Raw genomic sequence first — 144179 nt, 5'->3', positions numbered from 1 at the left:
TTCACTACACTCACGATTTGATTGGAATCCTGATTTTAGGTCCACCATACAATTTCTAATATTGAAAACTATAAAGTCAAATTGTGGATTAATTTCCTTTATTTCACCTTTTAATGCAAAAATAGAAAAACATATTTGCTAATGTTGTCTTTTAAACAAACTAGTCTTTTTTAGTGTTTAACTTTACTTTCAAAAACCCCAAACCCTGCACATTTTCCTTTTTTCCATTACTTTGAAAAATGTTAAACTGAAAAACTGTCTTTTGGAATTATCTTCTAAAAAGGAAAAGGGTCATTTCAACAATTCCCAGATAGAATGAATACAGCAAATTATAAATAAGGAAATCTCCATTAAATATCAACCATGTAGCTTATGTTCATGGCTTGGAATTTACATGTTTTTTTTTCTAAAGGAATACCAGCATATCTACATTCTCAGACAGAAACTAAACTCTCTGAACAGTCACAATGTCCTCTGCAGTTAAAAAAAGAAGTGTCTGGTATGGAGAGGTATGCGTTTGCTGCAGGTGAAAGCAGAGTTTTCATCCCACCACTGGAGTGGACAGCTCCACTCCCCAACACACTGCTACATTGATGATTAGCTTGTGTATGTGTTTGGGATTAAATTAGTTTCTGTTTGGACTGGAGTACAGTGGTCGCTGCACAAAAGCTGCAACTCGCCTCACTTGTCCCAGTTAACAACTGACAGTGGGTTCATGCAGACCAGCTGGGGTGGCCAAATCAAGTGTGTGGGCAAAGCACTGAATGCGCTGCGCTAGTTTAGCATCCATCTCTGTAACTTTTACCATGTATTAGCAATGATGACAGTAGCTCTGTGATTTTCCCTGTCAAGCTCCTATTCTGTAATAGCAGAATTCAGAACCTCAGCATTGTTTTCTCCAGTGTGCTTTGTACAGAAGGTGAGTTTGTTAAACAAAATGTGCGACTTCATATTCACTAGTCATTAGATGGGCAATGTTTGTCAGAGGTACAGCCGTCCGTTGTTATTGAAATGCTGTAGGCATCTCTGAGTGTTTGAATTAAAACTCTGCACTCCTGCCATGTTCATCTGCTCCTGCCATGACTGTTGTGTTCTCAGGTCAGCAAAAGAGAGTTTATGACGTTGAAGAAGCGGAATTAAAGGCAGAGTATCACAATACAAATTGTGCTGTATCGATTTAAATCACCCTTTATTCGTTTCAATTTTTTGCTGATTAAGGACATATCCTTATATCCCTAAGGATGATTAATCTCAGAACTTCTGTAGTTAATCATGATTAATCTTTTTCGGATTCTTCTCGAAATGTTCTCTATTTTTTTCATTTACAGTTTTGATTTTTTTTCACAGTGTAAAACTACCAGGAATTTAGTCGTCAGACACAGAACTGTTTTTATTTTAAAAGAAAATAAAGAACAGGAAGATTGAGTATTATGACATTAACTTAAACAAAAAGGAAGGAAAAAGGGTAGTTGTTATGAATTGAGAAGGAAAATAAGGGAACAATAAAAAAGAGAAATGTTTGATAACACAAGGTGTGGACAGCTTTTGTCTTTTCCATTGAGCTGTCTGTGAGTGTATTAAAGTGAAATATGAATTTAAGGAGCAGTGGTGTTTTTTTTTTTAACATCAGTTTGGTTGCAGGAAGGCACTGCTGTGGCTTTACTGAAGTGTGCTGATATGACAAATAAATCATCAAATAAATGGGATTTTTTTTTAAAATGTACTAATCACAGACCTTAATTGCATCTCCACTGATTAATGAACTAATCACAATAACACATAACAATACATCACTACGTAAAGGTAGCTTAACCCAATATCTAGCTTATCTTTCTTTATGCACATATTATACTTTCCTATCCAAACCTGGCTCTTATTTTACCCACAATGCTACTTTCAAAGCTTTTCTTTGTTGTTTGTTTTACTGAGGACACAAAGACACAAGTACATCTTTGAATTTACTTTCATAAAACATTGAGGAAATTTTAGTTCTCTATTTTATAAATAAATGAATAATCTAAATGTTTTGTTTTCATTTTAACATCTTATTCTAGACTTAATATTGTTTGAAATAAAATGTTGACAATTAGAGAATAAGAATAGAAATGGGAACTAAACAGGAGGTGTAATCTATGACCTTTATCATTCGCATTTTTTTGATTTCCTTTATGTCTCAGGTGTCTCCATGAGCTGAAAACTACCCTGAGATGAAGATGAAATCCCAGACTATTCCTATAAGCATGGCCCATGGGACCGGGCAGTTGGCCGACCCAAACAGCAGCTAAAGCTAATGACAGGTGGCGGGCAGCACTGCTGGCAGCAGCAGCAGCAGTGTGTTATTTGGGAGTGGAACACTTCCAGCAGGCTAAGATTAAATCCAAACCTTTGGTCTAAGAGCCCCCACCCCTGAAACTGATGAAACAATATCATCACACAAAGCAGACTGCATGGGTTCAATACTAAACAGGTGCACTGGCTGACACAAAGGTTGGCTAAGCCATATATGATACCAGTCTTTGTCAGAGAAGAGGGGGGTGAGTGGGGTCCTCATGTGATCCTCATCTTTCTATAGAAGACTTCCTCACATTAATGCAGGCTTGCTGCCGCTGGCATGTGACTGGTGGCCTTGCAGACTTTGTTTCTCTTCCAGAGCTATTATTGGACACCATGTCTGTGTGGGACATCAATGTCAGGGTCATTGTCTGGGCTTGCCAGGACTTTCTAAATGTGTGGAAGTTAACATGTATGGTTTGTCACCTTTTAATGTCCAGGATGCTGGTGCTTTGCACCACACAAAGACAAATGTAGATCATACTGTGCTGGAATTTTTGCTTGCAGAGACAGAAAAAAGGCCTCTGGGTACAGGTCCTTGAATGTGTTGAGGGTCATTTTGTCTATAGGTGTGGGCGCTAAAATGATGAGCTTGTGTGGCATGACAGAAGAAGATGCTGAAGGTCTTCTTCAGAAAGGAGCAGGAGGGATGACAAAGTCAGAGAAGAGGGGTAGAGATAGCAGCACATGAAGCAGATGGTGCTCTCCCCTTTCTGGAATGTGTATGAGGGCAGGTGCATTAAATGTTACCGCTTGACTGCTCCCATCACTATCGAGCCTCTAGCACACGTATATAAACATGACTGCACATGCACACATGGACCTTTCCCATGCACACAAACACTTGTCCACCTACCAGGTTCTCTTGCCTGCAGCTAGATAGTGTATATTAGAGTGCTGAGTATGAGCCCATCTGCAGGTCCATGCAAATGATGTGAACAGAAGCAGTTAAGCATTCCCTTTAAAAACACTGCTTTGATCTGTCTTAGATGCCATGGGGGGAGTTTACTCTGAGATGAAAGATACTGTCTGGCTGTGATGTTTGTGTGCTTGATTTCAAATATGTCATCACTCATATTCAACCCTAATCAAATTAGGTCAGTAGTTAATGGGGCATGATGCCCCCCCTCTGACAATGCTATGATACTCTCCTATGAATAACTATCAAGCTACTGATACTGAATGCCTGTCATTGGAAGAGAGGGATGAAACAGTGAAGTAAGAAGCAAGGGGAAGGGGGCACATAGTTAAAGACAGACTGGAAAACAGCGAAAGGAAAAGAGACAAGAAGGTTAATGTGAGAGGTGTAGGGGAAAAGAAAGCTGAGATAAACCATCAGTCAGTCTCAACGTATTTTGTGCTCATTTCTGAAAGAGAAGATAAGGCTTCTGAAGAGAGGGTTAAGTATCATCTCAGGCTATACTGTGGAGGGAATTGCTTTGGATTACAGGCTCCGTTCTCATGTGTGTGCGTGTGCTCTATGTATGTGACTTGAACCACTAGTCAGATAATTTCCTGCCCTTGGTGACTCAATTTCAAGATTTAATACACTCTCACCTCAGTAGCTATCCCACCTCTTTTTTTCTGTGGCTCTATCTTCTACCTCAATTCATCCTTCTTATTCAGTCCACTTGACCCGATTCCAGCGTAGAGGGAGTTTAGCACTCCAAGAGAGCAGCCGCATGTCCTACATGGATAAGAGTAACAGTGTTCTGAGAAATACAAGTGTGATGCAATATGAAAAAACAACCAGGCAAGAGCAAATCTGACAATCTAACCATACAAGAAAAAAAAGTTTTAAAAAATCCCAGCACGTAGCCTAATATGGCGGAAAAAGCTGTGGCTGCAGTGGAGACAGGACTGTTTGCTGTATCTGTTTTCAAGTGGGAAAAAAACTGATAAATAAAATGATATGGGCCTATAAATGATCAACAGTCTATGGCAGAAATGGACATAAGGTACACAATTGCTGAATACTGAGTGGGTGGCTAGTCTGGCCAGTTATGTAATGTGCTAAAATAATTCAGCAATTCTGAAAAAAGGCTAGTTGTGTTGTACAGTTAATGCCTACTCCAACCTATGACAGGGTAGGTACACCAAGCACCCAATATCACAAAATTCAAAATTGCTCAGGGAAATTCAAAGGACGCCTAGCTACAAACTACACCATGTACACAGGTGCATTTAAGTCAGAGCCAGCAGAACATACTAACTACACATCTTCAACCATAAAAAGGAATAATAAGAGCCACCTGAGTGGACCAACCGTACCTTTTTGTCTGAAACCAAACTGCTGCTGCTTATGCTCCTCTTCATTTAAAGCTAGCTAACTGTAGATGCTATAACTACGACCGCTAGCTTGATTTTGAGTCAGTTGTTGAACTCACGGTAACAGCGTCTTTTTTGAATATCTATGTTGCTTTTTATGTTAAACTCGATGTTTTTTTTCCTCACCAAAGTTTAAATCGATTCTTTTGCTCCCAGCCATAGGTAAACGGTACTTTTCTCCTTGAAAATTCCCATTTCGGTTTTAACTCAAAATATGGCCTAAACCACTTGAAAGGGCCAGGGGGTGTTTTGGGTTATACCACTGCACCTGCTTTACAGTCGGCAAGTTTAATGGTGTAAAAGCTGCAATATTCTTTATGAAACAAAATAAACACAAGTTAAAAAAAAGCTGCCTTTTTAAGATTAAGATGCGTTAATCACTCAGGTTAATAAATAAGTGTCCAAATTAAAAATATGGTTAGCTGGTGGGCATTACTGTTACCGGGAAGATTCACAAAATAATCAGTACATTTGACAGCCAATATTATTTCACTAAGAAGTATAATAATACACTTCAGACTGATTAAAAACAAAGAAAACAAGACAAAATAAACATTTTTAAGTCACTTACCTTCATTGTTTGTCAACGGCTTCCTGTAAGCTCAGCTCTAACTCAGTAAAAAAACAAAAAAAAAACAAAAGGTAATTCAAGTGCTGCGCAAGGACGCACCAGCTGAGGATGTGAGGATGAGTTGGGTTGCAAAGTATTAGAAATATAAGAATTATTTTTTTACCCAGCTGTCGAATTTAGTGAAATTTTATGAAGAGTTTCCACTTGGAAACAGCGCCGCTGGAGCCTTGGACTCTATGGAAAATACCTCACTCAATAAATGTATGCCGACGGAAAGTGCGCCACAAGGATGCTAACGTTAGCTAAAACCACTGATAACTATGACAATGGAAGCAGAAGACAGCGGTAGCAGGAGGACACCAGCAAAGTTAGGTAATTATACAGCAATTCGTGATAAACTTTTTTTGCGGGCTTGTGTTGCTGTGTATTGATAACTTATGGAATGTTTTACACTCATCTTTTCTTTGCTGTCATTGTTAGAGACGGTTTTGTTTTACTAAACTGATAAGCTAGCATAATTACTGTGTGTCTGGGTACTGTTATCCTCACACGAAAGACGCTCAAGGCTATGAAACGTCCAGTTTTCATCAAAATGAGACTGGCTATCCAGAATATAATTTAACCGTGCTAATATTTGCGGACCCCATTTCATACACTCACAATCAGATACGAAATTTTTGGTCAAATTGTGGCAGCAGTTAGCTACCAGAAACATGTAACTCTGCCTTTTAGTGCTCATTGTACTTTGACTCTGCACTAATGATTTGACATGCAGCTAATTTTAAAATTTCTCATCTTCTATAATTTTCAACAAACACAAGCCATAAACAAATCTAAGTTAAAACAACACAATATTAGGTAGATTTAACATAAAATGTTCTTTTCCTGTAGGCTGGGCATTTACTGTATTTTAGAATGACATAACATGATGAATGTTATGCATGCTTTATTTATCTACTTTGTTAAAAGTTATATAATTAGTGTTTTTTTTTTTTTGCTAAGAGCCTTGTAGCAATCCTAATGAAAACTAGGCCTGAACAATTTTGAAAAAATATTTTATTGTAATTATTATGACTGATATTGCAGATACAGTGTGAATTGTTGTGATGAAGGGAATGATTGTTTTTGTCATTTCCAATTTAGATAAGAAAAACGTTCACAAAAATAAGAAATGTACGATTTTTCTGCGAACTATTCTAGAGGAAATTGATGCTTCAGTGTTTGCATTATGTGTAGAGAAAAACATCTCTGCTGCAAAAAAAAATTTTTTTACACATATGGGGTCAAAGAAATATTGCAACCTGTGCAATTTGAAAATTACAGTAAGAGATATTGTGCTTTAATCTAAATTTTGAATAATCCTACAGACATAGTAGCTACTGAGGATTTGTGCATTAAAATATGAGCTTTCCTTATTGGCAGTAACGACATGCGAATATCCATCTCCAACCAGATTACTAAGGTAAAGTCACATCTCAGTGTTAAAGTGAAATACAACATCTGTTTTGTGATGTGGAATCATTCTCTCTCTCTCTCTGTGCTCCTGTTTAGTCAATAGAGGTGTAAAAAAGTACAGTACATGGCTGTTATAGTCAAGTCAAAGTACAGTAACTTTGGTTAAAACTTACTAAAGTTAAAGTAAAATGACTGATTTAAAAATGTACGCAAAAAAGAACAAGTACTTCCTAAAAAACACTCAATTACAGTAATTTGAGTAAATATAGTAAGTTACTCTACACCACTGATCATAAACTGGTGGCCCGAGGGCCATATCAGGCCCCCTAAAGCTTCGCCCCAGAAGATCATTAAATTCAGAAAAGGAGGACAGGAAGATGTTCTGATTTTAAGGGTATTGTTTGGCTTTAAATGTCTGCAGCTGTTAAACCCACCCTAAAATTAATATAATAACATTTAATATTGAAAAAGTTTTAGAATGACTAAAGATTTGATCTGTTTTTACAGAAATTCACTTGTCAGCCATTATAAGTAAATTGTATTACAATATATGTCAGAAAATAGGTTAAGACTGGAGGAAATGTTGCAAAAATGGCCAGAAAAAGAGGTGAAAAGAGGGTAACATGTGGCATAAATTGGTAAAGAGGAAAAAAGGGGCAAAAGTATCAAAAATGGGTTAAAAGTGGCCAAAATGGTCCAAACACAATCATAAAAATGGGTTAAAAAAGTGCCAAAATAGTGACACAAATGGATAAAAAAGTGGCACAAAGGCGATAAAAAAATGAAGGAAAAGTGGTAAAAAGGAATTTAAGAATTGCAAAAATTGGGTTAGAGAGGCAAAAAGGGGCAAAAATTAACTAAAATTGGTGATGATATAGCAAAAATAGCCAGGCAAAGTAGTGAAGAGGGGTAAAAGGTGGCACACGGGCAATAATTGGCAGGCAAGTGGCTAGAAGGGGTTAACGACTGGCAAAATGAGTAAAAAGTGGCGAAAATTGGTTTAAAAGTGGCAAAAATGATGAAATATAGGTTAAAAGTGGCAAAAAATGTTGCAGAAATGGTCGAATGATGCAGTGAAGAGGGATTAAAAAGTGTCAAAAATGGGTTAATGCTGGTGCTAAATCACAACTGGGGAGGGCCCATTCCCCAGAATATGAAAGAAAATACAAATACTAATAGAATATAATATGTTAATTAGCCCACAATATTTTTGTTTGTTTGAAAGCCTGGCCTCCAGAGTCTCTGTCAGAACTAAATCTGGCCCTTGTGCAAATTTACTTGATGACCCCTGCTCTACACCTTTGAATTTGAGCTAGGGCAAAGGGTGAAATGCTGTCCAAAATGTGGCTGTCAGATGTAATGAAGAGATACTTCATAGAAAGCCTTCAATGTCAGAATACATCAGTCCTGACTTTGTACACACTGAGGCATGTCTTGGAAGCAAAAACCTGTTACTTTATCGTTGGTAGGGTAAACCCATCAGTAATTAGAGTATGCAAGAAGCAACAGAGAGATTAAGAATGACAGGCGTGGGATTGATGCAGACAGATGGAGCGATTTTCCAGGAGAAAGCGCTGGAAGCTAATTAAAAACCAGATGATGTGGGGAGATGTGCGACAGAGAGGAGATCCCTATCTTTTCCAGAGGTAACCCCCTCTGCTTATTGTCTTTTTCAGCTTCTTGATTTATTTGTTCATATTTGAAAATAGCTCATGAACAATTTCCTCTGTGTCTTTTATAACAGGAAAGTAGATCATTTAAATTTTTCCCACCCCACTGTGTTACCTGTTTTTTTAGGTCTGCTCCTCTTCCTTCATGTGGTTTACAATCTGAGAGCGGTAACCTCATTCCTGCAGGTGAAAGAGAAAAAAGGAGCAAGGGAAGATGCAGAAGGGAGATTTTAAATATGAGAGCAGCAGGGTGTTGAGTGGTAGGTGGGGAGAGTAAAATGGTTTAAATATGGCATCTTAAACCAGTGTAGGAGGGCTTGCTGGGAGAAGAATTGTGGTCTGTGGGAGGGGTGGGAGTGGGCTGCTTGTGACTGAATGAAGGGACATAGTAGTGTGAGTAAGTGTGTGTCTTTGTTTGATTTGTCCCCCAGTGACCAGATTTTCCTCCCCCTTTTGCAAGGTCAACATGGGGATTATTAGCAGCGAGGCAGCTTTGTAATGTTGGTTGCAGTCATTAACTATTCATCACCTGGATGAATCTGCTAGTCTGCAGAGACAAGTGTATGTGTGGATGTTTTTCATATCATCATGAAGGTTTTTGTATGCATTTTATCTGTGTTTGTGACAGGTGGCTCAAGGTTAAATAAGAGATCTTCAGGTGCTCCCATTCAGGCTCTGCAGTGTGTCCCCTGTGTTTCTTTGTCTGTCTTGACAAAAGTCTGCCTGTTTGACCACAAACTCTAGAGGGTGTGCACACTATATGAGGTGAATCCAGGCACCTCCCCTTTTTGTACCCTCCTACTCAGGTTTTACACCAGCTCTACGATATGATAGTAGTGAAAAGGGGGGGTGGGTGCTTGTGAGGCTGGGGGTGTTACTGTACCCCCTCATATGGCAAGTGGGCTGGGTTCACTGGGGTCTAGAGAGGGGAGGGGACCAAGAAACAGAGAGAGGGAGAGAGAGAGAGAGACAGATGTAAAAGAATTAACTGCTCCAAGCGGCAGAGTTGCCATGGCTACGGGGAAACGGATGAATGAATGACATCACAGTGGCGGGGAGGTGAGCGAGTGTGAAATTGATTTGGTGGCGGAGAGCACGGGGAGGCGTCTCTCATTGGGTTTTCGTCTGGCAGACACATTTCTCTCTCCTCGTAGCCTGGTTGTCTTCGGTGGACGGGCTCTCACTGGTAAGAACCTTTTTTCCCCCCCTTTGATTTAAAGTAAAAGCTGCTTTTGAGGATGGTGCTGAGGGTTGTACTTGTTTTCATTCTTCTTGACAACATGTGAGACGGATATAAAGTGAGAGGTCATGTGTTTTAATGTGCACATAGTGCTCTCGGTGTGTCACTAGAAATGAAAGGAAAAGCAGATGTGCCGTGCAGTTGTCGCAGGGGCTAAATATACCATGAGATGCTTAGTGTGGAAGAATGTGTGTGTTTCTGGCTGGGAATGAACAGCTGATTGTGTAGCAGTGATTTGAGTGTGTTGTAAGTTATCCTCACTATGACAAGAATTATTTTAAGTGTGTAGGTTGTCACTATTGAGGGCTGTACTACAATATGTGTTAAAAATGTGTGCACTGGAAAAACGCTCTGGCAGTTGTTTTGTTGTCAAGCAACATGATGTGCTGATGCTTTTAGTTATCATGTGATAATGTTCTAGTTCCTTAGGAAAAATGTCAAAGCACAGGGTCGGCTGCTCTCTTTCAGCTGATAAAGTCCAACTAAAGATCATTTCAGCAAAGAAGCTTCTTTTCTAACACAAGTGCAAACCTGGCTCCTCTGTTTAAAGGGTGGTCTACTTTCACGCTACACCACGCTGCTCAGAGTTCACTGGCAAATCCGTGCCATTCATTTGACTGTGTGATTAATGGAGAAGTGACCTAGGATGACCCTTGAGGGACAGAAAAACGGAGTTAAGGAGTTAGGTCAAGAGGTCACAGGGAAGCCAGTCAGAATCTTTTAGCCCAGTGTCCCCCCCTTTGACCAGCATCCCGAGCCAAAACAGATTACATTAGGGATCAAAGGATCAACATTTCGGCTTGATTTGGAAATCATAATCCATTACTAGGGCTATCAACTGGTCTGCTGATCTGTTGGACAGTATTCAGACACACAGTGTGGGGCTGAATTCCACACTGTGGTTTGTTTCATATTTTTCAGTGAGCACCACCAAGGCCACTTTGTTGTTGAGCAAAGCATTCAAGCACCAAGGACTCTGTGATATGAGTGATCGAGTACTTGGGCCTTCAGTAGAGGTATACCCTGTAAACTTTGCATTGTGTCTGGTTGTAAGTGAAATATGCAGAGATATATTTAAATATTAATAAGCCTGTAGTCAGTTAACTGCCAGACTATTATTTCTATTCAGAAATCCTAACAGACATGTTAGAAATTTAAGCTTAAAAAAATCCTGTCAAGAATCAGACTGAAGACTTTCTACATACTTGCAATTTGGGGTCCATGCCCCCTTAAGGATGACACGAGAGATCTTTGTCTGTTCTTAGGTTGTCCAAACAAAATTCACCAATATTAACTTAAGTAATTTTAACATGATGTCAGAATCACAAAAGTGAATGTCTGTGATTCCGTATCAATTAAAAAATGTCCAAAACCCAATACTTTTAATCTTACTCTATTTCACTACAAATGCATTTTCAGTGGCAGACACTATGAGCACAGAAAACCCACGGCTGATATATTCTCTGTGTGCTGTAACCACCTTCCCTGATGCACAAATGCAGCAGGAGGTGTGTGGCTGCATGGTTAGCATTAGCAGCGCTAGCTCTGAGTGTTGGCAATGTTTACATTGCCGTGTCTGACATACTGACATACTGCCTAGTGCCTTCACGGTCTATGGAGCTGTGAGTTCCTCTGCCTGTCCTGTTTTCTCTACAGAGAAGTGTATACACTCACTGTGAACACTACAATACTAAGAGGAGGCCTGATCCAACATGTTTACTGTGTTTGTTAAACATAAGTAATGAAGCCCACTGGAAGAACAAGTCAATGGCCTACTTCATCTCCCAGAGTTGAATTAAGCAGCGTAAAGGTCAAAAACTGCTGACCAACAATATGGACAATAGAAAAAAGTGGATCAGTGAGTTTATTTTAATAATGAGAAATCATGTTCCTGGCTGTTGTTAGTGACTGAAGTGATGGTCATGCTTGTCCCAGTTTACAGACACATTAGCCCATCAAGCTGGATTTTTGTGTCAGTAGGGAGGACATCAGGTTGAATATTACAGAGTTCAGTGGACACAATATGAAAGAGTGCCTGCATGTCTCATGAGTCACTTTAAATCTCATTTAATAGAATGACTGAGAGTTTGTGCCAGCTTACTGGATGGGCGTGGTTGAGGGCAGAAGCAGGTCAGTGGTGTGGGTCCACACGAGCCCCAGTCTTTTCGGATGTCCTCATGCAACAGTTTATTTTTATGCTATAAGAAAAAAAAAGTCAAGGGCTGAATCTAAACTGTCATGTCTCTGCCTCAGCTTCACAGTGACTTAAGTTTTATTTTCCATCGTTAAGTTCCCGTTGTGCCTCTCTTGTTCACTTTCAGAGACTGCTGCTAAGATAAGGAGGCGTTTCAGGGAGGTTGCTTAGCGACATGATGAGTTGTGTTTACACCGTGGACTGTATTTACACCCTGCTGAAGTCAGCTTACTGTATTTGTGTCCAAGTATGTGTGTGCAGGCTTCCTTCCTTGTGGTGTCACTTGTTTATCAAAGCTGTGGTCAGAAATGTTGACTGGACCATTACAAACACACTCAATGAAATTGACATCCTCACACACATCATGACTAGGGCTGAACGATTTTGGAAATTAATCTCATTGTGATTTTTTACCCAATACTGTGATTGCGATTTAATATGCAATTATTTCTCAAGTTTTTAATCTCATGTATTTTCCAACAAAAAACAAGCAATAATTAATTCTGTACTTTAGCCAACTCAATATTACATTAAACTTGGGCTGCAAAATTTAGAAAAAATTACTAATTGTGATGGTTTTGACTCATTTTGCAAATTGGATATGAACTGTTGTATTAAAGGCAGTGATGATTTTAATATTATGCTCATATTTAGCAGGAAAAACATACAAAAATGAAGAAAATTTGATTTTTTGTACACTATTCTAAAAATTTGCCACTAAAATGATTGCATGATATGTAATGCATAATGTCTCTGCTGCTGCAAAAAAAGAAAACATTTACACTAGTATTTTGTTACACATTTCAGGTTAAAGCAGCACTATGTAGTTTTTCCACCTTGATATAATATTTCGAGAGTCATTGTGATGGTACATCACCTTACAACAGGTTGAATGACACCTCTGTCATGGTCTGAGGGGGTCTGTATCACCTTCACTCGCACAATGTAACTTCGAGGTGGATGGTAGGAACCCTTCCACACTAAAAAACTACAAATTTCTACTGCTATGACTTCTTTATGGCGTACGTTGCTTCCCCCTCCTTCCCAATTCGTTTAAAAGACAGAAGTCAAGGCGAAAGCTAAACGTAGAGTTGTTATCATGGTGGAAGCAGCGAAAACCCCAAAGAAAAGAAAAGTTTTATCAGAGGAGACAAAATAAGAAAGCAGGAGAGTAACAAGCTGAATGCCCGGACAACAATAAACATTGGCCCGGCATTCACTCGATGGCATGAGCTGAAAGACGAGGAGGGATGTCCGACCGATGCTGATTTGGCTCTGTTATTGTTGGACTTGTAAGTATATGTTGAAAAATGAGGAAGTGCATGTTCAAAATGTCTAACTGTTCATTCAAAGAAAAGCAAAAAAAAAAAAAAAAAGCTAAAGGAATAGTAAAAAGTGAAATGTTTGATATCATAAGGTGCTGGTTACTTTTTTCTTGTCCATCAGGCTAATTGCAAGTTTTTGAAAGTGAAAGTTTTACATTCAAATGCAAACCGGTGTCACTGTTATTATAGTTTAGTAGATGCTACAGTGGCTTAACTGTGGTGTGCCTCAAACAACAAAATAAGACATGATGCAGTTAAAATTTGATTTTTGTGCTTAAATTACAGTGTAATCTTCTCTAGTTCTGTTTTAAACTTTACAGGAATTTTTAGGGAGATTTTGCCTCAAAAATGTTGCTGATCATGAAACAAGCTTTGTAACTTCTGCAGCTTTTACAGAGCCTTCAGACAGCAATGTTTTGTGATTGTGCTTTCATCAATATTTGTACATAGGATGAAGAAGTTGATCTTAATTTTTTCTAAATGTGGACAGACTTAACTTACCTCCTGCTGTTTTAATAGTTATTTTTCTTAACAGGGTCTGTTTGTTGACTAAGCTTCCTTCTATCCCAGCTGGAAGATATCAACCACTGAATCCTCACTATCACAGCATGTGTTATAAATATCCCTTCACCTTTCTTTTTACAATAATATAGAACAACATGCATGAAAAACAGAAGTTTTCAGCCAAGAGAATCCAAATAGTATTGTAGTATCACAATGCTTCACTTTGGATAACTTCATTTAACAATGTGGTAAACAACTTTAGCAATGAAGAAGAAAAACAACTGAAGAACACTCAGGGGATTATAGTGGTTCAGAGACGGATGTCTGGCCTTTTTGTATTTTTTAGCCTTCCTTTTCATTTCTTCTCGGCGGCTTTATAACATAATTTTAGACAACACGCAATCAGACAAAATTAAATTATGGATGACAAACAACAGTGCTGTTTACTGGTCATGCACAAACTTTCATCAGCTGAATATGGCCCTTCTCAGTTTTTAGGATGAGTGGATTCAAACATGAATCCACAAAAGTTTTACTGCCTGAGTCAGTTTATGAGATAGTCTGCTTACACTTTCTTTCATTGTTGCAATCTCTTTGTTTTTATTATTATGGCTGATAAATAAAACTGAACTTGCATTAAATGTAACTAGCATTAATGCCACTGCCACTTACTGTTCATATACTTGCTGTGTTTACTTTGGAATCTATTTGTTTAATGACACGACTAAATGTTAAAAATCATAGAGTTAACAAGAATGTTCAGATTTTTGTCAGCTGTAAACTAAACTGTTTCTGCCTGTAACTTACAAATGATACAGGCAGAGCTTTAAAGTTGTTTTCTTGAGATCTTCAAACTCTGTCCTAATTATTTTCACATTAATATTTATGTAGTGTAGTTTTTCTCTGCCTTCTAGCTTCTCACTGCCTTTCTTCATCGACTGTTTATTGTACATTTGAGGAGGTGTATTTTGTACTGTAGCTCATGAGAACAGCAGAATTATAAGGGAACATTGGTTTTTGAATTTGAGCACAACACTACAAGCACTACAAGTGTTGCATGAAAGCATAAGCAGAGCAGTTATGAGAGGTAGGAGTTAGATCCAACTGTGCACGGGTCTGTTAGCTTACTGTGAGTCACTTGTACAGTGTGTGTCAGGCAGTGGTCATGCTTTTCACTCTTACTCAGATAAAGGCAGATCAAGGGAACAGGCAGACGCTGCATCTGTGCTAAGTGCTGCTTTAGTTCAGAGTTTCTCGCATGCACAATTGTGCTATTCTTTGTTTGGTTATTGATTGCAGCTACTCGGTGTTCCTGTGTTGTCCGTTGTACCAGCTGCTTGAAGCTCAAAGCAAAGCAAGAGGGTATTGAAGGTTAGACAAAGGCAGAGAGAGGTGCTCTATGATTTTTGGGTAGATGAGTGGAGACTGATTGAGAGAGAGAAGTAGAAACATATCCATCAGCACAGTGTAGTTTTTAGTAGGAGTCTGCATGAACAGAGTTGCACTGCCTCACAAGTTATTAATTGTTATGGTTCTCTTCTGTCTCTTACTGAATTTTTACACTAATTAACTTCATTTATCTTGTAAATTGTGTAATGGCCATCTCTTCTCACGTCCTTCCATAGCATCCTTTAATTTCTTCTTATAGCCAACGATGTTAAAAAGTGAATCAGTCTGTTCCTGTTCTAATTTGTGGTTTCACTTTAATCACTTTCCTTCAAGTCCAGTGAATTGAATTCAGTTGGAGTCCCTGATCAGCAGGCAGAGATCACTGGAGAACTGTGAGTTCACACAGGAATAGTATGTCAACAGCAGACAATTTTACCTTTTGGGGTTAATTTATCAACCAATCTGACATGAGTCCATGATGTTATTTCTTCCGCCATTGGGTGAGTCGATTAGAAAGTTAAAAGGTTAATGTTTGCTTAAAGGAGCTGTGGTTTTATGTAAATTATTTGGCTAAATGTCCTCAAAAGTTAACTTAACGCACCACTACTGGACTGGAGCGCAGGCAGTGGAACTGCTCTGATAGACTAGAGAGGAAGCGAAGCGCCCCACAATTTTACTGATAGATCACGGCTTGGTCATTGTATGTGGAAATTGGAGGTTAGCGTCATATGTTCACTTAATGAAACAGAAATAACTTAATTGTTTAACCAAATAGAATTCATTAATTTACAATGACTACTTTATTTAATCTGTGATAAATGTTGATGACATCACATTTTTTTGGTCTTTCCTTATAAAACCAACCATGTTAATGGGACATCACTGGACTATTTATACAGCTATTAAACATAATCTGCTGTCATTAGATGCCTTGTCATCTTAGATATTATTTATCTGTATGGTTGATCTGTTGAAATTTAAAGTCTTAGTTTTTCTTTAAGGTAAGCCGAAGGAGAATGGAGTGAGGGTTAAGCTAACTGAATGCTTGTTGTAGCTGCTGTAATAGCCCATCTTCATCTTTGTCTTTATTAACGTCTTGCTACGGCTTGAACATTTCTATAAACATATGGTCTGCCCATGGTTAACATCATCACGATTCAGTAATTGAAAAGACACTACTTTTCAGCTGAAATGAAGCCGTTATTGTTCACTCCATACAGATTCCTGTCAGTAGGCTGCTCTTTCTGCCACTTAGAGGCTGGAATTGCACTGACTCACACTGACTGTGACATCACATGCATACCCTCTATACCAGTGTTTCTGAACTGGTGGGTCGGGACCCAAAAGTGGGTCGCGAAGCCCTTTCATTTTTGTGAATGTGTGCCTGGGAAACAAATTGTGCCAAATTGTCCATAAGACTCTATAAAACATGCATGTTTTGTCCTATTTCATTGTTTTTGTTACACCTTTTGTACTGTCTTAGGCCCAAGCTTTACTATTTTTTATTGAATACATCCAATTGACCAAAATATTCCCCCAAATTTGGGTCCCAATTCTCCATGAGGAGTTGTTAGTGGGTCCTGTATCGCAACCAGTTGAGAACCTCTGCTCTATCCTGTGTACCCTGGTAAAAATTGGGGAGTGTCTCAGGGTATTAATAGATAACACCTCCCAATCCTAATTGCAACCTCTAATTTTTAGTCCACATCACCCAGCCCTACTTCAGAAGGAAGGCCCATTAGATTTGTTTCTGTGCACTGTTCAAAGTAACACCTGGATTGTTCATCTGTTATTGAGCAATGCTGCAAAAAACCCCAGTTAAATCCTTTGTACAAATGCAGCTTGTCTCTGCTTTAGAACCTTCATAACAAGACTGCAGTGAAATAAATACTGCATTTTTTTTTCCTGAATTGTTAAGTAAGCTTGTTATCCAAGAACTGAAGAGTTGTATAAACTTGGGTTGTTACTATCAGTCATTCCTGAGTTGTTCTTTTTTTCTCATGGCCATAAATTGTGTCATGCAACTTTAATCATACTCAATAAAATAGAGACACACAACGCTCTGTTAGAGGAATTCCTCAGCAGTATCTCACAGAGAAGAATTTAAGTCTTTTCTTGCCATCAATGATCAACCATGGAATTGACCGTTATTGTTACTCAGCTTTTCACTTGTATTATGAATATTAAATAGTAATCCCTGCAATTTAGTTCAAATCTAGACTGAGCTGCTGTTTACAAGGAAAAGTGGTTGGATTACATTATAATCCATATTTAAGGGGGATACCCAGATTCTCAGAGATTTCACACATGCACAGCGTTCTGGTACTTAAAGAACCCTGCGCTTTTACACAGTTAGTCTTTTTTTCCTATCCATATTTAACAGTATGAAGTTTCAGTGAGCATGTCTAATTGATTTCTTGGTAATATTTTGCAAAGCTTTCCCTGGAAACCCTGCTGTAGCTTTCAAATAGCCACTCCTCATGCTTCTCTGCTTTTACTGAAACTGGGTCTTTGCAATCTGACATTTTGTTGCTTGAACAGATTTTCTGTCCTCCAGTTCAAGTCTTCTCTTCTCTTCCCTCCCCGACTGCTTCTCTGTTGTCATGAAAACCCCAGATTTCTGCTCTGCTTTTGTATGCAGCTACCTTGTCATTATCCCCCGACCAAGACAGAAAATGCAGTAATTCATCAACTTATCATCAACAACCAGGTTGGACAACAGCTGGAACGCTACACTAAATTCACACCAAGAGTCCAAGCTAGGTTTAAATACATTTTACACATAAATAATTAAAAGAGACACAACTTTAAGTCTACCACCATCTAAATGTTGTTTGTGTCCCTATCTCCAAAGGATATTTTTTTTTAGACTACAACTCCACTTGCATTTGGTCATAAATATTTCATTCCTACATTTAGTTCTTGCAATTTTTCATCTTTCCCTCAGAAGTAAGCAAATATCCACCAGGGTGTCACTGATCAAATAGACCGTCTGTCAACACCCTCATTACAGCATGGCTGCAAAATTTAATCCTCTTTTTACAGTCTAACATTTGTTTGAACTAATCCTCCAAAAACAACAATTATGTGACTACATAAATTTGTTATAGTGAGTGCTGACACAATGCTTTTTTAACCTTACAGAGGCAGAGACCAAGATAATAATGGTTCTGTTCACAGTTGTAAGTGTTCAAAGGATGTGATTAACTCCAAAATAAGAATTTTGATAGAAGTAATGTGTCAATAAGTTACCTCAGGGGTGCCTTATACATCTTGGTCATATTATTTAAAGAATAATTATATGGAAAGTCTCACCCAGTGATAGGCATTAAACCAGTCAGTGGTATCAATAATGTCAGTGGTAAAATTTCTGTCATAGAATCAAGGTTGTCCATTTAAAAACACTGCTTTGATACTTTTTCAATGCACTTTTTAAAATAAGGCAGCACCATTTAATTTTACGTCAGACAGAAGCAAAAGTCCTGAATGTTTTACAGAAAACATATCTACAATCAGATTTGTCAACTCAGGGCTGCAAATATGAATGGAAGAGAAGGAGATCAACTGATCCTCAACCTCCTGCTGTCCAGCTGCAGTGTCACATGAATGGGTTCAAAGGTTCAAGCAGAAAAATGAATGAAACACTTGTCAACAAGAAGCAAGCTAATAGGACATGACAAGTCTGCTATGGAAGTAGTGTTGGTGGAGAAAATACAGGAGTAGTTTGTGGCAGCATTTTGCATGTAAGGAAGATGCAAAGATGCAGAGGAGACATCAGATTTGCAGAGGCCGTTGTGCTAATTGGACTCAGAAAAAAAAGGATGAACACTAATAATCTGGCTAGACATTTAATTGAAAGACACTCAAATCTCTTGATGTAAATGTTCCACATGATAAACCCGGAGACAAATAATGCTTTTTTTTTTCCTCATCAACTTAAAATGTCTTCGTGGGTGTGCTACAACAACATTAGTGGTCATTTTGCCTCAGTAAATGACAGCTGACACTAGAGAGCAGCCAAGTATCTCCTGTTTCTGTCAGTGTATTACCTTGAAGCACAGCAGGCTGAATAAAACCTGATTTCCTTTGCAAGTTTGATGTGCGCTTTGAACAGTTTGGCTGCAATTCGTTCTATAATGGCTCATATAACTGTTAAAAGATGTGTCTTAACATGACCTTGCTTTCTTTAAGTCCAGGATAAGTCAAAGAAGTGGGCTGTGGTTTTACAGAGCTCAGAAAAGCAGCTGTAATCACTGTAGTTCCCTACACTCACCAGCACTTCCAATCAAGCTAGGTTAAATCAGTGATCAACAATAATTTCTTCACAATAAAGTCCATACTTGTTGCTTTGCTCAACTTCCTTTATTTTGAATACCCACTTCAGGAAATGTAGTGTTGTCCGCAGTTTGATACACCTCAGCTGGAGAGAAATGAGACTGAAAAGAACGGGTGCAATCTCTTGTAATTTTGTAATACTGCCATATATTAATGTTATTGTAAAGGGCAGAAAAGATACTATGATATAAATTTTGGGCCATATTGTGCAGCTTAAGTCTCTTATGAAGAAAGATCTTGTGTAGTAACCATGATTTTTAAAAAAAAGAAAAAAAAAGTTGTCACTTGAGCAAAAAGCCATGGAACTCTGTTGGCAGCAGGTTTCAAACAATGCATGTTATGCATTTAAAAATTTAATGTCATAATTAGGGAGAAAAAAATCGATTCAGCATAGTATTGTGATATTTTGTCTGTTAATATATATCGTATCGTATCGTCCACCAAGTATCGATTTTTTTCAAATGAATTGCTAATATAAACTGAAGTCTATGATGATGGAAAAATGAAAACAATTGTTTGGAAAACTTGTATGTCCTGTGAGGTCAGCAGAGGTGACGGTCATAGAACAGGAGAAAGTACAACAAACATGGCAGCACCAGGGGAAGGACATTAGGAATTCAAGCTGAGCATGAATGAGATGGACATGACACATGAGGTTTGCAAGAAGTGCTACATGAAAACAAAATACTGCAGAAATATGACAAACATGAGGGCAAGACTAATGCTAAATCAGCTAAACGGTTGAAAAAATGGTATAGATCACCGTATATCGCAATATATGGTAATGCAATAATCTATGGTAAAATGTTTAAAATCGCAATAATATCGAATTGTTACCCAGGTATCGTGATAGTATTGTATCGTGGGGCCACTAGTAATCCCCACCCCTAATTATAATAGGGACGAACATGTGAAGAGAAATGTATACAGTGCAGATAAAAGTATTTGCCCCCTTCCTGATTCCTGAGTTTTTTGTATATTTATCACAAATATGTAAAATGTATCAGATCATCAAACCTATTTTTATATTTCACAAAGACAACCAAAGTAAATAAAAAATGCAGTGTTTGAATGATTATTTAACTTTTTAAGGGGGGGGGATAAATGATAAATATGCCAAAAACTCAGGACTCAGAAAGGGAGAAAATACTTTTTCATGGTACTGTATGTGTAAGGTGCTCTTGGGCTGCTAAAACCAGCAAAGGGATGAAAGCACTGCAGGAAATAGGACAAACTCTAATCCAGGTAATGGAAAATGAAAAGTCATTGGACTAACCTGAAGGATGCCCTTTATGTGTGTGTATGTGTGTGAGAAATAAAGGGAGATCGAGAGAGAGAGAGTGTGCGTGTATGTATTTTCCTTTTAAGTAGACTTTATGATACATATTCTTAAACTAGTGTGTGCTCGAGTGTGTGCATGCTGAGAAAAATGCCAACCTGTACACAAGGTCTCTATTTGCATGGCAACCTTAAAAATCCACAATACATGCAAATGATATTCCAAATTTTAAATTTGACTGGTAAATATTTATTTGTGTAAATATATCTCATATGATGAATTATTAATCTAAAGTGATCTCTTTTCATATATTATGCATCAACCCCAAACTCACAAACCGCCTTTGGCTTTGCCGTAATTGAGAACATTTCCTGCACCAGACATCCCACATTATTAGTGTTAGCTAAAGAGATTGTATCCAAGCATATGCACACACTGCAGGTTGGTAGTCTCATGAATCAGTGGTACTGGAGTTGTGGTATTGATTGACACCTTAGGGGGGGCAGTAGCAGAATGACAGCTGTGTCACGAGAATGACATTTGTCATCTCCTGTAGGATGAAAGCTCTGTGATGACTGTTTGTGCTGTACGAAACCAGGGAACCTCCGTGGTGTAAAAAGATGTTTTACACACAATTCACAACAATTTTAATACTTAAAGTCAGGCAAAGATTTATATCATTGCAATGCACACTTATAGATAAAAGAGTGAAATTTGCATGAAAAATGGCTCTGTACTACTTCTAGGCAAGAGCTTTCCTTTATCATTATTGAGGAAAACCTTTTCAACAGTTTTTGCTGCTGTGTGTGTTTTTTAAAGAATCTGTTCCATAAATTGTGACGCTCTTCTTTCTATCTTCATGTGTATCTTTTGTCTTCACTTAGAAATAGTCTGGATTATCTTGTCTCTTATTCCAACAGAGATGGGTTGTCCCCTTCAAGCATGATATCTCACACCAATGCCTTGTTTTACCTTTTGCCCCAATGTTCCAGCACATCAGCACTCCCTGACACAGCAGACAGCATGTTACATGTCTATCCCTGCAGGCACAGATAGCAAGATTTCTTGTGAGCTGTTAATGCCACATGACATTTGGATGGAGAAGCATGACATTTCCTTGTCAGATCTACTGCTGTGAGGTCTGGATGTCATGGGTAAAGTGTTAATGGGATAGCCATTGTGTTATCCTTTACCAAAAATATTACACTACCCGGCTAGCAAGGGCAGCAAAGGTGTAAATGAGCATGTTGTCGGTGTTTGCAGGCTGGGAGTGGTGTTTGATGACTTATTTAGAGGGCATTCTGCAGCTTTTTGTACTCAGGTAGATTTTGGAGCAGTTGTTCTGGCAGTGTTTTGCAGAAGATGCAGCAGGCTGCTTCTGTGACCTGATTTCCTGTGACAGGAATTACTCGAGCATTCAGTCTGATGCACACTCACACACCTACATTTCCAAGTCTCTGCCTTCCTCTTGTTCTCTTTCAAGTTGCTCGGCTGCTCCTCTCCATTCAGTACCCACACAAAGTGAATCTCACCTGCTCCTCACATTCTTTCATCTCAGCTCCAGCCGCCGATGTCTGACAGCTATGGGAGATAACAGCCTGAAGCATCCCAGAGATGCAGCCTACTATACACGCTGCAGATGTGGGAGCACCCTGGCACAGATTTCTAAAATGTGTGTCACGATTCTGCCTCAGTTGCATAGCTCGTTAAAATGTTTTACGCTCATCCATGTGGGTGCATGTACAGTCTTTCCCACAGTCTCCTTTCTCTCACCCCTACTCCACTTTTCCTCACCCTTCCCCTGCAAATCCTCTCTTTAATGCAGCACTGTAGTATAAATGCAAATCAGCCTCAGAGCACAAAGTCAGAGAGACTGCTGCCCTACAGACACACTGACACAGCCAGCATACAGTTCATGTTGCGTCACTTTAGACACTGTGTGTTGGAGCATGATAAGCATATTATAGAGTGTGTGTTAATAGTCTTAAGCCCTACCATTCTAGTGGACTGTACTTATCTCTGCCTAATTTGCTGCTAGTTTAATACTGTTGATGAGCACTTAACCCATCACTACTCTGAAAACCGCACTGCAGCAGCTCTCTCTCTCTTGCTCTCTCTCTGTCTCTCTTTAGCTCTCCTCCATCCAATTTACCACCCCCCCACCTCCATCTCACTCCATCTCTTGCTTATTTTTCTTACTCTTGCTCCCCCTGCTGTATCTGCATTTTACTTTCCTATCTCCATCCTTTGCTTGTCCCCGATGATTTCCCTCTCTAGCTCTCTCTTAATTCCTCTCTCCCTGCGTTGTATCTACAATGTAGGATGGCATAATTAATCCTGATACCCCACCCCCCTCACCCTTTTCTTCTTTTGGCTGAGAGGGTAGAGAAAGATGAGTGCATTCTTATGAGTCACTGCGTGAGTGCGATAGAAAAGAAAATTGTTCAGAGGTGAAGAGCATTGCGTCATCGGGGGTGTGTTGAGTTGGAGGTGGGCTAAGCCGGCTGTCAGTCAGTGACGCGAGCGGAGCACGTGCGTCGGTCATGGCTGGGAAGACGCTGCGCGCTGGTTATCTGGCTGTAGGCGAGGAGAGCTAGAAACAGCCGCAGCTCCCCTTGCCGACAGGCTGATCGCAGGAGTGAATGCCTGCGTGAGTGTGTGTGAGTGAGTGAGTGTGTGTGTGTGCATGTAGATGCTGCATGGGCTGCAACCGGAGCTGCTGCTGTTGGTGAATTATGCAGACAGAGGAACAGAGTTTAGATAGCATGCAGAGAGACAGATGAATAATGCATCCTGCCGGGTTACGAGCTCTGCATTAGTTAGTTTTGCTGGAACCTGTAGCTGCCGACTGTCTGCCTGATTGCCTGACTTCCCCGGTCTCTGTCTACCTTTCTGCTTCTCTGCCATTCTACCTGACTGGCGGACTGTCTGACCTACTCAGAAAATGTCTCACTACCATTTCATCAAATGCTGTAAGTAGCTTTCGCTCTAAATGTGCATGTGAGCATGTATGTTCTCAGTCACGGGTTTGTGCCTGTTGGCACTTTCTATATATGCAAGGTGTCATATACTGTACAAGGGAGGAATTCTGGCCAGCAGCTGCCAACACAGCAGCACAATCTAAACTTCAAATGGGTATTTGTTTCCCTCTGTATGTGTGTTTGTGTGTGTGTGTGTGTGTGTGTGTGGGTGTGTGTGTGTGTGCGTGCTGGAAGTGGGCGTGTGAGCTTGCTGCAGAGAGCTGCTGCAGATGTGTGAAGTTGACCGGTGAATGCGGCAGGTAGCAGCAGAGGGAGAAGAAAAATTGAAATAGAGACACAAAGATGCAGATTCCCATAAGTGGCTGGTATGTTCATAACACAGTGACAGACTGACCGAGAGAGAAAGGGATTTCAGAGAGAGGAGGACAGATGGGGAGAAACTGAGGTTGATTTTAGAGGAGTGTTGGAGAAAAGAGGAATGGCAGTGTGTGGAATGTAAAGGATGGAGGGACAGGCTGAATGGCATATGGAGAAAGATGAACAGACTCAAAGAAAGATGATGGGAGTGATGCTTATATTTGAGAGATTTATGGCAAAAAAGGGAGAAAAGAGGGAAAATTAAAGAGAAACATGTGAGTTGTTTGATGTTATGGAGGATAAAGTCTCACCCTGACTCTCTGAGCCACCTGTCTCACTCTCAAGTCTCTCCTTACAAACATGTGCCTCCTGCACATTTATGGTGTCTGCAGTCTGCAGCCTGTTTGCTTGCTATTTTCTAATTTACAATCTCCTGCAGTGCTCTCAGTGTTATTAGCTGGAGCCCGCATGGGATGTTCCACATTCAATCAATAACTGATAGCACGGAGATTGGATGGCAGGAAACGAAAGCTCCGGCATTTCATCCCTGTCTCTCTCTTTTTCTCTCTGTCTTCATCTCTCCTGGATTCATTCAACCATGCCTCCCATCACTCTCAGTGCTACTGTCCTTCCCCTCTCTCATTCATATTCAATCTATCTCTCCACAGCCACTCATCACACAGATGGACATCCCCATGTCATTTTGAATGTTGTATGATCAGAATAGATATTGCATCATGTTTGCAAATGTTCAATCTTGTTGTGTAAAAAAATCAAAATTTAGGATTTATTGATAAAAGACAAGTTCTGATTGATCTTAGCTGCCAGTGCTATGCCTATTTGGTGTGTTCATCTAAAAAGGAAGACAATGAAATGCTCATGGGACTGTCCTGATACATCAACCAGTGATTTTATAACAGCATCATATTTAGCCACACTACAAAGCGCAACTAAAAGCTGTTAAGGAAAGTCATGAGGGACAGATTTTATAGTCACAAACTGCCACAACATTAAGAGCCACTCTTGAACTTCACTGCAGAACCTTTTAGCGCACTGAGTACATCATGATTTATTCATACAAGTGCTTTGTATCACTTAATGTAAACAATCTACAAAAAAGAAATACTACCATTTGAGGTTAAGTTTATATCCACAAACTACATACTGACTTCTTTTAGAGTCTTCTCTGTAACACTATACCACCATAAGTGCATCAGTCATGTGTCTGCATGGTTTGATGTGACTGCAGCCTTGAATGCATGGTTAATAGATAATATACGAGATTGACAGAGAGTGTGAAGGATGTGAGTAACCAAAGCAAGGAGGAGATGACAGTGACTGAGCAGAGATGAAGACAGTCAGAGTTCACCACTTGCATATGTTATGTGGTAAAACAGACAGTAAGCTTTATGATCTCTGCTTCCTTCTGTTGCTCTACTATTACCTACTCTTCATTTATCACGTGCCTAATTTGCTAATGTGAGTAATCATTTATTTTTGTTTCTCTTAGAAAAGAATAGCATATGAGGAACTTACAGATGTTAGAACAAAACAAGTCATGATGATACAATGGTGTCAGACTTTGTGAAATTTTGAAGACATTTTTCCTGTTTTCCAACCTTATGTAGACCAAACGATCATTTGATTTTAGTGAAAGTTATAGTCACATATATTTCCAGTTTTCTCCCTTCCACTGATAATGAATTAAATTATGGCCTTTAGAACATGAGTGCATGTGTTTACACACGTGCACATACTGCATGTACCAGTTATTCCCAAAGTGAGACCCTTAAATGATCTAACTTAGCTACAGCAGCGGTACCGGGGAGAATTTTACCAAGAATCACTGTAATGCTAAGGTAAAGACAAACCGAGTTGATTTATTACAGCACACAGCATGTGCTAAAGCCCCAGCCAACTGAGAAGTTGTGCAAAGCGAGTACACTCGATGTATGTTGCTGTTATTACTTAGGGATCCAATATGCCGATGTTTACAGATTCATTTAGCAGATATTGATATTTAAATATGCTTTTCACACAAGAAATTTCAGTCCTTTTGGACACACTTTAAGTTTTGAGGATGACCAAGGAAAAAAACTTTAGTCCTTAAAAAACACTTTAACTTTAAAAATTGAAGATAAGTAAAGAAAAAGACCTCAACTGACATAGGTGTGTTGGTTCAGCCTAAATCCCACTAATTTATTAGTGCATATTGAAAAAAATTTACAGTTGATATATGCTGAAATACATAGGCAAAATACTGGCAAAAATTTTGATATCTGCCGATACTGATACCAGGCCAATAATATCGTGCATCCCTAGTAAAAGTGTAAAAGTGTGAGAGGAAAAAAAAAACATGTTTTACATGTTGACAATGCTGCATGTTCATAACAACAGAGCAAAAGACTAATGTTCGTTTAGTTACCTGGCTGCTTTATAATTTGGGTGCAAAACACGCTGATGACTGGACTCAGACTGAGCTGTTGTCTGTCACATATTACTCTGCTATGCTAACAAAGGTATTGGTTATGCCTTGTGTGTGCACTACAACACAACACGTTTAGAACTGTAATGATACTGCAGAAATCCGTTTGAGATAGGTTTATGTAGATACATGTTTATATGGTGGTGTGTGGAGGGGCTTGAAAATATTTTCATCTGCAGTTTACTAATAGCCCAAGAGTAGTGATGTTCCTAGATGTACAATTCCCCATTCCATTAAAAGTCAAAATGTATTTGTATTTACTACTGCTACTCTAAACTCAACTACATTCTTTAAACCAGCTTCACACTGCACACAATGCTAAATCACGCTGTTCCTACAAGATGCTTTTGGTGCTAAAGTAGTTAGTTTATATCAGGTTTTAGAGCAGTGTGGCTGTGATGCAATAATTATTAAGATGGTCTACAGTGGAAAGAAGTGGTGAAATTAGACAGAGGGTTTAACTGGGATTGTGGGGATGAGCTGAGAAAAATGTTTATAATTAGTAATTCTAGTGCTGACCACAAAGTGATCTGAATTTTACTGTTTGGCTGATTGTTTGCATGCAGCCCTTCCAAGATTGCTTGTGAGTTCTGTTCATGATGCTCTGTATTATTTTAGTCTCTTTGCAGGATATTGCTCAGCAATAAGCAAGCATTTTGTACGAGTTTTTACACACTTTGATAGGTGTAATATATAAACCAAGACTAAGCACACACAACCAGCTCCTTCAGAGTTGCATAAAGTGAGCTGAGAGAGTAGAAGAAAGAAGAAAAATGGAGGCAGTAATGTGTGACTGAGGAAGCTGGGCCTTGCAAACATTGAGTGCCTTCATATTAGAAATGGCAGTATGTCGAGTGTGTCTTTGTGTCAACTTGTGCCCAAGCAGACTAAAATAAAATACAGTTGAAGCAGACACCTGGCATGAATAGTATCATAAGGACCCCCCTAGTCTGGAACCTGTACACAAAGGAACCTTTTTACTCGTCTAATCAGAGCAGATGGCGCTGTGTATTGTGCAGGAGCTGTGTGTTTGTGTGTGTGAGCGAGCAGGTGTTTGAATGAATGTGTAGATGTATATCTAACAGAAAAATATACAGAGGCACAGCAGATCTATCTCGTGCCCTCATGACTTTGTCGCTGCCTGATAAAGATCTGATTTAAACACACCTACAGACAAACAGCAGCTCACTGATGAAAGTAGACACAAAAGTGCAACAGTCATGTTGTCGGACTATCAAGGCTTTTTTCTACAGCGGTGTTACTTTTCTCTCAGGGGTTTAACTGCTGTTCAAAGTCCCTAACATGTTACTGTCTGGGAAGTAAAGATGAAGAGAGATGGTAAATGTTTTGAAAGAAACAGACAGTTTCTGGAAATATGAGGACAGCATGTTGTACTTTAAAGTTGTCCCACCTGGCATACAGACATGGAAAAGGAGATGAAATAAAGGCATGGAGACAGAACCACTGGAGGTGAATGGTGAGACACAGAGGCTCCAGGGAGAGGACAGTTTAAACAAACTGGCACAAAACAACCATAGCAACAAGGGAACAGCAAAGTTGAGGTTTATTAAAGAAGGAAGAAAAAATAGAGACACCAGGGGCCAAAGAGAAATAAGTGGTGAGTCACAAGGAAGAACAAACCACGCTATTTCTGCACAGGCATCCTCCTCTTCATATCTGGCATGCTGCTCAGGAGCTGTGACCTGAATTTGCCAAATTATCAAAGCTATCGGAGCCAAATTGATTTTCATACTTTTACAGGAGAAACCTTCTGTTATATCATTCTTGTTAAATGTGTGTCCTTGAGTTTCAGCTTCTGCAGCATCACTGTACATCCCAATCATCCAAGTCTAATAGATTCAGCAGCTGCCTGGTGATGAGATGAGTTTGGCAAAGTTCCACTGAGAGGCTGAGAGATTATGCAGAGTCAGGAGAATCACTTCTCACTGTTGGGACAATAGAGACAACACACAAAATGCTGCAGTGCTCAACTTACCCCACAGCTAAACAGACTCATGCTTTACAGTAAATATGCTAAATGTCTTCCCACACAAGGATCCGCGTGGGCAAAGTAAGGACACTGAACAGAAATGGTAACACATTTAAACCCTTATTCCTGGAGACAGAAATAACAGCTTTTTTTGTTTGTTTGTTTTTCACCTGAGTTACATCTCATTTGCACAGTTTAGAGCTGTATTCAGGAGAGATGTGAATCTTTCAGTATCTCATGATTCAATCTGTCTATTCTGGGGTCACGGTTTGTTTCAGGCTGATTAAAGATTCACGTCACTTTCACTATTTTAAAAAAAAAAGCAGATTTATTTTATCATCTAGTTCAGTCTGCTATGCTCAAAGGAGCTGTACATGATTATCTGACATTCAAAAGCTCAGTAAAATGTGTTATAGCCTACATTTGTAGCATCAGCTGATTAGATTAAGTTAGATAAATTGAGGAAAACCTAAAACAAAGAAAAAACTAATTTGTGCTTAGAATTTTAAACTCTTTAATAGGAAAAAATGTGTGGGCTTAAGCATGATCATATCTAGAGCCTTCACTGTTGGAGATGCCATAGGAGCCCAGTTAGTGTGGTTTAAAAAGTGACTGTTAACTGGTGACTTTCAGTTAATGTGTTGGGGATTTTCATTGTTACAATGCTAATAAAACACTGAACATTTTCCATTATGTCTAAAACATGCTTTGAAGTTATGAATAGATGAAAACTAAACAAAGGCGCTCTTTATGTCTGTTACTAAGACAACCACAGTCACCAGTTAACATGGTCACTCGTTAAACCGTAACATAGTCTATCTGTCTCTGGTCAGCAGTTGTAGGCTATTCTTTTTATTCTTACTCTGGATGAATGAACATGTAGGATGTGAACTCAGACATGCGAGCCATTTCTGATGTAGGCTACATTATTTTAGTTTAGCATTTTAGCGTAGCCCACATATCGGGTCAGGCATCCCCTTTATAGCAGGGGTGTCCAAATTTTTTCCACTGAGGGCCACATATAGAACTATATATGAATGGTGGGACCAATTTCATGTTCCACACCTTGAGGATATTAAAGTTATTAACCTGTCTAATGTAGGTTAAGATATTCTGATTGAGTGTGCTCACATGGCTAATTAGTTGTTGACAAGGCAAATAACCAATCAATTTAAGGATTTAAGGGAGGCCAATCAAATTTCGGAGGTCTCTGGTTGGCCCTGGAAACCACTGGCCTCAGCCCTGGAATGTCATTGGTGTTGCTATTTGCTTAATCAAATTGGCCATTATAAATCGAAATCTTGCTATAATTTGGTTGCCAATATGTTTACTGTTTACAGTATCATCTTAGTTAAGTCACATATCAGATAAAGACATAATTAAATTCTTCAAAATGTTTGTTTACAGAATTAGCATGGTAGCACCTTTGGCCACCTAGCACATCCTTGTGCTGAAACTAATAAGTACAATACATATAAGCAAAAGCTTTATGTTCTAATGTGGGCCATATTTCATTTTATTTTTAAAATTTGCTGTGGGCCTGTCAAATGTGGACTGCGAGCCGCATTTGGCCCCCGGACCCCGGCCATAGTTTGGACTCCCCTGCCCTATGGGGATTGTAAAATCCACAGTGAGTCTTAACACTTGTCTTTAGGAATAACAGGACAGGTTGAGTAACTCATGGCACAAAAGACGGTGTGGCAGTTTGTCAGTATGTCAGGCACAGCTATGTTAACATTACAGACAGTGTGAACTTGTGCTGCTAATGCTAACAGTGCAGCTTCTGAGCCACCCACCCCCTGCTTACCTGTGATTCGGGGAAGGTGAAGACAGTGCACAGAGGAAATACCAGCAGTGGGTTTGCTTTACTTAAACTCTCTTCTGTTGAAAATGTCCTTATTATGTAATACATTATGTTGAGAAATACAGATTTTTGAGCAATTCTAGCAATGCACGATAGATATCAGTACTGATAATTTGTCGGCCGACATGGAAAATATTTATATGATTTTTTATTCAGATGATATGGTGTTAACCAATAAGATCAACTGTCTGATAATAAAGGTGTTTTTTTAGTTACCTCACCACACTACACATTCTTAAACAGCAGGCTGTGTCACGATGTATGACGCAGCCTACAGTCCAGAGACGAAGAGGAAGACACCTCAGCTGTGCAGCTGTAACAGTGCAAAATGAACATGGCCCCACTGCTGTGGGTGTTCTTCGGTGTTTCAGAGGAGCATAACACGAATATGTTTGTAAAACAAAGATCCTGAATAGAGGAAAAGATCTTTGTGTTTTAACACAATGGGTTATAAGTCAGATTAAAGTTGTTGATCTAACAACAGACTATAAATGGAATACGAAGTGGCAGTATCTGCTAGCATTAGCACAAAGCCAAAGGCTAATACCAGCAGAGTGGCAGGTATTTGACAACTGCAGAAAGTTAGCCAGAGAAAGCCAAAAATCAAAGCTGTTCATGACAGAATCAGTCTCACAGTCTTCCGAGCTGCCGCCATTTTCCTTTCAGTTTGATGGACAACATCACAGTAATTTACATTTCACTGCAGGCAACACTATTATTTTGTATTAAGGGTGCACTTTACAGATTTTATCTGCAGTTTTTTAATGAAAAACATCAACTGTCTTTCAGTTCTGACTGCAGAAAAAACACAGCTGTTTCCCAAACCTCTCTATTTTTTAAGCACAACAGCGCATTATTGTGTAACTTTGATGTTGTATTTTATCTGTAGACTAATCCGCAACATACCTTTATTTCCATGGCAGATTAGAAAGTTTGTCAAGATATTTAGATACACAGATATAAGGTGTTTAGATACACAGATATAAATTTAGTTTTATTTAACTATAATAACCTTGATTCACACCAAATACTCTCGTAGTGTCATAATCAGTGATGCTTCTAGGGTCCCTATTGGACAACACTGGCGTGCCAGGTTTTTTTTTTTCTATTTTGTGTGTTGTTTGATACTTTGACCTGACATATAGGACATGTGTTATGATGCTCATTTACAGGTCACACACATAAGTGTTTAGCAAGATAAAATGGTCTAATTTTCACTTTCGCTTCTGTTGCAGTTGTGAATGACGCATGTCTCCAATGACCTATGAAATTTAACTAGCAGGTAACATGACAATAGCATATGATGACTGGTTAAAAATCACACTGTTAGAGTTGCCAGTCTTTTGGCTAAGACAGGGACAAGTTTTTTGTTGCGAAGTTTGACACGGTGCCATGGTAAAAGACAAAAAAATGATCATCTTTTCTGAACCAGCCATGAAAGGAAATGAGATAGATTCATATAGCAATACAATGCAGCTGAATATAAGAGAATCATTGTCTTACTCTTGGTCCCTCTTTCACCAGGTTGTTTCCAGCTATGTAACGTCTTTCGTCAGAACATGGAGATAGACCAGTGTCTGCTGGAGTCTCTCCCCATTGGCCAGCGCCAGCGGTTGGTCAGGAGGATGCGCTGCGACCAAATAAGGGCGTACTATGAGAGGGAAAAGAGCCTTCAGCGCCAGCAAGGTGGAGTCAAGGTTCGGCCCCCATTGACGCACCGCAAAAAGCAGCGCATCCGCTTCAGCCAGACAGATGTGATACAGGACGCCATCATTCGGCATGACGACAAAGAAGGTGCGTATGTGGGTGCAGATATGACAGTTCTGTTGCTTCATGGTAGAGTAATAAAGGTTGTCGTGTGGTGAGTGTGTACAAAATAAATGTGGGGATGAGGGCTAGATATTTCAGTGCTGGCTTACTTAAATTTATCATACACACTCGCACGAACACACACACAGACAAACACAACTTGTTCTGCTAGAAACTGTTCGCTTGACTGAGTGAGCCAGAGCAGAGCTTTCATCCTCATACAAACAGCTCTCAAGGACAAAAATACCTCAGTAGAGATGATAATGTCTGTTATGGAAAGCAAACAGTAATACCGCAGAATGGTGGTCACTTTTGGTGCCTGATCTCTTCTGTTTTCTGTAACCAGGGCTTGGCAAGAAAATATTCCCTGTAGATGAGTGGCCTTTTTTTTTGTCACTTTTTTGAGAATTGAACATACAGAAAAATGCCAGGATGGCTGAGTCACTGTGATATAGCTCACCTTTAGCGTATTGAAGTTACTAGAACCAAACTAACACAGGTATGGACATGCTTAAAAGAAACAGCCTACAGCAAAGCTTTTCAAGATGGCTGACAAGGCTAGCCAATCACTGTTATGGATTTTGGGGTGACCAGTCAGGTTTCAGTGGGGGCCCTGGTCAGGACTAGAATGATGTTCCGTGCAGCAGAGGGAAGAGACATGATTGGCTTGTCTCAACATTCAGTAACAAAACAAGAGCAAACTACAAAACTTTGAATGTTGAGGCTTGTTAATTAGAGGAGGATGTTTTATTTTATTTTTTAATTTGCTGCTTGCCAATTAAAAATAGACCATGGGCTGCAAACGAACAACACAGATTTCTGGTTGTTTGCAATGCTTAGCAGACATAAAAGTTAATTTTAGCTACAATGTAAGACTGATATTGCACTGTTTGGAATCAAGCATGTTAATAACAAAGACCTGCTTCAAAACAAACATTTGCACGCTATTACATAAGCCAAGAGACAAAGTGGGAAAGAAAGCTGGGAATTGTTTCGTCCATTTCAGTCATTTGTTTAAACAACTAGTCAGTTGTCAATTCTGTTTACTTCAATGATTTTGTTTTCAATAAATATATTAGACAATGTAGAGAATTGCAGTCAAAGCACAGCAGCTTGAGCATTTTCAAGTATTTTCATATTTTCAAAAGTAGACTGCGTCTTACTTGCCTACTCTGGTCATGGTTTTTTAACCTCCTTTTGTAAACGGCTTGAAAACAGTCATGGTCTACCTCTCTCTTTCTCTGTGTGCATGAATGTTTCTTTGTCTGCACATTCATGCATTTTTCCACGGTGAAGAAGCCAAAAAGCAGGGTGAGATCTTTTCACGGTAAATCATGTTTGCCCTCAGGCTTCTGTTCTTAGCAGACCTGTAGACTGCTTAACCCTCAGTAAGGACACACTCCTGTACTCAGGCTATTTTCTGTGAGATCGAATCTTCAGTGCTCTCATAAAATTCAAGAGGATCTCAGTCTCTTGTCTCTAAAAGACATTGATTTTTTTATTCAATTTCAGTGTCTTTGTTATTGTCTATGTCAGTCATTTACCCAGCTGTCCCTGTGTATCTGTGTCACTCCTACAAGCAGTCTTTGCAGGTCACTGTGTTAATCTCTGCTCTCTGGCTGCCAGTGAGGTTCAGCTGGGGTCTGTGGGAGCAGCTGGTGTTCGGCAGTAAGGCTCAACCTGGGGCTCCCCAGCTCTGCATGAATCAGATCTAAATCTCCTCTGTTTAAAACTTGCCTTTACAACCACAACAATATTAATCTAAAATGGAAACAGACACTTTAACCTTTTGCTGGTGTTTAAAGAAGAGGTGGACTCAGTTCTGATACTTACACATCTGCTAGAATGGGACTTCACTTGTTCACCTGTGTCTCTATTCCACTTTCTATCTATTTCAGGTTGATTTTGATGGAGTAAACCATGCTGTCTATAGCATGTGATGCAAAGGGATTTGGGGCATGTCCCACTATATTTTGCTGTCTAGATTGCACAGGCCCGTAAACCAGAGTGCAAAGAGGGTGGGTTATGTGCTGTCATTATACATGTGTTTGTTTTGGGTTTAACATCACTCAAGCCAATCAGAGTTTCAGCTTACATTCCCCTTAAGAGACAGGTGTGCATGTCAGCTGGTGTGTTGGTATTTACACAGAAAATTAAATTTTTAGCTTTATAATAGCCCAAACACAAGCACCGGTATCACAAAATCCTTTACAATACCCATCCCTTTGTGCACACCAAGATGTTGTGTGCCAGGCATGTGCAGTGGCTTCTGAGTTAAAACTTGGTCTGATGGATTAAAACTTGTTAAATCTTCATGAGCATTTTTCTCTGGTGCTTAGATTTGTAAAAACAGATTTTCTCACCCTTGCCGTTGAGTTAACGCTCCTGACTGATAGGTTTCGCCTCAGGCTTGGAATCTCCCCAAAGTAATGTGAGAACATTTCTAAATCTCTTAACTTTACTATAAAGGAATTTTGAGAGGAGAGTGCTTGTGTTTGCACACTTGTTGCCCTGAGAGCCTATGGGTTAATGTAGAGGAAAAAAGTAACAGAATAAAGAATGTGAATCATTCATGATGTCCTGATAATCCAGTTTCCTGCCTGGAAAGCACACATCAATGAGAATTTTGATGAGGATAAGTCAGCGATGATGCAAGTTTCTTAGGTATTTCATCACATTTAAAAGGAGCTACAAATGATGTTAGAAGTGTGAAATGAGACAGTTAAAAAATGAATACTTCTTAGATGATACAGAGTTTTCTTTAATGTTGCTTGTATCTAAAAAGAACTGCACTTCTACGCCTGATCATTTCCAACTACTATGTTCTCTGGATTGTGATGTCAAATGAAAGAATAGATGGAAAGTAGTTTTGGTGTCTCGGTGTTTTTAAAAACTTGTGAATATGCACAAAAGAAAGATAAACAGAGGGAGACTCTGTGAAAAGAGGGCAGCGGAGACAAATATGCTTAGAGAAAAGGAGCGAGAGAGACAGATTGTGATAACAAAACTTATTTTCTAATTAAAGCCCATATTTATAGAGTAAGTCTGAGATTTAGATTCAGTGATAGTGTACAAACTCAGCTTGCTGACAATGCAGCCAGGTAATCAGAGATCTCAGGCAGGCACAGTCACACAAGGATTTATTTTCTCATCGGTAGTTCGATGCAGGAAATTAGATGAGGACCCGTGAGATAAAGACAGACACAGTGGAGGAAAGATGAAAGGGCAAGCACACTGGAAAAACTAGAACGGGAAGGCAGCAGGAAAGGGGCATGTGGTCAGTGAAGAAACTGTAGGGTTAAGGTGAAATAATACAAGAACTACACAGCCTTACAGTCAGATAAGAACATACTATATACTTCATCTCCATTCTCCATTTCTATCTGTCATATGCAAACATGTTGCTCACTTGGGCTTTGACATTTGGTGGAATTGCTTTTCCCGAAGCAATCTTTTAACTTTATCAAAGCAAGACACAAGTGGGATGGCAGCAGCTGTTGTCTTTGAAGCAGATCAGCCCACCATCAGTTTTTTTATTATGTCTTCAACCTGCATATAATGTTATCAAAGATGACATTTTGGTGTCAGGTCTTCCTGAGATCATAATTCCTGAAACACAAGGTGGGTTTTTATGAAAGATGTGCTGCAGTTCAGGAAAATTTAATTACTTTTTTAAGTGATCAGTTGGAGATTCTACACCTGTTACTAATTTTCTAGAGGGAGATTGTGAATCACCTCTGATACCACCGGCAAGGTTTGAACCTTAGACAGCTTTGACACTAACAGCATACAAAGTATGGCTATTAAAAACCAGACTAATGCTGTAATTCAATTTTAATTTTTCAGTATCTTTTTACCTTAGTATATTCACCTTCTGCATCAACTCACCTCAGCATTTGTGTGTTCCACTGATCAAAGCAGTGCAGTAGGTCTTCTTACAGTTGTCTCAAAATCTCTGTTGTTCTGTTCTTAACTTTGCAAAATGTGTTCTTTTGAGCAGATTTGATCTTACAATAGAGGAAAAAGCCACACGGCGCTGGATCAGGGACTAGGGAGAACTGCGATATGTTTTTGGACAAAAACTGCTTTATCGAGAGCGCAGCGAGCTAGTGTGTTGACTCCTTCCTAGCAGTTTTATAGCCTGTTTATAATAGTGTTGATTCACCGTTGACACTCCTCCAAAATGATACCCTTAATGTAATGGCCTTGAATTTGTTCTTGCTTCTGGTGCTTTCTTTATCCTTGGTTTTGATGGTGTTTTCCAATGTGTTGACTGCCATTTTGTCTCAAGATCATACTGGAAGATCCAATTTCCCTGAAGGTAATCAATCCGTCTGAAAGATTTGGGTTTCTTTCAATTTTCTCCAAAATGTCTCAGAAGTTTTGGGACAACATTGGCACACACTTTTGTCATATTCAAATTTTCACGCAAAATTTGCCAAACTGTCTCTTTATCAATGGAGTGCAATCATTCTTATACTTAGACGTTGATCATTTTGAACAATTTGTTCAATTTTTTGAACACTTTCAGAAGATTTTGATGTGCATGGCTGCCCAGAATGTTCATCAACTTGGGCATCCACTCTGCCTTCATAAAATCTGACGTGCCATGAAGGTGAAATGTAGTGTTCCCTTTACATCTCAGCTATTGAAAAAAAAAAGATTTTGCTGCTGTTTTGTTTAATTTCATCAAAAGTTTCAAGTTAATGCATCCCCAAACTCTTAAGCCAACCATTTCTGACGTCTTAGCATAAACACTTGTACTTAAATCAGAGCTACTAGTGAATTAAAGGTGTCACTTATTGGAAACCTACAGCAGTTTTGCGGGAATATCCAACCTTAAAATATAACACTCAGTGTGACTGTGAACCATGTTGCTTCATTCCCAAATGAAGTCACATTGTATAATAGCTAATACCTCATCCATGGCTTTTGCAGGGTATTCTAAGACTTCTAAATTAACAACACATTCTCTAGAATTAAAACTACATTGGATTTGTTGACATTTCCAATTTTTTTCTAACACAAGGACAAGCTAATCTTTTTTATGGTCTGACACCATTGCACATGCTTTGACTGAGAGTTACAATGGCTTATTAATAAGCATTCAGATATGTGCTTTCGTTTGCCTTTTTGTTTTTTGTCACATTTGCGATTCAAGTCAGAGTTTCACCAGACATTATGTGTTTACTTTTGTCCAAACTGAAAAATATATTAAAATCTAGATTATTAAATCAGAAAGATAATTTTGTCCTCCTATATGCTATGTCTGTGTTGTTTCCCTGATTCTTTATCTACCATAGTCCAGACAAATTTAAATTTTTCCCCATAGCATCAAAGCCTCTCACAAACATTTTACATCCTTCGCAATGTGCATGCTAAATTGAGCTACAGTGCTTGTGGGGGTTTCACCCCTGTTCCCTGCATTAATGGGGTGAGTGCTTTTCCCTTGTGCCATGTTAAGTGTCTGCTGTTTGTTTTCATTGCTTTATGTATGTGTGTTAATACATTAAAAGCTTAAGATGTTTTTCCTTACACAGAAGTGTAATTACAGAACATGTGGACTATATACCGTGCACACATATAATAGCCACCTACCATTATTGATTAGCGTGTATAGATCCATCTTGCAGACACAGAAACAGCCTCCAGTCAATTCTCCATAGTGAGTAACTGAAACCTGCAGAGGTGACAGCAATAGCTTTCAGCCCTGCATGGTGTTTAGGAGCAGAGTGTTAGACACAGTTAATAAAAGTGAATCATACCAGGGCTAAAAATAAGAACACAATGTGGACCGTGTCCACTGTTATACAAGTTATTTGTCTCGATGCAGCCCCCGCCTCCACGTTAGAGCAGCAAAGCTTCTTAACAAACACAGACCAATATTCTGGAAGTTTAAACAGGGGTTATCTTAGCAAATCCAGCCACTGAATAAAGTCTCAACCAGGAGGAACTCTGCTCTTTATGATGCTCGTAACATTCAAATCATACATTTGCAACTTATAGTTTAAAGATATGTTCATGTATGAAAAGATAAATGCTGCATCTATGTCTTTATTATGCTACATTTTGAGTGACTTTTAAAGAAATAATCTTCTCTGGACATCTCTTGTAATTGGTATGAATCTTGTGGAAGTGCACAGCATTTAAAACTGTAATCAATGAAGCTTTTAGTAGAAGTGCTGTCCAGGGCTAAAGCAGGATCTTCCAGACATTTAGCTGTCTTTTTATTATTTTATATCTGCTTGCCTTCACTTCGATCCAACACTCTGGTGTCCTATTCAGAGGAGAAAACGTGTCACACAGTTACTCATGGCACTTGAGAAGCCTTCTCTTACACTCTCTCTACCCTTTGTCCCTTCATATAAGCATACATATACTGTATACATGTATAAGGTTACCACCAATAAGAAAGCACAAACCACAGAGGGAAGAAGAGAGACATATGGGGAGAAAAGAGTGACTATGGATGGTTGAAGAATGCATTGATATTTTACTGGAATAGAGCATTCTGGGATTAAAGGCATGTCAAGCACCTGTCATGTTTTGACAGAACGGGGCCTGAGCCCTCAGAGATGGTAGAGGAAGATGTCATGATAACTTTTGCTAGAATCCAATTTGAGACCTCACGACTCTCACTCTGATACAACAGGGATCCCTTTAATGTCAGTCGCATCATCACACAGGATATTGAAACTTTCCTCTGGCAGTGTTGCTTCTAATATTAAACTTGAGGATCACTTGATGAGTCATCATTGTTTCTTTAGATGTTCAACAGGAAAGGTTAATACAACACGATGTAAGAGAGCAGAAAAAATAAAAAAGTCCGTTATGATCTAGTTTTGTCACTGAGCTCTACGCTGCCTGGTTTGAAGTGGAAATCATTTTAGACATTTTTCTTCAGTGTGTGAGCCTTTAGATTAACATTCAAACCAAGGGAGGACTGAGAGTGTGTAATGACACTTTCCAGCAAGCACAGATAATGAATTAAAACACATTTACTTATTTGCTATCCCTAGAATTATTCCCTCCACTGCTCACAAACGAGAAATTTCAATTGTTTTTTCAGACTTTAAACTGCATTTCCTGAAGAGACCTTCAAAGTACTTATTAGCAGAAAAGATGTTCATTCCAGTATTGAGTATCTACAAAGTTATACCCTGACAATCAGTTGGAACACCAGCACAGCTATGTTATACACTGCTCTTTATAATTATTGCAAGTTTAAATGTGTTATTTTAACTCAAATAGTGTAAGAATGGCAGATCTAAAGTTCCTAGACCCCTAGGACTATTATTATAAACATTAACATGGCTTCCTTATGGCTCTTAAATTGTAGCTCTACCTCAAGGTTAAATTCTGGGCCCAATACTATTTACTTAACCCATAAGTTGCCTTGTATAAAATATTACAAATTTGCTGTCCATTCCTGTTCTGATTACAGTCAATTACTGCTGTTCATCATCACATTCTCGAGTTTATACCAATTATAAGCATGTGTTTTTCAACTGGAATTTATTCCTCTACCAAGGAGGTTATGTGATCAGGTGGGTTTTCCGTTGGTTAGTTTGTTTGTTAGTGTGTTTGTTAGCAACATATCTCTAAAAGTTCTGGACGGATTTTGATGAAATTTTCAGGAAATGTCAGAAATGGCAAAAGGAAGAACTGGTTAGATTTTGGGAGTAATCCGGACAACCATCTGGATCCAGGATATTTTTTTTAAGGATTCTGTACTATTTCTCAAGTGATAAACATACATCATTAGTGCAATAACTTGTTAAAATCCTATGCTTTATTGTTCATTGCATCACACTATGGTCAAACCTGTGTAGCCACAGCGATTTAAAATTAGTACTCCACTGCTTCTTAATGTCTCACTTCGGTGTGAAAAACTCCCACACATCTCAGTGGGCAAGTCAAAAGGCATCTGAAACCTTGTGTTATCAAACATTAACCTTTTTTCTGCTCTCCTATTTTATTTTCAGTCCATAACAAGCTAATTTTTCCATTGTTAAGATCATGTCAAAATCTTTAATTCACCCAAAATTCCTATTGTCTCCCAAAATAAAAACAAGTCAGTATCCAAATGGGAATTACACTAATTTTAATACATCTCCAAGAAGATTAGGTTTATCTTTTTCTTTGAAAAATCTCCAGTCTGTTTTAAACTGATAAAGTTAGGTACCCTGAATGTTCTAACATCCTATGTAAAAGAGTCTTGAATCTAGGCTTTCCATAGGCAAATGTTTTAGCCCATTTATTATTGGCTCATAGGTACAGTATGAGTTTGTTGTAGTTTTGTTAACTGTGTGTTGCTGTGATTCTTGATTGGGCTTCCTTTGGAAAACATACAGTGCCTATACTTTACTTTATACTTCAAAAACATTTTCCAAGCCTCTAATTATCCCCTAGAGTTCAGTGAAGTTCATCATCAAGAAATGGAAGGAATATGGCCCATATGTAAATCTTCCTAGATCAGGCCATCCTCACAAACTGAGAGACCGTACAAGAAGGAGACTAGTGAGAGAAACCAGTAAGACACCTTTGACTACTCTTAAGAAGTTGCAAGCTTCAGCAGCTGAGATGGGAGCAACTCTGCATACACCAGCTTTTGCCCGGTTTCTTCACCTGTCAAAGCTTTATGGTTGTTGAAGAAAACTCATTAAAATTTGACAAGTGTTTGTCAAAAGGCATGTAGGAGACTCCATGGTCAAGTGGATGAAAGTTCTTTGTTCTTATTATGAGATCATAGTGGTGGTTTTTGACAATCAGAAAGTATGCCATGTTTCGCAGACACCAAACATCACCACAATCACACCATCCTCACTGTGAGGCACAGTGGAGGCAGCATCATGCTGTGGGGATGCTTCTCAGCAGCAGGCCATGGGAGGCTTGTAAAGGTGGAAGGTAATATGAATGTGGCAAAACAAAAATGGTTTAATGACAGGTGAATGTTCTGGAGTGGTTGAGTCAAAGCCCAGATCTCAATCAAATAGTTAATTTGTGGCTCTCTCAGCCTGTTTATCTGACTGCTCGTTTTTTCTATTATTGATCACTTTCCTGGCCATAGTTTGGGATTTGGCATAAGTTATTGTCAGGCCTTATTTGAAGAAATTTAGTACCTCTGTTTGTAAAGGATATAGTTTTAGGTTTGTTACAGAAATGTTTTTAATCACTACATATTCTGTTAGCCTTTGTTCAGCTTTGTCATTCAGTGTTTGAAGAGGGATCTTCCGTAGCTGTTATATAAAAGATAGTTAGCCCAATGTTGTCCCACAAAAATAAATCCTGACCTCGGTCATAAATTTACCTTATTGTTGAGAGACCTTCATCACCTGAAATCATAAAAATCATGTCATTTTGTGATCAGAGGTGCAAGGAAGGACTGTTCTATCCTACAGATTGCATCATGTGTAATCTACATTTAGAGTTGAGCATTATTGGAAAACTGTACAGTATCTTTTTGTCATCAGGACTGTAACAAGGGAGAAATATCAGAGCTCATTTCAGAAACATGGGCAGTGAGGTGAGATGGGCCTTTTGTGACTATGACTGTGTGATAAGGAGCAATATGACACACGCATCTATAAGCATGAGGGATTTGAACAGAATCCCATGTGGGGTTGCAGATGAATGATGCTGAACATGGGGAAAAACCTCTGGTTGCTAGATGAAGAAAATTGGCAATACTGGTGTAAATGGCGTATTATGTAGGATACATTACGGGGATTTTATTGAATTCATGGAATATCACGGTTCAGTGAGATAAGGAGGAGCACATGAATGAAGAAGATTCAATCTTTTTCTGTATTTACAGAGCATGATCCTACAACATATGAATCAGATCATTTTCAAGCACTATTACTTGTATTGCTTGCACTCAACGTTTATATTCTTGACTATGAAGTAATGAAGAGAAGAAAGTCTAATTGCCCTTTTCAAAAGGAAGAAATGCTTTTTTCTGAGGCAAGCTTCATCATAAATATCTGTGTAGGCAAGAGACTTGAGCTGTTTTCAACCCTAATACAAATTCAAAGGCAGGTTAAAGGCTGACGCACTGCCAGTTAAATGTCAGCGTAGCTTTCAAGGTGAAGCCGTTAAGTCTTCAAGAATCTTTAAAGCACTAATTAACTTTTTCTAAGTGCAGTTCTTGACACCTACTTTTTTAGTGCATTTAATTTTGCCCCTCTTGTCCCATTTTCCTCTCTCTCCCCCCTCTCTGCCCCACCACTGGTTCCTATCTAGTTGCCATGGAAACTCCACATATGTCTCAAACAGCTGTTTTGCAATTTTCCACAAAATGACAGCCGACTTTGCTTTGCGCCCACTCCCCCTATCAGCTGCCTCCTGATAGAGGGGTTACACACACACACACACACACACACACACACACACGCTGGCTTATACAGCTTGACATCAGCATATAATTGCACACCTACTGACATAGAAAGGTTTAACACAGAGAGAAAATGACCGTGGGCGCTGTGGGAAAACATATGGCTGATTTAAATCTATGGATAATATTTAGCAAGTTTAACCAATTTCCTCTTTTTCTACAGATATTAACAGCATTACTGGTCACTCTAAACCTACAAGACCTCTTGTTTAGATTGAAGACTGATATTTCTCTAAATTAGACAATTTTCTTTGATATTATTCATGGATGATCGTGGACAATGTAGTTTCTAAGTGGGTAAAAAGTAGCTATTTGAGGACACATTCTCTAATCCATTTAAATGCCACAGCAGCTTATCCTTGCTTTTTATTAATGCAGCTGTTGGGATTCCCCTAAAGCCATCATAGTTTGCCATTTTCTGTAGAGGAAATTGCGGTGCAATTCTTTCCCCTCCCCCTTCCCCCCTGGCCTGCTTTCACACAAGCAACATCAAGCCGTGCCCGGGTGCACTTGCGTATTTACTCAGTCTGAAACAGCAGGTGGTGGTATGCACGTAGCTGGTTTAGAACCTCGCTAGGGAAGAGAAAGAAGAAGAAGCTACCATGGCAACCACTGGGGTCATGACCTGAGCAAAGATTATTTTTGTTTTGACCCCGCAAAAAGTCCATCCTGCATCCATGAATGATTAAAATCACTTTTAAGATGCAAGCAACTTCGCTCTTTGTATCTGCACATTTACTATAGCTCAGAGGATTAAATGGGCTCGCACTGCACAGATACAGCGTTTTTTGAGGTGACAGGAGACTTTTATTGCCTTTGCACCTCCTCTCGCTGACTCCAACATGTGTTCATCTGTAAGGTGAGTCACTACAGACCGTTTATTGGCTGGATTCTGATGATTTCCGCCCTTTATGGGGAAAAATGTGAACTAACTGCCGCGCTGTGGAAAGAAGTTTAGTTTTTACGATGATTTCATAAAGCTGATACGACACTCTGTCCCATATCTGAGCGCGGTTGCATTCACATCTCATCCGAACCATGCCAGAATCCACTCGAATCGCACCCGAGACCACCTCCCCAAGTGGGCCCAGGCCCGGTGCTGGGCCCGGTTCGTTTGCATTCACACTACCCAAACGAACCGGAGTTTGGGCTCAAGTGCACTCGGATCCGGGACCGGGCCCCTTGTGTGAAAGCCACCTTACTCACTCTTCGAAGCTCAGTAGAGTGACCGACCACTAAACCAGCTGATAAATCAAAACATGATTGATTTTGTATCAGTGATCAGCCAGTCTAACTCATAGATGATTGAGAATCTTCTGTAAGAGATCTGACCTTGGCATCCCTAGTTGTTAACTGTGTATGTTTAACATTAATGAGCACATGTAGTTAATGATTCATCACATTGTATGCCTTAGTTGTCCTTACTGTAAGATACTAGTTTCATTGTTTTTTGGGAGGTTTTTGTACTGTGCTGTTGAACAAAGTAGGTAAAAGTGCTTTTGACTGAATAAGGACAGTATTTTATCAGACCCTTCTGTTATCCAGATACACTGCCACCAGTATGAGCACCTATTTCACTACAAAGCTAAGTAGACTGACCAACCACTCAACTAGCTGCTACAACAAAACACAACATGTGATTGGTATCATCATCCCTGTATCAGTATCAGCTGGTACATTACTGGGTCATTCCTGCAACAAATGCATTTGTGTCCAAACTCATATCACCGTCACACATGGCCTTTATCCCTTTTCCCTATAATACATATAAATTCATACTGTAAGTGTCATCATGCTTTAATATTATTTTTTCTCTTGTATTTGGAGTATCCATATCTTAGAGCTTCAGTTTGAAGAAGTGGAGGGAAAAAAAACCCCTCCCTGGTGTCTGTAAAAGTGCAATTTAAAATTTGGCCTGAGCTAATGCCTGCTTCGGGGGTTTGATTAAGAAAAAGGAAATGAAAGAATCTTTGGTATGGAAATCCAACTTTTTTATTCCCTGAACAGTGCTTTATCTCTGTGGAAGGCTGATAACATAAAGAGTTTAATACACTAAAATGACTGCCAGCCTGGAAGACAAGTGCTTGATGTGACAAACTCAGAAGTCTCATGTTAGCTTCAGGTACACTTTTAAAGGTATGTTTGAGAACAAGGGCTGTGAAATTTGTCTTAAAGCCTTTTCAAACACCTCACAAAGATTTTATCTGATCACAGGTCAAAATAGTAAAAATGAACATCAAGAACATTATGAACTTACTCTATACTATACGTTACACAAACAAAATGTTGACCTGCTATTGCAACCAAACTCTGCTCTGTTGTCCATGCATGGAAAATAATGATGTGGTGAAATACCATCATCCTGAAATGTCTAACACACTTACTAAATCATAGGTATCACTTAATCAAGCACTGTGTGTATCGTTCTATGATTATCTTGCAATATACAGTCTAAATTATGGTAGAATTGCTGTATTGTAATTTTATGGGCCAGATACCCTGTTTGTATTTGTTCTATCATATTGTGATTTACCTTGCAGTTCCAATACCCCTTAAAGGGACGATCTGGGCTTCAAGCACCAAACAGAACTGTGGTTCTTCTTGATGAATCTGCCAAGGGAACAACAGTGGTATTGATTCCTTGTGACCATAATGTCAGACAAACACTCTGCTCTTTTTCTTTAACTGCCTCAGGGTCAATATATAGCACTTGACTTTTGACCTCTGTTTAGGTGCATTCAATACCGAGCCATAAAACTCAGGTAGGTTGTTTTATCAAAGACCAACACTAAATGGCTCTGACAGATCAGAAGATTTACAAACCAAAGTCCTGACCAGTCATTTACTTCTGCCAGGCTTTATTTTTTCAAGCTGAGAAATCACTGCTCCACATTCAATAATTTACAGCCCTATTAAATCCTTTTTGATAGACGGGAACGCAAGCGCATTATCTATTCCCTTTTAAAGACTTTAACGTCAGATGAGCCTTAATTGGTGGTTTCAAGTCTTGAGCCTCTGCAGTGTGTAGAGGAATGGGAGATAGTTGTGCTGATTGACTTCAAGCATTTCAGGGTTGTTACTCATCAACCATTTAAAGACCATTAAGCAGTGACATCCATTAGAAGAGTTGGGAAATGTCTGTGTACAGTATGTGTTAGGCTTGATTAGTCAATTAACTGATTCAAAGAACAACTAAAAATGCGGATGACAGTTTAATTTAATGAAAAATGTTCAATTAATTTGTCAAATAGTTCTACTAAGCACGGCTTAAATTTTCCCTCATTGTTACAAATTGATGCTTTTTTGTACATTACTTCATAAATTGAGTACATTGCATCTGATTGTTTCTCAGATTGCTGTTATGATAAAATAAGTAACCACAAATACTGACATGAGCAATTGATTGTAGCTTGAATAAGCAATTTATCAATGTATAGAACATAAAACATCATGAAATAATATCAATCAAAGGTGTCCTGTATGCAAAATGAGGTACTACCCTTTTACTGTTTTCCTCCCAGTATTTAAAGTTAAAAGTTGATTATATTCACTGAATTATAAATAGGGGAAAGATTCATCTTCACATTTAAAGAAAAAACTGTAGTTTGTTAATGTGAAAAGCTGCAGTGATTATCAGAAATCACTGATCACTTTTTGTCTGATGACTAATTATTTTCAACTCTAAAAGCAAGCTATTGATTTGTGCTTTTTAACTCTTTTGATATTTTCAAAATAACTCTTTTTCCAAAAGTAAATGAATACGTTAAGTCTGTAAATGCTTAATATGTACATTCTGCAGTCAAGAGGCTTTTAATCATAACAATAATCAAAGCTGTTGAAGGCAGCAGGGAATCATGGGGAGCAATTTCATTCTTCTCCATCTCTCACCCCTCAATGAAAGTGAAGTCCAAAAGAACCATAGTAAAGATCAATTAGGGTGACTTGGGTGTTGGAACTTGCAGCTGATGGCAGATGATTATCATGTTCCATCAGAAGTAAGCAGCAGCTGTAAGCTACTTTAAGCTGTTGCTCTCTTTCTCTGTCTCATCCTGCTAACTTCTGATGAACTATTCCACCGCTGGCTGCACAATCAGTTGCTGTTCTTCTTGACTCCATAGTTCATTTTCATCAGGGGGTGACCTATGTCAGCTTTCAGTATTGTTTTGATTGCACATTGATAATTGCCTGTCTGTTGCTAAAAAAAAGCCAAACCAAAAAAAGAAAAAAAAAAAAAAAACCACAGCAAAGGACAGTGTGGTAGCTTATTAATCAATGACACGGTGTTAATTTGGCAGCCATTTTAGATTTAGTCCTAGTCTGTAGATTAAAATGTTCATTAGTTTTTTCAGATTTTAAGTAGTTTTCTCACTTGCAAGGTGTTGTTTAGTTTTAGGAAGTGAAAGCTAAAATTTGGTTCAGTTTTGGTCCATAAAAAGTCCATACTTTTTAGTTATGACTTTTTAGTCAAAGCATTTGTTTTCTTTAATTAGACAAATTGTAAAATTAATATAAATGTAAAACATTCGTATTATGTACTACCAATACTTTAATTGATTCGAATTTACTGTTGAAAATACTGTCATGTCTTGAATGCTTTCTCAACTTGTCTTGAGTTTTGGACAGGTTTTACTCACAGTGAACGAACATCATGGATGTTGAGGTCCAGCATTAACATTTTAGTCCTTTCAGTCTCATTGATGTAACTACTTATTTTTTCTTCAGTTTTTATGAACAAAGTTTGATTTCACCCTGCCGTCGTCCTGTCTTCCTCGTGGGAAAAGGGTTGTTGACAAACATAGTCATGTGTTAGTCAGAGACTGCTAAGACAAAAGGTCTTTAGCCTTAAGTATTCATGAGTCCTAGTAGGGAGAAAAGCAAGCCAGAGTATTGATAAGTAGTCATGTGCTGTGTGTTGGTTACATGAGGTTATTTAAACATGTTAAGATAATGACCCTTTAAGTAAAATCTCCTCTTGGGGGTCTTCAGCAAGGTTCATTAGAGGGCATTATCACTACCATAATTACCATGGTAACTGTCCTCACTCAGAGCCCATGACTTTGCTTAAAGACTTGTATTTGTGTGTAAATGTGTGTGGTGGGTTGCGTGACAGAGCTGGCTCTTCTGCTGGTCTTGCAGGGTTTCCATCGAGTGCTGTCAGTGTCTGTGAAATCACATATGTCCAAAGCCTAGTTCTCCACCTCTCCTCCCTCCTCTTCCCCTCCTGTGTGTCCATCCTGCTTTATTTATCTGTCACACACTCGCTTTCTCTCTTTCCTGCTGTGCTCATCTTTTTACATGTTCAATAAATGATAAATCAGAGGTGGAGTAAAATCTCTGTGACCTTGTTAGGCCTACGAGTATCTGCTGATTTGTTTATGGCTGACTGCATGAACCTGCATGCAGCACTTTGTGTTTTCTTCAGTGGATCTGTGTCAGTGTGTGAGTGGGTTGTGAGGCTCACTGGAGCTTACAGTATGTGAAGTGAAAGTGTGTAACCTAGAGGCTGTCTGAACCAGACGCACACACATCCTTAACGCTGATCTGCGCTGACAGGTCAAGGACACTTAGAGGACGTTCAACATGTATTGGTTCTGATCGTGAATGGCAGAGATCAGATAATGTGTGTGAGATAGTGTCTGTCTAAATGTCTTCTTTACATGCCCTGAGCACGCGGTCTGTCTTCACATTCAGCAGGTGTTAACATATGTCTGCTTTGTTGTTTTGCAGTGATGCGTCTCCTGAAGGAGGGAGCAGACCCGAACACACCCACTGCTTCTGGGGGATCCCTGCTACATCTGGTAAGAAAAACAAAGGGGGAACACAGTGACTCACAGTTTATGATAATTGTAAGAGACATCATGCTAACATTTGATCCCTCTGTGGAGTTAACCTCACATTTATTATACTGTTCCTAATTTCCATAACTCATTATCACTTGAACTAAAACAAGATAATGGATAATGTTCATTGTTTGTCAGAAATAGCCGACAAATATCAGTCTGGGTTTTTTTTTTTCTATGATCATTCTGCATGCCTGTATCAAGAACAGGTGGATGCACAGTGGTTACCGGAATAGCTCCCTGAGGATACAATGAATGACTGCACAAGAATTTCAGTCTGTATTTGATAAAGTCAGAACAATGGTCTGTGGAATTCTTTATGAAGTTAAAAGATTAGCCAGCGGTGCATCTTGTCCTGTATTTACACACTGTCAGTAAGCTGTGATCTCAAATTGAGTGAAGAGCATCTTAGACATATTTCTGACTTCTGATGATCGTTTGTATAGGCTAACTCACTTTGAATCCTGTTCCTGGAAATTGTTATTTAAGGAACTTTTGGTCTGCATACAGTACATTTTTATTTGACAGTGATCCAGTGGCAGAGATGACAAGCATTTAGATACAGGTACAGAAATAATCAGTAATCTTCTGATGATTTTAAACATTATCAGTCTGTTTTTTTTCTTCATGAAAAGATCAAAACTCTTTGGGGTATGTTTGCGCTAAGTCACCTGTAATGATATTTAGGGGTTGGAGAGGTGATGCCATAGTGCTGCCATGTGGACGTAGCATAGGTGTTAGATGTCGCCCACAGTTGCTGAAGTAGGTGCTCAGGGGAGTCAAATGCCTACTTAAAGGGGACATATTATGCAAAAATCACTTTTTCAGGCTTTTCTAACAAAAATATGTGCCCCTGGCCTGTCCACAATCCTCTCAAGTACCAGAAAAATGTATTCCCTCCCCTCTCTCTTTCTTCACCTTTCAGAAAATGTGCTGAAACAAGCCGCTCTCAGATTTTCCTCTCATGACCTCATGTGGGGAGTTAGGCCAACCGAACCCCGCCCCCAGGTTCGGTTGGCCTAATCCCGCTTGGAAGAAAGTTCCACCCTCCTCTCCTCTCAGCTGCCAGCTGAGAGGCGGATCAGGAGAGCTACATCTATTAAGTCACATCTATTTCCTGAGAGGGACAGAGTCAGACAGCTCAGTAACATTTAAAGCCACAGACACAGAAATAGCTCGTTCTGAGCAGGGCTGAAACAGAGGGGGTTTTTAGACATACAAAAATCCAATACTGGAGTGTTTTTTCAGCAACGGACTTCACAGGCATGTTTTGGGGACCTCTGGGACCACTATTAACTTGTCTTAAAGGGTAAAATATGCCTTCTTTAAGAGTTTTAAAGCTAGAGCCCTGCACACTCTTTTGATAATTAGCTCCAGCCTGCTCCCTCTGGATTTCTGACCATAACCGCCTGCTGCCTCTGTTTATTCCAGTCTGCACCTGCAGCAGATGTGTCAGACCCGACCCCCCCCCCACACACACACACACACACACACACACACACACACACACACACACATCCCACACAGATTCTGACGATAAAATATTTAGAATAACAGACATTGGGTTTAATTAAAGGCACATTTGACATGTTCACTTAAGCACCAACTTGATTAATTTTCCTCTCAGAATAAAACCCTAAGAAAATAACCACATCCTTGTCGGTATAAATTTAACTCCTAGTTATGGCTTAGCATTAGCAATGTCAAAGTAATATTTATCAACCTTGTTTATGCATCATTTATCATCATTTATTTTAAGGTCATATTGAGGGGAAATTGTTTCCTGATCTCTGGAAAGTTTGTGTGTTATAAAAACTGCAGTGCATTGCCATCAGCTCTCACAGACAGCAGGCTTATCTTACTTCTATTCATGCTGTGCTATTACCATTTTCACCATTAGATGCTTAATACAATAAGGCCAGTTTGAATGGAAAGCCCCCCCCCCAACAAAAAAAAAACAAAAACAAAAACTACATATGAGGTCAGCGTCTCCATGCCCAGGTTCATATGTGCAGTGATAGGCCAACAATGCAATAAGGGGGGCATTAAAGCTGTACCTTTTGACTTATTTTCAAACTGTTTGTGCACCCACTTTTTTGTGGCGCTTTAACAAAGCATCACACCTGTTATGTGATGCTGGCTATGTGGAGGCAGACCCATATTTACGCTGCACTGGTAACTACAGCTGACAAAAAAACAAAAATTCAACTGTTTCCTTCTGGGTGTGTTCCAACAAAGTCCAGTTGTTTTCTGGCTCTCTCACTTACTCTTACCAGCTTATAGCATATGGAACACATTCAACTTGGGTGTGACATAATGTCTAGCTCCAACATCCGACCTCTGAGGTAAATGGAATGCAGTGCGACATTTGAGGATCTTGTAGAAAATCTGATATATTTCTGATTTTATCATAGCACAAGTTTCGAAACAGTACACCGAAGAAGTCTTCTGAGAGGTATGAAGGACAATCGGAGCACCGGTGTGGCGTACAAATCGAGACAAACAGACATGCTGCAAATTATTTTGGTAATGTTAAGTAATTAGTAAGATTAGAAGGAGCATTGGCACTGACATCATTACAATTCTGGAGGACAGGTTTCATATGCATGCCAGTCAGTGTATAGTTTACAATGCTTCAGGAAATTTAATTGGTTATTTATTTATTTTTTTGAAACTGTTAGTAAGAAACTTTTTTACATTTTCCACAGTGTGCTCGCCATGACAACGTGTTTGCTGCAGAACTTTTGATCGAGCGAGGCCTGAATGTCAACCTGCAGGATGAAGACCTGTGGACAGCGCTGCATGTGGCGTGTGTTTGTGACCATGCTGATGTGGTGCTACTGCTGCTACTGGTAAGAAACACTCTCACACAGTTTCACAGTTCTAGTAATTTTTTTGATGATGCCTCCAAGCTTGTCATCTACAAATTAGATTAGTGTTTCGGAATGGGTCAACAAACTAGCTCCATGTTTCAAATTAGCTTTGAACCAGTGGCTTAGTCATCCAGAATGTTCTAACCAATAGAGCTTCCTCTGTTGATGAAAGGGTTTGGATTACTGAAGTATCTTAAACACAACTTTTCCCACACACCCAGCTGAATCACTGAAAATGAGAATACTCAGAAAATTGGGCATTAGCATGATATCAAAGCGAGAGCCTGTACTGTAGGGGATGTTTCTGGCTCTTGTCGGCTCTGTCTTGACAAGAGCTGTGGTTGTACTGATTAGGCCCCGCAACGAGAGCAGGGCCAGCTGCAGGGGAGGGCAGGCACATCCAGCACAGTCACTCAGTCAGCTGGGTCTGCTCTGCATGCGCTGATTAGACCCAGAGAGGGTTAACTACAGTCTGGAGTGTGAGTAAAATCCAGTTCAGCCTGGTTCTGCTGATTGGGTCCTGAGTGATTGCTGACTATTGGTCTGAGAGAGAGACACTCCACAGAGGAACTGATACGTTTGAAGGGATGCCAGGCAAAGGCTGTGTGGAGTGGATCTGTCAGCCTGCACTGACTGTATAACTGTTGGTTCATATGTTTGTGTATTTGCATGCATTTAATTTCCCCAAAGGCAGAAATTCATGCAAGCCGCCTAGTTTGTAGAGTAGGGTATCATATACATATGCCTTATGCACTTTATGCGCTGACTTGTGGTTTCATGATAGGCAACACCATGAGAGAGATTTAATACTGCTCCCTGAGAGGCAGTAGCTGAAATTCTCCCATTTACCACCAAGACAGAGCTAGTTTTCTGGGAAATTAGGTCATATTTACACAGCTCTGTAGGAGGAGAGGGGGAAGGAGGAGGTAAAGAAAGAAAACTGAAGAAGGATTTCTAAGAAATTCAAAAATCAGAGACAAGAGCTTCAAGATTTTCCAGTGTAATCTGCAGCCTGAATGTCTTCTGACATAAAGCGCTTTGACTGTACAAACTTCTGTTAGCATGGGCCACTGTGGGATATGCATGTGGCTGTCAGGGTTGCCAAGAATAAGAGAGGAATTAAAACATTTCGTTCCCAAAATGGTGCATGGTTTACTTTATTTTCTTTGGGGTTTGATACGTATTTCTTTTCTTTGCCTTGTACAATCAGAGGAGTTTTTAAATGAGAGCCCAAGGCTCTTCCTGCCTAAAATGGCTCCAGTCAGGCCATATTTCCAATAGAGATGTAACATCCCTTTTCATCCCATTCATTCATTCTGACACCCGTCTCCTCCAGCACAGACCCTGCCAGTGCCCAGTCATTCTGCTCTGCTCTCAAACTGCTGCCTTATCAGGGCTTTAAGAGGGCGATCTTCCCCCGAATATAACACGTTTACATTTTAATGAGAAGTGGAATAGTGCTCTCACTGGAGGAGCCTGACTGGCAGCTTTATCACTGATGGGCACAGGGAGGAACAGTGCTGCTAATATGTATTAATCTATTGTGTCCTACTCCATCTCCTTCTCCCTTTCTCCTCTCTTCGTCCTCTGCGTGTATGTCCTTGATTTCTTGTCTCCAGTTCCTTCACACAGAAGCACAGAGATTTTTGCTGACAGAGATGTTCCCCGACTTGCCTGGTGGGAAAAGAAGGGGGGTTTGATGTGAAGTCTGGGTGCATTGTGGCTCTGTGTCCAGATTGGCAGTAATGTTAATTCTCTTATCTCCAGCCTCCAAACAGCAGGGGGGGAGTAAGCTGTTTCTTAAATGCCTCATTCCCAACACATTTCCAGATGAATTCTCAAACCGTTTCTAGCTCCAGCTGTTGTAAATGTTTGTCATTGAGACAAGAGGCATTGGGGGTTGTCTCTTAGCAACTGTGTTTTGGTGATTCTACAAAATGTAACAGTGTTATTGTAATAATTAACGATAAAACCAGAGTGATCATAGAGCAAAAACAGATCTGAATACTCTGTTTCATGTTGATTCTATATTTTACAGTACATATTTAGGCTTGGCTCAGTAAATGCGTCAGGATGACTTGACAGCAGCTCTTGATGTCCATGTGTTACATCTTAACTCTCCTTCCATTCATAGCCACATTCTGCAAGATACTTATCAAATCTCTCTTCTTCTGCTGGCTCAATTATGTCTTCCTGATTTCATTCCTAATGAAACTCTGAACTGAGAAGTGACTGAATAGATGTGGGAAGTGATTAGAGTTAATTGCACAGCCTAATTCTGCTTCAGCATTTCCCTTTTGACACTGTTTAAAACAAGGACTCTTGAAAAACATAAAAATGAGCTCAGCTGTCTTAAAATGTTGCCAGCACTGTGCTTCATCTGACTTTAAACTATTCCTTTTGTTCTCTAACATATTACAGTTCAGTGTGAGTAACTTCTCTTCTCTTAGCTTGTGCAGAGAAAGATGTGAGAGTGCAATCGTGATGCATAGGAGACAGGTTCAGCACCAAGCTGTTATTTCTCCTCTCACAGCTCAGAACTCAACAGGCTTACAGTAGCAGGGTTGACCCACTTTTTGTGTTGGTAAATGATGAAAACTTCTCAACTCTGTGCGCTTTGAAGTCAAACGATTAGTAGCAGGCCCCCGGCTGCCCCCAACTCCACTTATCACCCGCCGAGCTTTTTGCTGATAATGTAGCTCTGCTTCCTCCAAACATGACACAAGTTCATCAGACAATTGATGCTCTTTCCTTCAGCTTCTAATCTGCTTAAGTCGTATCCCAAACCTTCAAAACTAGACAACATTTGATTGTGTTTTGACAGTCTGTTACATAAAGGCATATCAGAATTAACTCTGTGTTGATTGGGATGCTCATGAAAGTAAATATTTCCTGTTGTGTTGAAGAATGGTCCTCGGTTTTGTGGTGCTAAACAAAACTTGATGTTGTTTTCTTATCCCAGCATTAGTCTCTGCATTATAAGAGAGTGAAACAACAAAAAGAAATGACAAGAATGATTTATGGGGATTTAGAAAAAGCCAGATCATCACAGCTTTTCTCTTTTGTTTTCAGTATAGAATCACTGCGGCATGGCTCATCTCAACGAGCAGATGTGTGCAATCAGTTATGAATAATGAGGCCATTGCTTGATTGAAAAACATGCTGCTTCTGGTATCCTCTTTGGCAGAACTCTTTAAAGATGAAGGCTTCTTTCAACAGGATGAAATAAAGAAAAGAAAGAAACTGACAGTAAACTCCCATAAAAAAGCACACTGACCTTGGATTTATAAGTCTTAACACAAGTTACCTACAGAATAGAAGCTGAATTTACATTCATAGAACTAGAAGTAGCCAAATTCCTTGTCCGTTACAGAGTTCTGAATTTATAAAATAGGCATCCTACACAGAAATATCTCTAAACAAATCAGTCTCCATTTCATACTAAAGGTACATGAGACACTATTGGCTCTGCTTGACTCCACTGAGCTGTGACAGGAGCTCAGGCATGACAGCCCAAGGGACGACTTTCAGTGCATACCTAGTGGTTGTTATTGATTCTCTGGCACTCACTCCATGTAACAACTGCCATAATGAACCACAAGCAGCGTAGTATGAACAGATTTCCATCTCCATGACGTCCGAGGTGGATTCATCATATCGTGACGGGGAGCGTGTTGGGGTCAGAAGTCAACTTGTTAACCCCTTGGTGGTTTACATGGCCGCCAGCCACCACAGACTCGTTTATATCTGTCAGCACTTATCATGTGAGCTCAGACACATGATTAATGTCCGTGGATCAATGGCTGACACATTATGCTTCCTCAGACATAATCTGCTGGATTTAGAGTGCCAGGACAGGACTTTAGATGAATAATTTCTATAGTGAGATATCTTTTATTGTTAAACTGAACATAGATGGACCAGAAAGTAAGGCATTTTCACAGTAATTTTAACATTAATATAAAGCTCATTCTGTAAGTATGCTGACTTGTAATTGTTCAAAGGAATATTTGGTACCAGAATCAGGTGTTGAGGTTGCAATGAGGTTTTCCTGGGACATATTAGGTCACTTAAAATCAGGACACTCCCTCCAGGGTGAAGATTTTTAGAAACTCTGCTTACAGCCCACATGAGTGGAAACAGAGCATACACAGCCTGCCGCTAAGGAACAATGAGTGCCCCCAGCGTTTAGCCTGAGTTACTAAATGTTCATATTTTGGATGAACAGTGAATTAAACATTTCAGTGTACACACCATGAGCGATAACATGAACGTAACTCAATCTGAAGCCACAGAGGGAGCAATCATGCTCCAGGTATGTAGGTAGATACTTGGTAGGTACAAGGTAAGTACTAGGTAGGTAGTAGGTAGGCACGGGGTAGGTTCTGGTTATGTATTTAGTTTGTAGGTCTTTGGTAGGTGTTAGGTGTGTACTTGGTAGGCACTAGGTAGGGGTGAACGATAAGACGATCTCAGATCGTGAAGAAATAGAATGTATCAGCAATCTGCTTCATCTGTTTTATCGTCGGACCATTATCGTCGCTCTATTATTTCTTGCTCTTTGCTCCCTCTCCCCTCCCCTTCTGCTCCCTGATGCAGCGGAGACTCAAGCTGCAAGTGAAAATGAAACTTAGGATTTAGTTTAGGGCTGTAACGATTCCTCGAATTATTTGGGTGATTCGATTAAAAAAAATCCTCGAGGCAAATTATCCGCCTTGAGGCTTCGCTTAAATCAGTCAAGTATCCATATACCCTCATGCTGTAAGCCTGGACATCGCGCCATGTGTTGCACGGCATGCTGTGTTTCGCACAACTTTGAGAAATGTAAATTGCCATCAGAACTTCATTGCACTTTGTAAAATATATTTTCTTTAGAGAATCTGTTAGTACTAGTTTTTAATATAGAAGTAGTTTATTTAAGGGGCCCAGCTTCTTTTCTCATTTGTCTAGTACTACTTCTCTTAAAAAAGCAAAAGTGATTGGTAAAATGAAATTTAAAAAATGCAATATTTCTTATTAGAGCACTTGATTAATCACCAGATTAGAAAATTGACTCGATTAGAAAATTGATCGATTACTGCAGCCCTAATTTGGTTCTTATGAAGATTTCAAACTGTCTTATACGAAACTTTGTCTTGGTTTTCTGAACCATGAGTGTGCAAACAATTATTTATTTGCACAATCTGCACAAAGCCTATCAACGTTTTTTTTGTTTAGCTCTAAAGACAGCGTCCTCTGGTCTGCTGAGGTTTAATAGGGAAGAGAGATGAACCACACCAAGGTCAGCATAGTAAAGTGCATCCCTGGTAACAATGTGAGACAAGGCCCACTTCTGGAAAATATTTCAAAGTAAAATCACAGTTTTTTTTGATGATCAAACTAACCACATGTCCAAACAATGCTTTTATTCTGAAGCTGTTTCCAGGGCAGTTCTTAAGTTATTGAAGTCATGTCACAAAGACGTTATTTCATGAAAAAGGTCATTTAACAAAGATTTGCACAATACCTTAAACAACCACTTTGCCAAGTAGCCTTTAAAATGAAGAAGGACTTATGTGTTTTATTGGCATGCATTATTTTCAAGTTACTTCAGTGCACATCTTTTCAACACTCTCTGTGTAGTCTTTATGACAGGATTATTTTGAAAAATGAAGAAGGAAACCATCAGTTTTCAAAAATGCTCACCTATATGTAGACAAGGCCTCAGTTTCCTGGTAAAAATGTCACATTTACATATTTCGTATTTTAAATTCTTATTGAGTTTTGGCCTGTTTTTCTAGCTGTTTTCATTCAGCTTTGAGTGAAAGTGGTCAGTGACGAGATTGACTTTCTGACAAAGAGATATATCAGTCTGTCAGCTGATAACTTCATCTCACCAGAGCCCTATTGACTTTTACTGGACCTTGAAGTGAATTGTCTGGGTAAGCACACCCATCTTTACCAGCCAATGTGCACATGCAAATATACACAAAAGAACACACACTCTTTAACGGTTTGGGAAAGGAGTTGTCAGCTTTATAAGGAAGATGATCACTATGTGGGGTCATTGCAGCTTTCAGGTGTACAGATGGAGCAGTTTATATTTGATATCAGGAGTTAAAGGGGTGGGCACAGAGGGCATAATGTAATGCCCCCTTTCTGACACATTAATCATCTCATCTCTCGCTCACCAGTCTAGCCCCCTCTTTGCGATAAGGTTTTGTGTTTTCTCATGAATAGTCAAGAAGCAGTGGCTGATAGCTGTTAATGTTAATTAATTCCTTTTGTTAACCCCTAACTAACCCTCAAATGTGAGCTAAACTGCTCCCGCAAGACGACACAGATGAGGGAACAATGAAACTGCAGAGCTCACCAGAAGTGATCCTCTGATAACTGGAAGGGACAGCATTGTGCTGCCTCTATCACGCTGTAATTGCCTGCTGTTTCTGAGATGAAAAGTGTTTCCTTCGAATATCGGTCAAACATTTCTACTTGTGTTAAAAAAAAGCAGCCGCCTGATTAGTAAATCAATTAAAAAAGCAAGGTTGCAGTGGGGGTTTCAGCTCAGTGTCCTTGTGGTTTAGCACTTTTCAGAGCACTGAGGTTGACAGCTCTTGTTGTTCTGTCAGCAGGCTCCCTCCTCTCATTTTCAGCCCATTCTTCTCTTTCCTCACCCTTTCTCTCTCTGTCCACATAAGGACCAGGTCATAAATCTCTGCTGCACCACAACTGGGTCGTTAGAATTCTATTAGCTGTAAATATTCAATAAGGATCCTCACTTAGGGTCCCCTGTCCCTGTTATCAGACCTGGTGCAGACAGGATCGTTACACTGGCTTGTCTTTTATGGTTTAGTCAAACAGCAGCAAGCGATTTATGGCAGGATGTTGACAATCGCCACTTGAAAGGATGCGTGTTAATATTAGTAGCTAACCCTGACGAGAGCATGATAAAAAAGGGAAGAACATAGGTCTACATAAGTACATTTTGCATGTCTTGTACACATTTCTGCTCTGCTGGTGAAGCATTGCAGTATTTTTATAAATAATGAGTGGAGCGGACTTCCTCTAAGAGACACAATCAATCATAACCATAATGTGACCAGCGACTGTGCTGTAGTCAGAGTAACAATCATTAAAGAACCCCCAGGGAAGGTCTCCCATGTTATCTTGTGCTATAATAGAAAACTACTCTGGCAGGGTCCTTGTTGGGTAAACACACATTAATCTTGCCATGCACACACTCACTCCAGTGATTCCAGTTAACGGTAACCAACATCCTCACTCTTCACAGCCCCGCCCCGCAGGCGGTTATTTAATTAGTTCTTTAATTTACTGTATTGTCTGTTAATGTCGCCATGGTTCTACTCAGGTAAAACACCTCTGGGAAGCCGAGATAATTGTGGCCACTTTATCATAGATTCAAGCCTGATGAATGGCCCAAGCTAAAATCTCTGTTTGTGTCTTTTCTGCTTTCTTTAACCTGCATCCAAAAGGCCGGGGTGAATGTTCTGCTGCAGGATGTCAATGGAAACATCCCTCTTGACTACGCCATAGAGGGAACGGAGACCAGCTATATCCTCCGAAAACACCTGGAAGAAAACGGTAAAGTTCTGCCCATTTCCTTTTCATTTTGTATTGCTTTTTAACACCTTGTCCTAACAACAGGCAAGCATCCGACATCGCATTGCACAGCAATGCATGCTTGCAATGACATGATATGCAAAGAATTCTTAACCTCTTTTAGTCTATACCAATACTGATAACAATGGTTGACAGTCTGGTAGCTGTTTTATGTTTGGGGCTTTATTCAAAATGTTCAGGCCTCACGATGGGCTACATTGAGCGTGTAGCACCTGGGGGTGTAACAACCCATCAACATACGTATATCAATATACATCCATGAACGATAGATCAGATCGATCGAAAATCAAAACATTGATCTACACTGTCACCTTTAAGCTATGCTTTCGTTTGGAATTCCTCCTGCATGCCGATTAACAGTTTTAGCCCTGTGGCACGTCCTCAGCAAGCTAGCAGTAGCACCAGTTGCTAACAGTTTTGCAAAGATAAAGGATATCCACTCCTCTCTCAGAGCTGTGGACATTTTTCTGACAGAGACTGCACCAAGGCGGGCCTCTTGCCTTGTTTTGCTGGCATCTGCATTTTTTCCGCATACAACCACCTTATGAGAGCGTGTACAGATAAAAAACATTTTCCCCTGGTTTATGGCTAAAGTAGCATGAGTGGTGTTCATTACAGGCTCTACAGATAAAAAGAGAGGGAAAAGTCCACTCCTTTGTGTCTCCATTGATGCATACATGTGGTCCGCTGTCTTACGTTAGACCAGTGGTTCCCAGAGGGGAAGGTCATGATACGTGGGGTGCGGCAGGGCAAGGTTAAGCAACACAAGCAACGCTGTCTCCTTTTGCAACATCCTCCTGTGGGAGACAGTTGTTTTTTTCTGCTTTTGCCTTAATTAAGACAAAAGAACAAATCAAAGCTGGACATTGACAATGGTCTGAGATTATCAGTCTCACTGCTGCACCCAAGACACAAGAGATCTGTAGCAACAAAAAAATCCTACAGTAGTCACTCAAATTATGGCAGGACTTACAAATCTTAAAGATGGTTGTGAAGTTAGGATTTCAAGCCAACTATTCATCTTCAGAGAGTCAGAGTCAGTCGGGGGGGGGGGGGGGGGATATTTTCATCTGCCAAAAGGGAGCCAGACAAAAAAAATTTTGGAACCACTGCGTTAGATTTATTTGCTCTTTCCATTTTACCCTGCCTCTTTCTGTCTTGTTATGATGTCATTCATAACACAGAGATCGTCCCCTTACAATCTCTGAACTTTTTCCTTAGCCCTCCATTTAGCAAAATGAAGATTGCAATAAATCAAAAGTAACATAAATACATAACTGTAACATCATATGCGATAGATTTATCCTCATTAAAATACAAAGTATATGCCACATTATAGGGCCCCTGTGTATAGTATAAAGGACCAAAATAGAGCAAAAATAAATATTCAAGTCCTAAAGACTTTATGATGATTATGAAACTTGCAGAAAACAGTACATACTGGTGCCCTTGGGTGGTCAGAGTACTGGATGAAATAAAAATGCTTGGTACTGAAAATGTTTGCTGTTTTAAAATCAGCTTGTTGTAACACAAATGTCCATATTATGTTCCTTATTTCAAGGGACTCTGTATCTTAATTAATTAAAAACTGCATTTACAGTTTATAGTAGGGCTGAACAATTTCATGATTTTTTTTCAACAATGCAAATTAACATGCAACTATTTTTAGGTTCCTTATGTATTATAAACAACCACAAGCAATAAATCATTCTATGTTATAACCAATACAATATTAGATGAATAGGAGTTACATGAACAAACTATGGATGAACAATTTTGAAAAAATATCATATTGCTATTATATTAGCTTGTACTGCAAATTTGATATCTGTTGCTATATGTAAGGGGATAATAATTCGTTTTGATGCAGAAAAACATACAAAAACAAGAAAAGTAGGATGTCTGTGTACTGTTCTGTAAAAGACATGTACATTTTTGCATAATATGTAGAGTATAATGTCTATACTGCAAAACATATAGATTTAACAGTTTTGTTTTGTTTTTTTACACATTTCAGGTTAAAGAAATATTGCACCTTATTTAGCCATATTGCGATTTAATCTCTTTCTTGATTTATTGCCCAAGCCCTAGTTTATAGTAAAACAAAGGTCTTTGTTCTTTTTGTTAAGCGATTGTTTATCAGTAAATACAGAGAGCTGTCTGTTGTAAATTAGCGAAACTGCTTTTTTTCCATAACTGTGTGAACCTTTACCAAAATCGTAAAATCCAAATCGCTGACAATTGTAAATCGTAGGCTCCTATATCAATCATATTAAAAACAAAAGCAGACATGATACCAGAAAATATCATGGTGTTGTCCAAAATATCGAGCGTATCATATTGTGATGAAATAGGTGGTTTAGCTACCTCCTGTACCTGATGGTACACATGTATTATACTAATATTTATAGCTGATCTATGATTTGAAATTCCTTTAAGTGTAGCTGATATATAAGTTGTAAATGCTGGCTAGAATTTTCCCAGCCTCACTGCCTCTAGTGATAGCATGCTGATAAAAATATCTTGGGTTCTGCTGATGTTGTTAAATGTCATTTGTAAGTCCTTGTTTTTAAAAGTCTTATACAAATAAAGTAACTTTTGGCATATCATGCATCCCTATCTTCTTGTAAAAAATTTGACATCTACATTTACAAGCCTTTAACAGTTTAATAGTTTTGTCTCCATTTTGACTCCACTTTGTAAAACAAGCTAACAAGCGCTGCATAGCAAGGAAAATAAAAAGAAATCAAGGAAATATTCCATAGACACTACTTCTGTCTTGTTATCTACCTTTGCCAATCTCAATGTCAGCAACAGAAAGAAAATAGAAATGGGGGAAAAAATCACTTTTCTCTCTGCTTCATTTGCATGTTGTCAGGACACTACGATATGAATCAGTGTAATCCAGCTGATTTTGTCCAGTTGTGACACGGCCTTAGAAAAAGCAGATAGCTGATGCAGATGCATCTCCACTTTAATTTTTGCAATAAGAGTTTGATTCAATTGTTGTCATGTTTTCACACATTTTGGAAAGAGAAGGACTTTTTTCTGAGAGTTAATATTCAATTTTCTTCATTTGAGAAAGATTGTTAGAAAGTGAATGCTTAATGTATCATGACCAGAGTTAAACAGTTCTGTGTCTGTGGATCTGAAGGTTAAGTACACCCACAGGCCTAATGACGCTAGATTTCGATTTGGGCACTTTTCTCCCACAGAGGAAAGAGAAGGTCAACACAGTAGCTGCAAATAACCAAGATAATGGCACTGGAGAGTTGAAGGCGCACAGTTGAAAATGGAAGGAGAACAGACGTAGAGGGACAGAGAGGAGGGGGCAAGTACAGAGAAATACAAATAGACAGGGAAAGAGGAGTGGGAGTCATGCTGACAAATCTAAACGAAAACCGATCCCGACAATGATGGAGGGTCTTCCTGTATCTGTCTGCCATCGGCCATGGGATCACATGACAAATGCAAGCTTCTGACTGCAGACAGCAAACTCATCAAAGCTCAGACCATGCTATACAGACACACAAACACTCACACGTACTCAAATACAAAGACGCTGAGACTCACTGTCTTAACTTTGAAGCTGCTGAGTTTCCAGACTTTTCTCTGCGTCTGTCTGCCAGCCCCCATGGTGATCTCTTCTCTCCTGCCTACCTTCAGCTCCCTAGACACCCCCCTCATCGCTCTGGGCTTTGCCACCATAAAACACACTCTTACTCACACAGGCTCACTCTGCCTCTGTTGCTATAGCAACTTGGCAGCATGCACTCTTATCCCCATGAAGTTTGAGTGGTTGATACAAGAACGACAGACCGTCCATGTGGCTCTACATCGGGGAGAAATAAAAAATTCTGTTTTTTTTTCTCACTATTGCCACTGAGCCACTTGGGTTTGATGTAATACAAGAATCCTACAAGTTTTGTCCACAGAGAGAACAAGAGAATAAGATTCCTCTGAGCATGTCTCATAAAGACACCCCCTGTGGCTCTCATCTGTCTGCATAGACAAACTCATTGATCAACTAATCCAACCAGTCTACCTGGAAAAGTCCCATTAGTTTTGTGGCCAAGGGCTTATCCTTGGAAACTATGGATTAATTGATAATCAATGCATACTATTACTGCCATCCAAGTGAGGTCAATGTGTGCATGTGATTAAGGAACAGAGCACTGATCTTTACAGTAAAAACAAAACGGCGTCCTTGTTGACCTCGGCTTGTCTTCTCTGGTCCTTCTCTGGGAGAGCTACAGGGGCCCTGAAGCATTTAGGTCAGAGTGTGGGGCTCTGTATGAGTACTACAGGAATTTCCTTTTGTTTATATTCTTTTTCTCAATTTTAAAATGATAAATATCAGCAGTGAAACATACAGTCATTACCATTAGACCTCTCATCATCACCATCAATTAAATTGTCTTCACCAACAAATAACGACCAAAGTGCCATGTGCCGGGTCACTCACAAAGAGCTGGTTGCAAAACCCCCAGCAGTATAGCAGGACAGTGCAAGCCAGCAGTACTTTGCAGACTCATAGAGTCATAGAGTTGAGATAAGTGCATAATGTTCTCTAGATAGCTTGGTCTTTGGCATTCTCTTGAAAGTAGAAAGAGTCTGCAGATCAGTGTACAGAGATGAACAGTGGAGTGGCATGTGCTGTCTAGGGCTGGTTGAAGACAAGGACTAGGTGGAGGATTTCAAACAGGCTTTGACGCCAGAGGGCAGAGTTTGCCAAATAGGAGGCTAGTGAGGAGTAGAGTGTATCTGTAGCCCTGTGAACTTGTTATGCGAAGCCATGGCAGCTGAGACTTGGTCAGACAGCTGTGTTGAGTCAAGTGACCAAATGTTTCCATGGTATATTAACTGAGGAGTAGCTTGTTGAAGTTCAGCAGAAAACTGAATAAAGAAGTGGTCTGAGAGGTGAAATTTGCTGTGGAGAAATTATGAGTCAGCATCACGTCCAGTATATTGCCAGCTTTGTGTGTTGGAGGCACTGGAACCTGTTTGAGGTCAAAGGAGGACAGAAATTTGCCATACATTAACCTTGAAGTCCTCTCACATAATTGGCACAGCCAATTATGTGAGATTTATTTTTTTTTATATCAGCCTTGCCAAGACCCCTTGTCATCCCTTTTGGCCTCCATCACTTCGATCCCCCAGAAGCATTACAGTGTTTCCTGCTGGGTATCAGTTTATGGGTGTCAAACGAGGCTTACATCACCATTTTAACTAACTTTCCTGCATACACTTTTCTTGCTGGTGTACCATGAAGTAAGTTAACCTTGCAGAAGGATGGTTTAACTGGAAACAGTCCTCAGTTATACAAAAGATGACCAGCAGAGGTGGGCAGCACCTTGCTTCACAACTATCTCTGAAGGCAAAAAGCTCATCTGTTGTACAGGTAGCTTGCAGGATTCCAAACTCATCATGCAGGACTACAGTTTAACTTTTTCTACCATCTGAAAGATGGCAAACATATACTGTTTTATATACCAGTGTGGCTTTTATTCCTCTAGTCATAACAGCTGCACACTCATTGTAACTTGTGTCCCAATTCTTCTGTGTCACTTTTAGGTGTAGACATGTCATCCATGCACACCATGAAGATGCAAAGACCCAACACGATGCTGTCTGATGTCAGGCAGCTTTTAACCACAGGGGGAAGCCTCAGCCAGCCCAATGATGACGGGGTCACTCTGGTACGTAAGGTCGCATGCGTCAGAGTTTTTGAGCTTCCCTCCCTTGGTCGTGTTTTGTTCCAGATACTGCTGCGTCATCTGCTGTCATAAATTCTCTATTTCTTTCTCCTTTTTTTTTTTTTAAAGCTCCACATAGCCTGTGCCAGCGGTTACAGAGAAGTGGTGTCTATGTTGCTGGAGAGTGGGGCTGAACCTCATCCAGCTGACAATAACTTTTGGACTCCTCTTCACCTGGCAGCTAAATATGGACAGGTAACTCCCTGCTGCAAAACAAAATGGCCGAATGTTGTAGACTTTAATGAACAAGTAACCTAATTTAAGCACATCTAGCTGCATTGATCCAATGTGATTAGATTCATTAATGAAATAATGAGGAAATTATTGATGGCTGCCTGCAGTTACGCTGCACATGCTTTGATAAACGGCTCATTTTGAGTTGATTGATCAGACGGTCAAATGTTGGTACAGAGCTGCTCTGTGTATGCATCTGTGTGAGAATTTTTGATTAGCAGTTTAATGGTCTCTCTTAGTGGAGAGGAGATTGATTTCCAGACGGGGCGGAGGAGGTAAGCGAAGGGAGCTGGTGGTTTGGGTGGAGTCCAAGTATGAAGGAAGGAAGTGATCACGTTCAGATTTTGCTGACCCGACGAGATATTTAATTACATTTCTGGGCTGTGTGCTTGGCTGCTGACGGAGAATTTTTTTCATTTGGTATTTAAAGTCAGTCTCTACTTCTCTGCTTCATCTACCCCTGAGAAGTGCTTTTATTCCCCCACTTTAGTGTGCATTTTTAAAATCTTGCCTAAAAGCCCTCCTCTGTTTCATTCAAACTTACCTGTTACCTTAAAAAAAGAAGTCCTCCTACACAATTCTGTCACGATTCCTCTTCCAGACAGCAATCTCTTAAGTAGAATAATAACCTTCTGGCGTCATTGTTTTCCAGACTGTGCATAGACAATTACTCTGTGTATGTTTGTGTGTAATATCTAAGTGCATTGGACTTCAGAGTGGCAGTGTGGAGGATTGGAGAATCGATTAGGTTTCCCTCACAGTGCTAAGTCGCATCAGCTATCAGTGCCCGACTGCTGCCCCGGCTCTGCCTCATGCATACCAACTACTGTGGGAGCCTATGAACACTCACTTTCTGTCAACATTCCCTTACAGTTGATCTGACCCTGACATGTCAGGGATGCACAACATTATGTGCTCAAACTGTGTGTGTTTCTGTGTGTGTGTGTGTATCCAGTTAAGAAAACCACTGGTCCCACTAATAAGAGGTTCTGCTGGTACAAGGCAGAAGCAAGCTGTGTTGCCTGGAGACGCTTGGCGGTAACTGTAACACAAGCTGCAACATTAAACCCAAAGACCCCTTCTGCAGTGTGGCATTCATAGCACACTGACCCTTTAAGAAGATGTATGACCCTATTACTTCAGCTAATTAAGCCGGGCTAGCACTGCACTGTGATAAGTTGGACCTTAGCTCTTTGCTTCTTCATTTGAGTTAAAGCCTTTTTAAGTTAGGCTATCCAGAGAGAAGGATTTTTAGAGTGATTTCGTGTTGGATTTGCTTAAAAAATTATGATTTGCCAGGATTGGCTCATTCAGTTCTTCTTGAAGGCATATGTGAAAGTTGTTATAATTTATTCACCAACTCATTCATAGAAAAGCTGTATTTTCTCAAGTGACCTAATACTCACCACTAAATGCATTTTCAGGCCTACCAAACATCATTTAGAACACACTTTGGCCTTTTATAAAAACTGTTCTTAATTTCTGAGCAACAAGGTTGCTTTGTGCCATATGATCCCCGTGTATTGATGACCTTTTCATGGTCCTCCTGTCAACTTTGACCCATTAAAGAGTTCAAATGTTGCAGTGCCACTGACGTGCTGTCAGTATTTATAGGGTGTGAGTGCAGCTGACAGGGTCCATGGGCAGAGGGGACACTGTAGACTCATAGCCCAACAGCTGTTGACGAGGGTCAGAACCAGTATGCTGAATGTGCTGAATCACTCTCGTCTCCTTGACAGGATGATTTACAACCATACTTGGAAAATTTCATAGTTGTTGCTGTTTAAAGCAGCAAATAAAAAAAGCATATAAATTATTGATGCTGGTTAATTAGTTTCATGAAAATGCTTTGCTACCAGGAGTAATGTTAAAAAGGCAACTTCACAGTGTAGGAAGGTGAAACAGCTAGACTTTTAGTCCTTACTATGGATGACAGTCTAAAATCTCAGTGCCCTTCAATTCCAAGCAAAGCAACAAGTATTACTTGTTAAACCCTTATTGAGAGGGGGTTTTTAACTCCATGCCTTGTGTTTATTGCATAAGCTTTATTCTAGGTCTCCATTTACAAACTGTTATTACTTAATTGGGACCTTGGAGAGCTTCCTCGGAGACACAAATGACAATACACAACTGTATTTACTGGGCTAAAATTGCACTCCAGGTAATGACTTAAATCATACCAGGGCGGGGCAATGTGGCCCTAAAAATAAAATATCTGTTTGTTTGTTTTTTTCCATTCAAAACTTACTTTCAGATTTTAATATTTTTTTCTGCTTAAAAAAACTACAAATGAAAAGTAAACTCAAAAGAAGCGTTGCTTTTATTTCATCAGTAACATTTCTGAATCAATCTCATTTTTGGGTCTGAGTGTTAGCTGTAAACTTGTCATCAAGTTTCAGTAACATTGGAGGAGTTACTAACTAAAGGCTGGCTCAGACTACACAATTTTTTGGTCCTTCATGACTTCGCTATGTCAGAATATACAACTTAATTCTTTTCTTGTCTTCGCTGACAGCCTGGCCTGACCGCACATCATTTTCTGACATTACTTCTGTTTTCAGGATTTTGTGCGAGTTCACAGGTCGTCAGGGAAGTGAGTCAAGAGTGTCAATCATAGCTACAACAGAAGCACTCTGTGATTCTAACAGCCTTTTGCTCTGAGAAGAAGAAAAAAAAAACAATAATGGATTCTTCCAGATGTATCAAGAAGAGGACCACTTAAGTAATGAATGTGATAATGTGTCAAGAGAATAACTATATGTACAGATAAATCCCTGGAAAGTGAAAAAGTGGGGCCTGGAATAATGTCATCCTGGTAAATGATGACACAAAAATAATGAGTAAATGCTCTCCTGTTGATAGACGGCAGGATTCAAGCCATTGGTGTCAGGTCAGGGTGTCAAACTAGATGATGATGCAAGCCAAATTCTGACGTGCTAGACTTGTTGCATCGTGGTCATGTGGCGTTTTGTGTGAGTTGTTGATTATGTCACACTACAAGACCGTTTGTTGTTCCTAACATGTATAACCGAGCCCGAGGTTTGACAATGAGCTGCGACAGTGCCGTCTGGACAAAATCTAACTGAACTAGTGTAGTCTGAGCCAGCACTTACCTTGTACACCAACCTTTGAAAAAAATTCTTGGGGGGTGACTGGATGAACGTTTTGTCTGTCACGTTCACTTCAGGCCAATCAGAGCAACAAGACATATGACATAGTAGGCATGAGCAGCCCAAGAGAGTATACTATATATTAGGATTAGGTGGTGTCTGTTTTTAACATGAACAGTACCTAAGTCATGACTTAATTATGTTTATAGTGGTTACTAAGACAGACACAAAGAGAAGGTTGCTGGCAGTAGCTTCAACTTAAACTTGCATTGGCAATGGAGGAGGAAGTTCAAGAGAAAAGCTATATTTAATTTTCACACCCATTTAAATAAATAATTAATTACCCTGGCTGTTTATGTATTGTGTAAAGTGTATGGGCCTTTTTTCTAATGAAGCAAAACAATAAGGACAAGTTGAAACTATTGCTATTTAAGCTTATTTTCGACAGCTGATAGCTTAGGTTGATTGAAAAATGTGGCTGCAGTCTGTTCAATGTATTTTTTGCAAATATGTTTGACTTATTCTGATATGCAACTGAAATACAAATCTACTGGAAAATTCTGCCTTTCTTTAAAGTGATTGACAGTATAAATGATCAGAAGCAGATATGCATTGTATTCTTTATTTTTCAAGAATGAATTTCAAGAATCTGCTCTGGCTTAGAATGTTTGAAATCATGAACTACACTCATCTTAATTTTTTAAAGGATGCCTTTAAATGCTCAAAGCTGTGAAGACATTTTTTGTGGTCACTCCGACTTTTGCACATTATCAAGAAATGAAGATCTTTTGTCTACTTTTGATTAACAAAATCATGCTGCAGATACTTGAAGACATCACGTCGCCTAATCAAGAGTCAGTGTACTGAACCTTTCACTCGTCTTGCATTCCAATCAGCTGATACTCCACAGAGGCTAGAGCAGTGGGTGTGGAAAGGGGGGTGAAAAGAAAGGAATGTAGGAGATGAGGAATAATGAGAATGAAAAGAGGAATTCAGAGCCTGTGTGAGTCCAGACTACAAATAAAACAACAGAAGGCAGAACAATTGAGGACAGAGGTGACAGCCATCACATGTCGGTACGCGTAGACATCAAGACACACAACTATGGGGTCTTCCACTGTGACATTTGATGGAAGATCTTATTAAGGCATCTCCTCAGTTTGGGGCGACACTTGTCATGTGTGACATACACTGCATGTATCATCTGCTCTGTGTCACAGTTTGTCCTACATTAGCATATCCACATCTGCTCTGTAGCAATACAGTGACTTTAAATGAGAGCCTTTTAAAATCAGTGCTAAATTGTTTTTTTTTATTCATGTACTGATGGTTTTAAAAGAAGATGATGTTAATAATGTCCCCGAAATGTTTGAAACTCTCCAGGATCTAATGAAAATGGATGTGGGTGTTTCTCCCATCTCTTACAGACAAGCATCGTTAGCCAGCTCCTGCGGCACGGAGCCAACCCGATTCTGTTGAACTGCAACCAAGACAAGCCCTCAGGTAACACATTTAGGCATTCACACATAAGTACTGCCACTGGAATGGGATAACATGTTTTTCAAAAGCGAGGGTTAATGAAGCATGGCAGGGTAGAGATGGATTTCACTTATTCAGCTGAGACTGTGCAAATGCATTAATAATCACTGTGATGATATAAGACAGGCTCTCACATACAAACACGGGTGGTGTGCAAAATAACAGAGGCTTTGACATAATCAGTGTCTTTTGAGCCTATTTGTGTTTATCTGAGTGGATCTGCAAAGTAGAGCTCATTTATTAATGAAAGGAAACATTAACACCTCATTCACGCCCACACCGGCTGGTGTTATTAACTTACTAATGAACATAAATATCCATGTAATTACCCGGAGACGTGTGTTGTGTCTTTTAATAACAGGGCAAACTAGATTAACAGAAGAGGTCAGACAAGGACAAGTTACACTGATTTGAAATGTCTGTTTTGGCCTGCATGCACCAATTCAGGAATGACCTTTTTGAGTTATGATGCAAGCAGATAACAAAAACTTTTACCATGCTGTGAACCCTGATAGATAATGCCCTGATAATGCAACTTTAGATTCTTTCTAAATCCCACCACCTAAAATTTAATTAATGTAAGAGATAGCCTCTAAGATTTTTTTTTTACATTGCCTTAGGATGTTTGCAAAGTTTAACCCTCATATTTCTAGCGCAACTTGTGGGAAAGAGCTGCTACTAACACTTGGAGGTAAGATATATTATGGAACAGATCTTTATCAAAGGCACGAAATTGTGAGTTCTACAAGAACATTTGATACGTGACATGTAGGCTGGTATGAAGTCGGAGGTAGTAGCCTTAGTTCATGACTCACAGGTTACTTTAGACTATTCTGATTCATTTACCGCCTTTATCTTGTACCTACTGGTGCTCACACATGCAAACACAGTCCTTCCATCTCTACAAAGAGTATTGATGTAACTTACTGTACATGTGGGCTTAAAACATGAAAAAGAAGTTGAATATAAAAATCTACAAATGGAAGAACTGGAAACATCTCATCAGCTATGTGTGTCAGAAAACATCACATGAATGTAAATAGCGTTGGCATTTACATCAAAGATAATCCATGTCAAGGCTGACAGTAGTGGAATTTCCATTCACATTTCCCCCCTTTTTCTCACACTTTAAAAGCATGACTAGAATTCTGAAACATGACTGAAATTTGAAAAAAAAAAGAAAAAAAGCTCAAAATATCTCAAAAAGATTTTTCCATTTGTCGGAGTAGGACGAATTGGTGTGTCGATTAAAGTAAGTGTGACTTTTTACAGTGGAAACATATTTGCTGAATAAACAAAGACAACTCTTGATCAACGTGCTTAAGCATGAACCTAGGGCTGTAACTTACTCTTCCAAGAGCGCATATGTTCAGGAAAAATTGCTCCAGACAAAACACTTTTCTGCAGTTAGTCCTTTGTTTTGTTTATCTCTTCATTAGCTCCCAAGAAAAAGACTCGTGAACATCATGGCACACATTGTCAACTCCCAATACTCATACAGATATATCTGGAGGGAAATCCTACTATTGTTTATTTTCTTGCTGTTCTGTTCCCTATTATTCAGCAAACAGAGATGAAAACACTCTAGGACATTATGCAAACAAAACCTGAAAAAGAGCACTTGCACTGTTAACAAAACGATAAACAGCAATGTAGGCTATCATTTAAACCTCATATATCCACTCAGATTTTGTAGAAACTGATTTTAGATACATACAAAAACATTCTACATGTACCTCCAAGTCATGACATTTAATCCCAGTTTCTCTTGTTGTATTTTAGTTTTAAGTCTGTTGAAGTTCACAACTCGTCTCAGACATGTCTCTGAAAGAATCCCAAATTCACATATCCTTCTTTCTTCATGTTTCCTTCCACCTTTATGAGATTCCCAGTTCAAGATGCTCTGAAGCATCCCCACAGCATAATACTCCCAGCACCTTGTTTTACTGTGGGGATAGTGTCTTTGGTTTATACGCCTCTGCCTTCTTTCTCCAAACATAAGCAGCATCTCTATCACCAAAGAGCTCTAGTTTGGTCTTGGCTGACCAAAGGACATTCTTCCAGTATGCATGATCTTTCACCAGGGTGTCCTGAGCTTTCCTTACTGTCCAGTTTGAAGGTGTCTCTGCTATAGAAGTGGAGTTTTTCTTGGTCCATTCCTGTGCTGGACTTTGGAGAGTGTCTTCTTTGAGACTACAATTCCTGTTTTGGCTAAGTCCTTCACTAGTGTCTTGGCAGTTGTTCTAGGGTCTTTAGGCACATCGCTCACTAGATTTTTTCCAGAATCTTTGAAATCTTTCTCTTCCTTCCTCTGCCAGGCTTGTTCTGTTCTGTGTGGCTATCTTTGAATTTCTTGATGATATTTCTCACACCAGTTCTTGACACTTGGAAATGCCATGACAACTTTTCTATATCCTTCTCCTGCTCTGTGAGCATCAGCGATTCTTCTCTCAAGTCAAAACTGATTTCGTTTGTTTTCGCCATGATGCTTTCTCCAGTGACAGCTCAAACTCCTTCTGAATTGTTTATACTGGGTGTAAATTTGAAGATAGTTTCTGAAAGTTTCTGTGTGCAAAGTAAAATAATGTAAGCATCCAAAACAAAACAAGGATGTTTGGAAAAGCTGTGTTAAAATCCTTGCTTGTTTAACAGTACTTGGAAAATAATATACAAAACCTGAAATTTTCATAGGGGGCTGATAATTGTGTCTTCATCTGTGTGTTAAATTTGACGGTTTTGTTTTGGAGTGACAGACATAAATTTGATAATCCAGATTATTCTTGTAAATTTTCCCAGAACTTATGTGTAGATTCTTAATTCTACACAGAATCGTTACAAAAGCAGACAACGATCCAGGCTTCAGAATAGATTGTAGTCATTGTTATTAGAAGCATGTCTCTGGTGTGATAGTGATAAAATGTGTCATATTGTAGGGCTGTGGTCCTCTGACCTCAGTATTGTGGGATAGAATATCAAAGCTGCCTCCGACCATTAACTCCCATGGCTTCATCACACCTCTGACTGCAGCACTCCAGCCTTAATCAATAGCCCCTTCCAGCATTTGGCTTAGAAAAGATGTGAGACATGCCCGCAGAGACCGAGGCATCCCCCTCCTCCTATTCTTTCACACCCCTCTCTCAGCATCCACACGACAAAAAGAAAGTGAGAGCAAGAGATGGGAGTGTAGGGGGTTGTCAGTCACACAGAAATAAAAAGACAGGATGAAGCCTTTCCTTTCCCTTGTGCCCTGTTAGACCTCATTACAAAGAGGGGGGAGCTTAACACCCCCTTCCTCTTAAGCACAGTTGGATTGATCCACAGTGGGGTTCACATTCTGAACCAAAGCAGGCTCATCCACATGGATTGCAAGCAGAGCTGGGATAGCGAAAGACAAGAATGGAGAGGTGTTTCATAGTTTTGGCTTACAGTAACAGACTCTTACTGTGTTTTCACAAAAGGCACCGAGTTATGAAGGGACTGTTTCAGCTTATTTTGGACTGTCTTCTCCATCATGATAATTATTATGATACGTAAGCTATTTTATAGCACCTTAGAAAGAGTTTCAAAGTGTTGTGACAAACAAAGCAGAAACGGTGCAGTCAGAGGTCCAAACAACAACAAGAAGTCCAGATGCCGAAAAATAATTTGATATGATCAGTAAAAAGTTTAGCTAAATTTAAAAAAGATGCAAGACACAGCAGAGAAAAAAAGGATGGATTGATGATGAAAGGTTTTGGTGGTTATTGGGGCGTTTATATTGAAATAAAAAAATATCAATTGAAAAGAGGTTAAAGGGGTAAAAACAATAAAGAAATCCCATCAAATACTGAAGAATCAAATTTTGCTTTATAAAATTTAGGTTTTAAAACTGAGTTCTGCACTGATTATCATGTTCTGTGTATCCATAGACATTGCGGCGTCTGAGCCTATTGCTGATTTGCTGCTGAATGCAGAGGAGAGCTGGCTGCAGAGATTGAAGGACCCCTCCACTCCTCTACCTTCCACTGACCAACGCTACGACGGCGGTTCACATGACCTCAACACACCTGTTAAAAACTTGTAGGATTCACAGTATTTTTCTTATCCTGATGTAACCACACAGACTGTAAACTAAATTTCCCACTTAATTTGTCTCTATGCCTCCACAACCTCTGTCTTTTCTCTAACTCTTTACCTTGCCTATTCTCCTGTCACTCAGGAACCCCCTGGGTCTCTCTATCTCGAAGCGGGACAGTCTGCTGGAAAAGTGTGCCATGTTCAGAGAGGCAGGAGGAGCACTGAGCCAACAGCCCTCACAGGACAACGGCCTTGATGGCCCCTTTAGCTCAGGAGCCAGCAAACTAGAGCAGGTACCTTTTACTTCTATTGCACAGTTCAGAGCAAAGATTCCTGGGACAGTTTTAGAACGTTGCTGGGGACAGTTAGAGCTGTCTGAGACAAGTTTTTGCAGCTCGAATTTGGCTGACGCATGTTGCCTGGGATTCAGTTTATCAAAGTGCAAACTGCTGGTTTTTGAACATAGCAAGCAGAGAAATAGGAAATTAAAAACTCGTTTTGATAGGCCAACAAATGTTTGTTAAAAGTAGAATCTTTTGTTTGGTAAATTCTGAATTTAGGAAATGACTACTTTCAGTTAGTAACTTGGGTATAGACAAGACTAAGCCAGTAAAGCATTTTTGGTTTTATATGTGCTGTGAAATTTCACTGCCAGGCTAGGATGGTTAGGACAAAATGATAAGTGATTAGCGCTGTGAACTGACACGCTTTTAGACTGTTGCAGAGAAGCCTGTCACAAGCAGTTACGAGTTTCAACTCATCTTGTTGTAAATCTTTGGTCAGCACTGTGTTTTACATCTTTCATTGCAAAAAATCAAGGCAAAACATTTACAACCCCTAGTTTTCAGGGGCTCAAAGTACCCACAAGATGTTTTTTTTTTCCTTTTAAAATGTGGCTGTTGCAGTAATTAAGTCATCTTTGTTCTTCACTTGCACTGATTATCCTTTCCTGTGTGTCATGTTTTGATTATTCATTTATGCAATTTTATCGTTGGAGCTTAAGATGTGGTGTATCATTTCACCACTCACTGCTTATTTCTTAGGAAACAGTTACTGTAGCCTGAAGCATTATCTAACAGAGATATCAAAGCATGACACTAGTGGAGATTTGGGTCTTAAGATTTTGATTTACTAGTTACAACTTAGAAGAACCTAACAACAGCAAAGCAAACATTAGCAGCAGTGGCAGCTACTGTATATACATGGCAATGTCCAAATTACAAAGTATGTACCTTGTTATATGTATAGCAGATATCTGAAGTAATTTACCTTTAATATTGAGGAGCATTTTAAATTCTCTTGCTATCTTCCATTTTAGGAGACAATGCACCTCTCTGAAATGAAGGTTGGCAACAAGAATGAATCAATAAGTTTGGTTGAAACAAAATCCTGCAGTATTACTCAGCAGTTTATGATCCTAAATCCTCTCTACCTTAATCTGCCGATCTTTCTAATTATTCTTATCTTCATTTCATCAGGTCAAACTGATGCCTCCGGCTCCAAATGACGACCTGGCGTCCCTCAGCGAGCTGACCGACAGCAGCCTGCTCTACGAGATGCAGAAACGCTTTGGCAATGATCAAATCTATGTAAGAGCCAAGGATGCTTTAGCCTCTAAAATGGAATAACACTCAACATCAAACATGCATCAGAGCCCAAAGCACATAGAACACAGAGAGAAATACAAACACATGTTCTCTCTGAGGCAGAACAGGGACACCATTCTGTTTTATTTGTAGAGAGGAGTTTTGTTGATGGTCGGGGAGTCTCACAGTGTGATGTTTGTATCACAATACACTTTCGTTATACCCCTGAGCGTTGCACTGGTTTTCCTCCAGCAAATGTACTTTCAGTGTTCCTCAAGTGTAAACAGTACAAACAGTACTGGCAAAAAACGTACCTGCTCTCTTGAATACTGTTTAACAGTGTTTCCCCTTAGTACATTTTTTGCTCCAGTATTATGTGAAACTAAGCAGTTAAAACAACTGACATTGGAATATTTTTTTTCTATCTGTGATAAAGTATATTACCTTTTATTATTATTAAAAAAGAAATATGCCAGATAAATGCAGTGCTTTTAAAGGTACAGTGATTACATTTTCAATTCAGTTTTTCCCTATTTGGGTCTTAGTTAACCATGCAAGCAGATGGATTTGCCCGTTTCCGTGTTTCTCACTGGCAAATCCATCTTGCAAAGCTCCCATCTGAACAGATTAGGCCCTGTAAGAAAGGGACAGGACTAATCAGGACTGAGAGGCAGTACTTTCGGGCACTGCAGAGTCGTGACGTAAGCAAGACGCGACAAGAGGCCGTTGAAGTTATGGCGGAGAAGATTAGCTTGGATGTTGCTTTAGCGTCATTTTTATCAGAACTTGACGACATTTCTTCTTTAAAAGAAGAACAAAGAACAGCATTGAGTTGTTTTCTTCTCAAAAACGACAAAGTTGTGTACTGACATGTCTACAATCGCCATGGTTCGCGCTATGCAGTTTTCTATGGAGTCACCCACTGACTATTTTTTCCAAAGCTCTGCCCTTTCCCAAACACAGTCTATGGGAGGTTTCCAGATGAATGTATGAAACAAATATAGGTATATTAAGGAAAGTCTCTGGAAGGCAAATTTATTGTATTCAGAGAGCAGCTGTGAAAAATCCGCTGATAATTAGCAAACAGGTATTTGAAGCTGCTAGTGCCTCTCGAGTCCCAAGAACCTCTGGATGCAGGATCCTCCAGAGGCTTGCTGTTGTGCATAAAGCTGTATTTCAGCCACCCTTAACGGATGTCCACAAGGAGAAACAATTACAGTGGGCTCGGAAATATAGGAGGACTTTAGTTCAAACTGTTATATTCACTGATGAATGCTGTGCTATATTGGATGGTCCCGATGGATGGATTTCTGGATGGTTCGTGAATGGCCACCATGTCCCAACAAGGCTGCAATATCAGCAGGGAGATGGTGGAGTGATGTTTTGGGCTGGAATAATAGGAAATCAGTTGGCAGGCACCTTTAATCTACCTGACCTCAGCAAAATATGTGGTCCCAATTTCCCATGGTATTAAAGAAGAACCATGCCATCCAGTGTAAAATCATTTTCATGCAAGACAACGCACCGCCCCATGCTGTAATATATTCCACTGAGGCTTAGGCTGCTAGGCATAAAGGGAGAAAAAACCATGGTGTGGTCACCATCTTCGCCTGATTCTCAGCCCTACTGAGAACCTGTGGAGAATCCTTTGAAGGAAGCTCTATGAGGGTGGACAGCAGTTTACATCAAAACACCAGCTCTGGAGAGAGTTCTGGCATCCTCAAAGGAAATACAGGCAGAAACTATACATGGACTTACAAGTTCAATGAATCAGAGAGTTGTTAAGGTGATATCAAAGACGGGCTCCTGTGTTAATATGGAACTTGGTTTGTAAAGCTGTTTTTGATTGAAAAAGAAAAATTGCAATAGATATCTGTTTTCAGTTCTCAAACACTATTCTATGTTTTGAAACTCTGTTGTACAGAATAATTTGGTACACTGCATTTAAGTTACTTTGCTGAAAAATGCCATTGTCATCATTAGTAATGTTGTCAAATAAAATCCAGATTACAATATACTTGTTGAGGAGCAAAAAATCCTATTGGCTGCTAATTATATAGACTTTATAGGAAAAAAGAAACAAGAACAATATATGCATAATAATTTGAAAGGCAGGGCTGTGACAGCAGGGAGATGCAGCCAACACACAACACACACACCTAGTATGAAAGCTGTGATGGCACAAGCTGCAGCAGACATGTACGGCGGAAGTGTTTGACTATTGCACATGCATATAACGCTATCTTGACTGTTAAAACCAAATATTATTTAGTACTAATGCACAGCAGTGTGCTGAATCCCTTCCCTTCTGTTACTGCCTGCTGACTTGTGTAAGAGTGCTACTTCTCCCCCACATACTTACCCCAGTGACAATTACAAAATCAATATATTTAGATCGATCACAAAGATAAATCCATAACTATATTCAGGACTGAAATGCCTCCATCTCTAACAATGCCTCCACTTTACTTCCCGTTATTTCCTTCTTTGCTTTAGAGCTGTAGTCTGGCCCATAGCTCTCCATGGGGACGGAGCTCTATAAAGACTGGAACCAGATCAATGTGGAGCAGTCCTGTGCTCTGTCTTCACTGCAAGAGGCAGTAATAGACTGTTATTATGGAAACCCAGATGGGCGACAGACAGTAGGGTTAGTCACAGCGGGGGACACAGATAAGGGGAGGACAATGAAAGGGAAGAAGAAAAAGGGAGTGATTAGGATTCAGAATAATGAGGGCTGGTTTGAGGTCCTGTCCATTTGGAAGAAGAAGTGATGAAAAGAAAGGACAGCGAGTTAGAAAAGTATGATTATCTCTGGGGTATGGGAGCACGTCTCATCTCATTATGTGTCACTGGTAGGAGTATATTGCACAGTTACACTATGTTAAGTCAAAAATGAGTTAAATTTCATTGTAAATATGTATTTTCTTAAGGCAGTTGTATGGAATGGACCTCAAACAGTTTCTGTGTTACCAAATGATTTCATTTTACCATTACCTTTTTGTTTCTAAGCTTCCTGACCTTCTATACTGCACATATTAGAGCTCTTTTAGAATGAGGTGAACAAAGCCGAAATAAAGTAAAGGATAGAGAAAGGTGGAGGACAAAGACAGCAAACACTCCATATGCTCCCAGCAGGGTGGTCAGAGACTGGGCTTTGATGAGTGGTCTGTCGCCTTCTGCCAGGAGAGAAGGACCAATGTACTGTTAAACCCCTGAGGAGAGTAAAAAAAAAAAATGAAACTGTGAGAGGATGGGACTGAAAACAATCATGAAGCCTGGATCATTGACAAGCATGTCATAAGATGAAACAACAGTTAACATGGAAGTGGCACTCTGTTCCTGGACAAGTTTTACTTTGTGAAAAAAAAAAACCCCAAAAAACTTGCAGTATAGACGCTGCTCCATGTCCTCGAGCGGTGGGAATTTGTTCAAGTCATTAACCTTGTGCCGCGGCCTAAGGACAGAGCAGCGTGTTACAGAATGTTAGCAATGTTCGCGCTCTCCCAGGGGACACAGCGTAGCTCTCACACCGCCTCAGGGATTCTTTGTGAGAAACAGAGGGTTAGCAGTTCAGTGGAAGGGTCAGAAATTGGTTATTTTTACCTAAATGGCCTCAGGGGTTTGTATGTTTAGGAGGGCAGATCTGGTGTTGTTTCTGAAGAAAGGTCATTTGTGAGGTTATCATCCCATCCTGACCTTTCTCTACCATAACATTACCATACTCTTATGGTAATAGAGATTGCCACTACCATGAATACTGATGTTAAGGAAAGAACATTTCTCTTTTCAGGTCAGTGTAAGCTTCAGGCAGTTTGTAAGTAATTAACCTAACTCCGGCATGTTTGTGTGGCAGAATGAACCGATTGAAGCAGAGCTTGTAACCTAAATAATGAATGTTTTACACCCTTATATTCAACTTCTTGTTCCCTATCAAGATATAAATTAAAGATTAATTTAGGTGTGTTTTTTCTTTAATTTGCAGACCTACATTGGACACATCCTTTTGCTGGTTAATCCAAACAAAGAGCTGCCTATCTACTCCACTTTGGTAAGTATGTATTGATATTACACTTGTTTCATGACAGCTGGAAGGGGCTCTCTAAGTTTTGAAATTTCAAGTCCATGCATAAGAATCCCTGCCTAAAAATATATTATGTATGCATTTATTTGTGGATTTATACTTTAAAGAAGGTGTGCTTCTGCTGTATAATAAGCAGAACATAGACAGATGAAATGGACCTTGTGGTTGATAAATAATGCAGCCTTCCTGTCAGTGATATGTAGCACAGGGCTGATTGTGCATCAGCAAGGGAAGAGAGGGATCTAGTTTTGCTAGCACATACACAGAAACACACTTTGAATCAGGAAGACTTGATTTCATCTGTAAAGACATAAAAATATGATAAGACACTATCTTTATTGTTGAAATGGGATATATTTAATATGTTCTACAGCTACAGAGGACTGTCAGTGAATGACTCACTGCCATGCATGCCACCTCAATTTAAACAGTCATTTTGAAATAGCTGATTTAATGCCAGCTTAGCACTTGCCAGTGGACTCAGGAGGGGCTGGATAGAGGAGGAGACATCTTCTCTTGCCATGACAGAATGAAGCCAAACCCCCCCTGGCTGTCCCGGTCCTGTCTGAGTCTGGATCCTCTCCAGGCATCCACACCCGACTGTGAGAGCGTGTGGAGGAGCAGGGAGGAGCCAGAATGTGAAGGACATATGTCACAACATGTGTGATCTGCTGGCCGTCTGTCACCTCCTCTGTCCTCTTGGACCACAACCCATCATCCCTCTGCCACAGCCACAAATACTGCACAGACACTCACCTGCTGAGGAATGATTTAACACAGTCATCTCAGGGTTCAATGTGACGGTCAACTGGGGGTTGCTGTCTGATGTTTCTTAGTTTGTAACAAAGCTCCAAGCTTTTACTGTGCTAAAATTTCTTATTCATTCCTCCACTGGTATTAATCTTGCAACAACTGTCTTCGAAATCCTGTTTCGGCTTTTATCATTCTCCTTTGATGAAGTACTTTCTTTCACAGGTTTCAGAACATCTGAGTCTTTGCAAAACTAAACTGAGCATTAAAAATGCAAGAGTCCTCTTTAAGAAACAGAGTAGAGATGTGAGCTTCTTTCTGGTCTGGATGTTTTTTCCTTATCTTTTTCAAGCCTTAGTTATGAAGTACAATTTCTAAAATGTCATTTTTTAACTTTGCAACCATATATTTACTTTTCAAAGTGGGTTTCACCAAGCAATAATGGCTTTTCATGTGTGGAAACCCCAATGTAAAGGCTTTACTGAATACTTTGATCTGTGTTTAGCTCAGCTGCTAGAGCAGGCACTTGTTTACAGAGACTACAGTCACAGGTTTGAGACCTGAACTTTGGAGCATGTCTTCTACCACTTTCTCAGCCCATATTTCCTCTGTACCTCTTCAGCTCTCTCATCAAAAGCCCTTAAAACATCCTTAAAAGATAGTAAGTGTAACAGCTAGAGAAGCCACAAGAGAGGCTTCATGGTGGCATTTGAGTAGAAGGGTTAACCATGGTACAGTCTGCTACACTGACACAATCCGGTGAATGATAGACCCAAGCTTGGTCGACCAGGCAAGGATGTCTGATAATCTAAAATGTGAAACACCTTCTGATCTAGAGTGCGCTGAATCATTTTAAGAAACTGTCTTAACCCAAGAAAAGCTTTGGTTACGATGGGACTGCGTAATATTGATTTTTGCTTATCTCTGGTATTTCTCAATTCATTAAAGTTGATGGCGATATTTAACATGCTTTTTTGTGTGTGCAGAACATCAAGACAACCTTGGCAAAGTGGCAAACACAAAACATATCCATCCTAGGAGCAAAAATTAAACTATCTGTAGTTGAGAATTAAAACTTCTGTCCAAATGAGTAAAAGATGAGATCCACACTGGTATAACTGATGTTGAGCGACTTTATGTCCATGTTTTAGTCCATTTCAATCATTTCTGTCGCTTACGGCTAATGTTAGCCAACATAATGTTGTCCCAGAATGCCTTGTGATGGGCCTTGGCAACCAATGGCAGGCTGTTCTGTTGCTGGGTCATGTTTTCTCAACCTGCACATGTCTAAGTAGGCAGATCATGGCTGAGACAGCCTAAATAGCTCATAGTAGTGATATGTCCCTCTGTGTCACTGCAGAGAGGAACTGCTTTGAGAAATGGCACAAATAGAGCCAATACAAAGGAGCACAAAAAATGTAAATGTCATTTTTTGAAGTTTTCACAGAATTATCCCTTTTTTTTTTCCAGTTTTTGGTCCCAAAGACACATTTGTGCACTGTCCTTATTTTTTACTGTCACGTTTAAAAATCGTTGATTTTTTTTTTTTCCTCACAGTCCCATAACTTTTTAAAAATTTAAGTGATATTACTGGATAATCTTAAAGTCCAGGTTCTCCTGAAAAAAAGTATGTTTAGAGCTTGACTGTGCACCACAGGGTTAATATTTAACAAACTTTTTTGGACAGTAAGTCCAGGCAAGACAAAGGGGTTAAAAAATAGGGTAAATAAAATGTATTTGCAGGCTGGTGAATTAGACAGTTAGTGAGAATAGACAACTTCATTGCCTAGATTTTTTTTGCACCAATCTTTCAAAATAAAGGTATCTCATTTGTTTCTCATACTGAACATTTTCAGGACCCTAATGTTAATCCAATAAGGTAAACATGTTTTAAAACGTGGGATCCTTTTAAGAATGAATATGAGAATTATTAGCTAACTTGAGCTAGTTTGTTGGTTCTGCTAAAACTCCACGTAGCAGGATTTTCATATCTGCTGAAACTGATATAAAATAATGGTTGTGCATCCTTTAATGGGCCTGGTTGAACTGATTGATGAACCATGCTTTGTTGGTGAGTGTGACACTATGAAACTTACACAGGCGAGGAAAGTCATTCAACAATGTGTCACAGTTTGGTTGAAACTTTATCCTCTGTCTTAGTCATCCCATATGTGTCTTCATGTTACATAAACTTTATCTGTCTTTTCTCTCACAGGTGAGTCAGTTATACCTGAGCTCCACGGGTCGTCTGTGCTCCTCTTTGCCGCCACACATCTTCTCCTCAGCAGAGCGAGCGTACCACATGATGCTGCAGGAAAGGCGCCCACAGTGTTTCATCCTCAGGTGCAGCTTTCAACACACAAACACAAGCTGGGACAAAAAAACATCCAAATAGCTAAAAAGAAATTTGTCGGATAAAAATAGCTGAGCCGGCCACCTGGTTTGTTCACACCCCTCTACCTCACACCTGTTCTACACTCCCTGTGAGATTAATAGCTCTCAGCCAGAGCCGAGCTGAACACCTGAGCGTTCACACACAGATGGAGGTTTGCTGGGAGCATTACAGCATCACGCTCTTTGTACTCGACTGGACGGAGGCAGCTCCCTGATTGCAATTAAACCCTGTTCCGGTTCTCCAGTGGCATTCCTGCTGAGTTGTAACCAATCTGGCAGAGAGTTAATGCACCCCAGCCACGGGTTATCCATCTCACACAAACAAATGCGCTTGCACAGGCAAGGACATTACACCTTGCATTCTCATGCACAGCTTGCTTCCTCAAGTCTTTCCCTACTCCACCTCACCTTTCTTACTTGTTTCTCCTCTGTCCCAGCCTCCCCCCATATTTCCTCACACATGCACTCAGACATACACTCCCGCACTCCTCCTCGTTTACAGGCAATCAGCGGCCATCATCCCCCCGAGGCCGGTGCTCTAACAAAATGCCCTTGAAATCTAATAAAACCAGTAAATGAAAAGAGAGCAGAAAGGCCATTGGACCTCACACTCAGCAGGGCTGTTAGTCAGAAATAAAGCTGCACACAGACAAACAGCACACCGCAGCACAGAGCGGTTATTAGTGAGGGCTTCTGACCTTCTGAAGCCATCTGCTTGGTGTTACTATTCTGTTCTCAACTCTGCATGCCGGTGAGTGTCGGATCATGCACTGTAGAGGTACCTTATGCCACATTCAATATCAGCACAAGCTGAATTAAAAAAAACACAGGCCTCTTGTGCCAGTTTTGTTGTCAGAGTAACAGCATGTGGAAAGTGGTGGGCAATTGAAGAAAATTAGTTTAATTACGAAAAAGGGCTAGATTGGGGTGGGAGGGGGTCCCTGATGAGGTGATGTCAGGTGGGTGGAGGCATGTAGCTCAAGTGACAGATGTGGAGAAACACCGTGGTGACTAATGCATAATATCTATTCCTCTGAGACTCTTCCATAGAGGTGTAACTCACACAGATGTGGCAATTTTAAACTTTAATGTTTGAATTCACTTGATGTTTAACTCTCTCTGTTGCAGCCCCTCACTGTTATTTCTTTAATCCTAAACTTTTAAGTGTGTTTTAAGAACTGAAGTTTTAAGTCTGAACTGCATTTAAATATTGGTATTGGCTAAAATAATGTGTAAATATGGGTATACCCGAACGGCAAAACAACATCATGCAACCCTAATTTGCACAGATGTATATCAGCCTACTAAAATGCTAGTTATTTGCTTTCTACATAGTTTATATTAATATTTTTTGCTTGAAACAAATGTTATTAGAGCTTTTTTTTGTTATTGTCAACAAACTCTAAAATTCATATCAATTTTTGGACACCAATGTATAAGTCATTCCATTGCCCTGGGGAAGCTCACCTTTTGTCAGACACAGGAAAGCAGGGGCTTTAAGGAAAAAAGTGTCAAAACAATTGTTGTCGTGAATGTCAAACACAACTCTCACCGCACTCAAACATAAAGACAACTTTCCTTCATTCCAGCCAGGACTTCATCCAGATTCTTTTCCTTGTTTTATGTTTTTTGTTTTTTTTTTCTTCAACTGATACATGTGCCAGGACAGCTTACTACATACTACAATTATGTTTGAAGCTCATTTGAAAGATCTGGTTTCCTTTTTAGAATAAGTTATTTAACAAAAGGCTCACAAAAGGCTTACAAAATTCTGCTCTTGAAGACATCAAACTTCAGAGTCAGTGCCAATACCCACAACAACAGCATCACCTGAGGAGTAAATGAAATCTTCCTGTTTCTTTTGTTCTCTTTAGTGGAGAAAGTGGTTCTGGAAAATCAGAGGCATGTAAACACATAGTGAGACACCTTACAGCCCGCTCCAGCCCCAAAGGCCTTGCATTGGAGTCCAGAATGAAACATGTAAGTATGTGCAGACATTGGATGTGTTATATTAAAGATGATTTCACTGAGGAACATGGGGCATTACTGCAGTGTCTTGGATGGAGTCGGTAGTATGAATATAACATTTATATTCTTTCCAAGCGAAAGTACAGACAGAATATTACATGTGAGAAATGTGTAAAAAAAAACAGCAAAAAAAACCTCTGTGTCACTTTTGATTAAAAATCAGATGGTACATGCTGTACTCAGGAAAAAAAACATAATGGAGTACAAAGTAGAATAACAAATGCAGACATTTTCAGGTGGTTTACGCATGATTTCCCTTCTATTTGCTTGCCTTTTAACAAAATGGTATGTAGCAATGTAGTAAAACAGTGGTGTTCTGATGAAGTCATCGTTTTGTAGTCGATAACTGGGTCAGCTCTCTCTCTGATCATCCTAGGACACAAAAATTACCCAGTAGTCACTTAATGGATGCATATTGACATCTAGTGGTTGACAGTGGAATGAAAGTAGAATTCCTTTCAGTATTTAAAGTCTGTGTAAAAGAGAATTATGTAGCACTGATATAAATAAGTTTTTTCTGGAATTAAAGTTATTTCTTAGAGAAAATTTCAAATATCTGATCAAAAGTATGTATTTATTTATAACAGGTTAACTATATCCTGGAGGCCTTCGGTCATGCTAAGACTCAGAGAAACAACAACTCAAGCCGCTTCATCAAGCTACTGACCATCCAGTACTGTGACAAGAGGAGGACATTGCTCAGAGGTGAACTCATGTTGTGTCAAAGCAACAACTGAATGTGAACTGAGTTTTTGTTCGTAGAATTTTTATCAGTTTTGTTGAATAAGCATCTCTATCCAACAGTAACAACAGGCTTAGGGGCATTGTTTGAGTTTTGTTAATGTTTGCACTGGGCTTAAATATGCAGGATGGAAAGAATAAAGGGGATGGAGCTTTTTCTTTATTAAATTCAACATAAATGTTTTCTGCATTAAAATACAACTTATGTTATTAGCTTAAAGAATAATTATTGTTTCCACACTACAGTCTTAGTTGCGTATTTTGTGATGTACTGTGTACAGACTGACAGAGCACAATTCTCAACAAATCCATGGCACATCAGCACTTCATGATAGTTTTTGATGCAGTTTAGTTAACCACCAGCAGGTGGCAGTAAAAGCCCATGACTTTGCCGTTGTCTGTGCTCCATATCTGCAGGCCTGTTCACCTTATTTCACCCCACTTAATTTGATCACTCAGCACTGACCATTAATAAGTGACAACAGCTTGAATTGTCAGTAGTACTGCTATCAGCACTGTGTTTGCACACCTGGTATTAAAGTATAAATCTGATGTTACAGCTCGTCTGTACACGTACATGCTAGAAAAGTCCCGTCTGGTGCACCTGTGTCCTCACCAACACAGCTTCAGCATCTTCTATCTGATGGCTGAGGGCATGTCGCCCGAGGAGCACAGCGGACTTTACCTCAACAATGTCCTGGCTCATAGGTATGTTGTGCTCAGCTTCTGTTTGTGTGGTGATAGTTTGTTGCTGTCATAAACAATTAAAAATCAATGACTTTGACATGATACACAATGCATTAGATAGAAGATAGAAGGTTATTAGAAGCTTTTACCATCTGATTATCTACACATTCCTGCTCTTGTTTATGCATTTATCTGTTTGTGCATTCCTTACTCTTACAGACTTTTATCTGTGTGTTTTTGTTTGTCTCTACTCATGCGTATTCTAACTTGCAAAGTGACTGTGAGTGACTCTGACTGTTCTGTTATCCTATGTATGCCACCAGTGTGATAACCACTGACCTGAATCAGTCTGTTTTTGGAGCTTGAATGGCACGCTAGCACCCCCGGCATAACACAAACCCATTTTTCTTAGTCTGCTTGATCAAGCTCTGCAGGTTTCAAACCCTGTTTTCCATTATCCTCATAATAATAAAGGGGCTGTATGTAACTGCACAAGGTTAACTAAAATCTTAGCTCTGCTGCTTTAAGGTTGTTCCTTTACAAAGATTTACACACAGATAACTGCTGAGCACACAGGCAAATGTTTGGATCTGGTTCACTTCTCACTGCTCACTGGATATGACATTCACTTTGTCCTCGTATGTTTATTCTGTTTAATTATTTAGTCTAATTGCTTGCTGTGGCTTGCCCTTATTTTAGGTATCTGAGTGGAGCCCTTGCTGGAGAGAAACCTCCAGTTGCCACAGCCTCTACCCAAAGCAGGGAACGCATGGCAGCAGTGAAGCAAGCTCTCCGAGCCGTAGGCTTCAACAAGCAGGTATTGATTGACTTCTGCTCTGCCTGTTTATTCAAAGGTTGTTGACAGCAGGGATCATTCAAAGTGGTGATGCCAGACCACCTGAAATGGTGACTTATGAGGTTAAAGATGAGATGTACCCTGGAATTTAGCTCCTTTGTCAGGGCAAGAAGACACAAATGCATGGCTGAAAGTATTGTCACCTTTCATGAAACTCGAACCACATGGGGAACGCACTGTAATTAAAGGTTAATTTGAATAATCTTCTAGATAATGACTTGCTACATTGTAATTTCCAGACTTTTAATGCTGATTAATATTGCACATGCTCCCATTAATAAGTGGTTATAGTTTTCAGTCTGGAGATACTGGAGGCTGTTAATAACACAATAGCATCACTGCCTAAATAAGGCAAAACAAGCAAATATTTTGCAGGATTTTTGTCTTCCTTTTGATGATGTTTTTTAGATATGGATAATACGGCCAAAAGCAAAAGGCATGACTTGAATTTCTGCATCCTGCCAACATGTAGTCCACCAGACGTGTTCCCTGCCCATTATCAGGTTCTATTCTTAGATTCCCAGTCAGCATCTGTCAGCAGTGAGTGACCACCATCTCACCTTTTAATCCTGCAGCAGTAAATACACACAGGCAAGGCTTAGGGGACAGAGGAAGAGAGTGATAGATAGTAGTATTATCAGGGGGCAGTAGTGTCCACTGGATGAGACAGCACGTCTAAGGGACAGAAGAAGGAGTAGGGGGGAGTAGGAGTGGAAGTGATAGACCACCCATTGGTCTCTGTCTAAGTCTAATCAAGGGACGACTCTGAGTCCAGACCCAAAGGTCAATCGTCATTAACGCTCCCTGGTGCTCCTTTTCTCTCTCTGGCTCCCATTCTTCTCTTTTCTGAGGGGTGGGGGGTGTCCGTCTGCGTATAGAGTGTCAGACAGAGACTAATGCTCGTGTTTATCTCCCAGATATCAGTTCCAATATCCTGCCTTGAGAGAGTGCACACGCATACATATTCACACACGGTAAGCTCAAACATCCCCCTCTGGTAGAATCAGAGCTGTGTGAGAGGGGGGATTCCATTAAGCGTCCTCTACTCAAGGGCAGAGAGGAAGAGAGAGGGGGCAAGGAGGAAGAGGAGAGTGTGAATGAAGGGAGGAGGGTTGGCGTATGAAAAAACATCTCATTTTCTTAATGGCATTAATGGAAACCATTGAAGGATAAGACTTGTTATTCTACATTTCTGTTATTTTTTTAAAACCACATTACTGATGATCCATCATTTATGATGCTTTTTGTCACTCTGAGTCCTCTGCCAATTGGTATAAAATGCTAATAAATATCTTTTAACATTGATAATAAAGTTATATTTTCTATAAAGGTAAACAGCTGGTCACTGTAGCCTTGAGCAAATGTTAAAACAGAAGGAGCTAGTGTATTTGTCAGAGTCCATTTGGGGCTGAGGATTTGTTTGTAAGGACTTATGTGGGATTAATCATGTAATTAATTAACTTTCCACTGGTGTTAAAGTGCAGGTCATTTACCCTTCTGGGAAAAATGTCTGCCTTTATCCAAGAGAAATACAATTTATCAGCTCATGGCCACTCTGTGTAGAGTGGACAAAATTTGCTAATATGCAGCTGTTGGAATTCATATTTCCCACTGTTCATTTTCTTTTTCTTCTAGGAGGTTGACTCTGTGTTTATGCTGCTATCTGCCGTGCTCCATATTGGGGACCTACGTTTTACTGCGTTGACAGATGCCGACACAGCCTTCCCTTCTGACCTGCAGCTGCTGGAGAGAGGTCAGTGTCCCTGTCACATGACTCGGGTCACATTTCTACCTAGTGTCTGTGGAGGTGGGATCATGGGCAAGGGAGGAAGGGTAAATCACACCCACTCATCTTGTTTACCACGCCATCATCGCTCCTCCCTCTCTCTCTCTTTCTTGGTAGCTTGCCAGCTCTAGCTTAAAGCCAGACAGTCACCTGTTAACAGATCCGTTATTCTCCATCCATCCGTTATCTATACCGCTTATCCCATGCAGCGTTGCAGAGGGCCAGAGCCGATCCCAGCTGTTGCTGGGCGAGACTCCTCTCCTCTTCTGCTAAATTGAAAATGGAACAAAACACTATTATGTACACACTTTGTCTCTGTCAAGGTTAGTGTTTAGCCTCCCCCTGTCTCACCCCCTCATTATGCAACCTCTGCATACGCTCCTGTGACCCCTCACCTCAGGAAGGTGGTAAACAAATGACATCAGTGCCTAAACGGGAAACAGTCACTCGCTGTCAGGGAGATGTGATGTCAAAGTCAGTAATGTTAGCAGAGTGATTCCGAGCTGCTGTCACCTGTTTTTGCTGCTTGTTTATGGGCTCTGCTCAGAAATCCATTGATGACTAATTGCTGCCAGCTCCACAGATCGATTGGACAAGAATGATCTGCAGCAGAGCTCAGCATTTTTTTCTGCGGCGTGATATCATCTTCAGAGAAGGAGAGAGCAGATAGATTTGTGGGATGATATCTGTTTTATCTATCTTCAAAATAAATCTTTTAATGCTAATGTTTTCTTATCATGTGTTCTAATGTATTCTACCTGTTTCTCTCTCTTTTTCACTCTCAAAGTGGCTGGAATGTTACAGGTGTGCTCCAATGACCTAAGCACGGCCCTGACCTCAGATGTTCAGTACTTTAAAGGTATCTCCCACTAGTCTTTGCAATCAGTAAATTAGACAACTGTATTCTATATGTTATGTGTTCAAATGTCACATAAAAAAGGGAAAACTTAGTTTTTGACGAGAAACCTCAATAAATGCAGTTGTGAATATGAAGAATTTGTCTATATTTGAGGGATATAAAATAGATGTGACAAACTGAATCATAGCTTTTTAACTCAAGCACTACCCAGCTAAGACCTCTTTGAGTGTGAATATTTGTCTCCATTTTGTTTTTACACCAAACTATAAAGAAGTATCGATAGTTGTATCAATAAGGACTCAGATTAATAAGGAGTATCAATAAGGGTGTCAATATCAATAAAAATCAGCAATCCCCATCCCTACTCCTGGATGAGTCGTTGTTGCACTCTTGGAGTAATTTAAAAATCTTGTAAATGTGGTCATGTTTTAAACAGTAATACTGACCTTTACTAGCATTAGAGGTTATGGAATTGTGTTGTTTTATACTTTTTAAAAAAAATGTCCTGGCATCCAAAACTGACATTTCAAGCTTTCTAGACGTCCCCTCCACAATATGACAGTTTAACCAGAGGAGATTGTCAACTAATCTTTCTGAAGCACTGGCATCCAGTGGATAGCATGTCCCTTTTGCTATCCAGGCGGGGCCAGACAGACGGAGCAGACTGTGCGATGTTGCAGAATCTCTATAGGCTATTTGAAACATTGGATCCATTCTTGAAACAGCCAGAATACATATATGGTTAGATAGTAGTAAACTAAAATCAGTCACACAAATACTGTAAATCATTGCCTATTCAGGAAGGTCAAGTCCAATTCATTAAATTCACAGAAACTCTTAATTTTTCAGTAAAACTTCCATAAACAGCACTGTGCAGAACTTTCATGCATATTTGGGCCAATTACTGAGCCTTCAGTCAGGCGTAGATGTGGTAAGTAAGCTGCCCTAGAGGCATTGACACAATCCTGGTCCTGCTCTGGATGTCTTTGCATATTAGCAGGGGCATGGGTAAAAATTTGTTGAAAAAATAATGTCCACACCAATACTATGGTGGCCGTTGCAAGTAAGCACGGCCAAGGGTACTATCCAGGTGGACAGAAGGGTTGCCACAAGCCCCTGGTCATGCCATGGATGTGCCAGGGACCCAGAAACTGCTGGCAGTCCCCAGCGTATTACTAAGTGTGTAAGGCCCATATAATAGCGCCCATGTCAAGCTTGACCTTGGCTGTCAAGGAACACACACATAGGCTGACATGTATTGAGCTTGACTCTGGCCGCCCACCTCCACTCTCCAGGCCTGGGTCGTGGCACTTTGGGCCCTGTGATGAATCCTTAGCTCCCTTAATGCCTAACACGTAAACACATGACTGTATATTTAGTGGAACATGAACTCTCTTTGTGATATCAGCCAAATAATTTAGTGCCAGAATCTGGGTTACCATGTCCTTTTCATTTCAGGTGATGTGATCACTCGGCGCCACACAGTGGAGATGTCAGAGCAGTACAGAGATCAGCTCGCCAAGACCATCTATGGACGCCTCTTCAGCTATTTAGTCAACAGCATTAACGACTACCTACAGGGACCAGACGACAGCATCGGGTAAAGCAGCGTGTAGCACCATTTATGCATGTTATGTGTGTGTGGCTTTTTCAGTGTGAACCTTGATTAAGATTTCTCTGGAAGTCCAGGCCGTTGATAAGTCAAACCACAAACACTTCCAGCTAAGTATATCTATTAGCACACAGAAGTAATGTCTGTTTTTGAAAACACTGACACAGAATGATGACACACAATAGACAGTTGAGGTCTGTAATAGTTTACATAGCATGACATTCACAGAAAGGCATGCACACTGAATAAGAACATGCTGAACAACAAGGTTGAGATAGAGGACACACCCAAGGTTTATGCCGAGGTCTCTCACACAAACTCTTGAAACATCCACTCACACACTTCTAGGTGGAGGTCAAAAGATCCTTGGTGTTGTTGATGTTGTGAAGTCTTATCACATAGATAACTCCCGTTCCATCTTCTGGAATGTGTTTGTGCTTTGCCTTGTTTACACACCAGCCACAGAATGTAATGAATTTTTCAACCACACTACTTACTCATGGCACGCCCCTTCAGATGTGTTATTGCTCTTTTACACACACTCATAAACATTCAAACATACACCCTCATGGTAATTCCTATCAGGGTGATTCAAGCAAACAAGTTCTCTCATTGATACTGGAGAAAAAGTTGATCTAAAGAAATCCCCTTTGTTTCTATCCAGGGATCCTGCCTTGGAAATTGGGATCTTGGACATCTTTGGGTTTGAAGAATTTCAGAGGAATGGCTTTGAGCAGGTGGGAAAATACTTGCTTTCATTAGGTTTCACTCAACTTTCCCCTACAAAAATACATCAATGCTGTTTTCCACTCCCCATCCTGATGGCCGATGATTTCTTCTGGCAATACAAATTCATGACATCACCTTATTAACATTACTGGCTCAAAAGGACGCCTTTTATTATATAGTCATCTCTAAATACTTTGCTGTACTGCAGTTTCAAACAGATTGTAATCTAATTGCTAAAATATTTGGGGCTGTTTTCTATTTTGGCGCAGATATTTCAGTCTGTAATTGTAATGAATGAGGTGAGGTCTGCGGCTGACTGTGGCGTGACTCTCATGATGTCCTCAGATGAACTGACACAATGACTGCTTGTGTGTGAGAAGTCAGAGTCGAGCTTCCATCCAGGGTGTGTATCTGTGTATGTGTTTGTGTGTGAGTCTAATTTTTACATCATAACTCAAAGTAGATCTAAGGGATGACTGAATGACTGATTTTTTATTCTCTTGGCCACAAAAGAGAATCATTAATGACCTTAATCTTTGTCAACAACAGAGCATTGCCCTGTAAAGTTCCTTCCAACTGTTTTGAGAGTGTTTACATTTTTTATTAGGAAACACAGCTGTTCTCATGAAAAATATATTTAGGTTTTTCTGAAGTTGGGTTGTGTAAGGTACTTTGCAACAGTGATGGCATTAGCCTCCAGTGATTTCTGTTGGCATTACCCCTTTAAACAGGGGGTACCAGCAAGATCATACAGTGCTACTGTTGGGTACAGTCAGTAGCACTGTATACGTGGAGGCTTTTCCTCCAGAAAGCCTCTGTGTTTAAGACTTTTTCCATGCAACTTTTGGGAACCTGGTTTTCTGCCTCAACATATTGTCATCTCCTGATCTGCTGTTTTGGCCTGCAGGCTTTGACAAAGACAATAAGAACAAACAAAAACTGGTTATTTATACTCAGTTTTTTACCTCAACAGCTGACACTCTGTATTCATTAAGTAAACATACTGTGCTGACTGTGAGTTGTCTAATTTTCAGCCATTAGAAGAATAAAGTGACAGTTATAAACTCATTTGGATGGCACATTTCTAGGGATTTCTAGGGATGTTAAATCAACAATTGAAAAATAATTATCGGTTCTTATCGGTTATCGGCCATAAGTAGTATTAAATTATTGGTATCAGCTAAAAGAATACATATCATGCATCACTACAAATTTCCTTTCAGCTCTTCTGGTCAGGGCTATTTTTTCCATATATCTTCAGGATTTGAAGGCCCACAGAACATCATCATTCAGGGAACTCAACCATATACAAAGACTATTGTCTGTGTTCCTGGTGCATGTCTTCTTCCCACTCTCCCACTCACCAGAGTTCAGCAGGGAACTCTGGATGCGGAGTGATGCATGCTGCTGGTGTGTGTGTGCTCCTATTCTCTGAGTCAGGAATGTTCCAAAGTAATGTAGTGCTACTTGTGACAGTGTGTTTGTTAGCAAAGGCTCACAGTTTGCATATCCACACCCCTTGGGATCTCTTCTGCTCACTGGTTTTCACTTAATTTCCTCCTCTCTTTCCCTCTCTTTCGGCCGTTGAGTCTCCTTCTGCAGAAGTTGTTCATCCAGGTCTCCTGGTATTGTGTCCATCGTTATCAGCAAGTCATCACTTTGGTCAAATTCACCCATTTTCATTTTTGGTATTGCCTAGCGTGTTGTAGTTCCTGGCAAAGTCCACAGACCCAAACAGCTGGTCAGGAGATGACAATATGCTGAAAGGCAAAAATACATAGCCAAAAATTGCATCCCAATATAGTGCCAAACCAGAAAGCTTGATTGGAAATTTGTCTTAGATTATGGCTGTTGCTTTATTCTTCCAATGGCTGATTATTAAACAACTTACTGTTGGTACAATATGTTTACAATATGTGCCCACTTTTCCCAAACACTTGCCAAACTGCACTGAGAAACTGTACCTGTCTGTAGCCCTGTATAGCTTGGCTTCTTTGCCCCAAATGTGTTCTCCTTAAACACTGAAATCTATAGATGAAAATGCCATCACTCAAAACACTGAATTATCCCTTTAAAAGAACACCCACAAAAACGTCAGTGAACAATAGGATCCATTGTAGCCCATTTATTTTAAAGAGGTTTTGAAATCTTGTTTTGCACAATTATAACTTTGATTTACATTATATTAACCTTTATTGTATGTTTGGAATGACTTTGTAATGCTCAAAATAATTCTGTGTTTTAATTGATATTTACCGCGTATGCAGTACACTTAAAGTCACAGGTGGATCAGCATATCTGTAATGCCCAGTTGTTTTCACCATGTCAGGATGTGTTTATGATAATGCACAGTGTACACAGTGCACCATGTGCCGCTCTAAAGGGCTCACCTGTTATTGGCTGTAAATCTGTCATGTGCTCATCAAGCATGCACTCCTAATAGACTTCCCCATTGTAATAGCTGCAGGGATCAAGGCAGACAAGTCCCTATATTACTGTGTGTGAGTTGTCTTAGGGTGTAATTCATAGTGCTCAAGAGGCTAAGCACTCATTCCTTCTTCTCAGAGCTTATGCCCCCCTCCCTGTGGAGCTTCCAATCTCTTCCTAGCCTTTATTAAGGCCAGTGTGTGTTTGTCTTTGCTTTCGTGCAAGTGGCAGACTTTAGTTTGCATGTCTGTGTGTGCGCAGATATCATTGGCCCTTCTCTTTCTCTGGTTGCTCACTAATCTGAGTGGAAGGACTGTGTGACCTCTCTTCTTCAGGTCACAGACAAGGCAAAAGCAAGTGCAAGGGGAGAATAGAGGGGAGGGAGTGAACAAACCAAAACAAGAAAAAAAGAGACACTCTTTGGCCAGTGGTGGCATCGCCTCTTAGCACTGACATCGCCTCCATTGTCGCTGCGGAGCTTCCTATTAATATCAGCCTGTTTAAATCACTGACTTTCTCACCACCCACTGAATCCTGAACACAAGGAGTGAGGCCTGAGTAAACAAACATGATAATCTCTTACAGTATAGACAACAAAGCCTCACACTCTTGACTTGTTTGTACACACATGGATACGCACACATGCAGACACGTTTGCTGGCACACCTCACATGCGCTGCATGATCAGGGTCATTAGTGCTTGTTAATTAGAGCTGTGTTTGTCAGGGGTGTGTTGTACCTGCTCAGCACTTTGCTAATGAGCTAACTCAATCAACCACCTGCTGGGACTAAGCCTTTAATGTACTAGACTGGCTTGAAGACAGCGAACAGACCATCATGTAGGGAAGAAAAACAGGAGACAGAATGACACGCCTTCAGATCAGATCTCCTCCATCAGCGGTCTGTCAGAGGAAATATGGGTCATGGCATTGTTCTGATACAATCACATGAAAGAGAGAAATCTGTAGGTGGATTGATCTTTTGAGCTTGTTTACCTCACTGATAAAGGCTGCAAAGCTTTATTTGAGCTCTGAATACAACAACTTTTTATGTAAGAGGCAGTACATGAACTTCGAGTACAAAGAACAGGGACATCAAATCGTGGGTTGAAAACAAGGACACCCCTCAACTGAAGCGCTCTAAGATTTTTTCTAGTTTTCAGCTCTCTGACACATTCAGGTTCAGGAGAAGTTGAAACAGGCCCCACTGCTGTACTCTGATGTCCTGTGCTGTTCCACCTCACAGTCTGCACTCCTGCTCATTACATCAATGTGACAAGTCACACTGAGTCGTCCCTCCAGAGCTCCACACACCCCAGACAAACAAACCCATTTTTATTGTCTCCTCCCTGTGCAGTGATTGGTTGACTGCTGGGTTAGGAAGAGTTCATGTGTCCCAGCAGGAACACTTTGTCCATACTTGAGTGGGATCAAAAAAAAGCACTCCAATGGGACGAGAATTACTATATATCATGCATGAGGTGTCTCTCTGAACTGTTCCCAGTGATTTTAGGGTCAAGTGTGTTACACGAGTTTTCCCCTTATTCGCGCCCCGTTGACTTCCCTCTTGGTGCCCTCAGTGGGTATGTTTGATGTCGTATTTGTATTTTCCTTTAAAAGGAGACACTCACCCCTGTGCCGCAGAGAGGTAGCTTCATTCAGAGTGCGCTGAAGTGTGGTTTTACAGGTTGATGTTTGTGTCTTAAGTGTTTGTAATGTGTGCATTCCAGCTGTGTGTGAACATGACCAATGAGCGGCTGAGGCAGTACGTCTCTGAGGTGCTATTCCAGCAGGAGCAAGCTGAGTGTCTGCAGGAAGGGATCGCCATGGAGACCCCACGCTCCCAAGGCAACCAGTCAGCCGTTCTTAACTTCTTTCTTCAGGTACCTAAACACTGATTGTTTACACTAAAATTACTGTAAAGACTGGTGGTAGCCTGGGGATTTTTTTTTTTTTTTTTGGTACACCATATTGTTAAACTTAATCCACTCTTGTCCGTCTCCATTTTATCTGTAATGGCCAGTAACTGTTTATGTTTATTATCCATCCAGAAGCCTCAGGGACTGCTGTGTGTGTTAGACGAGGAGAGCCACAGTCTAAGGCCAGCAGAGCAGACCCTCTACAAGAGGCTGTCAACCCAGCTGGACTCCAGTCCCACTCATGGCCTCTCTTTCACAACTAAAGATGGAAATGGGAACCCTCCACCTAAAGACCAGGGTCCAGCCTTTACTGTCAGCCACTATGCTGGACAGGTCTGTCTTTATTACAGAAATATGCACATATGCACCTATAGACATTGGGATATGATAGTATGATATAAAACCTGCTGCTAACGACTGTCAGTGACGTAAAATTCTAAATATAAATAGTCACAATTCTCCTAAATCATTCATTTAAATGGCAACAGCTGCTAACTTACATATTGCGTTGTATGCTACCTTTTGTTTAGGGATGCAAGATATTGGATTTTACCAATATCTGATGTGCCAGTTTGTCCAAAATCTTTTTTAGCCGATCCCAATATATACACTGCTTTTTTTAACTTTACATTTACACCAAATGTCTCCGGTTCATAGAGAGGCTTAGTCAAGCGGAGCTGAGAAAGGAGCAGGGAAGTAAACAGTTGTTCTACGTTTGAGGCCTCATTTATTCAGGGCTGATGGTGGGCCCCTTTGAGTGTGTGGCACTCTAGGCAACCATGTACAAGTGCATCTCAGAAAATTATAATATTATGTTAAAGTTCATTTTTTTTCCTGTGATTTCCTTCATAAATGTTCATTTGCATATATTCTAGATTAATCTCATACAAGGTGAAACATTTCAAGACTTTTTGTTTAAATCTTGATGATTGCAACTTACAAAAATCAAAAGTCCACTATCTCAAAATATTAGAATGTTGTAAAACACCAATCAAAAAATGATACATGATAAAGAAATGTCAACCATTTGGAAAATATGTTTTTCTACGCAATAAGTTATTATTTGGAGTTCCTTTTGCACAAATAACTGCATAAAAGTGATGTGTAATAGAGGTGATCAGTCTTTGGCACTGCTGGGGTGTTATGAAGCCAAGGTTGCTCTCATCGCAGCCTTCAGCTCGTCTGTATTGTTGGGTCCGGTGTTTCTCAACTTCCTCTTGATATTTCCCCAGAGATTCTCTATGAGGTTCAGGTCAGTCCAGTTGGCTGGCCAATCGCACACAGTAACACCATGGTCAGCAAACCAGTTTCTAGTAGTTTTGGCTTCACTGTGGGCAGGTGCCAAGTCTTACTGGAAAAGAGAATCAGCATCTCCACAAAGCTTCTCAGTAGATGGAAGCATGAAGCACTTTAAATTCTTTTGCCAGAGGACTGACAGCCTTGATTCTGGACCTACAGCAGCAGATGACATGGCTCCCCAAACATCACTGATTGTGGAAACTGAAAACAATGGACTTTAAACACCTAGGATCCTGTGCCTCTCTGATCTTCGTCTAGACTCTGGGACCTTGATTTCCAAATGAAATGTTAAACATATTGTTGTCTGAAAACAGAGACGCTGATAACGTCTGTGGTTCAGAATTGGCTTGACACCAGGAGCATGGCACTTGTAGCCCATTTCCTCAACATATCTGTGTGTGGGGGCTTTTGATACACTGACTCCAGCTTCAGCCGTCCCCTTGTTTAGCTCCCCTACATTCTTGAATCTGCTTAGTTTGACAATTCTCTGAAGACTTGTGCACCTTTCCTTACTACACTTTGCACTTTTCTTTCATTAATATGCTTCAATTCATGCCTCTCAGAACAGCCTGTCCTTTCAGCATTGACCTTCTTTGGCCTACCCTCTTTGTGAAGGGTGTCAGTGATTATCTTCTGAACATTTGTTAGGTCAGCAATCTTCCCCATGATTGCAGTTGTGTGTACCATACCAGAGAGAATGAAGGCTTAGGAAATCTTTGCAAATTGGATTATTCCACAATATTCTAATATTTTGAGATGGTGGATTTTTGATTTTCATGAGCTGTAAGCTGTAATCATCACGATTAGAACAAAAAAAGTCTGTAGTTTGCTTTGTATGAGCTAAATCCAGAATTTATAAAAGTTTATCAAGTTTTAATTCTACACTTGTGCAACATACCTTTCACTGTGATGTATGCATATCATGCAAACGTTAAAATGTTAGTTTTTCTAGAATAGTGTATGGAATTATCCTTCTTTAATCATTTTGTATATGTTTTCTTTTTAAAATGAGAATGTCATAAAAATGAGGATTTTTCTTCAATGCAAAAATTTAGATCAAATATGCAATATGAGTCAAAAGAAAACCTTAGATCCTTTTTCCAGTATCATTCAACCCTGGTTTCTTCTCAAAGCCAAATTTTTTTTTTTTTTTTTTTTTTTTTTTTGTGTTTTAATTTTCCCCGTGTCATTTTCTTTTTCCTGTAAAACCTTCTCTTCACAACTGCATCTAAGAGATAAGTTCTTCAGCATCTGAAGAACATCATGATTTTGAAGACTGATTAAATCCCCTTGTTTGACGCAGGAAATCTACCTATGCATTAAATATAAGGAGGTGTTATATAAGAACAGCTTTCTTTAAGATTTTTTTTTAACTATTTTAATTGTGACCTGCCAAGGGACTGCAGATGTAAATTAACTTTTAGCCAATTTATGATACAACGTATCAAATGGCAGCATTTATGTTTATCATTGCACAAGGATTTATTATGCACATAAGCACAAATGTAATTAAAAATAAAAACACTTTCAGCTTATCATGGGAGAAAATTTGCATCTAAAAGTCATTTTGTTGTGTTTGTATTTTATAGATTATTTCTGATTCACACAATATGGCTTTTATTTTATACCAGTAGAAATAGAAGCATATACATTTGTTGTGGTCCAACAGGCAAATTATTTAACAGAAATATAGAATGCATTTGAGGCCCATGATAAATGCTATGTTGCATAAAAAGGTCCCTTTTATCTGCATTAGAGGCTGGTAAACATACAAACAGCCCAGTGACAATAAAAGAGGTCTATTTTTAGCTCAAATAAATAGGTTGCACATGGTGAAAAACATAATAATATATCCATGTAAATTGTAGTAAGCAGGCCACTTACAACGAGGAAATAGGAATGTTTTTTTGCACTCAAGTGTCATGATGACTCTACCCTTGGTAAAGATTTTGTAAAGATTTCAAAGCTACAAAATTCTCTTCTCCAAGAACTCATAGATGCTTTCACAAAAACAATATTGGAATATTTATGGCATAGTCACTTGTCCTTTAATTAATGACATTTTTAAATGAATGCATGATTTTTCTTTAACAGATTTCATACGACCTCACCAGCTCCCTCACCAGAAACAAGGACTCCCTTCCTCAGAATCTCTTGTTTACGATGAAGTGTGAGTACCCCATAAAAAAACAAGCATATGAGCACATTGTGGCGTCGGAGCACACTTGATCACAAAGATGCACTCTTGTCTAAACTAACAGCACACAAAACCACTCTTTGTGTGAATGTGGCTGTGTTTGTATGTGTGTGTTTCATCACATATGCAGCAGACAGCCCCGTCTGTGTGTATATTGTCTATTGAAGGTGCCAGATGTGGGGTGTTGTGGTTAGCTGTACACAGGCTCTCGTTGTGTGGCTGCCAGGCTAGCATAACGTCCAGCAGCCTAATTGCTATAATTCCCATGATGAGGTTAATCTTCTAAAGGCTAGCCCTTCACTCACACTTGGCTGTTGTCGCTCCATCTGCCCCAGTCGATGCGTCACTGCCATTCATCTCTACACGCTGACAAACGCACTTGGTTTCCACTTATGGATTTCATCTCCCTCTGACTTTAAGTTTAAGCCTTAAGCTGTTAAAGGGGCAAGAGAAGTCATATGAGTGTATGTGTTCAGGTGGCAGCAATGATTGCTTTTAATGAAAAGACAATTACTCCTGGAGCCGCGTGTAATTAACTCCTTAAATGAGTCCAGGACTCATGTTTGTTTTTCTTTGCCCAGTACGCCTACCTGCCTCTCTCTTTCTTTCAGCATTGTAGATGAGAGGCACACGCCCACCTTAACACACATATGTTTGGCTTTCTGAATGAGCTCATTGTTGCTGTGGACTGCTCCACGTGTTGTCAAGTGGCATGGTCCACCCCCTCTTGTTGCCGGGACTGATTGTTTACATGAAACCTAACTTTATGCCCCCTCCCCACCCTTACTCCTCGTCTGAGCTTGTCTCCTTGTTTTCATCCTTTTCACTGTTCTCTCCCTCTATTCTTTTCTCTGTTTATCCCACCTCATTATTCTCTACCACCCCCTTATTTCCACCAATGCTGTCGCTTCTTTCCACCCTCTTTTTTACCCCTCTCTCTGTATGCGCTTTGTGCCCTGCAGCCAGCGAGAGCGTGTTACTGCAGCAGCTCTTCCAGTCCAAGCTGACTCAGACTGGTTCTCTGGTGCCGGCAGCCCAGAGCCGTGCAGGGCTAAGAGGGCCTAAAGCTGCCTTGTTGCTCCACAGGATGCCATCAGCCTCACTTGTCACTGCCAACACTGTCCCCCAACAGCCCAGGAGGTATCATGACCTTAGCAAGGTACAGTACAAAACACTGTCACAGTGTAAGAGCCACACATTAAGCCATTTTTGCTTGACTGTGCACATTGAATAGTTATTTCAATGGAAATGTATTTAAAAATGCATTGAATGTGATAACCTCAAAGATGGTATAAGATAAAAACACTGATGAGTTGAAGGAACAATTTTGAAGCTGTTTGTTCTAAATGGACAACTTCCTGCTGTGCAGATCAATGGAAAAACAGTGGTAGTATTTTTGGAAAGAACAACTTCCCACCACAAGGCTATTTATAAACCTCTGGGAATTGGAGTTGTGTGAGATAAAAACCCTCCGAGCATGCACACATTTTCATATAATAATACTCTTCTCTAATAAACAGTCTCAGAAAGAAATCAAATACGTGATAGCCATTCTCAGTTAACCAAATCTTTTTTTTCCATATTTCTTTTACTTTATTTTATGCTAATTCCAATGGTTTGGAAGGCATACATCGCTGCTACACATATTTGACTGAAAATACTGGTTGGTTGTGTAACCTCGAGGTTCCTGCCTGGTGTCTCTGTGGCTCATTAGCCATCTAGAAAGCAGGCTTACATAAGACCCCTTTCACCTCCCCGATGTGTCCCAGCAGCCTTTTACAGTTACATTAGGTAATATTGCAGCACCACACTGAGTGTGAGATAATAAATAAGACAATAAATGCCAAGGGTCGAGTTCAGCTATAAAGTATATGAAACAGAATAATTGGGACTGACAGTGAAGTGGTCTAATGGGACTGCTAGTGTGCACTGCAGTCATCCTACACAGCACCATAGACTGTCGATCTTTTGTGTATATTGTTTATCCTTTGAAAAAAGAAAACTCATACAATCTATGTGATTACATACCATAATTATGTTTTTGTGAATGCATATTTGCACAGCTGTCTTATATTTTCTCCATGTCTTTCCATTATCAGATCTTGAAGAAGAAAGGGTCAAGCTCCTTACTGCAGAGGTTAGAGCGCTGTGGACCTGTCACAGTGGCTGTCCAGCTTAGAGTAAGAACCTTTTCTCTCCACTTACCACACACACACACACACACACACACACACACACACACACTAAACAGGGTCAGGCCTATTTATGTACAGGGTCTCTGGGTCAAAATCAATGATCCATTTAAGTCAATTGTGAGCATGTTGACTCATTAGCCTGGGCTTCTATGCTGCAGCAAGAGTGTAGGCTGCATGATTCCTTGGCTTGCATTTTCTCCCACACTAGTTTCCTCAAACACTCCAGAGGCTTGCAGAGTATGGAATGAACTTTGACCCATACAGACAAAAAAAAAAAAAAAAAAAACATACAGACATCAAACAATATGAACTCATAGGGAATCAAACCCAGGTCCCTTGAGTGACAGTCCCATCACTGCTGAGCTAATGGATGAGCTGACGGCGTAGGTCTAGGTTCTGTACAAAGCGAAAACGACACCTGAAGTGGCTGAAGAAATAAGATACTACACGTATGTATACGAAACAAGAAAACATCTGGTACTGCACTGAAAAGTAAACATGTTTAATCAATAGTTAGACTTAATGAAGCATAAATGATTCAGTCAAAATGATGCAAAGATGATAGTCAGCTGGTTTCCTTAAATTTCCCAGACGTGAACTGAACAACATCTTCTGGAGCATCTGGAGTGACTGAGCTATCACTCAAAAACGTGTTGGCCAATAGGGATACACCCAAGAAAAGCTTGCCCACATGTGACATTTGTGCCAGAAGTGAGAGCAAAGACTCAAACAAAGGATCAATCAGGGCAAATGCAAAACAGAGGAGTGAGAGTGAAAGTCTGATCAGTGAGAGAAAAACAGGAACTGTAGACAACAAGATAGATGTTCAAAATTTGTTTGTTTCTGAATGCCTTCTCTTGTACTCTTTGGATCACTTCTTTTGTTCTCAAATACTTATTTTTGTTCAATACTGAATAAGTTTTGTTTGAATCTTTTTGACACAAAGTTCATTCCATAGCAGGGACGACTGCAGGTTCAACTCAAGAAGTGTCTGTTTGGGTTGTCTTGAATAGGGATGGAGATCAATAATTGGTTCCATAAGGACCAGTTCTGCATTTTTCCAAATCTGAAAATCGATCTTTTAGCTTATCAATACTGCTATGTGTTCTGTGATGTAGCATCATTTAATCATACCACTGGTGCAAAAACATTTATCAGTTTTTGCAAGTGGAGGAACATAAACGCATCAGTAAGTCAGCATCAAATTAAACCAAAATGTGATACCTTTGACTTATCAGACAAGGTCTAGGAATGTTGAGAGATGTTTCGTGTCTTTTTAAAGGGATAAAGATCGGCCGTAAATATTATTTATATTGCATTGCACATTAATGGCAAGCTCCGTTCAACCACATGGGAAGTTTATAAAAAGTTACAAACTACTTTTGCACCCAACTCAACCACCAAGTTAGCTTCATCAATATATCAAATAAAAACAGGTAAAGATGCTTTATAATGATAACGTTCAGTGGTTTTAACTGTGCCTGATGTTGTTGCTGCAGCACGTATGGTGATACATTTCAGATAAACTATCATCACTGATCCCCCAGAAAAGGTTATTACTCTCACTTTGCTGTGGATCAATATAACTAGCAGTGCATGCTCAACAGTTTGACTTGAGGAGCACTGTGCAGTGGCACATGCATGACAGATAACCTCACGACATTAACAGGAGCTCTGTCATCACTGTTACAGCATCTACACACAGAGACAGCACTGCTAGAAACAGACACACATTCTCAAGGCATTAATTATAAATCATGACAGTAATTACAGCAATACCATGACTATTTTGAAATACCCTGGGATATTATATTACCGCTCATCCCTAGTTTTCATAGCATTATTTTCATGTGTTCTTGGTAATTCTTCTTAAATAAAAGAAAATATTAGGCATTTAAAACTGACATGAAGGTCAAAACAGAGGGAAGGGAAGCCGCTCTTAAACTCTGTGCTCTCCTTTCCTTGGATCCTTATTTATTCCTCATCACAGAGATCATTATAATTCTCCTTTCACCCATGTTTAATCTCTTAGTCCTTCTTTGAAATTATTTTTTGCTATGTACAAACTTAGCCTTTGCAACAATGCACCCCTAAGAACTGCTCAGATAAGAAGTGATGATTTCATAACTGTATCAAGCAATAATCAGTATTTGGTCAAGAGTAAAGCAAGATTGTGTCTGCTTATGACGCAAGGAGGCTAAAATGTTGCCCAGAGAAGCAGCACCTTTGGTCTGAATGAATGCAGTGTGTTGCACAATCATAGTTGTGGGTTTGTGGTCGACGAGTCCCTCAGGGAACCGCAGCGAAGGAGAGAGTGGGCTGAAGAATGATGCCGTACCAAGCCAAGCATGAAGCCCTCCACATGAATGAATGAACAATGAACAACAACCACTGTGTCGTGCACACTCATTTGTGTGTATGAATTCTTCTTGTGACGCTTGTGGAAGAGGGATGAGATGGTGAGCACTGTGTCTAAAAGTATGCAGAACAAAACTGACGTCAATTTGAGGTTGGCAAAAACGCAGATGTTAGTGTTTACGTGCATCTGGATGTGTGGTTTTATGTGTCTGTGTGACCTTGGATGCAGCATCAATGAATTCAGGGCTTGAAGAAAAGCTGTCTCACACTCAAACACCCCTTGAGAAGGAGCAAAGAACTCTTTGTGCCGTTGTTTTTCTCCAGAGGCAAAACACACCCCCAAAAATCAGACCACTTTTTCTTAAACACAAAGTGATCTCACTCCAGTCACTGCAGCCTGCAGATCAGTTTGCAGCATCAAAAGAAAAAAGACAGAGAGCTCTCCCTATCTTGCTTTAGTACTTTCTTTACATCCCATCACTTATAGATATTTATCATCAGAACATGTTGCTCATCTGTGTCATTTGTCTTTCCCTTCTTGCAGAACTCACTCTCAGAGCTGATCAGTAAGCTGCAGTCCTGCACGCCTCACTTTGTGGAGTGCGTGCGCCCCAATGCCAGCGGTCAACCAGACAGTTTTGACAGCTTCCATGTGTCAACCCAGCTGCAGTACATCGGGGTGCTGGAGATGGTGCGCATGATCCGTTATGGATACCCCGTCCGCCTGTCCTTCTCAGGCTTTCTCAGCAGGTCAGCAGCCGGGCATGTTGCATAATTAAGAGCGCTGCAACTGTCATAACTTGTTCTGCCTGATGCCTTCTGTCACTGTTCTCTTCACTCATTCATTCACTCCACAGATTCTTCAATGAAAGAAATGCCTAAAAGATGATGGATTACTCTTTTTCTCGACTTTTCCCTCTATCTCTTTCACTGATCTCAGTCCTGCAGAAAGCTCTCAGCAAGTTACAGTGATCTCAGTTTATACAAGACAGGGCCAGCAGGTCACAGTTAAAAGCTTGACAGAGTATGCCTTTAGTACATCTTCAAATTAATGTAAGGGTATATACTGCACAGGATCACTCACTGACATGCAGACTGACATATTAGCAGCGACAAGTCACAGCAACCTTTGCTGTTTGAAGCACAGGCTGACCTTGAATGGCTTTTTAAGAGTATGATCACAGTCTACTGCAGCTGATGAAAGCTGCTATCACATTTCCCATGTCAGCCCGACACACACAAACATTAACTGGCGTGTAAGGTCTCCTTGGCCCACTCTTGAGTGCTTGTATGTTGTTTTTTCCCTTTGGTACTTGTTGAGATTCAGAGTAAACAGTGTTTCTGCCACATCACCTCTCTTTATCTCTTCTGTCCCTCTTAATTTCTCTTCCTACTGCTTTGTTTCTTAGAATACTGAGAGATTTAGCTCTGTCTTTCTCTCTTTCTCCTCCATCCTCAGTCTGTCTCCACCTCCCTCTTTTTCTCTCCCTTTATTTCTGTCTCTCCCCCCCCCTTTTCCTCTCCTTTTTTTTTTTGAGGATAAAGGGATTAACATGTACATTCCTGCCAGATAATAAGAGAGGACAAAGCTGGTCACATGACCTCCCCAAAAGTTTCCACTACCCTGCTGTAAACATCATCACTTCACCTCACACACACAAACCCACACTGTAGGTGTTCTCCTCCGGACTTTCAAAAAGAGAAAATAAAGCACGTCAAGATTTGCTCCTTTAATCTAAAAAAAATAAAAACAAAATTAAAAAATCACGCATTTAAGTACTCAGAAAAAAAAAAATTCTATCTAACTCTCATATTGTGAAAACTGTCAAGTAAAATCACCAATGGGAAACATAAAACAGAGAAAGCAGCTTCCTAGGCTGTAGATTATTGCACACATATTTGAAATATCATTCACTGAAGGCACTGAACACTGACACTTCATATTTTATACTTCCACCATACACCCAGATACAATTAAGTGAACATGAGATAGGTTGTCATGAGGAAAACCTGAACATGGAATTGAATCAGGACAACCAGTTTCTTGTCAAATGATGCTGCAGGTCCAATATAGATTAAAGTATTGTCAAACCATAAGCTGTCACTGCTCCTTTTGTGTTTTTGATTGATACTCCTTGTAGAGCCAATGCTCACCTTCTTCCTGCTGTAACTGAAAGATTCCTTTGGGGGTTTTATATAAAATATTTCAACCATATGTTTGTCCGAGAGGTAGTGTGTGTGTGTTTATCAGGGAAGCATGGCATAAACTCCCACTTGTTGGCTTTAACTCAATAATGGATTTGGGGGAATTTTTCAGCACATAATTCACAATTTTTTACCAATTTCTGATTAAACAAGACTCTTGTATTGTTCAGTTTTAAATTCTTTTAGGGCTTAGTCCTTTTTCTCTTTTAAACAGCCAAGATAGTGTGGAGGCAGACGATATGGCATGTATTATAGGTTTAACAGAGCTCACAGCTAATTTTTTCACCATCATGTCTCGTCTGGACTTTTTGTCTTAAAAGGTTGTAAAACATCAACCCTGTGGTGCACAGTCAAGCTCTATACGTCTTACGTTTCTGGACAACCTGGGCTTTAAGAATATATCTACAACAGTGATGTTGTAGATAAACATATCAGAATTTGAAACTCAGATTTTTTTTTTTAACACACAGAAAACATTAGTGACTAAGCCTTTTCTTTAAACAGACTTGTTCTCCCATCTCTTGGGGACACAACAGTGAAAAATAAACACTCTTTGACTACTGGTTTTCAAAATATCCAAATATATACAAAGAAAAAGCTCTAGGAACTACACAGTGCCAGATCCAACCGGCCTGTTTGATGGCCACGTCTGGCCCATGTATTTGAAACCCTAGGTCGTGTTCACACCTGATAGTCTGGGGACTCGGTCCGTTTTGGAACAGAAATGGCAACATTGTTGCACTTTCCTTTGGTTTGGTTCGCATTCACACTGCTCTCTTGGTCAAGTGGACCAAACCGTCTGAACACCTACAACCTCTGCCCGCTAGGGGCGCTGTCTTCACAAACAAATGGCGACCAAGAAGAAAAAAAGGCATAGAAGAAGACAAAACTCCTTCCACCGGTCTTTTCTTCCACATAAACAATGAAAAAACACAGAATTTACACTGTCTTGTGGTTTCTGCTCTTGCATTTCGGCATTATGAGCAGCCGGCAAGGTGGTGAGCTGTCCTGTCAAGGGAGGTACCGACATGTTTGAGCGTATTAAATCACATACATATATCATTACAGTTTATGCCTCATCCTGCCTTTGGTTCACAAGTTGGTCTGCTTTGCGTTCACACCTCCAACGAACCGCACCAGGGTTCATTAGGGAGCGGACCGAGACCACCTGTTTCAGGCGGTCCAGAGTCCACCTGTTTGGTCCACACCAGAGTTCGTGTTAGCGTTCACACCACTTAAAAACGAACCGGACTATCCGGGAAAACGGACCAGAGTTTGGTTAAAGCGGACCAAACAGCTCTGGTGTGAACGCACCCTTAGATTCATTTGTGCCATTCCTTAAAGCAGTAGAGAGTGGTTGACTGCCCCTCCCACAATACATTGTGGTAAACAATATAGCGATGCCCTGGGCAGAAAGCTGAAGTAAATGATCAAAAATAGATTAAAAATGGATAAAAAGACGCTTCAGCTCTAACAATTCAATCTTTAAAGACCCTGAAAAGTCACCAAAGTGCTGGGCTCACTAGAACAGCGTCCTGTAGGGCTATGGAGACATCGAGGGTAGCAAACAAACAACAAAAAGGTCAGCTTTCAGAGGAAATAAGAGCAAATGTCTATGAATTATGGTTCAAAAGTTGTCGTTCTTATAAACTTGTCACTTCTTGTTATTTACAGCACCGTCCTCAGAGACCTCGGAAAGTCAGCCAAGTTCTGGGCTCACTAGAAAATGTTCTGTAAGAGCTACGAATGCATGGAAGACATAATCAGAAAGGCACAATGGAGAGCTTTCAGATTAAATTAAAAAAAAAAAAAAAAAAAAAACAAATAAGTGCCTACGACTTACGGTTTAAATGTTACCAAGTGATTTATAAAGGGGTGTGCCTGCAGCACGGATCCGTGCCAAAAAGCATGTAGTTGGGGGGGTCATCTTTATATATTGAGACGCCACACAAAAAAGCTACTACACTGGTCGCAATACATGCCAAAAGCTTTTGCCAATCCTTGGAAACTGAGGAGTCAAGATGTTCATGTAGGAAGCTAAAACAGTTCAGTTCAAGTATTAAAAGAAAATAATGAGCAGTTAAAGCTACCTTCAATTTTTCAAACTCTGAAGAAATATCTCAAAAGTCAGCTAGATTAATAAACACTTTGATTAGAGCTGCTTTAAGCTGACTGTCCGTGGAGTCCAAGCAGAGAGGGACGCCTATTGTTAAACATTAGGTGTGATAGTTATGTGGTTACAAGCTTTCTGCTGAACACTCTGCTTTCTTCACTGCCATGCGACTGCCAGGGCAGATAAGGTGAGCCTTAAGCCTCCAGTCCTCCTCAATGAACAGCTGTTGAATGTAACGATGGACAAAGCTGGACACATTACGTCAAGACAAAGGGTAATCAAATCAGCAGGCGCCCACCAAGAGCACAAATAATGATCTTATGTCTGAGTCAACTGAAACAGTTCTTGTCATGTGAATTGTCTAACTGGTTACCTGCTTCTCTGAATCTGTAACAGCAGCATATGTTGAATCTGCTTCCTTCTAGAGCTCATCATGGTCAAACTCAAATTGGATACATCTTTGGATAAAAGCTTACCCTCTGCCATGGGGTCCAATCTTTTTCTACATGCTTTGTGTAGTCCAACCAGCACACTGTATGTCCTTAAGCCTGGCCAGCAGGTTTAGTCCGATCTACATAGGATATCCCATATCCATGGGGATTACTAGGGAATGTGAATAGACCCGTATGTGAATGTAGAGTTGTAAATTAAATTCTATCTCTGCCCATCAGGGAGTCAATTTAAATCCACATTCATGGGCAAATTTAAACTACAGATTGTCCAGATGTTATATAGAAGCCAGCTCATTTATCTTTGCTGGAATTGTTGGTTATGTGAAAAGAAAGGCACTCCACCCACTCTACTGCATTGATATCTGTAGCCTCAGCATCTGTACTGATGTAGAGAATACAGATGCTTCCTTTCTGTTGGTTTATGCATAAGTGAAAACCACAGATCTGCTGCAGAACCTCACTTCTGCTGAAGGACTCTTGTGTAAAGAGATCATGAATAAAACTCATTGATGCATTTGAATGACAGCTTCAAATGAAGTAAAAGGTGGTGTTGTCAATCAGCATCCTTGGGAGGCTTTTAAAATTGGTTTTCAGAGAAAGGCCTTCCTCCGAGTAGTTCTGTCTACCTTGCTTTGCAACCCTGATGTTGCCTTGCTGATTGTCTGTGATTCTTGTCTGCCATCATTGTTTAATTAGCTTAGATTTTTATCAATACAGAAAACAAGAGTCTACAATATGTGGACTCTTTTGTAGGTGTTGGCAGACTCTGTAAGCACACTGTCAGTATGCAAAACCAAAACAAGACCAGAAAGTTATTTTTGGGTTTGAGCAATAAACACATAGCAGAGCATCTGCTCTACTTGAACTTGATCTCACTTCAGAGAAGAATCTCGATGACATTGTCCAGTTGACTGAAACACAAATGGAGGTCATCAATCACTAATACAGATGCATATCATGAGCTGCTGCTGGCCATTCTGTTGTTCTGTAATCACTACAGCTGTTTTTGGGCATTCAAGGCACACCGTAGCAGTCAGGCAGCAGCTCGATACAACTCACAGTAGCATCTTCCTTCTCTCAGGGATAGAAAATAAGGGCACCACAGTGTCTTTGACTGTCTCCACTGAAAAAATAAAGTAAAAACTGCTTATATTAGCTGTTAATATTAGCTGAACAAATGAGTTATTGGAGTTTTAGGCTGGACCAACTGACCTATATCAGCTGAAGTCTTTATTTATCATAATACCTTACACTTCAATGTTTTAATGACTGAAATTTGTTAAATTGTTCATCCTCTGACTTTAAATTGTGTGTTTTATGGATTGAAGGACAGCTCCTCATACATCAAAATGGTTATTGCAGTTTAAATCCTTGATGCATCTGTATGCATGTCTTTATCATATTAAATTATTTATGTCTGAGTAAACTGCAAGTTTTAAATCCCCAGTCAGATTTAGTTTAGTAAGATTTACATTAGTTGTCATACTGTTGTAATTATTTTATTCAACTATTCTATTTCATCCATTTATTCCAGATTTTAATTTATCTTCTAAGGCTGGGCAATTAATCTAAAATTAGATTAAAGCGCACTATGGCCTGCTGCAATTTTCAAATCCCAGAAGGTGCAATATTTCTTTAACCTGGCATTTGAGTCAAAATACTGTTTTAAAACTTTTTTTTTTTTTTTTTTGCAGCAAAGATGTTGTGCAAAACATATCATGCAATCATTCCATTTTTTAGAATAGTCTACAAAAAATCCTACTTTCTTTGTTTTTTGTACATTTTTTCTGATTAAATATGAAGATGATATAAAAATGATCGTGCCCTTCAGTGCAATAATTCATATCCAGTTTGCAGTACAAGTAAAAATCATCACAACTACCGTATTTTCCGGACTATAAGTCGCTCTGGAGTATAAGTCGAATCAGTCAAAAAATGCGTCATGAAGAGGAAAAAAACATATGTAAGTCGCACTGGACTATAAGTTGCATTTATTTAGAAACTGACACACCGTTGTCCATGCTCTGATAGAGAGGCGGTTGCGTTGCGTGAAGCAGTAACACCAAGAAGGCCCGCCTGCAAAGTCATTTATATTCATCTCCTTGGCAACTACCAGGGCATGGAGACGTAACTGCACCGTTGACAAGCCTCTCCTGGCAGCACGTTGTTTAAGCCCCCATCTGTGGACTCGTTCCTCCAGCTCTGGCCATCTTGCTTTCAGGCCGTGATTAGCTTTCTTTGTTTTCTTCCTTGCAGTAAGAGTAACCTCTGCTTTTTGCCAGTCCCTCACAAGTTTCTCACTCACTCCAAACTTTCTTTCTGCTGCTCGATTACCATTTTCGTTAATTTTTTCAGTGGTACAGGAGCATATAGCATGTAGCATATCGTTGTCACAAGCCTAGAGCGCCCTCTTGTGGCTGTAGACGGTAATGTTTACTCCTTGTGCATGTCACTCAGTATGAATTAACATTAAAAAACATGTTTAATTATATATATTTTGATATATAAGTCGCACCTGACTATAAGTTGCAGGACTAGCCAAACTATGAAAAAAAAGTGCGACTTATAGTCCAGAAACTACTGTAGCTATTTTTTTTTTTTTAAATTGTTCATCTCCAATTTTAACTCATATTGTGTTGGTTTTTATATATGAAGATTCGTTGCTTGTGTTTGCTGGAAAATTCTTAAGATTACCTTAAGGAATAATTGCATATCAAATTGCAATCGCAATACTGGGGAAAATATTGCATTTAGTTTATTTTACCAAATCGTTCAGCCCTTTTATCTTCTCATTTTCCCAACACTCAGCTTTCCATTTAGAATATTTTCCTCCTAATTATTGCTTACATGTAATGTAGGCGCTACTGTTTTTTGTCACTTTTTAATGATTGTTTCTACTGGAAATACATTTGCTTTTTATGAAATCATTGCTGAGAAAATTGTGAAGTTGCTGTTACATTTTACAAAGTTGTAAGTTATTCTCCATTATTGGTTTCTTTGCTTTGTTTTGTTTTGGGGGATTTTTTTGTTTGTTTTGTTTTGTTTTGTTTTCATAAAAAAATGACAATTTGAGTGAGCACTTGTCTGACGTGTCTCTGTTTGGCTGTTTATACATAAGGTTATGCTTCATTTAAGGATCTGTCGCTCACAAAGACACCAGTCAGTTCAGCCCGGCTGCCATTCATAGATCTCTGCCTCTCTCCTCTATTTGTTCAACACAGACACAGCCAATGAATGAACACAGCCTTGGCTTAGAAGGGAGCTACTGCAGGGTGGGGGTGGATCACACTGCTGCATCACAGAGCTCTTTTCAAACAATTTCTCATTCTTTCCCGGCATGCTCTCTCTCCTGAAAAATCGTTTTCTTTATTTTTCTTGTCTCCAGTCTCTTTTCTTTTTTTTCTTCCTGTTCCCGACTTTTTTTATTTATTTCTTCCTTTCAGCTCCCTTATTTCCATATCTCTCTGTTTCTCTCATATGCACACAGAATATCTCAATTCCATGCGGTGTCTTATTCCTTTTTTCTTTCCACTTGTCGTCCTTTCAGATCAGGCCTTGGTCCTTGACTAATCAAATTGACAGGCCTATAAATCAGCCATTAATCTTGAGGTTGCTGTATTCTCTTGGACACAAACACACATGCACACTGGAACCATGCATGCCACTTCACTAAGTCGTAGTGGTTGCCTGAAGCAAATTACATGAGTGTCCTGGTAACAGGAGTGATTTATGAGGAAATCTATTTTACTGTTGCTTTTATTTGTCTTTTATGATACGCTCTGTGTTTTGTGGCCAGGTTTATTTTCTGCCAAATTGTGAGGTCAAATGTTGCCATTTGAACCTTGATTATATAAATCTCTGCATTGTCTTTTTCTTCAGTTCTTCTTTGGCACAAACTGGATGAAAAAGAGACATCAGTATTGATGGAGAATATCGCAAATGCAGCTCAAAAGCATGAGGGTTATGTTTTCTAAATGTTCAATTCCAAGTGGGTCCTTGTTATCTCTCAGTGATTGATAAACTTGAACATTTGTAGGCTATTATGTTCGCTAGAGGAAAATATCTATCACTCTGGCTGATGTCTGGATTGAAAATCCATGATTTAATGAAGCAAATCTCAGAGGATGTGGCATAGTAAAGTTTGTCTGATGGATATGATTAGCCACTACAAAATGCGTGGTTTAGAAACCAGCTGTGTTGCCTTTACCATCTCTGTGATGCTCAATAATAGCAGTAACTGATGGCCCTTTGGTCACAGAGAGCAGCATTAGCGTCCAGCAGCCTTCCATTTAAACTCTTATCAAAAGCCTTATTTCACTTCTTTAAGTCCACATGAAGCCCCCTCGGGTCTTGTTAAAGCTGGGACCATCGGTGGTTTTCATATCCTCATAGGAGAGGTCATGGGTTTACAGAGTTCCTTTGTGTTTTATGGGCCCGGTGGGACAGCATGCGCTGTCTGTAGGACCAGTATTTCCATACAGAGAGGGTTAGGGAGAGTTCAGTTGGACCCCACTCCTGCAAATCAAACATATCCAACATTCACATGCCCTCACTTACTCACTATTGACAACACAAGTGGTTTATGCCTCAACCCATCTGCTTGTTATATTTCCTTCATTAGATGTGTGACATCATCAGCTGGCTCCTGATTGACAACAAAAGGGACAGAACGGCCACTGACAAAAACACACAAATTCTGGATCCAGAGTTTTTGCTTTTATGTTTAATTTGCTGATATTCCTGTTTCACTCAGGAAGAAGACATATTTAAATACTTATTTTATACTGTGTAGTCCTTTATTATTAACGTTTCCCTAAATATTTATTTATATCAGCTTATTCATTTAGTGACCAAAGAAAACAAGTGAATTCAAACATAAAATCTCCAATTCTGAATGAAAGAAGAGTAGAAAGAACAATCAGGAGCTGATTAGATACATTCATAATGGGCCAATCAGAGCAACAATACACATGGCATAGTAGACGTCACCATGGAGTAATGTGAGTTCATCAGGCAGGCATTACCACGTCAGTATACTTTCACAGGAGCCAGTTGGTTAATCTAAATTCTTTCTGAAGTTGGGAGAAGAGACACATATCTGTTTTGTCAAGAAAAGCTTTCAGTGCCTGTCTTTGCTCTTCTTTCAATAAAAAAGGTCCAGTTCTGCTAAAACTGCAGCTCTAGCTGCATCATGCTAATTTCTTCAGTGGTCTACTAAAATGATTGGTGATTGCTCTGGTCATTCTCTGACTAAGAACAAGTGTATCAGATTGAATCTTTGCAAGATGGAGCCACCTCATGACAGACAATCTGGCCAGTCCATTGGCCTTACAAGGTTACAACATACTGGATTTATTTGTTTGTTTTTTTAATATAATGTCCATTGGATTCTTTAGTTTCTCTATGGCTGTGATTACACTGCAGTTTTAAGTGACCCAAATCAGATATTATTGCTCATATGCGACGAAAAGCCTGCCAATGGTTGTCACAGCTCATCACAAAGTATTGTAGGATACAAAATGGCATTTAGCATTAGCTGCCAGCGGCAGAAACACTCAAAAAATAGATTAAAAAAAGAGGTTCAATGTCATTTTTACTGGTGTGGATTTAATATTTAAAGAGTTCCAGACTTGCTAGAAATGCTTTGGTAAGTAATTTGATTGCATGGATAGCAGCACTGGACTGGTACAACAGCTAGCTTCAAAAAGGAAAAAATAGGCCAATTTTAATGGTTCAGCAGGTTTTTTTTTGTTTTGTTTTGTTTTAGAAACAGTGTCACTTGTTGTGGTATACAACAACTCTGGTTCCAGAGGTTTAGTGCCAACTACATCCTCCTTCGTTATTTATATTTACATGTCTACATAATTGAGTAAAAAACCCAAAAATCCACACTCTGTGACTGTGCTTGTATAGTGATAGATTGATAAACAAAGAGAGAAAGATGGCTTTTTTTGGTCATTGAATTATATGTCAACATTTCTCTTATCCACTTTCACCTTCACCCCCCTCATCTCAGCCACAAACAAACCACTGTCTCCATCCCACTGACCATTTATAGAAACGGTTGCCCAGGGCAACACCAATAGGAACAGATGCTGTTTAGCTCGGCTGCCATATGACCCCTCTGACCTTTGCACCCATTGTTTTTGAAATGGAGGCTTTCTGTTGGTCTCGTTGAAAATTTTAAGTTCAGCACTTTAAGATCTTTTGTCTCTGCTGCTCTCATGTTTTCTGTTTTTATTTGTTCGTTTCAGATACAAAGACCTCGTGATCCCAACTCTGGGAGACAAGAAAAAACTGTCAACAGAAGAGAGATGTCGCTCAGTCCTGCAACAGTCCAAACTCCAGGGATGGCAGGTGTGTTTCTGTGTCTTGCCTCTTTTTCTGTCTTCATCAATAACAAAAGATTTGCCAAATGTCTTAATCCCTGACCCTGGTTCTGAAAGATCCCATGGAATCTTTGACAGCTCGTTCCAGCTGTCTCACCTCATCATCATTCACCTCACACCCACACAAACAGCAGCAGCATGGACCCCTCTCCCCTCCCTCTATGATCTGTCTGCCAGACTGCTGTTGTGTCTGAGTGTGTGACCTCACAGGTCACATCAACTCCCGCCTCGCACACGCACACACACTCCTCCACAATGCCCAGCAGACACCTTTTTCACACATACACAACCTCTACAAGTAGCGTGTGGTGGAATGAATAGTGTCTGTGGAAGTTTGTGGCCCCCACTGTTCTGTGCACCTGGTATAGAGTGACCCCAGTGGGCCCTGCCTAATACCCACTAAGCCCAGGAAGTGAAAGCATTGTCTCCATGCAAACTCCACACCCTGCCCACACTCCACACCCACATCTATTATACATATCCCATCCCTCAAACAGCAAGTCACACTCCTCTGAGATTTCCAAGAGAAGACAACATCATTGGTCTGCTGGACTCTCAGAATATGATTAGAATTCCATTTTAGAGCATTGCTTTTGCATCTCATCCCAGTATGTTGTTGTGTTTGTAGATGGGCACCAGTAAAGTGTTTCTGAGATACTGGCAGGCAGATCAGCTCAACGACCGCTGCTACCAGCTTCATAGAAAGATCATCACCTGCCAGAAAGGTAATGTCAGAATGAATTCATAAATCCCACATATATGGGTCAGATACCTCGAATGTTGTCTTCTTCTCCTCCTTTTCTCTTTTCCCCGCCTCTCTTAGTGGTGCGTGGTTGGCTGGCCAGACAGCGTGTACATCGCAGGTTGTCGCTGCAGCATAAAGAAGAGTGCAGTGTGCAGCGTTTCCTGCAGGGGGCAGAAGACATGGGGCTTCGAACCTATGACCAGCTGGTCATCCAAAACGCATCTGACATCGCAAGAGAGAGTGATCGCCTGCGCTGCCATGGAAGCAGTTTCCTTAATACCCTTTGTAACAGTCCACCGCTTGGGGAGAGGCCTGAACCAGTGGGCAAAGAGGAGGATCAGCCTGTCAGGAGGTAAACTAGCAAATACCTTCAGAAATCCGAGGCAAGGCTACATGAGTATAAGTACTGAGGATATAAAATTATCCTTCAGTCCTGTATCCTCTTTCTGACTTTATTAGGTCTAGTTCTTGTCACATGCCCTGTTTTTTAAAGTTAGTTTTGTTTTGAAGGTACACAATGACACTGCTTTTTTAAGTTCTTATTATTGCATCAAACCCAAATGCATTCTCACTTTACTAGAGCTTTTTTTAATCAGGTTAAGGCAATTAATTCAAATAAAGGTGAAAACCTCATAGAGGCTGCAGGATTATTAAAACTTGAAATTAAACAATCTACAGTTGCTGTCATTCACAGGATTTATGAGGCTAAGAAGGTATTATTAGCCTTAATAATTGTGTTTTGTGTATAATTGTGTGTATGTGTGCTGCACATGTGAGCCTGTGTGTTCTTGTACTTGTGATTAATGATGTTATTGTATCCCTTTACGCTCTGGGCTTTTAATTGTTAGTTTCATGATGGATAGTCAGATAATGAGTGCTGTTATCAGATTGTGTTAGTATTGTGTTCCTCCTATGGAACGCTATCCTTATCTCTGCATCACCTCTTTCTAATGTAACTTGTGACGCCTGGAGAATATGGAATTACCCTTGAGAGCTAGGGAAGAAATGGTTTAGATGCTCGTTAGAGAAGATACCAAATTAATGAAAAGCCACGTTCATAATATTTGAAATAAACAGTCTTGTGAATTGTTCATGCATTTAAGCACAAATAAACCTATATGTTTTTGTAGATGATATATTTTCCTCTCCCCATAGTTTCATGCGGTATAGATCAGTTTCTTTTATCCAGATCATCTTTTCTGCTTTGCTTAGAGACCATTATCATAATGATGTTAATTATATCTAGGGCATTGTTATTTCAACATGAAAATTCATTGCAAAACTTTGGATACAATGCAATATATTTGAAGAGAATGAGGATTTTAAAGAATTTATTTCTTACACCGTAGGTTTCCCAGGTATGAAAACAGTTCTTTTTCTGCTTGTGCTAGTAGGTTGCTCAGGCTGTACTCAGGTTAACCGGTGCCAGTTCAGTTTTAATGATTGTTTTCAGGCACATGCTGCTGATACAAGTATTGGGTAAAACATACGGATCAGCAGGTAGAAGTGGAAATACATGGTCCTGAATTTTTGTTGATATTTAATTATTCATTTTAGCTGATTCAGATATTAATACCAATATGTAAAAGTAGTTTAGACCTAAGATGTAGGTCCTTAAAAGCCACGTGAGAGTCAAGGATGAGCAAACAATTAGACTTCAATCCTCAGAGCATATTTTAAGGTTAACTAATGTGGATGAACAAAGAAAAAGACCTGGCCAACAAAGGTCTGACTATTCAGATAGTTTGTTTAAAAAAATATGTATATATGCAGATACTGATAATATTGTGCATCCCTAATAAAAGTTGTCACTTTAAGATAATTTCTTTACATAATCCGATTCAATGGTTGCCAACTGGTCTAGCCTCAGGACCCATTACCACCTCCTTAATGAGACATCATAACCCCAATTTCCCCCAAAAATGTGGTCAATCAAATTTATTTAATGAAAAATGTTTCAGTGCAGCTTGGACCTTAGAACATGTTTAAAAGTTCATCAAGACCTGAGAGGATATGCATGCATACATTTTATTATATGACATTTTCCAATAACACGTTTTTCTATTTCTGGAGATCTTGAGAAATTAGCAAAGCCTTCTTTCTCTCCCTTTGTTATGATAAAGAAAGCTTCTTTATTCTGATATAATGACATAAAATAAGTCCACATCCCAACAAAACAACTGTAATTTATTATCATGGCAAAACAAAGAGGAAATATATGGATGTTTTTGTTTGCTCAGGGTTTCCAGACTTTTAACTACAATCTTTTTCCAGGCATTCACAACCCACTGACAACAGCCCTGCAACCCACTTTTTGACCCTGATCCGCAGTTGTAGAACCTCTGATATGAATATTAAACAAAGCAATCAAGAATCCTACAAAATTATAATAATATAAATCTTCAAATGACAATGCATACCCCAGAAAGAAAATATATGAGTATCAGATTTGGCCAACATTGTTTATCCCTGCTTGTATGTATTATTAAATTATTTCAAGTTCATTTGAAATATATGACTATAAAAGTGTTAAATCTCAGCACTGTGCAAAGCTGCATAGGAAATTCTTTATGTTTTTAAAATAGAGTTTTAACATTAGGATAAAGGTGCATGTTGAAAGATGAAACAAGATACCCTCACGTGATTTCTGCATCCTCTATGTGTCCTTGTGGATGTAACATCTGCTGCTGGGGGCATGAGCACAGGGGGGCTTCATGTAGGAGGAGGCTGTCAGTAGATGCACTGTGAGAGGAGCTGTGGTTGCCGTGTCGTAGAGGGGATTAAAAAGGCAAATACACACTTCCACAAAAACACACTCACATGCACCCAACATTTAAATTCACCTAATTTCCCTGCAGGTTTTTTAAACGCTGTCCCTCCATCTACTACACATACACTCAGCCACCCCCAGCCAGCCTCATGGAGCAGATGGCTCAGGCAGATTAGCGAAGGAAATATCAAACTGGATGTTATCAAATTACTGCAAGCAGATTAGATTTAAAGCATAATCTCTTTGGTCTTTATCCTTCAATTGGCCTCCTTAGCTCATATTTGTGGGATGACAGTTGATTCAGGCATACATTGAATCTAAGTATGCTGATGATATAAATGATATAATTAAGTCAATCTGGATCAGAAAAGTATTGGATGGAAAAAGTTGTGCTTGTAGCTTAATCTGCTTGGTTTAAAATGTTTGAGGCTAGCACAAAAGATGACTACTTTTTTTTTTAAATTGTCTGAGTATGTGTTGTTCTTGCAAATTGTAGGGGTCCGGAGAAAAGTGGGAAAACCCACGATGGTCCTGTCAACGGTGGAGGCAGACTTATTCGTCACTTTCGCTCTAGCTCAGTACCCACTCCCCTGGCCATGGAGAACATGGTCCTATCCTCTGCCAATCAAACCATTAAACCAGCCCTGCAGCAGGTCACACATACTAATGATGACGGGACAGGAGGAGGAAGCCTTTCCTCCCCCCGGAAGCAGCCTCCCCCAAAACCAAAGAGGGACCCCAACACTCGTCTGAGTGCATCCTATGAAGCAGTTAGTGCAGGGTTGGTGATGGCAGCCAAAGAGTGCCCCACTCCAGAGGGATATGGTTCACCAGCTGGAAGCCCTCCTAAATCCCAGCTGTCTCCCACAGACCCAGCAGGTAAATCACCTCTACTGCTCTTTGGGAGATACAGCAGATGGTGTTTTTTGTGAGTGTGTCATTGCTTTTTCCTAATTCCTTGGCTTTCTCTGTATCTAATTGCTTCTGCAGCCTTGTGTAAGCCCCGCCCGCACAGCGATGACTACACAACCATGAGGAAGGTGCCACCCCCTAAACCTAAACGCAGTCCCAACACTAAGCTGACCGGCTCGTATGAGGAGATCAATGCTGTAGCACCACAACTCCACCAGCTGCGTCCTGCTGATGTGAAGCTGGCCTTGCTGTCCCGTGCTGGAGGGTTTGGAGGGTTTGGCGGTTTGATGCAGAGAGCGGCCTCTATTGATGCTCCGCAAGGGGTAGGACTGAGCCTGTTCCAGGGCCAAGATGAGGAGGATGTGTACATAGAGATGTTGGGCTCCCAGCAGCGAGCTCGGAGCCTCCAGGAGCCCCCTGACAGTCCTGAGCTCACAGACTCAGAGGCTGTCTATGAGGAGATGAAGTATTTCCCTAATGAAGATGGTGGAGCTCAGACTGCTGTAGTGACCAGAGCAGCCAAACTGGAGGCTTTAGGTTTGGGTCTGGTGGGTTTAGGGACCTCTCCTCCTCAGAGCGGGGAAACCAAACGGGTGTCAGCAGGAGTGACTGCTGCCACTGAAACTACACATACACAGAGCACTTTTAACAGCGCAGCTCCTAAAACCCCACATGGCAAAGATGGCGGCTGTGAGATCCCCGCTCCCTTCCCCAACCTGCTTCCCCACCGTCCCCCTCTCCTGGTGTTCCCCCCCTCCCCTGTCACCTGCTCCCCTGCCTCAGACGAGTCCCCTCTCACCCCATTAGAGGTGAAGAAGCTACCTGTGTTTGAAACGAATCTCAACTATGCCACTGGCCCTGACAGCCCTCTTTCCCCGCAGTATGCCCGCCAAAGGGCTGACTCTTCCCCTAGCCTCACTGTCCTCATGCCAGAGAAAAAATCCACACCTCCACTCACCCCTCCACCACCTCCCCCTCCCCCCAATAACCCTCCTCCTCCCTACAGACCCCCTTCACACTTCCCCTTCCCGCCTGAGGCCAGCTTCCTGGCTCTGACTCGAGCAGCATCTGTCACAGGAAGCTCCGACACCCCTAAAACCTCCTCCTCTCAAAGGGCAGGTGGGGAGCCACTGGGGAAGCCTCCTCCTTACTCCCCGGTGAAGATGTCTCGTCCTGAGCCTCGGAGGGCTCACTCGTGCTCCTCCTCTCCCCTGTTGTTCAACCCCGCTAATGGCAGACCCCTAACCAGTCCTCTGGATGAGCTCAACACCCTGTTTAGCTCTGGACGGAGCCTGCTGAGGAAGTCCACATCAGGGCGAAAGATGAGGGATGGAGGTATGTTAGTAAGACTTACACACCCATGCATCCACAACACAGCCAAAACAATCTTCTTCTGTAATACACTTTATTATAAACATCTAAATGTTTGTTGTAAACTTTGGTAACAAAAAAGGATGTCACAGAAAGAGAGTTCCAACCTTTTTTTTTCACTCTGATAGATCTCTAAAACAGACTGGGTGTTTACAGTTAATAATTTGTAGACCAATTTTGTATAAAGTCAAACCATTATCTTTTTTTTACCTGTTGATTAATATAGTCTATGAAGGGGATGGGAATTGACACCGTACTGAAATTTTTAATACTATGTACTATTCAACCCTTTGAGAAGTTGGGACTTTTGTTCAAACGTGCATGAGAAAGTGAGCCTAGGAATGGTGTATTGGGACCACTCTAAATAATAAAATACACATTTAGAGAATACTTTTTTTAAATGAAAAATTCAGGGTCCGACATTAACGGTTGCCCGAATGCCCGGGGCAACTTCAAAAAGCCAACAGGCAAGCAAAACTTGTGAGGACTTGCCCGATCGGGCAAGCACGACTCTGAGCTTTTCTGTTCATTAATTTTATTATTCTCCTCTCTCGTTTCTGTTACTACGGAGCCCCCAAGTAGCCAGATGCATTGTGTCGCTGCCTCCATTGGCTAAGCGTGTCAGCTGACGTGCAAACAGCTGCACAAACTTTAACTAACCTTTATGAAGATAAACACTGTCATCAGTAAAGTTTCGTGGTAGGTCACATCAATAAATCTGTTACCCGCATAAAGAAGACAGGCTTTAACTTCCAAATTTAAACGCTTATTGTTTTAAATCCGTTTATTATTACCTTCAGATGGGCTCGACGGAGGAGCGTGTGTAAGAGAAGAGAGCGAGGAAGTCCACCGGTGGTGCGTCTTCAGTAAACTCATTCATTGAGGTGTGCTGTCGTGTTTAATCTGAAGCTTCCCATTTCCTTGTTTTAACTTTTTCTCCGGTCACTTCCTGCCGATGCTCTCTCCCACCCAGATCTTATGACAATTATGCCGATGCGCGTCATCAATGAGCATAACTCACACGTATCACACGTGGAGATAACATCATATCTAGTGAAAGTTGTCCAAACATGGGTATTTTACTTGAACTTTAATGCACTAATGATCATAAATATTGTCAAAAGAGCAGAAATATAAAACCAAAGCTCCAAAAAAAGAGGCAGGGTGAAACGATGTGTCTGGAGAGCTGCAGGTTATAGGCAGGGCTGGTTTTAGTCATTTGGAGGCCCAGGGCAAAGACCAACATGAGGCCCCTCCCCCTTTAACTAAAGGATTAATAATGAGTGGAAAAAATTAGAAAGCATCTCTTTTATTTTAATAAAGTCACAGAACTACAGTTACGACCCCAGTGTGAGATATAAATAGCCAACCATTATTCATCATTTTCTTTGAAAAGTATCTCATTGCTCAAACTCAGCACATTCTAGTATCTTAAAAAATCTTTAGGCCAGGTGTAACTTTTATAACGCTGGTGTTGGGCCAAAGATTGGTATCTCCAAAATGATCACTTTTCAGGGAATTAAAAGTTTATAATTTATAAAAATGATATAAATATGATTTATAAAAAAAAATTAAAATCATGAAAAATTGAGATACAAGTGATGAATAAAATAAATGCTCATTATCAGTGACATATTGGTTCCTCTGACTCTATACAGACATTTGCATCCCATTAACCTCATAATTATCCACAAATCCACGGTTTTATTTCATTTCAACTACAGATTACCTGATCTATTATCTACCTTACATTCCGGGTTTGTGTCGTGGCTCTCGCTACAGTATTTTTTAGACAATGTGGGTCTTTGGTAGAATAAGGTTGAGTACCACTGGTCTAACTGTTACAGTTACTGGGTGGAACTGTGAAATAACACTTTAAAGGGGAACTATGTAGTTTTGGGGAAGACATTTTTAATCAAACAAGAAAAATCTTAGTTGATTTTCACGTGTCGGCAAAATTTCTTCAGTTTCATAATGAATTAAACAAATAAAAACATACTTGGTGCATATGTAAAAGACCCTGCCACCTCTGTAGTGTCAGTGTTTTGCTGACCTCATTTTCCTCTGAGAATAGCTGGTTCATCAGTTACGAAAGAAATATTTTTGAGTTTGTATTATTACCTTATTAGTATTGTAAATATGAAACCCCTGAATTTTAATTTCTTCAGAGAACAACCTGTGCAGCTTTCACATTCCACTGAGCTGTACAAAGTTAAGTATAATTTTCAGTGGGCTACCACATAGCTACTATATACAGTTTTCTTAAGAAAGAAGTTTTATGTATTGCTTTCCACAGTCGACAGGCACTGGATTTTAGTTCTAAGTATGTTGTGAGCAAAATGTATGCACCTGACAGCCAGAAAAAGTTCCTTCTGGACAGGGCAAGTAGGAATTTAGATGGGGCAAGTAGATTTGGGAAGCACTTGCCTTAAGCGACAAGTAGGCAAAAACCTTAACGTCAGACCCTGAAATTAAATAAAATTTTAGATAATAAAGTTTTGTGTTTATGAGAATCCAAGTACAGAATTTCAACAGTTTAATGAGTCTTAAATTGAAAAAAAAGAAAAACACAAACAGAAAATCTTGAGTTTAAAACACTGTAAATTTGCAAGAATCCAAACTTGAAAATTCAGATTTCATAAAGATGCAGATTGATGCAGAAAATAGAAAGCCCTTCACGGTGACAATATTATGTTACGTTATCACAGAATTAAAACAGATAATACATTTAAATGCATATTCTGGGTTTACAGCCCCCTTCTTCCCCTAGAATAAACCTGTGATGGCATACTAAAGTCATGTCTGAGTATAAGATTACAGGAGAAGTGTTTCTATGGAGTGTTCACTTCTTTTTTACTTAACCTGTAGTTTCAAATTTCATTCCAGGTTTGCTGATTTGTGTCATGCTGACACATATACTGATGGGAGCCTTTACAGTAAAAGCATTCAAGGAAAACCACAATTAGGGATTTTTACTGAGAAAAAATGATCAGCAATACCATATTTATCACTGATTTAACTTCAGCTGGGTACCAGCAAATTTGCTCCCCTACAGAGTCTAGGGCTGCTTCTCTGACTTTTTTTTTTATCACCACAGCCCACTTCTTGATTTGTCATGAATTTAAAACAAGCAAATCATCAGTTTAAACACATCTTTAAACAGTTGTTTGAGCTTTTTTAACAACTACATGTCGATGCAGCACTGGGCTCAAGACAAACCATATCAAACTCAGCTCAAATAAAGCCCCAGACAGGCCAACAGAGACACCGTGTAAAGCGAACACTCGCTTCATGTTGCTGTTAATACAAAACATCAAACTTAAACTGTTTAACTAACTGTTCATGCATCATGTGCAACACAACAAAAGTGTTTAAACCAGTAATGACGGTGTTGCAAAAATCCATACCCAAATCCTCCGATCCAACTCGTGTTTTTAAGTTCCTTTTCTCTTTATAACTTTGCAAAGTTGTAAATTTATGTCTTTAAAATTCAACATTTTTGAGTTTATAAACTCATCACTTTCTGTCTTTTAAACTTGAAAATGCACAGCTTTTTCAACTAAAAATTATGAGTTTGGTTTCTCGTAAATTTACCACATATTTTCCTTGAAACGTAACAGATCGTTTTCATTTCTTTATATTTTAGAGTGGCCCTGTTACGCTTTTGTATGAAGCAAATGTGCAGGACTGTGCCCTTGCCCGTTACGTTTCCTTTCTGCTGTGATGAGTTCATGCTCAGAGTGTCATCCTCTTTCTGTCAAAGGAATTAAATAGAGGTTATTGATGAGAAATAACCTCAAATTTGTGTGTATGTGAGTTTACATACATGCTCTGTGTTTGAGTGTCAGGTAGGTGGCATGCACACTACAGTCTTTCTCATAAATCGTCCTCTTTCTGCATTTAGAAACTCCTTGCATTGATTCAGACACCTGTTTTGGTCCACTGGAGGAAGCAGCCCATTTGTTACCGTCTTTGTTGTGTTGCCCTTTGGCCGCTGCAGCTGCCTTCTAACATGTTGCCTAATGAGCTAGCTTGTGTAGCCTACTTAGCATCACACTCGCTGTACTGTAAATATAGTATGTATTTTAGCTCAGTGCTCTACATGCAGAGCACATACACACTCTGTGACACTGATGCAAAGGTTGACCTTTGCAAAACAAGGCCAAACATGTTTGTCACAAATAGTCGATGGAAAGGGAGGGTCCTGGGGTCAGAGGTTTCAAACACACAAAGAGATTACTTCATGGTGCATTTATAGAAATAAATGTCTGATTTTCTAAGCATTGGCATATGAGAATAGTTAGATGCTGTCTTGTCCCAGTGTGTTTTTTTCTGACTCTCTCTTTCCTCCAAGTGTATTAGTTGTGGCTGGGTTAATAATACATGAGCAGGAGGATGATGAAGATGGACATCAAATATTTAACAGCTCACTCATGTTCTACTGAAGACAGTGTGACTGCCCGGCAGCAGTAAACGGGACGTCCTGAGCAGTTAAGAAAATGACAGTAAAGTGAAAGTATTAGCTGCCCTGGTCAGCTCTGAGTCTTAGTAAAGAGTGGATCATGTTTTTAAGGAGGAGCTTGGTTTGTGTAACACACAGTTGTGTCATTCTTCTATTATTGTAACAAGTTGAAAGGTCAAGAAGCCGAAGTCCTTATAAGAGACGGTATGAGAGTAAGTACATACACTGACGCACACACCTCACGTGACACCTTGCGCTTCGTCAGCACCTGGGCCTACGCAGGAGAAGCGCTGGCGTCATGGAAACAGTGTGTGTGACAGAGAGACCTGGAACTAGGGTTCACAACCTTGCTGTTATTTTGAGTGGGCAGAGCCAGGCGGTCTGATAGATCAGTGCATTCATAGATGCCAGTGGGCTTAACAGGATGGCCTACTTCCGTTCCCCCCTCAGCTGTTAAATGACCGACTGTGATACCTGACGCTGTGGGAGGGGCCAGAGGTTACAGTTGCTATCCCAGACATGTCTGTGAACAGCAGCTGCCTCTCCCTATCCCTCCTCCTCTTCCTCATCCTCAGGGAATGAGAAAACCACAGGAATGCCAGGGGGAAGAGGGCAGGTGGTCTTGGCAGGCTTCAGGAAATCACTGTCATGAGACACCTCATGCTTTACTGGCAGCATACAAATTTCCCAAAATTGGATAAACGTCTAATTCTCCCTCATTAAAGTCTTCTTCTACAAATCCAAACACTCATTGTGACTCATCTCTCCTCCAGTCTGCAGCCCTTTCATCCTCTGCCTTTTGCCCCCCAGAAACCCACAGACCTAACCCCTGGGACCTATAGTAGAGTTTGCTACATTTATATTTAGGCACCTTGTGACTATGGGCAGACCAGGAGGCACATATTCTCTGAGTGGGACAGCAGCTGACAAATTCCCATTCATGCTGCCATGCTTATACTCTCCAGTGGCTTACTCATTCAGTGTGTGAGCCCCCAGGAGCAGCAGCAGGGTCAGAGCCAGGTCAGGTGGAGTCACCTTCCTGGCAGACAAAGCTGATGCGTACTTCATGCAGGAATTGCATAGAATGAGTAGCATTACAACACCACAAATTAATATATGATTCGCTGATTTTGAAATAGTATAATATTAGCAGTTTTTGAATGCTGATTTCATTTTTTAAAGGAAAAAGTGATACAAACCTACCTGGCCCTTCATTGAATCATGAATTAACTGAGATTAACCACATTTTTTAGAAGGCTGATTTCAGTTTTACTTGCATCACTCAGACCTGATTACTGCCGAACCTGTTGAATAAAGAAATCCCCTAAATAGACCCAATCTGACAAAGCAAAGTAGGCTAAAAGATTTCATAAAGCAACACATTATGCAGCAATCCAAAGAAATTCAAGAACAGATGAGAAACAAAAGCACTGACATCTATCAGTCTGGAAATGGTTACAAAGACATTTCTAAGGCTGTAGGACTCCAGAGAACCACAGTGAGTCATTATCCACAAATGAAGAAAACTTGAAACAGTAGTAAACCTTCCCAGGAATGGCCAGCCTAGCAAAATTACTCCAAGAGTGCATCGACAACTCATACAGGAGGTCACAAAAGAACCCAGATGATCATCTAAAGAACTGCAGGCCTCACTTAACTCAGTTAAGGTCAGAGTTCATGATTCAACAATAAAAAGAGACTGGACAATAATAGCATCCATGGGAGAGTTCCTAGGCCCAAAACCACTGCTTAACAAAAATAACGCAACACAAGGGCTTGTCTCACAATAGACAAAAAACATCCTGATGATCCCCAAGACTGGGGAGACAAAAGTTGAACTTTCTGAACAGTGTGTATCCCGTTACATCTGAAAGATAAAATAGCATTCCATAAAAAGAACATCATACCAGTCAGTGGTGGTGGCAGTGTGATGGTCTGGAGCTACTTTGCTGCTTCAGGACCTGGACAGCTTTCCATAATTGATGGAACCATGAATTCTGCTCTCTACCAGAAATTCTGAAGGAGAATGTCTGGCCATCAGTTTGTAACCTCAAGCTCAAGCACACTGTGTTTATGAAGCAGAACAATGATCTGAAACACATCAGCAAGTCCACCTCTGAATGGCTTAGAAAAAGGTTTTGGAGTTGTGTAGTCAAAGTCCAGTCAGAAGTCTGATTGAGATGCTGTGGCATGACCTTAAACAGGCTGTTCATGCTCAAAACAAGTAGAATAGGACAAAATTCCTCCACAGCTATGTGAAAGACTTTTTGGTAGTTATCGCAAACACTTACTTTCAGCTATTGCAGCCAAGGTTGGCACACACGGTTCTTAGATTAAGGGGGCAATTGCATTTTTAACACATGGCCAGGTAGGTTTGGATTGTTTTTCTCTTCATAAATGAGATCATTACTAAAAACTGCATTTGTATTTACTTTGGTTATTTTTGTCTAACATATGAATTGATCCCGTTTAAAGTGGCATACACAAAAAAAGAAATCACGAGTGGGTGAATACTTTTTCACTGCTTATCCAGTGGGGCAACTTATATTCCAATTTTTTTTTCACTACTTGATGTTACAACAGTCTTCTTGCATTAGTTCTGATCTAAACCACAGTGTAACATTTTGCATGATGATATGTTTGTATTTGTGTTTTTCTAGGATTCAATTCCAACATAAACCTGCCAGGAAGAGAGGACTCAGGCTCTGCCCCCACGTCACCATCTCTACAGCTACAGGACAAGAACGCCAACAACCACACTCCTCATTCCTCAAGCCCAGCCCCAGTAGAGAATGGCAACCAGATTTCAAATGGTAACAGCACCACTAATCTACATTTAAAGTTAAGCCCGAAAGTGGCCAAGATACTATGTTATCCCAGTAGAAAAGGTAGAAAGTAAAGCTATCAGTCATCCTGTAGAGCACAGTCTTCTGGTAGATCTTTGAGACATTTCATGTAGATCCTTGACACTAGAATTGAACTGAGTCTAACTCCTTTACCCATTTACTTTTCAGTATGAGCATGATTGTCACTTTGGTTGAAGTATAGCACTAATGCAGAGGAGGAGGGATTAAATTAGACTTATAAAACTTTTATAACAAAGTGTAGTGATCTGTTAAGTAAGGACTTACGACCACAAAAAAGCATGAAAGAAGCCCCTAATGTTTTCAGCAGGGCCAGAGTGGTGTAATGACATTATATCCTGTAAATACTCTCATTATAAAAAAGAGAAATGTCATTCTTCAAGAGAATTTTTTGTTGCAACTGATGTGCAGTGGGTCCTTCAGTGTGTACCTGTCTGTGTGTGGGAGGACTTTTCCAGCCGATGTTTGTGCTTTGTTAAAAAGTGCTTTGATATGATGTGTTCAGGGTCGCTGGAGGATGAAAGTCACAGCAAGACAAACACAACCAGCTCCACCTCTCTGCACAGACACATGGACAGCCATCACACTCAGGTAAACACACAGACAAGCAGGAAAGACATACAAACACATTGACAGCTGCCCTGCAAAGATACAATATGTGAATGAAACATTATCACAATAACTATTGAATTTATGATTGTCATTTCTGTTTTTTGGAACCTTGTTTTCTAACGCCTAGACCTTCACTGATGTAACTGCCAGCCTGATTAAAACCTTTCACCAGCGCACATTCACCTGTTAACGCACATTTAACCACAGTAGAACACACAATAACAACACAACTTCATCAGGCTTGTATTTTGTTTTGGTTTGTTGACATTTTGAGAGGACAGGAAAGTGGCCTCCTTTGAACAACATGTATCACTCATGACATGGGAGCTTTCTCTGGCTGTGTAGACGGGTGTACAGTTACAGGATTGAATTAAACTTCCACACAAGCTCACATGTACACAGGAAAATACTCACACAAAGCGTTTTATATAGGCTGTTAAAAATGTCAGGGTGGAATTAATCATGAGTGAGGGACTTAAAATTAAGCCTGTCTATAAGGTTAATTATGCATTTTATGAAAAGATTTGAAGATGGACGATTAGCTTAATCACATTCGCCTGACAACACAAAGACACTGCTGTGATACTGTAGCAAAATCTAGGGAGGCATAAATGGACTTGCACTATGATAGCAAATCTGACTAACTTTTGATCTGTGATTTTTTGTTATTAATCAGGCATTAATTCACATGAACTCATTCTAGTCATGTCAGGTCAAACTTTTTATGCATCTTTCATACACAGGTCAACACTAGGTGCTACATATCCAATCACCAAATCTTTATTTAGTAACTGAACTAAGTTGTACCTGTTGATATATATTTGCAAATACCCCAAATATAGATTCACAAAACTTTCATCATAATACTGAAATGGCAGATGATAGCCCCAAAACAACTATCATCTATTATTGGATGACACTAAGACTATACTTTGGAGTTAGGGGTGGTAGAAATTATAAATCCCCTTGTGTCATTTGTAAGCTTTTTATGTGTATTTTTGACACTATTCTTCAGCAGTATGTTGTATAAAGAAGCTCACATCTCATCACTTGCCACTTGAAAAGTCTTACTTAATACTCTGTAATAAAGCCAGTGAGTTAGTGTATAACGGCTTATTGCTGATGAGATGGTGCTGCATACATCATCCTGGAGTGCAGGATTATATCTGCAGCAAGCAGCTGCAGAAAAATGCTAAAATGACAGCTAAGAAGCTACATTTCTAAGAAAATGTCAAAACTCAAATAGTGCATTTATTTATTGGTAGACATCTCTGTCATGCATAGCTAGTGGTTATATACAGATTTTTAATTATGGGGTTGCAACACTGAGAATGCTTTTAATCTGACTGCAGAGAAATATGTACACAACATGGCAAGCATCTGAATTGGACCAACAGTTGTATCTAATTATATCATATAGGTAGATTTTAAATTAAATATTAAATGTGCTTTATCCCTGAAATTATTTCAGTATGTTTTATAAGAGATTTTAATCCGCTCATCTTATTTCCCTTAATTCACCTGTCAATACACACAAGCACACTTGCACCTCTCTTCTCACGCCCCTTTTTCCCAATCTCTATCTGTAGCTTTGTTTTATCTTGTGTGTTTTTCTGCTCTTTTCTGCATATGTTGAGGCTCATTGACTGAAAATAAGACGGCATCAGCTGCAGAGAAGTGTTAAACAGTAGCATAACAAGCCTTAGTGATGTAGAAACGGAAGCATCTCTCTCTTTCTATTTTTCTTTGTCTCTTGAGCACTGTCTCTTACGTTTTATATACCTGGGCAGCTCGCCCAAGCATTGTCAGAATGTTTGAAACACTGCATACACATTTAAGACTTATTTCTTTTAATTTGCTCAAAATTCCATAACAGTTCCTCTCAAGTGTACCATCCAAGCTCATGTGTTAATCTTATTATTTTGTAATTACAGCAACTTTACTGGGACAACAGCAATATTTGTTTATTTATTTATTTATTATTTAAAAGGAAGAACCTCATTTAGATTAAGAGTCTCATTTACAAACAGACAGGAAGGGGCACATTTAACAAAGTTAAAGACATTAACCATAAAACATAAAAACACAAGAAACACAGATCAACCAACTCCTGACTCACTGCAGAAAGGCATCAATCAAACAGCTACAGCTGGATGTATCTTCCTCAGATGTCTTTAATCTACTTTTACTTTAAAAATTAAAGAGAGCAGCTCCCCAAGACACATATTTTCCAGCAGTAGATTCCAGGTTGCAGGAGCAGTGTATCTGAATCTCCTTTTCCCCATTTCAAGATGCACTTTGGGGACAGAGAGCAAAAGTAGGTCTTGTGACTGAGTCACACAGCAAAGACTGTAGCTTATGGCATTTTTCACGTGAATAAAAATCACACAAGTATATGAGAAGCAGGTTCAGTATAGCCTTATACACTGCCTGGCCAAAAAAAAATGTTGCCACCTGGATTTAACTAAGCGAATAGGTATGAGCCTCCTATTGGATAATTACTGCATGGGCGGTTATCTTTCAGCTGGCAACAAGTTATTTAACCCCAGCTGATGCAATGAGTAACTTCTCATTTCTTAAACAACGGATTTTGTCTTCCCTAATGGCACGGGCATATTCCAAGATGACAATGCCAGGATTCATCGGGCTCAAATTGTGAAAGAGTGGTTCAGGGAGCATGAGACATCATTTTCACACATGGATTGGCCACCACAGAGTCCAGACCTTAACCCCATTGAGAATCTTTGGGATGTGCTGGAGAAGGCTTTGCACAGTGGCCAGACTCTCCCATCATCAATATTAAAATTAATGCAACACTGGATGGAAATAAATCTTGTGACACTGCAGAAGCTTATCAAAACAATGCCACAGCGAATGCGTGTTGTATTCACAGCTAAAGGCGGTCCAACAAAGTATTAGAGTGTGTGACCTTTTTTTTGGTGGCGACTTTTTTTTTGGCCAGGCAGTGTACGTAAGGTTTGATAATGATTTTGTCCATTAGTTGCCAATGAAGGCCATCTAAGTTGATTATACAGAATGCACTGATGAGTTCAGGACTAAAGATTTGTTCTAAACCTCAGAGCCATGTGCCCAGTGTCAGCAACAAGTCTTTTCTTTGCAGGAAAGGAAACGAGACTTATTTCTGAAATTAAAACATAGCTGTAGCTTTAAACTCTACACAAGTTGCTCAATATGAAGCTTTAAAGACAGCAACGCATCAATCACGAACCCAGGGTATTTTTAAGATGATACACACTGAGACGTATTAATAGGAGGCAGGTTCAGTGGCTTCTTCTTTGAATTTGAAAATATGAGTACATTCAAGTAACAAACAAATCTTAAACAACCATATACATACATGCAGCAAACTTCTTGCTTTAGGCTGAGCAGTGAACCTGCAAAATCTAAACAGGAAATTGTAATTATTGATCTGCAGCATTCCCCATTGCGGCTTCTGCTGCAGCGTCGTTAGACCCCTTACCACTAGTCTCATCAGTAAATCCTTCTATGATAACCCAGATTACATACAAGTGAAAGGGTCTTTAATGGTGTCCAACATGTAAATGAACTGCCCAGTAGTCTGTGGAACTGCATTTTTAGTCCAATAGCAGCACTTGAATCCTGCTCCACTTGTCAAAGAAAGTTTCACTTCAAGGAAACAGATTGAGATTCATCACAGTCTGCATCAGTCTGTGATTGAGTGTCAGTGTCAGTGGAACGTGAAGCACCAAGTGTGGAAAGCACGCAGTGTCCCATTTTTAGAGGAGCCGAGGACACGTCATTCATAAGGCACTGCCACTAGAGATGTGAAGGTACACGATGTACCCACTCCACAATCCTCAGGTGGACTAAATGTCAACTCACCTGAAGCTTGTTTTTGAAGTTTGGCTTTGTGTGTCGAATAATGCTGATATTCCAGCACATCGTGTTTAAGGCCGTCTTCTTTCAACTTAAATAAAAAGTCTCATGTTCAATGCTGCAGTAATGGAATGTTCCAGTTTCTCAAGGCTTTAATCAGAATATAAGAACCGTAGGACTTTTGTATCATGTCAAAATGACTCTTTTTTCTCTTTCTGAATCCCTTTAACCTTGGCTGTCTCTTTCACTCCCTCTTTTATCTTCCAGAGGGGTCATCTCAACTTTTCTCCGTTCGGGGCAGGGGCCGCCCTCTAAAACAGCAAGGGGGGCAAGTGGGGTGGGGGGCTCACTGGAAGCCCTGTTCATGTAGGGATGTGGTGAGTGTATGTCATCCCTCACTGCTCTCCATCCCTTTACAGCAGTGTTTTTCATAGACCCAGTGTGAGATCATGAAAAGAATAATTCTTACCATGAGGGTATTCTTGCTGTATGAGTAAATCCTCCTTTTGACTTTAAAGAACTTCTAGTTACTCCTCTACAGAGAATTAAAGAATGTGGCCTTCTTAAATTCATTGCAATTACAATGGATTTCTGTTTTAGTCTGTAATTATGGAAGAAAATTCCAAGGTTTTCACCCACATTTTCTTCTGTCTCCAAATCTTGGGAAATTCAAACCTTCTAAAAAAAAAAGGATAAATCTTGAAAACCACTGCTTTCCCGGGTATCATTCAGCTCTACATGCTCCCCTTGTGCACCTTTTCTTTTCCCTCTAAACACCAGTTCTGAGCAAAATGAGCTCTCCACCTGATCACTTGTGAGCGTGGACGATGTGATAATGCTGCCTTTTTCTCTCCTTTTTTAATCCCTCATTTCTGATGGAAACTGCAGCTCCTGGGTTCAACTAATGCCTATTTTAACTGTCAGAAATCAGACATTTTGCCTCCTCATATGTTTGTTTTTTTATGTTACTTTACACTAAGTTAAGGTCAGTTCAATTAAGTTGTTTTTGGTCTAGGAGAAATATGTGAAAATGATAAGACAGCGTGATTATGTAGTTAAAAGATCTTTTCAATATTTAACTATACCAACAGAACATACAAAAACATTGCCATCAAAATGACCCCATACACACAGTGCGTTAAGTAAGTATTCAGACACCCTTCACTTTTTTCATTTTTGTTGTGTTGGAGCCTGATGCTATGGTTGTATCAATTCAGTTGTATTCTTATTAATCTCCACTTAGTTTCCCATCATGACAAAGTGAAAACAGACTTTTTTTTTGTCTTCAAATTAGATAAAAATGAAAATTTGAAATGTCACATTGGCACAAGTATTCAGATCATTTGCAAAAACACTGAAAATTTAGCTCAGGTGCCTCCCATTTCACAAAATAAGATGTAGATTTCGGTCATCCTTGAGAAAAAGAGTCACCAGCATTAATTTAAATTTAAGTGAATTTTCAAAGTATGGCTTCCGTCTAGCCAATCTTTTGGAACCTTCAGGGAAAGAGATTTTTTATGTTACCCTCTCCAGATCTCAACCTTACAACAATCCTTTCTCTTAACTCTGTAAGCACTTCCTTTGACCTTATGGCTTAGTTTTTGCTTCAGTATACATTATCAGCTTTGAGGCCTTCTGTCTAGAGGTGTGTGCCTTTACAAATCATGTCAGTTTAATTTACCACAGGTAGACTCCAATCAATGTGTAGAAACATCTCAGCAATGATCAAGAAATGGGAGGAGTCTGAGTGAAATCTCAAGTGTTTTTTTTTTAATGGTCTGAATACTTATATCAAAGTGATATGTCAGGTTAATATTTTAAATTAATTTGAAGAAAATTGAAAAATGTTTTCACTTTGTCATGATGGGGTACTGAGTGTAGATTAATGAGAATAAAAATAAATTGAATTGACTGTTAGCATCAGATTTTAGAAATGTTTTTTCCGCTTGAGCCTGCAGCAGTACAGTCATCCTCTCACATGAAGATCCTCAAGGCTGCATGTGCTGTTCAAGAAAAATGCTTGAGTTTTTGAAGTGTTTTGCCAAAGAATTCTGAATTTGTGTTGGACTTATGTCTGGTCAAAATAGCATGAAAAATACATTTGAATATTGATAGAACTGCTATTGTTTTACATCCGAGGGTAAGATGTAATCAGTGCCAAATATATGTATTTCAGAGAGGACGGCTGGCATCCTTGTTGCCTTTATGTGGTCCTTAGTCCATGCTTACACACAGCAATTAAGCATGCAAAAAAGACAAACCTGTATTTTTCTAAAACTTCTCAAAAGCTTGAAGGTGTTCTTTAAGCAAAAGGAGAGCTGCAGTTTTTGTTGTCACTTATTCATCTGCTGGCTTTTAAGTTGCTGAATCCATCACACATCTCCGTTTTTAAACTCTGATAATTTGTGTCGTCTCTGCTGTTACATCAAACTAAGGGCTAATGAATGCATTCATCTCTAGTTCTTCATCGTTATTTATCATGTATCTCTGCAGAAAGACTCCTCAGACGTAGTGTGGCTACTCTCTGTTAAACATTGCAGCGTGGACTCTTTTGTCCCGCTTCTCTACCTCGCTGATCTCATGTGTTGTCTGGAACAGGTTCATTACCATGAGTTCATTCAAGAGATGGGAACAACTCTGTGACCCAGAATGCCTTTCAATTAGCTGCATTCCAGACTGTGTTTATGTAGGATTAGCGGATCTAATGGGATAAATGAAAGGGAAAGGATGAAGGAAGAAGAGGGGGACGGATAACTCAGTTAAGAATGAATGGACCGGTTTGTTTTGGTTCCTGTAGTTGGTAGTCAACAGCAGTCTAGACCAAACATGTAAAGAATGGGCGGAGACTGTTTTGCCAGCCAAATGATTGGATAGTACAGAGATTGATATCCTTCTTCCTCTTGGACAAAGCGTAAGCATAAGTAATGACATTTTAAGTGGAAGTGGGGCTGTGCTGTGTTTTGTAAGCACAACAACAACACCTAAAAGGCGGTGATGAACACACACATAGAGTCTCGGTGTCTCTGTATTAATCTGCTGGCTGCCAGCTGGCGTACGTGTGAGTTCAGGTAACACGATTGTTTCTCTGAAATCCCCTCATCACCTGACCTGTCCTGGGACTTCTCCTGGAAAGTCCTTACCGAAGGTCATCTAGACCACTCTCATCTCTCCCACTACTCAGCCCCTCTCCTTTTATACACACTGCCCCCATCCTCTCCCATTGGCCAATCTAGGCCAGAATGGTTCAAGAAAAAGATGATTAGCTCTAGCTTCTATAGAAATGATGTTCACCTTAATACAGGGTTCTTCTTTTTACTTTTACTAGATTAAGGAAACATGATGAAAGCCTTTATATTTGTCTGTTTTGCCCACAAAATTGAATGAGTCCAATCAGAAAATCTTTGATAGTTGTTTGTCAGTATCGAATGTGTGCTTTATGGAGAGAGGTTGTAGGTTATCATTATGCTCTGTGGCCCTTAGGATATCCTGGCTGAGAGAGTTTGGAATGACCACTACTTGTCCTTTATTTCCATATCATTACCATAACATTAGCAATCTATTAACATGTTGATTTGGACATTGGCTCCCTCCCCCATGCCCTTGCGAGCAGGGGTTGTTACTATGAATTCAACCATAGGGAGGTGTTTAAAAAGGAGGAGAGGATTCAAGATATTATTTTGACAACTTTAAAAACAGTCCACATTTAGATTGTTTCAAACCCTCAGCTCAGTTTCTGCAGAATGATTCATTTTGGAAATTCAGATTATGAGTGAGGTTTTTTAAGGGGTGTGCATTTGAAGTAAAATTACTTTTGAAAAGTCACTACAATTCTTATTATTGCCAGTCCCTTATTTACTCAAAGATGGAAAGGAATCTACATCTCAGTTCGTTAGCTTGGATAAATAACAGATAATCAGAATAGCCATTGAAGATCTGACATATATTTAGCATTTAGCATGGTCATGTCAACTATAGAAACGACCAACTTTACTTTCTGTAGAAAAAATGAAGTTGATAATTTACTCAACACTGTCAAGCAAAAAAGATCACTCCATAAGTTAAGACATGCTGAGTTAGATCCTTAGCATATTTACAGTCTGTAAGGCTACAGTTAAGTCACTAATGGGTTCTTTACTCTGAGCAGTCCAGTTCAGTTTGGTACAGGGCAGTATATGTTTATTTGTGTTTCCATCAATAAATGAAGTTCCAGGAAACAAATCTATGTGTATCAAAATAAATGTGTGCTTTTTCAATACCGGACATTTAGTTTAAGTGATAAAGCAAACCATAAGGCATACTGAATGTAATTTAGAATAACAAGACCCAAAAAAATCTTAAACAATGCCTGTAGTTGCTGTTATACAGAGGATGCTGTCAGAATGGAGATTAATAAGAAGTAGTATTTTTATTTTTGGTCATTTTTGGTCCTAACAAAAGTTTCAGTTTTGCCACATGGCACACATTGATAGTGTCACAACTTTGAGGAATCTCCTGTCCAGAATTATTTTGTAAATTCTGCTGTTTTTAAAGTGTAGTACCTCATGATTTAGAAGTGGAAACTGTTGTAGCAACTCCTGTTTGCTCCTGTTGTGGGAATGAGATGTCCTGCAGTCACATAAGTGTGAAGTTCAAGTGTTCATGTACTTGCTACCAGGGAGAGTTCAAATCATGGGGCGTGTGTAATTTCTAGACGCAGCAGCTTTATTTTAGGCTGATGTACTGGCATTTTGATATATTTTTTAAATTATATATTTTTTCAGGCTTCAGAATCCCTTCAGATGTTTGTTTCTTTGAATAACCGGTTTATTTAAACCATACCTAACGCTGATGTGTGTCTGTGTCCATGTACAGTCAAGCATTACAGAAGGACACGGTGTTCCTACTTGTCTTCTGTTCCAGTAGCTGGTGTTCCTGGCTGGCGCCAGAGCAGAGAATAGCCTGGCAGGGAGGTGTAAATTATGGATTAGGTCGACGAGTATTGTGCTTGTGCAGGCAATCAATCTCTAAGTATGTGTGTGTGTCTGTGTGTTCATGACCATATGGACACTCACAGGTGTGTTCTTGTCCAGATATGTGCATGTGATCATGGCTATGTATGATAAGGTATGTAATGTTTGCAATGAGCATTTATTGGTGTGCATACTGTCTGTGGCTATTGTATGAGTGCATGTAGATTTTGTGAATCTTTGTGGGCTGGACACCTGGTATTATGCAGAAAAAATGTTGTGGGAAAAGAACTGTTGGCTGAATTTCATTCATACTCCACCCCCAGAATGCAGGGAAATTGGAAACATGCTAAGCTTTTTTATATTAAAACTGTTAAAGAGCTACAGCTTACAGATACTTGCACTGTTTGTTCATTTAAGTTTACAAAATGTCAAAGAAAGTATGATATGGTCATAAAGTCCAAAGTGATTTGTTTAGGTTTCATCTTTTATAAAAGTATTTGTTTAAAAACCACTTTTAAATCACTGCCATAAATGACAAAGAAGGCAGAAGACTAGAAATATCCAAAAAGATGGGGAAAAAACAGTTTTTAATGAAAAATAGTTTAATTTCAAAATATCATAAAAAGAAAGTGATTAATTGCTATGAGCTACAAAAATTTGGAGATTATTCAGAATAAAAGAATGTAATCTTTAAACAGCCTTAGCTGGAATACCAGGGTTGGCACCACTTTTTAACCGCTTTTCCGCCTCAGAAGGTCATAACTGGCAAAACAAGGAGCCCTTTACCATGGAGTAATTTAAGCTTGTGGAGCGCTAGTTGGACTGAAAGCTCTCCTCAGTAAGGACAACAAGAGACAGGTAGAAGAGGGCAGAGCAGCTCACGGGCTGTGAGTCTGTTTCACAGCAATCACAGCTAGTAGAACAGATGGTACTATAGAATGATACAGCTGCCCAGAGACTGCTTGTTTTGGACTTTGCCAAAGGAAATAGAAATCGTCATGCAAAAGAAAAGTTCAAACCCTTTTCCCCTCTGGAGAGCCCAAAAAAGGACTTCCACTTATAGAAGGGGCCGATATGTATTCCAGATATCACAGTAGGTGCTAGCAAGAAGCCTTAAGGCTCAGGTTCAGGTCTTCATGGGTGATGTCACTGAGACTATGTCCATGTTATATACAGTCTTTAGTTTTATTTAATGGTCAGCATGAGTGCTGCAGTACTTTTAGTTGCTTCATCGTGGAGCACATGATGCATGTAAATGAGCAGTCAAACCTTCAAGAAAAAGCTTTATCCTGTTTCAGAAATGTTTGCATCGTAGCTTTCATAGCATATCAGTGTCACTATCTTAACCCTCACTTTTTAATCTGCTTTGAATCGTCTATTGGTTGTATCCCTGATTGGAAGGAGATTGGAATACCTGTTTGATTGATTGAGAGTTTTGACTGGCAGATGACTGATTATGTCTGAGTGGTGTGCATGTGTGTGTGTGCGCACCGATGTGTGTTTGACCTGAGTGTCAGTGAGAAAAAGAACAAGAGCCACTCGAGATGGTGGCTGCACAAGGGTCCCTTGGGTGCTCACAGGATCTACTCTGAGTATCCAGGAACAGAATATGGAAATGCGTCGCAGTAGAAGCTGTCAGTCAGAGAGGGGATCCCCCCACCCTCTCAGCTTCCCTCTGTTACGACTGTCTCATGAGATGGCTTGGTGCCAGCTCCAGATTCATCGCTGTTGTTTGTAAGAATGATTCATGAGAATGAGTGTCCTACTTTATGAGGAGAAGCCAGTGCGGTGATCACCGCCTCTCTGTATGATGGATCAGACAGAGCTGTCAGATTTTTCTTGTTCTGTCAGTGGGAATCTCTACTTGGGATGTGATTAGGAGATGGTTCTTTTTAGAAAGCTGTTGTACTGACAGTAAAGGTGTTTTATTATTTCCATTAAACCACTGCTTTACACCCATTCTGCCCCCTGCCTGTCGCCCAGTCACAGCCTGCTCATGTCATCTTTTTGTCATCTACGTGTCGATCCATTCAGTAATGAAGCATGCGCTGCCCATGCTTGATTTTCTCTGACTCTCTTCTTTCTACCTTTATTCCAGGGGTTCCAGCGGTTACGTCTGACAAATGGGGATGAGAGCACTGCACTCGGGGAGCTCCTCCGATGGCGCAGAGCGCAATGTGAGGGGCGGGGTGACTGGAAGCATCGCCCACCTCAGTCCCCACCCCTTCCCCCCACACTGCTCTGGACCAACAGGAAAGCCTCTCCGTGACAGATGTTGCAGGAAGTTCCTCCCCCTTCTTCCTTCAGCCACATTTTCCCCCTTTTATATATTTAAATACTTGGACTTGGTAGCTTCAACGCCCATGAGCGGGGTTAAAGCTCCCTTGAGCCTCGTCCCGGGGCTGAAGGTCCAGTCTCTGCGCCTTTCACCTCATCTGTAGAGGATTTCCAAACCTATGTGATAAAACTCAGCACTTGGTAACAATGTCTGGTGAAGACTTAGTGAGTGCAGGCACAGTGGAAGCAGAAAAAGGAAGTTAATGTATTGTTTTTTTGGTTGTTTTGACAGCAGATTAGCATCAGAAAAGAAACGGCCCTTTTTAGCACTCCACTCCAAACGGTGCTGATTATACTTGACTTTCTGTCCTGTGATGTCCCCCTCGAGTCTCAGACCTTTCTGAAGTTTACAACCCAGCCAACGCCTTCAGACACTTTCAGTGTTTAGCATCAGTGTTCTGGCTTAGACGCGGGGCCTTTTCAGGAAACAGCTCTCATTTAGCCTCTTTCTCCTGGGCTCTAAGTGCTACTGCAGCCCTGGCAACAAGCGGCCGGGGGTCAGGGTAACCTCAGTATAATATCCCAAGGTGCACTTCTCCTCCCTGTTGTTACCACCAGCCTTTGAGGTTCCAAAACCTTTGGCCAAACTTCTGCACTAACCTTTACAAGGAAAGGAGATCCAACAGAAATCTGCTCCGGTTTAAGGAATAAAAGCTAAAATAACAAAGCTCTAGCTGACAGGTATACAGTTCATGTTGTGTACATGAAACTCTGTGCCAAAGTGAAACTACTTGTGAAAGACATGTCTGAACATGTACAGTTATAAAAAAAACAATGTATACAATAGTGACTCATATGTACAGACTGACATAAAGACCAAATCAAAGCTGTTACTGTGGATTAGTGGTGATTAAATGAACTGTTTCTCTGTAGATTAAAAGAATAGGACAAAAAGAGGGAAAAACCAACAGTAGCAACAGAACTCTCATTGTGTCCCATCAGCACCTTAACAGTGTCAAGTGTTGGGTGTTCAGGAGACTGTGCCGAGCTCAGGAACTCACCTACAGGCAAGCTCGGTTTATTGTACAGATCGCTCCGCTGTGGGTTCATTACCTTCAGCGTCCTCCCTTCATCTCCCCACCCCCTGAAACGCACCCCTCTGCCCCTCTTGGTCTTTGACCACAACCCCCTCCTCCTTCCTAATGGATCAAACCGGCTCTACGGGTGTCTCCATGATAACCACTCTGTAAATAGTGACCAGTGTTGTATGTTCTAGCTTTTACTACAGCAGAAAAGCACAGAGCTGAAAGAGAAGGAAAGGGTTGAGAAATCACTGTCTGTGATGGTGAAACTGAGATTTAAGAATGTCTCGGGTTAGATGCAATGATCGAGGTAAAGAGAAGAAGTTTATTTTAAAATGTGAATACATTTTTTCCAGAATGATTGTCTATTGCTATGAAATTCTTTATACTCTATTTAATATTATTATTATTTCCCCTCACTTGACCCTATTCATACGATGCAAGGCAGATGTTTTCATTGTATATGGATGTTTTATTGCACAATATTCATGTGTTGTTGTCGTGTTGACTTCTGTAATGGGCTGGGTGTGTCTCAACAAGCTGTTTGATCTCTAAAGATCGCTCTGAATTGTTAGAGCCTCAAAGTATTGATAGTTCTAATTGATTTCTCATTCCCACTGATCACCCTCAATGTGTCTGATTGATTCAGCCGTTCGAATCAGCAGCACCATCACTCCATCGATCCCGGCTGTCGGTGCGGATGCGTGGAGGTGCACAAATATTCAAGAGGAATTAGAGGAAGACGCTAATGTTCACAACAGAGACGGCCAATCCGGGAGCTGCTTTTTTGACTGACTGGCTGAATGTATAAATGCATCATTTTCTTTCTTGAACTGCCTGTGCACATCGATGAATCTCTGTGTATTACTGGAATGTGCGCCTGTATTAAAACAGTGTACCTGACTGCTAAATGTAATTATTGTCTTCAGAATTTATGTATGCAGTCCATCTTTTAAAGCAACGTTAACAGCAATGCAGCATCTTTGATGAGGCATTTGATTGAGGCTGCATGAGTTGTACTGTCACACAGTTTTAGGAACATATTATTCAGCTCATTTATGTGAGGATTTAACCGATCTGTGATCAAATAATATAGAAAGGAGCCACGATCACACTAGGTAATCTTGCCAATGCCATAAAAGAGAATTTCTGTATTTTTACTGGTCCAAAATCGTGCATTTTTATTTTATCAAGCATGTCTGCATTTAGGGACTCTGCCTAGTAACATGCTTCTGCTAAAAAGGTAAAAAAAAAAAGATGTCTAATGTGAAAAACTGCTTCCCTCTGCACTGTGAATCACTGCACTGTCCCATCATCCATTTACTTTAACTGGACCAGCCACATATCACACACATCCTGATGACCTAACTTCCTCCATCGTAAGCATTACCAAACTGTCAACCAGAATCCTCTCAGTCTCATCTTCATCTGCAGGAAGCCTCTTCTCTGAGATCAGCTCTCTGGTGCTACCATCAGAGCAGAAAGGCTCTTTTACCGTCCCCAGTCCATGTATAGTCGTCCTGAGAGACACAATATCTAAGCACCTAAATGCAGGTGTCTCACTGCCTTTCATAGTGTTTTTTTTATTATTATTATTATTATTATTGCGGTATTTTTTTTTGTACATGACATACAGAATACTTTATCCTGCATACAAATGTGTTTGTGGAAAGAAAAAGATTGTATGTGATATTTCATAATTATTATGTCCCCAATGTTTTATAAGTACTGTACCTGTACAGCAATAAAGCACAATTGTGTCAATGACAACTTTTCAGTTTGCATTTGTATTTGTGTGAGAAAAGCAGATACTGGATTATCACAGAAAAGTCAATAAAGCGTGTTTGTTTGATCTTTGTGTTGTGATGGAAGCAGGAGGATGACAAGTCAAAAGGGCAACAGATCAGACAAAAGCAAAGTGTGAATTCACTAATAAAAATGTGATGATTAGTGTAAAATATGGAAAACAATGTATTCTATAAACCTAAGTTTTTATAAAACCATTACAACCAGGATAAATTTACCTGTAATGCAGTTCTACTCATATTGATGTATGTGAATGATCATGACTAATTAATCACAAAGTCTGTAATTAATTTGATCTTTTCTTTTTCAATGCTTTACAGCACTTGAAAGTTTTCAGATCCAGTTATTGGACAGAATTGCACATCAAAGTCTCATAACTTTTTGGCCATATATATAAAATAATAAGGCTTGGTAAGCTAGGCTAACACTACATTGAGTGCATAGTAATGGACCATGTTTATAACATTTGTTTGGCATAATTTTTGCTCTTAAAGATCTATTATGTAGAATTTTTGCACAAACATTTTGACTTTTTGTCATGTTTTTTTGAGAGCCCCTTGGCAGCAGACTTACTCTGTGCATTTAGAGGGGAAGTTGATAAGTTTACGCGTTAAAGTTTCAGGAGTTAAAGCAGTCTCAGTCACAGCAGGGGCTGGATTCTGAATTAAGGTCTAACTTGAGAGCCTAACAGGGTCAATATTTAACCATAAACTGTCAACCTCATTTTCACCAGTAATGAATTATGGAAAAATAAAAAATACTTAGCCCAAAAGTATTTTTGAGATTTAAAAAAAAAAGTCAAAATAATAAGTTTAAAGGCTCAACATCTGAGATAAGTCAAACTTATTTTAAAAGAAAATATATTAAACAGTTGAAATGGGGGGTTTTAAAGGTCAAAATATTAGATATAATTCAAAATCATGACTTTAAAATTCAAAATATCTTACAATTCCAAGTAAGGACTTGTAAAGGTTAAAATAAAAGATGAATTTGAAATCATGGGTGTCAAAGATCAAAATATAAGATTTAATTCAAAATCCTGTGGTTTAAATGTCAAAATATGAGTTTAAATTTTAGTGAAAAAGTCAAAGGTTAAAATTTGAAAAGGTCAAAAAGTGAGAAAATTCAAAATCATGAGTTTAACAGGTAAAAATATTTCTTAGAATTCAAAATTGTGAATCTTGATCAAAGTATGAGGAAAAAGTCTAAATTATGAATTTAAAAGGTCAGAATATGAAAAAGTCCAAATCCTGAGTTTAAGTCATGATTGTGAGATTC

At 39.9% G+C, this 144179-nt stretch overlaps 1 protein-coding gene across 3 annotated transcripts; it reads left to right on the top strand.

Annotated features, from left to right (window-relative positions):
* The first annotated feature begins 23241 nt into the window (after positions 1-23241).
* Positions 23242-142810, top strand: myo16 (myosin XVI). Of its 3 annotated transcripts, XR_005993004.1 has the most exons (36): positions 23242-23593; positions 31823-32092; positions 48231-48301; positions 51052-51195; positions 58689-58797; positions 64411-64535; positions 64662-64787; positions 69364-69439; positions 73384-73534; positions 73674-73824; positions 75010-75120; positions 79100-79165; positions 82164-82291; positions 84217-84322; positions 84958-85075; positions 85672-85819; positions 86498-86615; positions 88290-88407; positions 89228-89299; positions 90758-90899; positions 91576-91648; positions 95797-95949; positions 96118-96318; positions 99379-99454; positions 100444-100640; positions 101581-101661; positions 104579-104784; positions 115059-115161; positions 115822-115918; positions 116017-116290; positions 119205-119587; positions 119699-120955; positions 128114-128266; positions 128823-128908; positions 133055-133164; positions 139835-139956. XR_005993004.1 is itself a non-coding variant. In XM_041807525.1 (35 exons), the coding sequence occupies exons 1-35, from the start codon at positions 23566-23568 to the stop codon at positions 140003-140005; spliced, it is 5889 nt and encodes a 1962-aa protein (XP_041663459.1). In that variant the 5' UTR covers positions 23242-23565; the 3' UTR covers positions 140006-142810. The 3 variants fall into 3 exon arrangements, 2 of the variants coding, with proteins under 2 accessions (XP_041663459.1, XP_041663460.1); XM_041807525.1 differs by lacking the exon at positions 133055-133164 and having other exon boundaries at positions 139835-142810; XM_041807526.1 differs by lacking the exons at positions 23242-23593; positions 133055-133164 and adding an exon at positions 31532-31580 and having other exon boundaries at positions 139835-142810.
* The last annotated feature ends 1369 nt before the right edge of the window (positions 142811-144179 follow it).

This window comes from Cheilinus undulatus, linkage group 15 (assembly GCF_018320785.1).
Source record: "Cheilinus undulatus linkage group 15, ASM1832078v1, whole genome shotgun sequence".
NCBI classification, from domain to species: domain Eukaryota; kingdom Metazoa; phylum Chordata; class Actinopteri; order Labriformes; family Labridae; genus Cheilinus; species Cheilinus undulatus.
This window is presented reverse-complemented; position numbering and strand designations above follow the sequence as displayed.

Bases quoted from the DNA above. Each gene is read 5' to 3' on its own strand.
- myo16 (XM_041807525.1), top strand. From the start codon at position 23,566: ATGTCTCACTACCATTTCATCAAATGCT. The intron at 101,662-104,578 runs GTAAGAACCTTT...CCCTTCTTGCAG, and splicing joins CAGTGGCTGTCCAGCTTAGA to AACTCACTCTCAGAGCTGAT. The intron at 116,291-119,204 runs GTAAACTAGCAA...TGCAAATTGTAG, and splicing joins GAGGATCAGCCTGTCAGGAG to GGGTCCGGAGAAAAGTGGGA.